The sequence below is a fragment of the Neoarius graeffei genome, chromosome 22, assembly GCF_027579695.1.
Source record: "Neoarius graeffei isolate fNeoGra1 chromosome 22, fNeoGra1.pri, whole genome shotgun sequence".
Taxonomy (NCBI): Eukaryota; Metazoa; Chordata; class Actinopteri; order Siluriformes; family Ariidae; genus Neoarius; species Neoarius graeffei.
Genome location: NC_083590.1, coordinates 13,146,925 through 13,291,103, shown reverse-complemented (window position 1 = coordinate 13,291,103; position 144,179 = coordinate 13,146,925). Strand labels below are relative to the sequence as shown.

General features: G+C 43.5%; 4 protein-coding genes across 6 annotated transcripts; 3 read left to right on the top strand and 1 right to left on the bottom strand.

Moving 5' to 3' along the window:
- Positions 1-4,112: 4,112 nt before the first annotated feature.
- ubn2b (ubinuclein 2b) lies at positions 4,113-33,398 on the bottom strand. 3 transcript variants are annotated; one of them, XM_060904407.1, is made up of 15 exons: positions 32,721-33,398; positions 25,806-25,922; positions 23,175-23,276; positions 22,816-22,947; positions 20,675-20,775; positions 20,029-20,533; positions 18,324-18,394; positions 16,834-17,070; positions 15,117-15,227; positions 14,882-15,025; positions 14,682-14,732; positions 10,745-10,775; positions 8,907-10,238; positions 8,518-8,713; positions 4,113-5,672 (listed from the first exon to the last, which is right to left on the bottom strand). In XM_060904407.1, exons 1-15 carry the CDS (start codon positions 32,994-32,996, stop codon positions 5,629-5,631), a joined length of 3,450 nt encoding a protein of 1,149 aa, XP_060760390.1. In that variant the 5' UTR covers positions 32,997-33,398; the 3' UTR covers positions 4,113-5,628. The 3 variants fall into 3 exon arrangements, with proteins under 3 accessions (XP_060760390.1, XP_060760391.1, XP_060760392.1); XM_060904408.1 differs by having other exon boundaries at positions 20,675-20,772; XM_060904409.1 differs by lacking the exon at positions 23,175-23,276.
- A 14,226-nt stretch (positions 33,399-47,624) lies between these two features.
- Positions 47,625-58,410, top strand: LOC132870656 (trafficking protein particle complex subunit 5-like). Its single transcript, XM_060904405.1, has 3 exons — positions 47,625-47,686; positions 47,837-48,117; positions 57,390-58,410. Exons 2-3 carry the CDS (start codon positions 47,848-47,850, stop codon positions 57,684-57,686), a joined length of 567 nt encoding a protein of 188 aa, XP_060760388.1. The 5' UTR covers positions 47,625-47,686; positions 47,837-47,847; the 3' UTR covers positions 57,687-58,410.
- A 6,968-nt stretch (positions 58,411-65,378) lies between these two features.
- On the top strand, positions 65,379-93,460 carry mcoln1b (mucolipin TRP cation channel 1b). Its single transcript, XM_060904404.1, has 13 exons — positions 65,379-65,583; positions 65,852-66,120; positions 72,479-72,643; positions 74,724-74,880; positions 79,067-79,148; positions 81,300-81,396; positions 85,722-85,821; positions 86,365-86,471; positions 88,064-88,213; positions 88,454-88,555; positions 88,678-88,800; positions 90,795-91,001; positions 92,151-93,460. The coding sequence occupies exons 1-13, from the start codon at positions 65,529-65,531 to the stop codon at positions 92,283-92,285; spliced, it is 1,749 nt and encodes a 582-aa protein (XP_060760387.1). The 5' UTR covers positions 65,379-65,528; the 3' UTR covers positions 92,286-93,460.
- A 22,914-nt stretch (positions 93,461-116,374) lies between these two features.
- Positions 116,375-143,934, top strand: prr36b (proline rich 36b). The gene is made up of 5 exons (XM_060904403.1): positions 116,375-116,735; positions 128,157-128,752; positions 129,046-129,136; positions 137,240-137,451; positions 138,917-143,934. Exons 2-5 carry the CDS (start codon positions 128,218-128,220, stop codon positions 142,891-142,893), a joined length of 4,815 nt encoding a protein of 1,604 aa, XP_060760386.1. The 5' UTR covers positions 116,375-116,735; positions 128,157-128,217; the 3' UTR covers positions 142,894-143,934.
- The last annotated feature ends 245 nt before the right edge of the window (positions 143,935-144,179 follow it).

Below are 144,179 nucleotides of genomic sequence, written 5' to 3'. Positions count from 1 at the left end.
CCAGTGTTAGCGATTACCAGTCATACGCGCCGCCTAGTGGCCAGTGTTAGCAATTACAGTCACACGCGCCGCCTAGTGGCCAGTGTTAGCAATTGCCAGTCACACACACCGCCTAGTGGCCAGTGTTAGCTGGTAAAGAAATAAAACAAAAGCAGCGGGCTATGATATAAGAAAATTCTACAACCCAGAAACGGGGAGCTCTGCTTTTAGGCAGTGCCTACATCTATATTTGTAAATAATTTAGTACACAATTTTAACAGAAAAAAAGGTCAATGTTACAGAAATGAAGGCACAACGCTTCAAGAATAGTAATTAATTTTATTCTCACTAGTGGCCCTAAAACAGTCATACTATAAAATACAGTGCTACAGCTATAGTTTTATGTTGCATTCTGCAGATTCATAGCATATAGTGAGTGAAATGTTCAACCATTTGCACTTCAAAAATATTTTAAATAATGGACAAATGAATATTCTTATGAGACTGTTAGAATTCTATTTCCCAGCCTGTTTTTATCCCCCTTCAGGCAGCCAGGGATTATGTTGTGGCGATATCCCTTCATCCCGGAAAGGGTACTTACCTTCTGAAATCAACTCCTCTCACAATAATACCAAACTTGACAGGATTCTTTGTTAATGTCGGTTATATGCATATTTCGTTCAATTTAGTCACATTTTATCAGAGTTACGCCAAAGGTACTAGTAAGGGATATTGTGCTCTCAGAGCACTCTTGTTAGATTTTCTTATTCATTTTGCTGCTTTCTAGCTATAAGTGCTTGAAATTAGTTTAATTATAAAAATCTAAAGTAGGTTTAAACTTAATATGTTTAGTTTATTGTGATCCTTTACTACGTAAAGGAAGTTTAAGATGCACCATATACCTAAAAGGTATGCAGACACCTGACCCCCACACCTACTAGCAGGTCCATAGGTATTTGGACAGTGACAATTTTCATAAATTTTACCTCTCTACCAGAGAGGCAAAATTATGAAAGGTTTCATTTCAAACCAGAATAGGTTTGAAAGGAAGCCTTCAAGAGGTCATTGAAGTGTTGACGTTCAGCTTTACCTCAAGGGGTTTAACAAGAATTCCAGATTTTTACATACATCCTCCATTGGCACAGGCTCAAAATAACTGGTCTGATTTAATGTCAATTTAAGGAGATAAAAAGGCTGGAGTTGACTCCAAGTGTTGCACTTGAGAGTTGATCATAGGAACTCGATAGGTGCATGAAAGAGTTGTTGATGCAAATGAAGGCGGCCATTGTTAGGCTGAAGTAAAACAAAAACACAGATCACAGAAATATTAGATGTAGCCAAATCAACAATTTGGTACATTCTTAAAAACAGGGGGCTACCGGCAAGCTCAGCAACACCAAAAGACCTGGAAGACCACAGAAAACCACTAGAAAGTGAGCACAAGTCTTTCCTTGGTGAAGGAAAAACTTCATATCATCTAGTCAAATGAAAAACTACTCTCAGTGAGGTAGGGCCATCATCTTCAAAGTCAAAAATGAAGAGATGCCTTTGTGAAGGTAAATACAAGATGCAAACCACTGGTAGCACTCGAAGAGACCAAATTAGACTAGAAACAAGATGAACTTATGGAGAAGAAAAGGAAGAGCTCGTGATCCACAGTGGACCATATCACCTGTGAAACAGTGGACTGCCAGTGGAAGTGGATCACTGGTGTGTTTTGATGTAAACTGCTGATAGAAGCAGCAGGATAAATTCTGAAGTGTATCGAGTTTTACTTTTTGCTCAGGTTCAATCAAATGCTGCAAAACTGATAGAACTTCACAGTACAGCTGAATAATGACCCAAAATGTACCACGAGAGCAACCTAAGAACTTAAGGCAAAGAAATGAAATGTTCTTAAATGACCAACTCCGACAACCCAATTGAACATCGACTACTTCAGTAAATGAAAAGCAAAACACAAAAACAACAAACAACTAATTGAAGGTGACTGCTGTAACAGCCTGACAAAGCATCTCAAGGGAGGAAACAGCATTTTTGGTGATGTCCATGGGTTCCAGACTTCAGGAAGTCAGTCATTCACTGCAAAGGACTTGCATCTAAACATTAAAAATGGTGCTTATATTTGTTAGTTTGTCCAACTACTAGTAAGCCTGTGAAAATGGAGCAACTGTATAATAAAAATAAATACAAAAAATTTAAAACCAGAATGTCAAGGACGTAGAAGCTCCTCTGACCTGCCATCAAAACATCCATGACGACCAAAACATCAAAAAGAACTGAAATGACAGAGGACCAACCTCCATGACAAACTTTACAACAGGAAAATCAACAAAGGATGATCGACCCAAAACATTGATCCAGCGCTCGAAACTAACGGTGTCCCGATGTCCCGGGGACCATAAAAAATGTCATCGGGACACAAAATTATCATATCTGGGATAATCCCGGGACAATGGAAAAAAATAGATCTAGAAAAAAAGTTCTACATTAATATTATTTACAAAGCCGTAACACATACGTAGACATTCACCTAATTTGTCAATTTTAATTTTAAAATGTTAACAGCGAAAAATACATAGTAGCTACACTTTCGATGCACCTGCATCCGTAGGCTACAGAGCAGCGCATTCTGTTCTAGAATCTTCGGCCGGAGTCCGCATTATATGGACTTGGAATGGAATTGCTACCGCACACGCTGCGCCGACTCTTGCCAGAACAAAAATGCTGAAGTGGTTGAAGCGGACCGACCGCGGGGAAGAAACTGAAAGCCCAGACATAACGTCTCCGGGACCTTCAGGATCCAAAGTGTCATCGCTTGGTCTGCAGGCAACGCTAGCAACTGAATGAACTTAATGAACACTGTTAGACACGTTATAAAATACAACAGGAATGATGTGGATGATATTGACGGAAGATACCGTTCAACAGAATAAGTGAGTTTTCTTGGTGTCTTTCTAGTTCAGAAAGTTTAGTCAGTCAGCAGCACAACTAGGCTCGGACCTGCTGGCACTATGCTGATGTTGCTAACATTTGCACCCGGCAGCGAAAGTTCATAAAATGGATAACGGAAAGTTCATAAAAATGGATAACGGAAATGGATAACGGAAAGTTCATAAAAATGGATAACGGTAATGGTGAAAATGATAAGTTGGCCTTATAAATGCCAACAGATATTGAAGGTATAAGTAGATGAAATGAACATAAAAGGGGTCTTATTTTCAACTAAAGTGTGCTGCAGATGTAGGGAGTTGAAACATTTTCTGAATGAGCTAGTTGGCCCCTTTAAATAAACGGGTATCTATTCATACAGTGAGATCGCCAAAGTTTAATAAACTGAAAATGCAATAACTAATTTTGAAGTAGATGATGTATTGGACATGTGTCGCTTGTGTCTCGTGACTTATTGTAAAAATGATATAAAGGGTTCAAAATTGCATAGTTACAAATATAATAGTAACTTCATATGATAATATTAACCACTGGTTATTTCAGAGAGGAAAAAAATGGGGACCCTATTGCTTCCATTCGGGACAATACAACACAGAATTCGGGACCACTGGGGGACACAAAGAAAAAAGTTAATTTCGAGCCCTGCATTGATCAGAACTGAATTCACATGATAAATGAGAGAGAAGATACGATTCTAGTCAGAATAAAATGTTAAGTTGAGCTAATTACTCATTTGTTAGCAAAAAATTGACAATGACCAATGTGTGGAGAAGGACTAGTTCTTTCAAACAAAACAATCAGAACTGAAATCCACTGAGAACTGACAGAGGAGATAGGACTTAAACGAAAAATCAAACAAATGACCAAGTTTTGTTCCTCAAGGGAAGATCGACCCAAAACATCAGTCAGAACTGGAATCGGATGAGAAATGAGAGAGGAAATACAATTCTAGTGAGAGGCCTGGAAAATTTGTTAATTTGGCCCAGTTACTAACTCATTAGCAAAAAACCTGACAAAACAACAAGTTATATGTGGAGTGAGGAGTTCTTTCAAACAAAACAAGTGGAACAGAAATCTGTGGAGAACTGATAGAGGAGATATGATTTAACTGAATTGTGAACAGTGGACGGACACCATGGCAACAGCTTGTTGGCCTCATAGATGGACAAGCTTGTTTTAAAAAAAAAAAAAAAAAGCTGTAATTCCTGAAAGGTTAATGCAATAGTTGTTAAACCCTTTGAATTAAAGCTGAAAGTCTACACTTCAAACCCCATCTTGATTGCTTCAGTTCAAATCCATTGTGGTGGAGTACAGGCAAAAATTACACCGCTGTCCATATACTTATGGACCCGACTGTACATCCCATACCAAAACAATGGATTTTGTTGAAACCAGAGTTAGTTTCCCCATTTACTGATATAATAACCTCCTCTACTCTTCTGGGAAGGCTTTTCACTAGATCTTGGAGTGTTGTGTATTAGGTCATGAATAATGTCTGGGGTGCAGTCGGCGTTCCAGTTTATCCCAAAGGTGTTCAGTGGGGTCATCCTGTGCAAGACACTCAAGTTGTTCTACCCCAATCTTCACACACCACATCTTCATAGAGCTCTGTGCACAGTCATGCTGGAAAAGGAAAGAGCATCTCCAGAGAACACGTTTCCACTGCTCTAGAGTCCACTATCGGCACTTTACACCACTCCAGTTGACACTCAGCATTGTGTATGGCGATCATCATCTTGTGTGCAGCTGCTCAGCCATGGAGACCCATCTCAGGAAGGTCCTGACACACCAGTCCTCATGCTGATGTTGCCTTCAGAGGCAGTTTGGAATGCTGTAGTGAGTGATGCACATACTTTTGGCCATATAGTGCGTTTTCCCTTACAAGGCTGACACTCGTGTACCTTCCAGATAAACACATTTCAGTAACTGTTGGTGTTATTGGTCACGAAATGGATTTTTTTTTGTCGAGCCTGTTATCGAGAAATGACTTTGTAGACGGTGAAGTCACTAATTATATGGCGAGTGAGCACACAGTACCAACAGAGTTCGAAGAATGCACCATTAACAAAAACAAAAAAACACATGTGCAAAGACTTTTCTTTCCCTTGGACTAACTATTGCTTTTTATTTTGCTAGTGTGGAGGTTCAGCTCAAGTAGACAAACTTCTGAAAATTCAAGTACAATACAAATTTCAGCGCCCCCTGGTTCCGCCCGGATATAAAACTCCTCGTCGTTGTTCCGTGGGGGCTTTTTATTAATAATAATAATAATAATAATAATAATAATAGCAACAACAACTACTCCACCTGGAACAGCACCAGAGACATGGACCTACACCTGAGAAAGGGAGGGATCAGTTCATCCATCTGTCCGTTCTCTGATTCTACAGAGTTCGTATTTCACTCCGAGTGTGTATGCGTCCACACACGCGCGTAAACGCTTTCCCCACCCTGTCCACAGCAATTAAGGTCTGTGTGTGTAAACATTAGCAAAACAAGGAGAGAAAGCATCCAGGCCAGGGATGTTAATTAATTATATTCCAAATATTCAACTGCCAAAAACAAATTATAAATCATAAACCCAAAAAAAAAAAAAAAAAAAAGGTAAAAGAGCTGTTCTTGCTTAATGGTCAAGCCTGCAGTCCATGCGTTACGCGCTGCTTCAGTGTGATACCACAGTCCAGCATCCGAGTAACATCACAGCTTCCTCTTTAGATCCCCACTCTGGCTTTGATTGACATCTGAAACAGGAAACGGTGATCAATCCCCAAAACAGAACATGTGTTCAAAGAGAGAGAGAGAGAGATATGAAAAGGAAAAACGATGCTCAACACCAAACACTACAAAAACATGCAACCACCACCAGACGAACACACAACAGCCACCAGGCAAGCGGGGACCAGGGAGAGGGAACGAGGGAGCGATTACCTGAGAAAGCGAGCTGCAAGTGCGGAGGCAGAGCAGCACCTGACATGAGACCCTTTAACAGATCTGAGGAGACAGACGGAGAAAGACAGACAGAGAAAAAAAAAAAAAAGCAGGACGACAGGAAGCAGGTTTACACAGCAGTTAAACAGGAACAAAACGACAGCACACAGAAGGGAAGAGAGACATTTCAGCAGAGAAAACATGGAACGTGAACACAAACAACAAAGGAACCAAATGAATCAAACAATGTATAGTAATAAACACTACAGGATTCAACACCAGCACGAGACAAGCAAAGACATGACGAGGACAGAGCATCGTATCACGCTGTATCTCACAAAGCACACTAGTCTACAGGTGTGTGTGTGTTTGTTTCTGGAGATAAAAACAATCCTGATGTCATTATTCAACTCCATACACACGCTTCTCTTTAAACAGGAGAAACTCTAGGACTGCGTCTTTCAGGGCTGCTTTCACACTGGGGTGGGAGTGGAGGGGGAAACACGCTACTCGCTTTAAGAGGTTTTTTTTTTTTTTGGTACAGTTACACGCTACAGAACTCATTTTGTAACCGTACTCCTCTTTTTATGCAAATGAGCTCCATTAGGATTATTTTCCATCTTAAGGTCCAGTCCCACAATACCGATAACTCCAACCACAACTATAAATAAATGGGTCCCCTGCAGTTTATGTGGTTGACGCTCACACCAAACTGATAACGATACCTATATCTATAGCCCAGGCCTGGGTTTATCCGCAGGCTTTCGTTTAAACGGGGGAACAGGGGCGCTGCGCCCTCTTACTCTCGGCGTGCGCCCCCTTACCGACTCCGTGAAAACATCCCAGCAACACCACGTGACAATGTGTCTGATCATCAAATGCGTTATAATTGCTCCAAAAATATTCCAATCATAGTAGATACACCGCCAGACGGTGCAAAAACCATCCGAATTGGCGGTTTCCAGACTGAGGCGCCATGTTGTTTAGTTGTTTACTTGTCGCGGCTGGTCTCGCGAGATTTGACATGGGTTACATACAAGGTCAGCTGACTTGTAGAGCGAGATTTCTCGAGACTGAATGACCTTTCACCCACCGGCGCAGGAGCTTTTGACAGAAGTAGTTCACGAGTTGTTTTTGTTGACACTTGGGCATTTAACGATGTCATCCCGCGGCACGAAGCGGAAGAAAGCCAAAGACTGTCCGGGGCAGAAGATGATTACTTCTTTCTTTTTCAATGTTGACAGACAATTTATTACAATTTCCCTCTCAGATAGCCTCAGAATGTCCCATTGGAGCATTTTTCAAAGGCTTTGCATGGCGGGGGGGGGGGGGGGGGGACAACCGGCACCATCTCCCCCCCCCCCCCCGCTTCGCTCCCTCGCCATGGTGAGCGCCCTCATACTAAATTTTTCTAGAAAAAACCCTGATCCATATCGGTGAGATTGCTTCTGGAGCCATTTTTCCAGGCCTGGACCTGATCCGATAAAACATCTGACCAATCGGGTCACTGTTTACATGTGACGTTGTCTGAGCACGTACCATTTTTCCCCGGGTGTCTTTGTACATCCTTGTTGGATCATAAAGTGTCAGAATACAGATTCATGGGGGGAAATAAATAAAAACAAACTAACAAAAGCACGGGTCTTTTATTCACAGATGTGTGATTATTTTCCCTTAAATATTCATAGTAAATTAATAAAACATAAATGCAGGCAAGATATTTTAATTATGAACTTCAACAGTTCGAACGTGTTTAAGACTTCAAATTTTTTTTTTTTAATCCGTGATGTATCATCCGTATGAAATCGGTAACCAATCTGTAATATACTGAAGTGTCCGTGACCAAGCCATAAACTATGAGTATCCGTAATCACTCCGTATTTTGTATCCTTCATTATATTTCTGTAGTCCATGACCTATCCGTATTTTATCAACCACCGGAGTGCGTATACAGGTTGCTTTGGAGTCCAAGCTGTACAGTACGTCCCGGAATAATGTGCTACTCCTTGGGGGGGGGGGGACGACTTCCATGACTATTCCCAAGTTGAATGCGTTTATTTACCAATGTGTCAGGACCAAGCGATATTATAGTGGGGATTATAATTGTGGTGTTTCTGCTCCAGACTGGAACTAAAAATTTAGGCCAAGGGAGAGAGTCAGAGAGTTATTAGGGTTGTGGGACCGGGGTCTTAAGCTCATACTTAGTCGAGAGGAAAAAAAAACAGTAAATGGGATGTCTGTATGGTTAATAAATCAAAGAACTCCTGATCTCCAGATATCTTCAGATACTCTGAGCTCTGAAACCTGGACCTGTGTGAGATCATTAGCAGCAGAGGCATAAACATCTATAAAAGTTATAGAAGAAGCAACATTCAGAGCTCTGTGGCATGGAAAATGCTTGATTAGCGAGAAGCCATACTCTTTAATAAGTTAGACTCTGGATATATAGCCATGAATGCCTGGGAATTCCCCCCCTCTGCTGAGATACACTTCCTGTTTTCAATACAAATCACAAACAGGACGTGGTTATGATAATGGTGTAAATACTTTTACACAGGGCCCTACAATACTCCAGTTAGAGAACTGGGTTCTGACCCTGCCCTTAATTGTGCCACAGAAACCCTGCTGTGTAGTTTGGAATGTGTGCGTGATGCTCACTGGGCTGTAGGCTGTATCCTGAGCTGCTTTGGTTAGCAGTGTTAGCTCCAGCGCTAGTTCCTGTCACGGTGGGCAGGTTCAGCAGGCTGGGGAAAGCGAAGGGCAGAGAGACGGGAGTGATTCCTCCCAGCATTCCGAAGTTCAGCGGAAGGTTTGCAGCGCCAGGACCCAGAAGACTGGCGCTGGACGACGGCACCTATGCACCAAGAAACGAAGCAACATGATCAGGAACCAGAACAACAACAAAAGTACAGCTCCTGTAAACTTTATTACACCACACAGTGTCTTAATTCACGACAGCAGAGATGTCAGAGAGACAGAGTATAATTTCTAACCTTTTAATTTCAAAACACTTCTAAACATTTAAAATCATGGACACACTCCTGTACCTGTGCTAGCTGAGGAGCCGTCGCTGAGGAAACTGTTACCATTGGCTTTGCCCCCTGATTAGCCATGCCTGCTGGCCTCTGCCGTGGCCCGTGATTGGCCGAGCCAGCTGAAGGAGAGGTGTGCTTGGTGACCGGAGTGGAAGTGCTCGTGAGGCTGCTGCTGTTCACCTGAGAGGGGGTTTTCTGCTGACCTACAGGAGTGTTATAACCGGCGCTGACGCCCGAGAACCCTGCATGGAAGCCTGGACTTTTAGGAGAGAACTGATGCATGCTGGGTAACGTAGGTGCCCTGGAGAGGGAGGGTGAGGCGGAGCTAACGGGCGTCACCCGTGGAGTGAGCTTGAGGATGGGGGAGTTGGAGCTGTGTGGCGATTTGGTGAGCGTGGCCTGCATTGGCGTGACGAATGTTGACTGCTGCTGCGGCTGTTGGTGCTGATGCTGCGGCGGCTGCGGTTTGGGCTGAGACTGAGGCTGAGACAAGGAGGTGGAGATTTTGGACTGCGTTTTGGCATTGAGGTGCGAGGAAGCAGAGGAAGAGGAAGCAGATGAAGAAAACGAAGAGGAAGATATGGGCAGTGCTGTTGAGTGAGGCTGAGACGACGGCGTCGTGCTGCCTGCACCGATTCGTCCAACAGTACTGCTATTATTGCCGGGTTTGTGGAGGCCTGGGGCTGTGGCCATGGGAGAACTTAAACTCTTGTGAGGCGGGATAAGGGGCGAGGCAGTAGGCGGCGGCCTCGGTTTAGGCGGAGATGCTGAACTCGTCTTGTTGCTGTTGCCTGCAGCAGTCGTAGGGACGGGTCGCTGCAGCGGCGTCAACGTGTGTCTCTGCACCTGAGTCAAGCCAACCGCACCAATCTTCACTCCTCCCATTCCTTCGCTCCGGATGGAGGGAGAGACCGATGCAGACGGAGGCCGAGAGATAGCTGGAGAGGGAGAAGAGCTAGAGGAGGCAGCAGAGGAGACGAAAACAGGGCCACTGGTGGCCAGAGAAGCAGATGAAGTGGTACTGATGGTGCTTTTTTTAGGAAGCACAGGGGTGGAGGAGCTGATGGAGGAGGCAGGGCCGAGGGTGGAGCCTGAACTGACTGGTTTAGCAGCCTCAGGGGAGGGCGGGCTGTTGGACTGGATTAACCCCTTGGCGGCGCTGCTAAGCAGAGCCAGAGCCTGTGAAATAGAGTCCAGAGATGGGGCACCGCCCAAATCCTCATCCAGAGAGTCTGACAGGCAGATAGGCTCAGAGGGGGAAGGGGGCCGCTGAGGGAGGGGCACCGGGGTAGAGGGTGTGGCAGCAGGCGTGGTCGACTGCTGGAGCCAAACGCCATCCTGAGACTAATCGAGAGAAGAAATAGGAGTCAGTATAGTGAATGTACCAGTTCTCATTACACATTTAGATAAGGATTAGCAAGTTATATAATTAAAGCCAATATTTCACTCCAAGCACTATAACCAGTCAAAAAAGTAAAACGAAAAAGCTAGTTCTGAGCTCATACAGTCGTTAACGACAACCTCAGATGTTTTGTGGGCGCTTGGCCAATAGCTAATCTTTAAAAATCATGATTAATGACAGAATTGTTCAAAGCACACAAATGGCAGATGAACAAGACATTGTTAAATATACTGGGCTGGGAGGACCCATACACAACCAGACTGTCTAATGATGAGCTTTAATTTAATGTCTAGCTCCTCTCTCATTAACTCAAGGATGCCTACCACACTGCAAAACCAGGACCTCACTTCCTGTGAATGTGATCAGGCTGTTCTTCAAATGATGCACTGTACACATACTGACCTACATTTTTAATCTATGTGCGCAGTGGTGGTTGGGGGGCACTTACTTTTGGTTTCGCTTTGGGAGTCTTCTTCACTCTGCAAAAACAGACAAACACACACCATTTAGCAGCTAAATACACATTTCTAATGTCTGAATCAGCACCTCAAACTCACAGCCTGATAGAAATTATTTTACAATAAATACGAGAAGTGCTAACACAATGTGATCTCAGAGCTGAAGGGATCTCCAGAACATCATCCCAAGAACACATCCATCTGAAAACCAGGGAACAGACATGCAAATGAATGTGTAACAAACTACAGCATAGCGTTATCTGGAACACGTCGCCAGAGGACAGACAGGAGGACGCGGTCATGAACAAGGACGTCATTAAAGAGAAGGTCTTCTTTAGGGAGGGCATGGTCATGAACAAGATCATTCCAGAGGAGGTCTTCTTTAGGGAGGGCGCGATCATGAACAAGACCTTTAGAGACGGCATGGTCATGAACAAGGAGATAGTTACAGAGGAGGTCTTCTTTAGAGGGGGCACGGTCATGAACAACGAGATCGTTGCAGGGGAGATCTTTAGGGAGGGCCCAGTCATGAACAAGGAGATCGTTCCAGAGGAGATCTTCTTTAGGGAGGGCGCGGTCATGAACAAGGAGATCGTTCAAGAGGAGGTCTTTTTAGGGAGTGCGCGGTCATGAACAAGGAGATCGTTCCAGAGGAGGTCTTTTTAGGGAGTGCGCGATCATGAACAAGGAGATCGTTCCAGAGGAGGTCTTTTTAGGGAGTGCGCGATCATGAACAAGGAGATCGTTCCAGAGGATGTCTTTTTAGGGAGTGCGCGATCATGAACAAGACCTTTAGAGGGGGCATGGTCATGAACAAGGAGATCATTACAGAGGAGGTCTTCTTTAGAGGGGGCGCGGTCATGAACAAGGAGATCGTTCCAGGGGAGGTCTTCTTTAGGGAGGGCGCGGTCATGAACAAGGAGATCGTTCCAGAGGTGGTGGTCTTTAGGGAGGGCGCGGTCATGAACGAGGAGATCGTTCCAGAGAAGGTCTTCTTTAGGGAGGGCGCGGTCATGAACGAGGAGATCGTTCCAGAGGAGGTCTTCTTTAGGGAGGGCGCGGTCATGAACGAGGAGATCGTTCCAGAGGAGGTCTTCTTTAGGGAGGGCGCGGTCATGAACGAGGAGATCGTTCCAGAGGAGGTCTTCTTTAGGGAGGGCGCGGTCATGAACGAGGAGATCGTTCCAGAGGAGGTCTTCTTTAGGGAGGGCGCGGTCATGAACGAGGAGATCGTTCCAGAGGAGGTCTTCTTTAGGGAGGGCGCGGTCATGAACGAGGAGATCGTTCCAGAGGAGATCTTCTTTAGGGAGGGCGCGGTCATGAACGAGGAGATCGTTCAAGAGGAGGTCTTTTTAGGGAGTGCGCGGTCATGAACGAGGAGATCGTTCCAGAGGAGGTCTTTTTAGGGAGTGCGCGATCATGAACAAGGAGATCGTTCCAGAGGAGGTCTTTTTAGGGAGTGCGCGATCATGAACAAGGAGATCGTTCCAGAGGATGTCTTTTTAGGGAGTGCGCGATCATGAACAAGACCTTTAGAGGGGGCATGGTCATGAACAAGGAGATCATTACAGAGGAGGTCTTCTTTAGAGGGGGCGCGGTCATGAACAAGGAGATCGTTCCAGGGGAGGTCTTCTTTAGGGAGGGCGCGGTCATGAACAAGGAGATCGTTCCAGAGGTGGTGGTCTTTAGGGAGGGCGCGGTCATGAACGAGGAGATCGTTCCAGAGAAGGTCTTCTTTAGGGAGGGCGCGGTCATGAACGAAGAGATCGTTCCAGAGGAGGTCTTCTTTAGGGAGGGCGCGGTCATGAACGAGGAGATCGTTCCAGAGGAGGTCTTCTTTAGGGAGGGCGCGGTCATGAACGAGGAGATCGTTCCAGAGGAGGTCTTCTTTAGGGAGGGCGCGGTCATGAACGAGGAGATCGTTCCAGAGGAGGTCTTCTTTAGGGAGGGCGCGGTCATGAACGAGGAGATCGTTCCAGAGGAGGTCTTCTTTAGGGAGGGCGCGGTCATGAACGAGGAGATCGTTCCAGAGGAGGTCTTCTTTAGGGAGGGCGCGGTCATGAACGAGGAGATCGTTCCAGAGGAGGTCTTCTTTAGGGAGGGCGCGGTCATGAACGAGGAGATCGTTCCAGAGGAGGTCTTCTTTAGGGAGGGCGCGGTCATGAACGAGGAGATCGTTCCAGAGGAGGTCTTCTTTAGGGAGGGCGCGGTCATGAACGAGGAGATCGTTCCAGAGGAGGTCTTCTTTAGGGAGGGCGCGGTCATGAACGAGGAGATCGTTCCAGAGGAGGTCTTCTTTAGGGAGGGCGCGGTCATGAACGAGGAGATCGTTCCAGAGGAGGTCTTCTTTAGGGAGGGCGCGGTCATGAACGAGGAGATCGTTCCAGAGGAGGTCTTCTTTAGGGAGGGCGCGGTCATGAACGAGGAGATCGTTCCAGAGGAGGTCTTCTTTAGGGAGGGCGCGGTCATGAACGAGGAGATCGTTCCAGAGGAGGTCTTCTTTAGGGAGGGCGCGGTCATGAACGAGGAGATCGTTCCAGAGGAGGTCTTCTTTAGGGAGGGCGCGGTCATGAACGAGGAGATCGTTCCAGAGGAGGTCTTCTTTAGGGAGGGCGCGATCATGAACAAGACCTTTAGAGGGGGCATGGTCATGAACAAGGAGATCGTTACAGAGGAGGTCTTCTTTAGAGGGGGCGCGGTCATGAACGAGATCGTTACAGGGGAGATCTTTAGGGAGGGCCCGGTCATGAACAAGGAGATCGTTACAGAGGAGGAGGTCTTCTTTAAGGAGGGCGCGGTCATGAACCACGAGATCGTTACAAAAGAGGTCTTCTTTAGAGAAGGCACAGTCATGAACAAGGAGATCGTTACAGGGGAGGTCTTCTTTAGGGAGGGGGCAGTCATGAACAAGGAGATCGTTCCAGAGGAGGTTTTCTTTAGGGAGGGCGTGGTCACGAACAAGGAGATCGTTCCAGAGGAGGTTGTCTTTAGGGAGGGCGCGGTCATGAATGAGGAGATCGTTACAGAGGAGGAGGTCTTCTTTAAGGAGGGCGCGGTCATGAACAACGAGATCGTTACAGAAGAGGTCTTCTTTAGAGAAGGCACAGTCATGAACAAGGAGATCGTTACAGGGGAGATCTTTAGGGAGGGCGCGGTCATGAACAAGGAGATCGTTACAGGGGAGGTTTTCTTTAGGGAGGGCGCGGTCATGAAGAAGGAGATCGTTACAGAGGAGGAGGTCTTCTTTAAGGAGGGCGCGGTCATGAACGAGATCGTTACAGAGGAGGTCTTCTTTAGGGAGGGCGCGGTCATGAACAAGACCTTTAGAGGGGGCATGGTCATGAACAAGGAGATCGTTACAGAGGAGGTCTTCTTTAGAGAAGGCCCAGTCATGAACAAGGAGATCATTACAGGGGAGATCTTTAGGGAGGGCCCGGTCATGAACAAGGAGATCGTTACAGGGGAGATCTTTAGGGAGGGCCCGGTCATGAACAAGGAGATCGTTACAGGGGAGATCTTTAGAGAGGGCGCAGTCATGAACAAGGAGATTGTTGCAGAGGTCATCTTTTTAGGGAGGGCGCATTCATGAACGAGATTGTTACAGAGAAGATCTTTAGGGAGAGCGCGGTCATGAATAAGGAGATCGTTACAGGGGAGGTCTTCTTTAGGGAGGGCGTGGTCATGGAGGTCAGTAAGGTGGTGGTATTTGTTAAGGAGAATGTCATGAACGAAAAGTGATGTCATTTGGGAAGCAGTTGTTAGGTTTAGGAGTTTATTCCAAGATCCACAAAGCTCAACCCTGCTAAAGAATGTTTCTGGCATACAGTATTAGTGTTAACTGTGTTAGAAGCTGAACTCTGCAGACAAACTGCATTTTTTATTTGTTTATGATCAGTACGCTTGAGGAAAATCCAAGAGTCAACTCACGTGTTTCCTGTGAGGTGTCCGTGGGCCATGCGGCTCTCTTTAATCAACATCCTGTAAGACACCACGACAGGAAGTGAGTGCACTTCACAACACCTCACTCCCTCAGACACAGTAATAATGTAAACATGCACAGATACACGGAGACCTGAACTGACAGTGATGGAAGAGCTATCAAAGAAAAGTCTCTCTCACACACACACCTAGCCTGCATCCAGCCTTTGGGCCAGAGGGGTTTCACCTCGGTCTCCATAAAGGCTTTGAGGTAGTCTTCAGGAGAGGGAGAGTTCTGACCCTCAGCTTCGTAACAGCCCAGTTTAGCTCGGACCAGATTACACAGCAGAGCCCTAACACACACATTAGAAAGAGAGACACGGGACATGACCACACTTCACATCTCTCGGGACAATTACAAATCAGTGAAACCCAAGGTTTTACCTGAGTTTATCGTCCCACACAAACTTCTTGCGGGGTCCCATCACCCGTTTACCCGGCCTCTCCTCATCCTCCTCCTCTGAGCCGTTCTTCTCGCCCTCCTCTGACTGCTGCCTGGAGTTCACATGCACACGCCCAAGAATATTACAATAACAGTTCCTTTACCTTCTTTATCCTACAGGAAATTTATCTTCATCTCAAATGAAGTTCAGCAGAAGCTAAAAATTTGCACTGGAAGAGTTTTAAGGCTTGATGATGGAAATCAATGCTGGTACCAGTTCAAAAGCTTTTGATATCAACCAGGGCTTTGAACCGGTTCAAGGAACGAAAACCGGGAACTTTTTCTATTTCACATGGAACAGAAACGAAACCAGAAACTTTATTATTTTTTATGTTCCGGAACAGAAACGCTTATTAAAAATAATGGTAACCGGTTAATACCGGTTTTTATTTCGTTCCTCAAAGTTTCCATAGCCTACAAATAAAAAAGCCATTCTTCTCCTGCGCAAGTTTCTATGACCCGCTGGGGTTCACTTCCTGTGTGACGTTCGCTGACTGAATGGAGAGAGCGGGAAGGTGGACTGCTATCACGTCTCCATGTGATAAGTGAATTACTGAGCGTCTAAGCAAAGAAGAGCCTGAACGATGCAACCTCCCTATTGGCTGTTTGTAAAAATGTATCAGTTGTTGCCCCTCCCACGGGAATCATCGCGGGCTCGAGAGACGAGACCTGACGAGTTAGTTCGTTGGTAGCAGAACAAAATGTCTGGACACAAATCGGGTTTTCAGAAAAGGAAAGAAAATAAACGGAGGGTTGAGAATACAAAAAAAGGAGGCAGAAAATGCAAAACGAGTTTTAAGGTAGGACAAATGGTTACTTTTTAAGGCAGCCCACCATGGCTGCAGGCTTTCAGTTGTCATTGAATGGTTACTTTTCTGAGGCAGCCCGCCGTGGCTGCCTGCAGGCTTATTTATTATAGCCCATTTAGTTAAAATAGTTGATATAAAATGTTTATAGTTATAGTTATGTGATGGTTGTCCTGGGGGGGGGGGGTTGCGCGATGTTGCACCCGGGTCCAGATTAGGGCAGAACCGGCCCTGGCTACATTTCAGGTGTAGTTTGTTTTGTATGTATGTATGTACTTGCATAGATGTGTACTTGGTCTTCCAATATGGCGCCTAACAAAATCTCGCGGCGCGGTGACGTCATGCGGTAGCCCTCTATAGGGCCTGACTCGCCTTTGGTAACACACTAAACGAATTATCTTTCATTTTTGGCACTTTTTCTGTTTGTGTAGATGGGAAGACATACTGAGAATCCAAATCGCCAACATTTGAAATAATTGTTTTGAATTATTTCTTGTCTTATTTAATGAAGGTTGTAATAGAATTAGCCTACATTTGGCTTAAGCCGGATGAGACAGAGACATAATTTTATAGCCAATTGTTAAACAGCTGACAGGGAACGTAATTAACCGTTCCGGGAATGAAATTTTTTTGTTCTAACCGGTTCGGGAACGTCTATTTAATGGTGGAACCCAAAACCGGAAACGTTAAAATTCCGTTTCTGTTCGGAACGAACCAATAGGAAAAAAATTCTGGTTCAAAGCCCTGATATCAACAAAAGATATGATGCCTCAGGAATGCAGGGTGTATTTTTACAGTTATTGATCAACGTAAACAGGAGAAAAAGATTGTGATCAACCAGGGGTGCACTTACTTTGCCACTTTGGCCAGGCAGTCCATGTTGTAGCGGGCGATCTGTTCAGGCATGGCACTGCAGACGGCAAGTTTGAGTTTGAGCAGCGGGTTCCTCAGTCTGTCGTCCTGCACGTTCAGGCTGAGCTTCTTCAGCCGCTTCAGCAGGGCCTCCTTATTACACGGCACGAAGGCCTCCAGGTGAGAGTACACAGCCAAGCGCACGTCAGCTGGCTGCTCCTGCACCTGCAGCTCAATGCTGTGCAAACACGCACACAAAAGGACAGAGGAAGCACAAATGTGACTATATGTATAATATACGTTACATTCATCATAACCCATTAGCTTAGCGTGAACGCTTGTCCTAGCCTTATGCTAAGCTCAGACAGAGCTGGTTGATCCGTGAGAACCGTGGCCGGGCCTACCGTGGCCATTCCGGCAGATTTTTAGAGGTGATCCGTTGCATAAATATGGGCAGAGTAAATATGCAAATGAAGCCACAGGCGCAATGGAAGATTCCAGTAAACGTATGGCTTTACAACGTGTATGGTTTACATGGCTGCAGTACAGTATTAGTCACAGCAAGACGAAATAAGCCATGACCCCTAGGCAAACTTTTCACTTTCTACAGAATGTTGTTCCGTGAACATTTTGAGCTCGATAATTGACGGAATGCTACAGTAACCCCCGGTAGCCCACGTAAGCCTACCCGGTTGGTGGTACTTGACCCACAGCAATTTTCAACACAACGAAACTTTCTGGGGATGGAAGCCACACCCTCCTGGTTGTCAAGATAGCTCCTCGGCTCTTGTGTATTCCGACGGAAAAACCTGGAACACGTGCCGGTTGGTCCCCGGAAAGCTCAAAATCATCTGCCAGCCTCTACCATGAAGTGATTCCGGCGATGTGAGACCTGACCACTAGTTTACACGATTTGAAGGGAGTTTTTAGAAGTGTTACATGTTGAACAGTTCAGGAACTGATTCAGCGATCAAGTTACGTCATTATGTTCAGATCAGCAAGTTCATCAACTGTTACAATGGATTTTGTATTTAAGGTAAATCCATTTGGGGGAAGAAAAAAAAAAAATGCCCTGTGCAAGTCTTCAAAAACATCCTTATCCAATCCAGTCCAATCTTAAAATAAGCTTTCTGAATCCATTCAAAATTATGTTTTTGCAAAAGCATCTGTTCAAATACAATTTTTTCCCTTTTTAAAAAAAATTATATATATATATATATATATATATATATATATATATATATATATATATATATATATTACAACAAATCTATTAAAAATTGTCTATTCGAACCTGAGTGAAAGAATCTGTTAAAACGATCGATTCATTCACGAGTAAGGATTAATCACTAGCGGAATACAAACCGGTCGATCTGTGCTCCTCTACGTGGTGTTCAGTCTCTAAAATCACACCGAGTGCGCGTCTGTGCCCGTGCTGAGGTTTAGGAACTAAAGAGCAGGTGTGAGATTTACAACAAAACACAAACTCACTCCAGCAGGATGTTGTTCATGTCCAGCGTGAAGAACTTCTTCCTTCCCTCCATGTCAAACTGCCGAGACGCCTGTAACACACACACAAAAACTTTAAACCCTGGCACAGATACACGTATGGAGATCAGTTCTAATCAAACACACAGGAAGTCTTAAACAAAACCTGCCTTCAAATCATCTGAGGCATAATCACACATCTGTGTGTGTGTGTATGATGCAGCATTATACTTCACCCACATCACCACACATCTTTCTCTCCCCCTCACTCCTTTCCTCACCTTCCAGCTCTTTTCTCTATGACTTGTCCTGAATCTCTCTCTACCTCCCCCACTCTCACCTCTCTACACATCACACTTTCTCTCCTCTCGCCTTCACCATCTTTGTCCTCTTCCTCATCCTCCTGGATGCACAGAAGAGATCAGTGTTTCCCCCCCCCCTCCCCCCAACACACCTGAGAAGTGCTAAGTGTGCGATGGGGTATCTGGCATTTAGAAGAGTTCAGGTGCAAATTAAAAAAAAGCATTTCACTCTCGTCTCAAATGTAATCCATCACTCAGTAAACAGGTAGATTAGACAGACAGTTCTGTAAAATAAATGTGCTTTTATACCGTCAGGTATTTAACACTGCACTTTTCACCTGGTTTAATTTTGACTTCCTCACCGTACACAACAGCTTTTCTTTAACGTGCTTTAAAATGGAAACTATAATATATATGCATATATAATATATTTATTATATATGCATATATTATGCATATATAATAAATATATTATATATGAGTGATTCCACACTTATGGGTACTGAAATGGGGACATGAACTTATTTTTAAAAATTCACCTAAAACCATTTCTTTTTTTTTACCATCAGGTCACAAAACATGTAATCTTTAATGAATGATATGTTAAAAGATAACTTTAATTTTCTGAGATGTAATAAAAACATATTTATATGCCAAAGTCAGAACGTAACAGAAGTGTTGTGGACATATATATTCTCAATTTTAACAATGTAGAATTACTTTTTGAAACATAGGAAGGTGATGTTTTAGCAAATATAATTAATAAACATGTGTAGTAGAATAAACATACACATTCTTTCAATAAGATTAACATGGTATATAGCTAGATTGTAATTAATTTGTAACAGACGCGAGATGGACAATCGTAACAGAAGTAATGGAACAGACATCATTTTGGAACTCATAGGCTTGACTTTGGCATATAAATATGTTTTTATTACATCTCAGAAAATTAAAGTTATCTTTTAACATATCATTCATTAAAGATTACATGTTTTGTGACCTGATGGTAAAAAAAAGAAATAGTTTTAGGTGAATAAGTTCATGTCCCCATTTCAGTACCCATAAGCGTGGAATCACTCATATGCATAAATATAATAAATACATATTATATATGCATATTATATATGCATATGAGAGAGAGAGAGAGAAACCATTTCATGCTAGTTACATTACAGGTATATAAAAAAAATGTAACTGCAAGATAAGTCAGAAAGATGCTCATAAATAAACACATGAAAAAGAATAACGATAAAGATTTACAATATGGATAAAAACTTAAATAAGAAAAATAAAAACGTTCTAAAAAATAAACAGCAGAAGTCTGACAAAAAAAGGGGGGTTAAAATAAGAGAAATGCGAGAAATTAATAAATGTAACGTGTGCATGTGTGTGTGTACACGCACTGCTCGCAGGTCCTCGATGCGCTTGGTGAGGGGGGCAGGCAGACCGATGGGAAGAGGCGGAGGGGGGAGGAGACCGGTTCTCTGGACACGTCCCACTGAAGCTCCTCCCCCTGCTCTCTGGATGGCGCCGTTGCCGTTCTCACCCTGACCCTCGAGGCTCGACAGCTCCGAAGGATCCAGCAGCGAGAAATCCAGCTCTTCCATCAGGTCCTGCAGCATGTCATCGTTAGCCGAACCCAGCAGCGGAATGACGGCTGGGTCGTTGGTGAGGTCAGCGAGGTCGTTGCCAGGGGTGACAGAGTTCGAGTTGACAACGGTGCGGTTGGGGTTCGGGGGTTTGAGTCCTGTAGTGGTGCCGGCGGTGGCGGCAGCAGCAGCACTGGGGTTCTTTTTCCGCATCTCCTCTTTCTCACGTGTGAAGCGGCGGATCATGGCTGCCAGTGAGAGGGAGTCCTTCATCAGCTTCTTCCTCTTCTTTTTCTCAGGCCGGTTCAGAGCCGAAACGCTGTGGGAGGCAAACACAAAGGCAGAAACTGTCTCACACACCCTTATAGTTTCACAGATTTACAGACAAGACACTTGCATACTTTTCATTAAATGTCCATATACAGACCCAAAGCCACACCCACACTCAGCCCAAACTCACCCCTGCTTCGACACGCGATTCTTTCTGGGTTTCTTCTCCTCTAAAGTGCCGTCTTTTTTCTTTCTTCTCTTGATCACTCGCTCCTCTCCATCTTTTAGCTTCTGAAGGCAAAAGGGGACACACATGCACAAATAGGGACATGCCTTCAAACAGAAAGGAAGAAAAAAAAAAACCAACCCTCAACACACATGCTTAATTTCTAAAATGTTACGTTAAATTTAACAGTGAATGGAGTCTAAAAATACTATGGACTTTTAATGAATAAAAAAAAAAATTACAATGTCAAAAATCTTCAAAATCTGTATTAATTGATAAAACTATAAACTGATGACAAGCAATACATCATTCATTAATAATCAATCATTAACAAATTTCTGTGGTACGAGAGGAATACCCACACTTCCGGACCCTCTCATTAATTACACACCCCATTTCCAGAAAAATTGGGATTTTTCCAAAATGCAATAAAAACAAAAACCTGTGATTTGTTAATTCACAGTGACCTTGACTGAACTGACAAAAATACAAAGATTTTCAATAGTTTTACGGACCGACTTAACTGTATTTTGTAAATATAAACGAAGTTAGAATTTGATGCCTGCAACGCTCTCAAAAAAATTGGGACAGAGGCAAAATAAGACTGAAAAGTTTATAGGATATTCAAGTGGAAGATTCCACAATAAGCAGGTTAATTGGTATGACTGCGTATAAAAGGAGCATCCACCAAAGGCTCAGTCTGTGCAAGCAAGAACGGGGCGTGGCTCACTCCTTTGTGCCAAAATTCATGAGAGAATTGTCAGTCAATTCAAAAATAACTTCAACATAAGATTTTGTGTCTTACAAAATCTAGATTTCAGGGAATTCAGAGACTTCTCAGTGCGTAAAGGACGAGGTCAGAAAACGCTGTCGAACGTGCGTGACCTTCGAGCGCTCAGGTGGCACTGCCTGAGAAACTCATGCTAATGTGACAAATATAGCCACATGGGCTCCAGAGTACCTTGGAAAACTCATCACTTAACACAGTCCACTGTTGCATCCAGAAATGCAAACTGAAACTGTATTACGCAAGGAGAAAGCCATTCATCAATTCTATGCAGAACAATGCTGAGTTCGGGCCCAACTCAGATGGACCGAAAGACAGTGGAAACGTGTACTGTGTTCAGATGATTCCACATTTCAGCTTGCTTTCGGGAAAACCACCCATCAAGTTCTCAGTGCCAAAGGTGAACACAACCATCCAGTTTGTTATCAGAGAAACGTGCAAAAGCCAGCATCTGTGATGGTATTGGGGCATCAGTGCCCACGGCATGGGGGAGTTACACGTGTGCGAAGGTACCATTGATATATTAGGAGTTTGAGACATTCAAGACAATGTCTCTTCCCAAGAAGTCCATGCTTATTTGAGCTTTACAATGCCAGGCTTCATTCTGCACGAGCTCCAACAGCGTGGCTTTGTAGACAGAGTGCATGTGCTTGACTGGCCTGCTGCCAGCCCAGATCAGTCTCTTATTGAGAGCGTATGGCACACCATGAAGAGGAGAATCAGACAATGGTGACTACAGACTGTTGGGCAGCTCAAGTCTTGTATCAAGCAAAAATGGACAAAATTCGAAATGCAAAACTGCAACAATTAGTATCCTCAGATCCCATACAATTTAAAAAATAAATAAAATGTGTTATTAAAGGCATCAAATTCTAACTTCGTTTATGTTTACAAAATACAATTAAATTGCTCAGTAAAACTCTTGAAAATTGTTTTGTACTTTTGTCAGTTAAATAAAAGGTTCAGATTAATTAACATCACAGATTTTTGTTTATATTGCATTTTGGAAAATATCCCAACTTTTCTGGAAATGGGGGTCAGTATTTCCCTGTAACAGGATGTCCATATAAGGGATTTATTTATTTCCTACTTAACCGCAAGAAAAGTACACACGGCTCATCCTTTCAAACTATACACACTAAAGAACAGCAGGACACACCCTCTGACTCCACTCTTTATGCTAATTTTTGGCAGTTCTAGTATTAATAGTACACCATTAGCTCTCAGGAGGGATCTAGGTGCGAGACTTGAGATGGACGTGGTTTGAAACCTAGCTTCTGTGATATCGGATATCTGAGGCAGTGTTATCTGTGCGAACCTTGAAGTGGTTTCCGTCCTTGCTCCCATCATCGTCCTCGCTCTCAGACGCAGGTCTGAACTGCAGAGTGCCCGTGTTGATGTAGAAGCCTCCCAGTTTGGTGGTGAGGGAGGCAGGGACCAGCTCATCATACTGAAAACATGCACAGTCAAACAAGAAAGAAAGAATAAGTATACATCAGAAATGATGGATCAGTTCACAATGTCCATCGCTTTACTCTGAAACACTGTTTGGTCTGAATCGCATCATATTAGTTTCGGACCTAAACGTGTCCGAACAACTTTTGTTTCCAAGACAAACTATTTAAACTCCGTCATTAACAGCGACAAAGAGTGAATCAAGAGCGCGAATCTTCTCACAGCTTCGGAGTTGTCGATGAACGGATCTGTCTCGTCATAGCCGTATCCGATGTCGATGAGATCCTGCATCCGATCCTTCTTTTTCTTCTTCCCAGTGCCGCCCTGTCGACGATACAACGAATGACCAACATGAACACATGTTCGTTAGACTACAGTTAAGCTTCTGAGGTAGGAAAATATCACACCATGGTTTTCCCCAAAGCGTTTTAGCGTATCGGGCCCGATACGCTTGCTCTGCCTGCCGATACGCTTAGTCGCTTTAGTTAAAATCTGATACGCTTAGATTTATACCGATACGTTAAATTTCCTACCCACAAGTAATTAGATACATAGGAGAGCAAATAACAGATCCATTTACATATTGACTGATAAATTTGTGTTAAACAAGTGGTCTTCCCCCCCCCCCAATGTTTGCGTTGATTCTGTCAAAGTAATATGCCCGCGTGGTATGATGTTAACAAACTAATCTGTTGGCTATGTCAAGATCACGTGTTCAAACCGTCCAATAAAAAATATCGAAAGGAAACGTCAGACATCCCGGAATTTTCCGATTCATTATAAACGATCTCATTGGCTGCCGATGTTGTCCCCCACCAGACGGACAAAGCCGACTGATTTAAAATCACAAAAGTTTCACCTAGTCTATTATCATTATGGCTTCGATCAAAGATTGGTTGACTAAACGTCAACAAACCCACGAGTGATGGCGCACAAAACCAAACAACTGTCACAACAACGAAAACATCATCAATTCTGATCACAGCAACTGGCTCAAAAAGCACTCGCTGGACAATCTGATCCACATCAGCATGGATGACCGCGAGATGGACTATGATAGCCCTTTTCCACCAAATCAGTTCCAGGGCTGGTTCAGGGCCAGTGCTTAGTTTGGAACCGGGTTCTCTGTTTCCACTGGCAAAGAATTGGCTCTGGGCCAGAAAAAACGGTTTCAGGGTAGCACTAGCTCTTTGCTGGGCTGGAGGAAAGAACTGCCTACGTCAGCGGGGGGGGGGGGGGGGGGGGGGGGGGTTGTTAAGACCAACAACAATAGCAAGACCGCGAGAGGGCACCATTTTTAAATAAGCGACAAGATATCATGGATGCAATAAAGCAGCAGGTCATCCATTATTGTTGTTGTTGTTGCTGCTGCTGCTTCTTCTCCGTGTTGTTGTTGCTTCGATGTTTGTGCCAAGGTTTATGCAAACGCAGCGACGTAACTGACGTATACAATGACGTACTGACGTGGCTCCCCTTAACACCCCGAGCTATGGAAAAGCAAACTGGTTCTCAGCTGGTTCGCAAGTTGAACGAGTTGTGAACCAGCACCGGCCCCGAACCAGCCCTGGAACTGATTTGGTGGAAAAGGGGTATGAGAGTCTCGCCCAACATCGGGCCAAGCAAAAGCCAAGGAGAATAAATCTGCTTTAAAGGAGTAGAAAACTTAATTCATTAGTTTGGGTTTGCAGAAAGATTATGTACTTATAAACACACTCACGAAGTGAAGTTGTCCAAATGTGTCAAATACAGCATCATTTCAAATAATAATCATAAGCATTTTTGGCAGTGTGATGTCACTGGAATCCATTTAACAAAAGGCGGCTCCGGATTATTCTTTTGTTAAAGGGTCGCAGTGACATCACACTGCCAAATACGCTTATCATTATTATTCGACATTATGCTACATTTGACACTTATTAACAAATTCTCTTCATAAATGTGTTTATAAGTACAGAATCTTTCTGCAAACTTAAAATGTATGAATGAAGTTTTCTTTTCCTTTAAATATATGTTTTAATCTTAATCTAGTACATTTAATAAAGTCTCATCTCATTATCTTTAGCCACTTTACCCTGTTCTACAGGGTCGCAGGCAAGCTGGAGCCTATCCCAGCTGACTACGGGCGAAAGGCAGGGTACACCCTGGACAAGTCGCCAGGTCATCACAGGGCTTAGTTATACATGTATTACGGTAATTGCATCAGAAACATTCTAAACCATTACAGTTATAGTAATACAGCAACTTATTTTAAGATGGCAGGTCTTAGGTTCAGATCCCTTTGTGATCAACAGGAGGTCATGATGATCGATTCTCTTCATTGGATTGCATAAGATAGAGCAAAACCGCTGCTCATATTTTCATGCACATTTTTGTTACGACACTACTTGATCATAGATAATTAAGGGATCCCCGTAGATTTTCAGTCCATCATATACCTCAGTAATCTAAACAAAACAGTTTAACTTGCATGTTGAACTTTAAGGTGAAATTTCAAATGTGTATACAATAACGCCATTTCGGTCAGAAATCATTGAAACACCGGTAAAATCTATCCTATAATCGTGTATCTAAAACCTCTCAGGAGATCCTGAAAATGCACCTGAGAGCATCTATTTTCGCTTTGTGCCTTTGGCGCTCGCTTTCGCGCCATTGGCGCTCAATTGTCTGTGTATTATCATGCCAGAATTTAGGGCTTTAATTTTTTTCTGGGGAAAACACTGCACACATACTGATCAATCAGAAGGAAGCATTTCTGAGACCTTATATACATTACAAGTGACAAATATTGAGGTTCTGCACATTGTATTTTTTTTATTTCTCTGATTCAGGTCTGCATGTCCTCAGATGACTCACATATTTACTCTCAAACTTCCTGGCCAGAGCTTCGACCTCTCGTCTCTCTCGGTCCTGATCAGCCAGCGGGTCGTTTGGGTCCAGAGCCGGCGTGAGTCCTTCAGGAACTTTCCTCATCTACAGAGATGAAAGGAGGAGAGAAAATGAACAAGAGGAAGATGGAGGGAGATATACACGGAGTAAACGCAAATCAACTCATCTTCATTGCACAAGCTTTACACAGTGAAAACTAATGATCTCCTGAAGTCTAAGGCCGAATCCCATTTCACCCCTTGGACCAACCCCTTGGCCCTTCCCCTCCATTTTGCGCGTTCACGTGAAGGGGTAGGGGTATCCCAATCCCAGTTAACGCGGAGGGGTAGGGGGAGGGCTTCTGTACCCCTCCAAATGGAGATTTTCCTGGAGCTGACTCCGAACGAAGGGGTTTGAGTGATTTCCCACAATGCCATGCGGATTTCAGCGAGATTTCATGCGGATTTCAGAAAGATGGCGGTTCCCGCGGCGAAAGATTGTCATAAATGTATTTTCTCCATTATTTACGTGTTTTAAGTTGTTATCCAGAGGAAACACGCCGCTTGATTCGCTTTCGAGCTGAGAATGAGCAGCGATTTCTGAAATCCAAGCTGCTGCTAAAAAGCTTTGGGAGTGAGTATTGTTTTCGGTTGCTTTACTGCGTACGTTTTGTTCTGTTATTCTCGCTTTTATTGTTTACATGAGTGTTCTGACACCTCATTCTGTCGGATGTGGTGCACGAAGCGCCAAAGATATCCCATTCAGTGGTGTTAGTTAACAAATCACACCCTGCCAGCAGAGATTTCTGGTTCTGCCTCTGGCTCTGACTGTAGCGGCTGGTCGCAGCCAATGACGCATTTGGTCGCGTTTTGCTAACGTAAACGCTGACGGAGGTACGCGATGACGTATGCGATCGCTGAAGGGCTATCCCAATACGTAAGGGTTGAATTTCAAGCCCTATCCCTTGTAGCTCAGTTTCAAGGGGAAGGGCCAAGGGGAAGGCGGAGGGGAAGGGGGAGGGGTAGAAATTAGAATTGGGCCTAACTCTAGTTAGAGGCACTGATGTAGTCCTACAAGGCAACCAGTAGGAGATAAAGTACATCCTTGAAAATGGCATCATCTGTCCCAGTTCATGGATACACTGTCCATGAAGGGATAAACAATTTTCCACAAAAACACAGCGGGTTTTACTGAATGCTTCAATATGAAAATGATTGGTGATGCTACGACCTTCAGACTTCTCACACCTGAACACCTCCAAGAGATTTCAGAGTCACGCAGTTTATTTAAAATTGCTCTTAAGGTTATTCCTCATGACACTGTACAAGATCCAAATTTTCAGAACAGGAATCAGAAAACTTTATCGTCGTCATTATCTCTGTCGAACCGGATCCGGGTTTGAGGCGAACCATGTTTGGTTGACTTGGCCAGAACTGCAGCAGTAGGGCGACCGGTTCCTTTCTGCACATGCACACACACCACTATGGACACTTTAGAGTAGCCAGTTTACCCAAGTGCATGTTTTTGGACTGTGGGGGAAACTCACACAGACATGGGGAGAACATGCAAACTGCACACAGAAAGGCCCCCGTTGGGCACCGGGCTCAAACCCAGAACCTTCTTGCTGTGAAGCAACAGTGCCAACCACTGCAGCACCGTGCCATCCAATTGGAAAACAGTCTCACGTAAATACAAACAGTAACGATGTTACGCTTAAAGAAAACATGTTTAAAATGTAGAGAAGTAACTCAGATCCCCCCCCTGTTCATGAGCACGCTTGGCAGCTTTACACCTTACCATAAGAGTGGTCAGGCCTGTACACTGGTCATATTAATAAACATGTAGAAATCAGGGAGTTTAAACCATCATTTGTTCAGAAATAATTAGTTTCAAGTTTGCCATCCTCCTATCGGCAGATTTTAGATGAGCATCATAGTAGCGCTCACGTTACCTTCTCTCAACTCATGGCCATGTGTTATGCGACATTTTATCAAAATCTATTCAAAATTTGTAAAATATCAAGCCAGGTTTAGACAGTGCTCTCCTCCACCACCATGATTGAAGGAATATATCTTTTAGAAGAATGATGTTCATAATCGCTTCAGTACCGTCAGTACAATCCAAGACGTGCAGAATCAATTCCACGGAAGAAACTGAAGCTGCCGTGATTACAGACTTGCTTGTACACATCTAAGTTTTGACGTTGCCATCATTTAAAAAAAATAAATAAAAAGGTTTAGTGATGTCTCCATGGTTACAGCTCTGAGTGACTGATCACACTATACAGCCAAAAGTTTGTGCATCCCTGACCATCACACCCTCATTCCAAATTTCGCTGTTACAAGCAGCCCCACTCTTCTCTTCTGCGAAGTCTTTCCACTAGATTTTAGGGCGTGGCTGTTGGGATTCGAGTTCATTCAGGTCAGCTACAAGAGCATTAATGAGATCAGGTACTGATGATGTTGAGGAGGCTCCAGTTCCAATTCCAGGTCATCCCAAAGGCATTCACTGGGGTTGAGTTCAGTCAGGACACTCGAGTTGTTCCACTCCAACCTTCTCAGATCTCGCTTCGCGTCATGACACCAGAGCATCGACATTCTGGAAGCAGTGAAGGGAAACTCAGGGCCGGAATATTCCTGACGCCCAGAACACTTGTGCGCACGCATCATGGCTGCCACGCGTTCCCAGAGCCCTTTAGACAAGTCAGAAATTAACGCAAACCGGGCACAAATTGCAGTACCAGCGTTTTCATGTTTTTGTGTAGCACTGTTGTTCACTAGTCTGAACGCTTTGAAGAAGAGCTGATGAAGCACACTAGAAATTACAATGTCAAGATCTCACATTCCATTTTCTATGCCACTGTTATTTTTTTTGCACCCTCACAACAGCGTCAGAATGCAAAGATTTTATCATCTTCAGCATCTTTCTTCCCTCAAGTCAACACAGCAAAACCAGACATCGTTTTCCCACCATGATGATTTCTCCTCGCACTGCCACCTGTCAGAATTGTCCAGATTTATATTACATAAAGTACGTGCGTAAGTATGAAAGAACGCAAGCACAACTTTATTCGTCACACACTTGTGAAATTCCTCTCTGCATTTAACCCATCTGAAGCAGTAAACACACACACGTACCCAGAGCAGTGGGCAGCCATGCTAACAGCGCCCGGTTTGGGGAGCAGTTGGGAGTTCGGCGCCTCGCTCAAGGCCACCTCAGCCCAAGGCCATCCCATATTAACATAATCGCACGTCTTTGAACTGTGAGGGAAACTGGAGCACCTGGAGGAAACCCACACAGACACGGCAAGAACATGCAAACTCCACACAGAAAGGCCCTCGCCGGACACTGGGCTCAAACCCAGAACCTTCTTGATGTGAGGCGACCGTGCTACCAGCAGCGTCCGCAAACATACAAGTCGCGTAGCATCGCGGGTTTTCCTTAACAAATAAGGGCGTTGGTACATCTGTAAGAAAATCAAACACTCGCATCAAGATGCTAACTCAAATGCAAAAATAAAACAAAACGAAGTTCTTATGCAAACTCTTCCATACTCACTCACGACTGTTTTTTTTTTCCCTTGATATATAAAGTACAAGCTTTTACCAGAAATAAAACAATCGCCAAAAATGCAGGTATTCATGAATCTCTCTGGCGCTTTCAGGCTTAGAGCGTATCCTAGTCCTATTCTCTTCGTTGCTCTTGATGCATATGCTTGTCTTTGTTAACGTTTTTTTTTTCTTGATAAAGGCGAGACCTTGTGTGTTGTATACCTTTTATCAATGTGAACTAGTTGAACAACACAAACATGAGAACAGCACAAAAATGAGTCATATTTAAGACTTGCTTACAGGAAAGATGTGTTTGTTTGGCCCCCAGGTGACGTTATGATCAGACATACAGGAGTAATGGCCAGGTGTCTATATACTTTTGGCTATATGGTGAATGAAGAAGAAAATGATTTCTGTGTCTTCTTGTAGACAGACAGACAGACTGGAAGATGGAGGTGAGTGGAGTGAAGGGTCGCAATTCAGGATTCAAGTAGATCATCATTATGAACTTTTAAAAAAAAAAAAAAACACACCAAAGTACTACGCAGACCAGAGCAACACCACACACACTAAGGTGGTCCCGAAATGCATGGGAAAAATTTTTTTTTACCAAAACATTCCGACCACCCTACCATTTTTTTTACATAGGCTAAAAGAAGGCAACAAGCAAAATTTCAGAAAAATTGGTTAATATTTAGAGGTGCCACACGAGGTTGCAAATCAGGTTAAAGGAACAGTCCACCGTATTTCCATAATGAAATATGTTCTTCTCAGGAGTGAAGGTATCAGTGCGCTGTCGAAGCGCGCAGAAGGTGTTAGTACGCCTGTCATTATAGTGCGGACTTTCCATAGCACAGAAAATTGCCAAGTTTCAATTTGTGCAACTGAACTTTGTTTCATGTCACTGGTCATATAAACCTATGTAAACAGGAAAAACACGGAAGAGTTTGGTCGCATCTAACTACAGCCCCAAAAAATACCGTTGGCCATGCTGAGCCTAGCTACATTGCTAACAGGAGTAACAGCGCGTCTGACTGACTGGGAGGTCGCGCAAAGCTCGGAGAGGTACGGAACAGCTCGTCTCAATTCAGAGAAGAACATATTTCATTATGGAAGTACGGTGGACTGTTCCTTTAAGCCATTAACATTAGTTGGTGCGTAGACTGTTCCAGAGAAGATCTCAAACCCCCAAAAAGGTCACAGTTCTAGAGAGAATATGCCACTTCTATGAAAAAGAAGAGGCAGGAAGAGTTTATAGACTGATAGAAGGTTAACTTTCATGCACTAAGGGGTTCTTAAACAATGTGCACTGACTGTAATATGCTGATGAAGTTGTGAATGTTTTTCTTTCTATGTTTTTCAGATGGCTAGCAACAGTAATACAAGTAGTACCGGTGGTGCAAAGCACAAAACCAGAAAGGACAATTATTGCTGTGTTCACACTTATACCGGTACGAAAGTGGTATAACTGTATCGATACAAAGTATACCGGTACAGTTTAGTGCATCTGTCCACACTAGCGAGAAATGTTTGCGGTTTTCTTTCACGGTAGTTGAAATGCACGTGCGTGAAATGTTTCCATGGTTACCGAATAACTTCCTTCCGAGAATATGGCGGATGAAACAGCGTGTGTGTGCTTTTTGTTGTCAGTGTACAGTCTGTATTTCTGGTGGTCATTTATTCAGTCGAATCGTATAAAACGCGCGAGGCAGTTGAGAAAGAAACAAACGAATCTCCGTTCTTCACTATTTTATTCAGCGAAGACATCGATTGAGGTGTGTGACTTTGCGCATGCGCATTATATTTGTATCGATACAGAGCGCTTCATCTGTCCACACTACAGCGAAGCGCTACAGTACCGATACATTTGTGGGTTTTGTACTGATTGTTATACCGCTACAGTACCGGTATAGTTGCTAGTGTGGACAGGTGTTGCGGTACGAAAGTAGTTTCGTATCGGTACAAAATCCCTAGTGTGGACAGGGTAAAAGTTTGGTTAACTGGTCCCACTTCCAAGGAACTGTCTGGGAGAAAGCTTCCTTCTGCTAGGGAAGTCCTTAAGACCTCTGCATGCTCTTGCGACAAGGCTTTCGCAGATGAGCAATTCCAGCGTTATGGACGTGACACTTGAACTCAAAATGGCAACAAATGACCCAGTGCATGTTTTATTGTCTCCCGGTATTTAAACAGGTGTTGCATATTTTAAGGCTGTACTGGAGAAGTGATAGAACAAGAACAATTCCCATAGTACATCTAGGGCATGCCAGAAAATGCCAATAAAAAATGCGTTATGGATGTGACAGAAAAAGTATCACTTTTCTTGGGTGACTGTACATTTTTATCAAACTCTGTGAAATTGTAAACCTAATGTCGAAATGGAGATATCCATTTGATAGAGGGGTCCAAGGTGAATATTAAAAAATCTTTGTTTAAAATGTTTTGTATTTCATGCAGAGTTTCGGAAGGAAAAGTCAGCGTTATGGATGTGACGAAATTCCGTTATGGATGTGACGCGATAGCTTTTCGCAGACAGTTGTAATTTATCGTTGAGCGGGGAGTAATAGGCGTGCGCGATGTTTTTCACCGCCACAACGCAAGGGGGTGCGAAGTCGCGAAATCGCTAGGAGTAGTTGGTGGGTGTGGTTAGTGGAGTGTTTATCCTCGCTGTCCTTATAATGACTAGAACTGGAGTCGTATAGATGTACATACTTCCTCGATCAACCACTCTTCGTGCTGCTCCATCTTCGTTCGTGTTTTTAAAAACGGCGGTCGTGAAAACAAACCAAACCGGGAAAGTAGGGAAGCGGAAGTGCGTGTACAGCGGATGTAGAGTGGACCAATCAGAGCCCTCTTGTCTGCGACGCTGTCTGCTTTGGTCACAATTTTTGGGAGGTGCGCGCAGAGCGTCTGCGAGGACTGGGTTGTCAGCATACTGTAAATTGGCCTTTAGTGTGTTCTTTTATCTCCACAAGATACCAGAATGCCAAAGGGTTTAGAAAGTCACAGACAAGTAATAGCTATTGTTACTTTGAACACAGGAAGCTATATTACTGTATTGTTTGTATTAATATGAAACAGTTAATAAGCCACATTATTTTATATTGTGTCGAGTGAAAACTTTAATGGCTTTGTTTGTGGCACCTCTAAACATTGTTCAATCTTAACCAAATTTCGCACAATAACTTCTTTTAGGCAATGTAAGGTGGTCGTAACAAAATCCTAAAAAAATAATTTTGGGACCACCCTAACACACACACACACAAATAAGTGACCTGTCTATGCGGAAGTGAGTCCTGGGCCTGGAGAGCAGGGTAAGAGAGGGGTAAGAGGAGGAGAGAAAGAGAGATCTTGCCTGCTGTTGGATCAGCTCGGTGTAGCTGAACTCAGTGGACCCTTTCTCACTGGGTTCGGACAGGGACAGTTTGAGCCTGATGGTGGGTTTGGACTCGGCGGCGCCGTCAGCCCCGGAGCTCTTCCCGTTACTGAACAGCCCTCCTCCGTCCCTCCCGTGGGGCTGGAGACCGCCTTCACCCTCTTCCTCCCTCCGCCGCTTCTTGGACTCCGGCACCGGCGTCGAGGTGCTGTAGGAAGCCAGAGTCACGAAGGGCACTTTCCTCGGATCGGCCATTTGAGGAAAGACAAGACAAAAACTTGCTGAGAAGACTAGCTTTACGCTAGCTAAAGTAACTTAGCCGTACGAGCGAGCTAGCATTTAGCAAAAAAATAATAATAATTAAACTAAGCTAACGCTGCGAACTAGCCGGCTAAGTAAACATGTAGCTTAGCCTAGCTAACAAGCTAGTTCGAAAAACAAACTCCAGCCGACTAAAGAATTATTTCAGCGTCTTCTTCTTTCTTCTTCTTCTTTCTCCAGCGTCTCTCTCCCTTTCTTTCTTTCTTTCTTCCTGTTTCTCAGAACTGAGAGCTGTGGATGTAGCTAAGGCTCTGAAGCTGAAGTATTTGTGGTCGGAGCCATTTTAAAATATCACTAAATGGATTTTCACTCCTCAGGGTCACTGGGCACGCGCAATAGTGCGAACCGGAAATGGAGTCCAAACGCGAGCCAATCGGAAGTCAGAGCGCTTTTTTGAAGCCCCGCCCATACTCGCAAACTCGCGCGAAAACGAGGCGGTGCCGTGTGTGTGTGAGGTGTGTGTGTGTGTGTGTGTTCTTTAAGAATCTAATAAAGTTAGTGAAAGGAGAATAAACTCATGGGACACACAGTCCAGTCTTTACACTCAGGATCTTTTCTTCACTTACATCCTACTTAGTCAAGTTTATTTGTATAGCGCTTTCAGAAGAAGAAGAAACCTTTATTTGTCACATGCACACTTCAAGCACAGTGAAATTCATCCTCTGCATTTAACCCATCTGAAGCAGTGAACACACGCACACAGAGCAGTGGGCAGCCACACTACAGCACCCAGGGAGCAGTCAGGGGTTCGGTACCTTGCTCAAGGCCGCCCCACGTCAACCTAACCGCATGTCTTTGGACTGTAGGAGAAACCCACATGAACATACAAGCTCCACACAGAAAGGCCGTCATTGGCCACTGGGTTCGAACCCGGAACCTTCTTGCTGTGAGGCGACCGTGCTAACCACTACACCACCGTGCTGCAGGTTTCATCTCATTATCTCTAGCCGCTTTATCCTGTCCTACAGGGTCGCAGGCAAGCTGGAGCCTATCCCAGCTGACTATGGGCGAAAGGCGGGGTACACCCTGGACAAGTCGCCAGGTCATCACAGGGCTGACACATAGACACAGACACATTCACACTCACATTCACACCTACGGTCAATTTAGAGTCACCAGTTAACCTAACCTGCATGTCTTTGGACTGTGGGGGAAACCGGAGCACTCGGAGGAAACCCACGCGGACACGGGGAGAACATGCAAACTCCACACAGAAAGGCCCTTGCCGGCTACGGGACTCGAACCCAGGACCTTCTTGCTGTGAGGCGACAGCGCTAACCACTACACCACCGTGCCACCCTGCTGCAGGTTTATTTAACAATAAACACTGTCGCAAAGCAGCTTTACAGAATTTCAATGACTTAAAACATGAGCTAATTTTATCCTGATCCATCCTGGTGTCCTGTGTCTGGTTGGAGTCTCATCGCATCGCTCCTGTGGAGGACGGCCCCATGTGGACAGATGGGGGTCGCGCCTGGAGGACACTCTGGACTCTTGCAGTGGTGCTTTTGTGGCTGGGGACAGCAGTTGACTTGCTGACTTTAGGACTGCGGTTGTCATGAACGGTTTTGCACTCGGGTTTCCGTCGGTGGGGGGTTTATAGCATCAATGAAGCTGACTTTATGTTAGGACTGTTGATGTTATAGTCATGTTGTTTGTTGTTGCCCAAATGAGGATGGGTTCCCTTTTGAGTCTGGTTCCTCTCGAGGTTTCTTCCTCATGTCGTCTGAGGGAGTTTTTCCTTGCCACCGTCGCCACAGGCTTGCTCATTCGGGATAGATTAGGGATAAAATTAGCTCATATTTTAAGTCATTCAAATTCTGTAAAGCTGCTTTCCGACAATGTTTATTGTTAAAAGCGCTATACAAATAAACTTGACTTGCCTTGACTTTATCCCTAATCTATCCCCAATGATTGCAATGGTGGCAAGGAAAAACTCCCTCGGACGACATGAGGAAGAAACCTCGAGAGGAACCAGACTCAAAAGGGAACCCATCCTCATTTGGGCAACAACAGACAACATGACTATAACATTAACAGTTTTAACATGAAGTCAGTTTCGTGACTCTTCATTGATGGAAACTTGAGTGCAAAACTGTTCATGACAACTGCAGTCCTAAAGTTAGCAAGTCAACCATAGTCCTCAGCCATAAAAGCATTACTGTAAGTGTCCAGAGCGTCCTCCAAGTGCGACTTTCAACTGTCCATATGGGGCTGTCCACTACAGGAGTGATGTGATGCGACTCCGACCAGACATAGGGCATCAGGATGGATCAGGCAGGTCCGAGGAGCAGAAGAGGTTCGGCATCTCGATCTCAGGATTGACATGTAACTCAGAGGGACAGATTGGGGGGGGGGGGAGAGAAAACGCAGGTTGTTAGGTATGCCCAATGTCACCTGAATAAGTAGGAACAGTATACATTTTGCGCTGAGTACAAGCAGGGACTCTGGCAAAACTAACTATGACAGCATAACTAAAAGGGGAGAGTCAGAAGGTAACACAGGCATGAGGGAGCCCCAGGACATAAAGCAGCCAGTTACTACACCGTCAACAAACTTGAGTGAGCAAGCGAGTGGGGGACTGACAGCATCCATACATCCCAGTTTACCAAAACACTCTACATACAACTCATACATGCGACAATATTCAGTATATTCTGTATACATATACTGTATTTGTAAATAATCTCCCCAGTCTGTCTTTCTTTCTCTCCTCCCCACTTTATGTTCTGATGTACGTGGTGTAGTAGTTAGCACTGTCACCTCACAGCAAGAATGTTCTGGGTTCAAGCTGCCTTTCTGTGCAGAGTTTGCATGTTCTCCCCGTGTCTTCATGGGTTTCCTCCGGGTGCTCCGGTTTCCCCCACAGTCCAAAGACATGCAGGTTAGGCTAATTGGTGGCTCTAAATTGACTGGAGGTGTGAATGGTTGTTTGTTTCTATGTATCAGCCCTCCGATGAACTGGCGACTTGTCCAGGGTGTACCCCGTCTCTTGCCCATAGTCAGCTGGGATAGGCTCCAGGTTGCCCGTGACCTTACACAGGATAAGCGGCTACAGATAATGGACGGATGTACATGTCTATTGCACAGCTGTAGAGTACCTGAGCAACTCACTGACATTTTATGTACACGACAAAGAAACATTTTTCATTATTCCAGTCCTATAGGGGGCAGTAACACAACACTTCAAATCAAGTAAACCAAGTGTTGCCAAGCAAAACAAATCTCGCCTGGTAGCACTTATGATGAATATGAAGGAAGATATCATAAAAAAATGATTTTGACCTCTTTGGTGACCTTGACCTTGTGTGTGAACTTACTTGGCCAATACACATGGTTCTGATTCTGATTCTCTTTTGCTCTCAGTCAATCAGAACACATCGTACTGCTCTCACATCGTACCACGTGATTGTTACACTCTTACATTCTTATAGCATGATGACATAGTGGCCGACTCTATATGAAGCAGTAACCACAAAAACCTTGACCATGACTGGATGACCCGCAAAATGTTGGAGGTTCTATTTGAAACCAATGCTCATTTATCCTGAAAGTTTCATGAAGATTGGTCCAGCCATTTTCCCGTAATATCACTAACAAACAAACCCCACCGAAAACAATACCTCGCCCCTTGGTGGACTCCGTCCTGGGCGAGGTAATAATGAACGTAGACAAAACTAATGGTTATGTACCAATACTCCAGTCCGCTAGGGGGCAGGAACACATTAATGCTTCAAATCAAATGAACTAATTAAAGCATTTCTTTGCTTTTTTTCCTTTTTTAGTTAATTAACAAATGTGTAAAATTACAAACAAAAAAATGCACTTCAAAATCCAGCAACAAATTTCTGCTAGAGGTTGAGCAAAACAGGATGAATATACAATAATTAAACTAAGATCACAGTTAATCAGAATCGGAATCATGTTTATTGGCCAAGTATGTTGACACACATGAGGAATTTGGTTCCAGCAGCTGGTCTCGCTCTCTCTCTCTCTCTCTCTCTAGCGGTATAGAAGGAACAAAGTTTGAATATATGTATGTGTGGGGGTGGCACGGTGGTGTAGTAATTAGCGCTGTCGCCTCACAGCAAGAAGGTCCGGGTTCGAGTCCCATGGCCGGCGAGGGCCTTTCTGTGCGGAGTTTGCATGTTCTCCCCGTGTCCGTGTGGGTTTCCTCCGGGTGCTCCGGTTTCCCCCACAGTCCAAAGACATGCAGGTTAGGTTAACTGGTGACTCTAAATTGACCGTAGGTGTGAATGTGAGTGTGAATGGTTGTCTGTGTCTATGTGTCAGCCCTGTGATGACCTGGCAACTTGTCCAGGGTGTACCCCGCCTTTCACCCGTAGTCAGCTGGGATAGGCTCCAGCTTGCCTGCGACCCTGTAGAACAGGATAAAGCGGCTAGAGATAATGAGAATGGGGATGGGATGATATGTATGTGTAAGTTATGTGTATGTAATATAAGAAAAAATAATATAAAGGGGGCTGCAAAAGTAGGTATACAGTAATGAAAAACAAAACATTCACACAAAACGTTAGTATTAAATGAAACCTAACAGCACTATTACAATACTGGTAATACTGGAATAATCCTTACTGTATACCTACTTTTGCAGCCTCCTATATGTATATGTAATGTACAATATGGACAATATAGCCATCCATCCATCCATTATCTGTGGCCTCTTATCCTGTGCAGGGTTGCGGGCAAGCTGGAGCCTATCTCAGCTGACTATGGGTGAGAGGCGGGGTTCACCCTGGACAAGACGCCAGGTCATCGCAGGGCTAGCACATAGAAACAAACAACCATTCACACTCACATTCACACCTCCAGTGAATTTAGAGCCACCAATTATCCTAACCTGCATGTCTTTGGACTGTGGGGGAAACCAGAGCACCCGGAGAAAACCCACGCGGACAACATGCAAACTCCACACGGAAAGGCCCCTGTCAGCCACTGGGCTCGAACCCAGAACCTTCTTGCTTTGAGGTGACAGTGCTAATCACTACACCACCATGCCACCCAATATAGACATTGTACAATATAATAAATATGCAATCTACCAGGCTTGTAGCACTTGAGTCCAGGACTCTGACTCTAATTTGACTCATGGCCTAATTTTAAGGACTCGTGACTTGACTTGGACTTGAGCACTGATGACTCGGACTCATGCATTAACTGCATTTGGACTCGTAAATTGGAGACGAGAACTCAGATTTTTTTCTTTATTTTTTGTAACACAGCATAATAATTTGGCATAAGATATTCACTAACACACTGTAAAAAATGTCCATAGAATTAACAGTGAATTTATGTAAAATCATGACATAAAAAACTGTAAATACAAAAACAATGAAGCAGTGTGTAATTTACATCAATATACTGTAAAACTCCTAACCAAATTCCACTGTTAATTTAACAGTAAGAATATGTTGAATTGATCATATTTTTTTGTAGAATTTACAAATTGTTGTAGTTTAAACACAGACAAACTGTAATACTAAAACAGAATGTGATAGTTAAAATTACATCATTACCCTGTTAAAAAAACAAAAAAATGGCCACTGTCGTGGCTCAGTCAACTAAGGCGCCATACCATGAATCTGGGGACCTGGGTTCGAGTCTGACCCAAGGCCATGTCCTGATCTCTCTCCAGCTCATTTCCTGTCTCTACACTGTCCTATCCAATAAAGGTGAAAAAGGCCCCCCCAAAAATATCTGTTTTGTAGATCATTGCTTGTAACCATTTTGAATCATTGTTTATTGTACAATGAATATCCGTAAAATTAACAGTTATGTATTCATTATTGTACATTGAATACCTGTAAAATTTACATTTAGTTATCATTAATTGTATATGGAATCCCAGTGAAATGTACAAGTTATTCTGTAATGTTGTTTACATTTCACTGTATTTTTAACAGGATTATTCTGGCAACCACAGCTGCCAGTGTTTTTCCGTAAAAACAACGGATTTTTTTTTTACAGTGCAGGGCAGCACGGTGGTGTAGTGGTTAGCGCTGTCGCCTCACAGCAAGAAGGTCCTGGGGTCGAGCCCAGCGGACGGCGAGGGCCTTTCTGTGTGGAGTTTGCATGTTCTCCCCGTGTCCATGTGGTTTTCCTCCGGGTGCTCCGGTTTCCCCCACAGTCCAAAGACATGCAGGTAAGGCTAATTGGTAGATCTAATTTGACCGTGAGTGTGAGTGGTTGTCTGTGTCTATGTGTCAGCCCTGCGATGACCTGGTGACTTGTCCAGGGTGTACCCCGCCTCTCGCCCATAGTCAGCTGGGATAGGCTCCAGCTTGCCTGCGACCCTGTAGGACAGGATAAGCAGCTACAGATAATGGATGGATATTCACTAACTGATGAACTATCTAGTGTTCACCCTTTCTCATGTTATTTGCCCTGTTGATAGTGGGCAGGGCTTGCTGAGCAATGAGCAAGCTTTTTATCTGTAGGCTATTAACTAAAATGGGGCAGTCGAGCAGTAACGTCAGTCCAACACAGTAGCAGAGACACTTTCACATAAATGCAGCAACAGCCACCATCAAATGGTATACTTGGAGTCTTGTTCTTGGACTCGACTCAGATCAACATTGGACTCGACTCAAAATTTTCTTTAATGACTTGGATTTGTCTCGGACTTCAACACTAGAGACTCAAGACTGGACTACAACACTACAATCTACAATGACTATTATAACTATTATATACAATATCCATAATATACAATATCTATATTATACATAAGTTTAAGTTCAAGTCAGCTTTATTGTCAGTTTCTTCATATGCACAGGTCATGAAAGGAAATTGAAATTACGTTTCTCTCTATCCCATGTAAAGACATGGACAAACATTGGACTGACATTAACAAGACAAACATTAAAGCACAAGACAGGACCAATAACAGTGTAACAAGCAGTAAGTAATAATAAAGTAATGATTAAAAAAATAAATAAATAAATAATTGAAACATTTATATATGTCTAAAATATCTGTATTATACAATATCTATCTATAATAAACACTATAATATCCAATATCTATATTATCCATAAAAATATCTATATTGATAATATACAATATCTATAAGATACAGTATACATTATAAATATGTATGCTATCACCAATATAAACAGTACACCATAATTAAATAGTAACCATTAACAAAATATCCTGAAAAACTAGACAGACAGACAGATACAAGGAGATGAACTCATGAAAGTAGATTAAACTAAGTTTACTATCACTCCAGTCCTGTAGGGGGCAGTAACACATCAACGCTTCGAATCATCTCATCTCATTATCTCAAGCCGCTTTATCCTTCTACAGGGCCGCAGGCAAGCTGGAGCCTATCCCAGCTGACTATGGGCGAAAGGCGGGGTACACCCTGGACAAGTCGCCAGGTCATCACAGGGCTGACACATAGACACAGACAACCATTCACACTCACATTCACACCTACGGTCAATTTAGAGTCACCAGTTAACCTAACCTGCATGTCTTTGGACTGTGGGGGAAACCGGAGCACCCGGAGGAAACCCACGCGGACACGGGGAGAACATGCAAACTCCACACAGAAAGGCCCTCGCCGGCCCTGGGGCTCGAACCCAGGACCTTCTTGCTGTGAGGCGACAGAGCTAACCACTACACCACCGTGCCGCCTGCTTCGAATCAAATAAACTAATAAAAGTAGACTAAACTAATGGGTCTGTACCTATACTCCAGTCCACTAGGGGGCAGCACTGATGTATACGTAAACTATCCGGAGAGCTTATTGTCCAATCCGCGCTGTAGAGACGAGTGACGCCATCTGGAAGCCATATTACCATGCACATCACGTGTATATGGGGGGGTCGCAGGCAAGCTGGAGCCTATCCCAGCTGACTACGGGCGAAAGGCGGGGTACACCCTGGACAAGTTGCCAGGTTATCACAGGGCTGACACGTAGACACACACAACCATTCACACTCACATTCACACCTACGGTCAATTTAGAGTCACCAGTTAACCTAACCTGCATGTCTTTGGACTGTGGGGGAAACCGGAGCACCCGGAGGAAACCCACGCGGACACGGGGAGAACATGCAAACTCCACACAGAAAGGCCCTCGCCGGCCCTGGGGCTCGAACCCAGGACCTTCTTGCTGTGAGGCGACAGAGCTAACCACTACACCACCGTGCCGCCTGCTTCGAATCAAATAAACTAATAAAAGTAGACTAAACTAATGGGTCTGTACCTATACTCCAGTCCACTAGGGGGCAGCACTGATGTATATGTAAACTATCCGGAGAGCTTATTGTCCAATCCGCGCTGTAGAGACGAGTGACGCCATCTGGAAGCCATATTACCATGCACATCACGTGTATATGGGGGGGTCGCAGGCAAGCTGGAGCCTATCCCAGCTGACTACGGGCGAAAGGCGGGGTACACCCTGGACAAGTTGCCAGGTTATCACAGGGCTGACACGTAGACACACACAACCATTCACACTCACATTCACACCTACGGTCAATTTAGAGTCACCAGTTAACCTAACCTGCATGTCTTTGGACTGTGGGGGAAACCGGAGCACCCGGAGGAAACCCACGCGGACACGGGGAGAACATGCAAACTCCACACAGAAAGGCCCTCGCCGGCCCTGGGGCTCGAACCCAGGACCTTCTTGCTGTGAGGCGACAGCACTAACCACTACACCACCGTGCCGCCTGCTTCGAATCAAATAAACTAATAAAAGTAGACTAAACTAATGGGTCTGTACCTATACTCCAGTCCACTAGGGGGCAGCACTGATGTATACGTAAACTATCCGGAGAGCTTATTGTCCAATCCGCGCTGTAGAGACGAGTGACGCCATCTGGAAGCCATATTACCATGCACATCACGTGTATATGGGGGGGTCGCAGGCAAGCTGGAGCCTATCCCAGCTGACTACGGGCGAAAGGCGGGGTACACCCTGGACAAGTTGCCAGGTTATCACAGGGCTGACACGTAGACACACACAACCATTCACACTCACATTCACACCTACGGTCAATTTAGAGTCACCAGTTAACCTAACCTGCATGTCTTTGGACTGTGGGGGAAACCGGAGCACCCGGAGGAAACCCACACAGACACGGGGAGAACATGCAAACTCCGCACAGAAAGGCCCTCGCTGGCCACGGGGCTCGAACCCGGACCTTCTTGCTGTGAGGCGACAGTGCTAACCACTACACCACCGTGCCGCCGTTAAAGCGTCATATTCAATCAAATTCACCCCAAGAAAATTATTTCCTGACTTTTTCCCCTTTCATTACCGCCTCTTATTTTCTTAACTTTACCCACATTCCTTACATACCTTTATATCGCTCTGCTTCACTATTATTGTTTTTTCCTTTTCCAGTTCAGTCTCTGATATTTTTATTTTGAACGACTCTTTTACTGCTATAATTATTTTTAGGGAGATTATTTCAGTTTTTCTCTTCTACACTGTATCTTTCTCTTTCATATATATCTTCTTCCTTTGAGTTTAGGACAGTTGTTGAAACAGGATTGTTTTCTCATGTTCTTTTCCATTTTCACTTCATTCTCACCGTCATGTCTTAACGGTATTTATTGGTCACATAATTCACATCACACATGAATCGATCCTGATAGACTTCAGTAACTTATAGATTATTCCTCAGTGCTCACACTAATATCTCACACCTCATTTACTGTAATACACATTGGCTTTTTATACTACTGAATTATTATATTGATCCTATTTTGTTTGATACTGTTATAAACAGATATCGCCTGATGTTATTTAGGTTTTCTTGAAATTTATGTCAAAATGTTTTGGAAATATTAATTTGTATAGAAATATTTTCCAATAAATGGAGTATTAGAATAATTTATTGTTTTGTTATAATTATGTCGTAAATTGTAATTAATTTAGGACTTGTTTAATTTTATTATTATTAGATGATTGATTGATTGATTGATTGATTATTCATAATTTGTAACTATAGCTACGGATTGGTATCAATCTGTTTCTAAATAGTTAATTTGTAATATTTACGTGTAACTCTCTGTTCCATCCATTATTTACATGATTAGTCTAGTTTCATTTCATTTTTCATTCTGTGCAATTGAATGTATTTGTTTATCTTTTTTAATTGCTGATCTGGAACAGTATATGAGGGTCCACATGCCTCCGGGCAGCAGGAAATGACATTACTTTTGTGGACCCTGACCCTGTCTCCATCTCTGTGGAAACCAGAATTGTTCTGTCATGTTGTAATGTACACTTTGTTTTCTTCTCTGTTGTGCATGAATTGTCTATGTATTTTCTATTTGGTCAAATAAATAGATACTGCAGTAATCTTCCTGAATGTATCCATCCATCCATTATCTGTAACCACTTATCCTGTTCTACAGGGTCACACGCAAGCTGGAGTCTATCCCAGCTGACAATGGGTGAGAGGCGGGGTTCACCCTGGACAAGTCGCCAGGTCATCACAGGGCTGACACATAGACACAGACAACCATTCACACTCACCACTCACATTCACACCTACGGTCAATTTAGAGTCACCAGTTAGCCTAACCTGCATGTCTTTGGACTGTGGGGCAAACCAGAACACCCAGAAGAAACCCACGCGGACACGGGGAGAACATGCAAACTCCACACAGAAAGGCCCTCGCCGGCTGCTGGGCTCGAACCCAGGACCTTCTTGCTGTGAGGCGACAGTGCTAACCACTACACCACCGTGCCGCCCCCACTTATAGATAATGAACTTTAATTATATATATTTTTTAATTGTAAATTTTGTTAATTATGCCTTAGATATCATGGTAATGTGCAAATAATGTAATGTATCTACATTGGTTGTAAAATTAAAACGCTATGCTAAAAAAAACCCTGCTATGCTAACCTCCAATCAATGTACAACTTGTGGTGTAAAAGAAAATGTCAGACACCTGCTTCTAGATTATATCAAATATCCAAACTTTCATGACAAATTATTTTTTAAAAAGATAAACAATTAGAAATTAATATTAAAAATGTACTTTTACATAAAGAATTTTATAATGACATTTATAAGTTTATTATTGAAAAAGAAATAATTTAATTTTGGAAAGAAAAAAAAGAAACTCGTATTTAATGTGTGTGTGTGTGTGTGTGTGTGTGTGTGTGCGCACTTGGTCACAATCAGTGGCGGAACAACTGCACACAAGGCCCCGCGGCAAAACACCAATCAGCCCCCCTCCCCATGGCGAAATTGCAAACAAACAAATTAGAAGGCTTGCGGCATATCGGCCTACTCAGGCTATATCTAACAAAAAGCAGTTTTTAAGAACATAGCCTTTGGACCTAGCCATGACGAAATTGCAAACAAACAGAAGGCCTGCGGCATATAATCAGGCTATATTAGAACAGAACTTGCTCAAAGTTTTTATTATTATTATTATTATTATTTATTTTTTTTTATAGGCCTACAGGTACATAGCCTTCCATTCATTTTTTATTATGTTCCAAATAGACACTAAACAACAACAAAAATCCAGCAATCATGAATGATACACCCTCATTGTGTAAGCACGTCTTCAACTACAAAGCCGACACGGAAACTTGCGTTCGTCATTAAAAAGGCATTCGACGTGCCTTGCACTCTACAAAGTCGTCGACTATTTGAGGGATGTTAAGAGCTCTTGCTCGCTCATTCTCAGTTGATAAAATGGCCAATCCACAGAGTCTCTCTTGACCCACTGCGCTCCTGAGATAATTTCTCATCTCATCTCATTATCTCAAGCCGCTTTATCCTTCTACAGGGTCGCAGGCAAGCTGGAGCCTATCCCAGCTGACTACGGGCGAAAGGCAGGGTACACCCTGGACAAGTCGCCAGGTCATCACAGGGCTGACACATAGACACAGACAACCATTCACACTCACATTCACACCTACGGTCAATTTAGAGTCACCAGTTAACCTAACCTGCATGTCTTTGGACTGTGGGGGAAACCGGAGCACCCGGAGGAAACCCACGCGGACACGGGGAGAACATGCAAACTCCACACAGAAAGGCCCTCGCCGGCCCCGGGGCTCGAACCCAGGACCTTCTTGCTGTGAGGCGACAGCGCTAACCACTACACCACCGTGCCACCCTGAGATAATTTATCAATTTTAATTTGGAGAAAGAGTGCTCTGCTGTCGCAACTGAGATGGGGAGAGTGAGAAAAAGCAAGAAGGCCATGCACACCTCAATAAATGTAGAAGTTACTGCTGGATGATTTACTACCAGCAACCTGGCCAGGCTAAGCACAGATGTGCGTCTCGCTATCTGCTCCTTGAAACAAGCCCTAAATGACACTAGTCAATATCCTGACTATAGTGATCACACAGTCGACGGGCCACTTCGTATAGCTCCTCGTCCTTGGCATGCCGGAGCGTATTTGGATGAATAGCCTCAAACAAATGAGCAGTCCGATTTAAACTGACAAACCTTTGTGACAGCTGCTGAATGATTACATCAAGGCATGCATAGAACACATTCACCCGAAAATAATGCTCTGCATCGGACAACAACCGACAACCATAACCAGGCATGCACCTTCCTAGTCTTGTTGTATGTTGTCAGACGGATGAGGACGTTAGGCAGCCTTTAGAGAATACCCATCATGCATTGCAGTTTTTTTGCAAATTCCTCAAATGAAAAATGAAAAGGAACTGTGAAAAGGATCACAGGTTTTTTATTTTATTTTTTTTAACCATGATAAGAATGTGTACCAAAAATGAGAGCTATATAGGTCAACTAGTCTGTAATCATGCGAAAACTTGTAGGTTTCAAGGAATTTCCAATGAAATCGCATAAGGCACACTTATTGGGAGGGCCTGAAAGCCCTGTACGGCTAGGGGGAGGGCCTAAGGCCCAAGGGGCAATGGCCCCACCCATGCCCTTTAGCCCCGCCCCTCCTTTAGCTCCTGGTCACAATATGTGAACTCATCTCATCTCATTATCTGTAGCCGCTTTATCCTGTTCTACAGGGTCGCAGGCAAGCTGGAGCCTATACCAGCTGACTATGGGTGAAAGGCGGGGTACACCCTGGACAAGTCACCAGGTCATCACAGGGCTGACACTTATGGCGCTTTTCCACTACCCTTTTTCAGCTCACTTCAGCTCACTTCAGCCCGACACGGCTCGCGTTTCGACTACCTTAGAGCAGCACGACTCAGCTCGCTTCAGCCCTGCTTAGCACCCAAAACTCGCACGGTTTTGGAGTAGGGCTGAAGCGAGCCAAACCGAGCCGAGTGGAGCTAGGGGCGTGAGGAGACACTCCCCTGTGCACTGATTGGTGAGGAGGAGTGTCCTCACATGCCCACACACGCCCCGCGAGCGCGCTGGGATCTGTAAACACCGTAAACCCGGAAGAAGAATAATTACGAATTACGAGAATTTCTGAAGCCTTATGCGCCTCTTATGTGCCTCTTATGCGCTCATCTATACGCTCTTGCCAGTATCTGTTGGCGTTGTCGGTGACAACAAGCCACAGCACCAAGACCAGCAACACTAACGACTCCATGTTTATTGTTTACTATCCGGGTCGTGAGACTACTGCTTAAAAGATCACTGATGTCACTGTTTGCGCCGCCTAACGACATCACGTGACGTCCACCCACTTTCGCTAACTCCACCCAATGTGTCCACCCACTTCCAGCCAGCACGGTTCAGCGCGGTTGTAGTCGAAATGCAACTCCAACAGCCCCACCCCACTCAGCCCGACTGAGCACGGCACGGCTCAGCCCAACTCAGCCGCGTTGATAGTGGAAAAGCGGCAATAGACAGAGACAACCATTCACACTCACATTCACACCTACAGTCAATTTAGAGTCACCAGTTAACCTAACCTGCATGTCTTTGGACTGTGGGGGAAACCGGAGCACCCGGAGGAAACCCACGTGGACAAGGGGAGAACATGCAAACTCCACACAGAAAGGCCCTCTCCGGCCCCGGGGCTCGAACCCACCTGGACCTTCTTGCTGTGAGGCGACAGCGCTAACCACTACACCACCGTGCCGCCCAATATGTGAACTAGTAGTTCTAATCCTTATAGGACACCAAATCACTTCGAGTGGGCGTGTCCATAAAAGAAGCTCAAATCAAATCAAATTAATGGTTATTGTACCAATCCGGCGTCACGGTGGTGTCGTGGTTAGCGCCGTCGCCTCACAGCAAGAAGGTCTGGGTTCGAGCCCCGTGGCCGGCGAGGGCCTTTCTGTGCGGAGTTTGCATGTTCTCCCCGTGTCCGCGTGGGTTTCCTCCGGGTGCTCCGGTTTCCCCCACAGTCCAAAGACATGCAGGTTAGGTTAACTGGTGACTCTAAATTGACCGTAGGTGTGAATGTGAGTGTGAATGGTTGTCTGTGTCTATGTGTCAGCCCTGTGATGACCTGGCGACTTGTCCAGGGTGTACCCCGCCTTTCGCCCGTAGTCAGCTGGGATAGGCTCCAGCTTGCCTGTGACCCTGTAGAACAGGATAAAGCGGCTAGAGATAATGAGATGTACCAATTCTCCAGTCCGCTAGGTGGCAGTGACATAGCAGTCTTGACTCCAAACCAATCCGAAGAAAAAGAAACCCGGAAGTTGTTGCAGTGAAGAGGTGTGTTGGTTTTGAATATTCAGCCAGTAAATGGAATAATTTTATTTAATTAATAGTCTATTTAAATAAGTTGATATTGTTGTAAAATATTATTAATGATTTTAATCCGCGGGGTTTATCAGTAACACTCTGCTGGTTGTTGTTTTCCAGGGGACAGGAACATGGACATCCGCTTCACCAAAGGGAAGTCTGCGGTGCTGGAGCGCTCCCTGTCGCGGCCCCGGACGGAGGTGAGCCTGAGCGCCTTCGCGCTGCTCTTCTCGGAGATGGTGCAGTACTGCCAGAGCCGCGTCTACTCCGTGTCCGAGCTGCAGGCGCGGCTGGCGGACCTGGGCCGGGGGGTGGGAGCGGCCCTGCTGGACCTGCTGGTGCTGCGGGAGAAGAACGGCAAGAGGGAGACCAAAGTGCTCAACATCCTGCTCTTCATCAAGGCACGGCTTTTTCATCTCTCTCTCTCTCTCTCTCTCATACACATCAACCCCAAATAGGCGTCACCTGCACTACAGGGTCTCAAAATCCTTACTTTCTATAACAAAATCCTTAGTAACTTCTAACATAACCATGCATAAAATAATCTTACCTCCACATGTTTCAGCAATAACTATTAAACTGTGATATGTTGCACATTGCATTAAATCCAAAATGATGAAAAATGACATGAAAATTATATACACAGTAACAATTGTATTGGTCAACAAGTCTTAGAAAGTACACTACCGTTCAAAAGTTTGGGGCCACTTTGAAATGTCCTTATTTTTGAAAGAAAAGCACTGTTCTTTTCAATGAAGATCACTTTAAACTAATCAGAAATGCACTCTATACATTGCTAATGTGGTAAATGACTATTCTAGCTGCAAATGTCTGGTTTTTGGTAGCCTGGGCCCACCCATCCTAAAGGGCCCCATACACGTTCAAAAAAGTCGTCAAAATTTTGTATCAAAATTTTGATATCAAAATTTTGATACACAATTTTGATGTAAAATGTCCACATATGATTCAATGTTTTTTCTATCAAAAATTCAGTATTGTCAAAAACTTTGACATGGACGCAGCAGTGGCCGTAGCACTTGTGTTCGCTTTGTACAATGAACCGCCTCGGCATCGACGGAAATGGTCGAAAGACTGGTTTTTGAAACGGCGAACGTACGGTCACGTCAACCTCCTCAGAGAACTTCGTCTCAAAGAACCAGAGGACTTCTGTAATTTCCTTAGGATGGATGCCCCATCCTTCGATGAATTATTGGACCTTGTCAAGCCATTGATATTGAAAGAAGACACTGTGATGCGTTCATCTATACCACCAAGTGAACGCTTGTCCATCAAGCCCCCCACACACGCATCAATAATTTGACGACTCTTCAAAAAATATCAAAGTGATTTGATATGTCAAAATTTGGGTTCAAAATTTTTACATCAAATTTTTGACATCAAAACACCCTACACACGATCAAACTTTGTATCAAAATTTTGATACAAAATTTTGACGACTTTTTTGAACGTGTATGGGGCCCTTAAGGCCCAATCCCAATTCTAATTTCTACCCCTCCCCCTTCCCCTTGGCCCTTCCCCTTGAAACTGAGCTACAAGGGATAGGGCTTGAAATTCAACCCTTACGTATTGGGATAGCCCTTCAACGATCGCATACGTCATCGCGTACCTCCGTCAGCGTTTACGTTAGCAAAACGCGACCAAATGCGTCATTGGCTGCGACCAGCCGCTACAGTCAGAGCCAGAGGCAGAACCAGAAATCTCTGCTGGCAGGGTGTGATTTGTTAACTAACACCACTGAATGGGATATCTTTGGCGCTTCGTGCACCACATCCGACAGAATGAGGTGTCAGAACACTCATGTAAACAATAAAAGCGAGAATAACAGAACAAAACGTACGCAGTTAAGCAACCGAAAACAATACTCACTCCCAAAGCTTTTTAGCAGCAGCTTGGATTTCAGAAATCGCTGCTCATTCTCAGCTCGAAAGCGAATCAAGCGGCGTGTTTCCTCTGAATAACAACTTAAAACACGTAAATAATGGAGAAAATACATTTATGACAATCTTTCGCCGCGGGAACCGCCATCTTTCTGAAATCCGCATGAAATCTCGCTGAAATCCGCATGGCATTGTGGGAAATCACTCAAACCCCTTCGTTCGGAGTCAGCTCCAGGAAAATCTCCGTTTGGAGGGGTACAGAAGCCCTACCCCTTCCCCTACCCCTCCGCGTTAACTGGGATTGGGATACCCCTACCCCTTCACGTGAACGCGCAAAATGGAGGGGAAGGGCCAAGGGGTTGGTCCAAGGGGTGAAATGGGATTCGGCCTAAGTGTGGTGCAACACGGGGGCCTGTTAGTCTGGCAAGGCAAGCTATCTCCACCTCTTCCAAGCTCCCGAAAAATCGGGAGCCAATCAACTTTGAGCATCTCCAACGGCCCTGGGTAGAGGCGTGTTCAAGGCAGTGACGTAGTAGAACTGCGACCGGAAGCCATAGATTGTTTACAGAATCTATGCCGGAAGCGCTTCATTCACTAGAAACATTACGAACATGGAGCAGCGGCAAGCCTTTGACACAGCGGTAGATGCCAGGCTTTCGTCTAAACGGGGGAACAGGGGCGCTGCGCCCTCTTACTCTCGGCGTGCGCCCCCTTACCGACTCCGTGAAAACATCCCAGCAACACCACGTGACAATGTGTCTGATCATCAAATACGTTATAATTGCTCCAAAAATATTCCAATCATAGTAGATACACCGCCAGACGGTGCAAAAACAATCCGAATTGGCGTTTTCCAGACTGAGGCGCCATGTTGTTTAGTTGTTTACTTGTTGCTGCTGCTCTCGCGGGATTTGACATGGGTTACATACAAGGTCAGCTGACTTGTAGAGCGAGATTTCTCGAGACTGAATGACCTTTCACCCACCGGCGCGGGAGCTTTTGACAGAAGTAGTTCGCGAGTTGTTTTTGTTGACACTTGGGCATTTAAAGATGTCATCCCGCAGCACGAAACGGAAGAAAGCCAAAGACTGTCCAGGGCAGAAGAAGATTACTTCTTTCTTTTTCAATGTTGACAGACAATTTATTACAATTTCCCTCTCAGATAGCCTCAGAATGTCCCATTGTAGCATTTTTCAAAGGCTTTGCACGGCGGGGGGGACAACCAGCACCATCCCCCCCGCTTCGCTCCCTCGCCATGGTGAGCGCCCTCATACTAAATTTTTCTAGAAAAAACCCTGGATGCTGTATTGAAAGCATTCAACGGGAAGTTCTCATTGAAAACGGAGCAAAGAGCAGCCCTGGAGGTATTTATTCTCCTCCTCCTCCTTCCTGTTACTCAAGCAGTTTCCGTCAAGTCACATACATCAGAGGAAAGAGTGATGTGATTGGTTTAAGCTTCGTCACAGCCTTTTCTGGCTTCGACCAGTAGCAAACTGAGGCATTTCAGGGCGGCGGGTCAACCATGCGCTTTGGGAAACAGTTGGGCTTAATATCTTTACCAGACCAGTGCTCACAGAGCTTTGAAGTTGCGTTAGCCAGACTAGGTTTTTGGTGCAATATCTCCATAGGTGTATAGAGGCCCATTTCCAGCAACTCTCACTCCAGTGTTCTAATGGTACAATGTGTTTGCTCATTGCCTCAGAAGGCTAATGGATGATTAGAAAACCCTTGTACAATCATGTTAGCACAGCTGAAAACAGTTGATCTCTTTAGAGAAGCTATAAAACTGACCTTCCTTTGAGCAGATTGAGTTTCTGGAGCATCACATTTGTGGGGTCGATTAAAGGCTCAAAACGGCCAGAAAAATGTCTCGACTATATTTTCTATTCATTTTACAACTTATGGTGGTAAATAAAAGTGTGACTTTTCATGGAAAACACAAAATTGTCTGGGTGACCCCAAACTTTTGAACGGTAGTGTAAGTAAATATAAATTGCCTGAGAACTTCGTCCAGCATGTTGAAAATCGCCTCGCCCGTGCCGATATTGCACACGGGCATGTCTATGATTCTTGACTTCGCCCCTCTGTTTACGTCGAAGATCCGCACCAAAACGGCCAGTCGCTTGTCCGTCTTTTTGTCATTGGATTCGTCGATCATCAAGGAAAATGGCTACGTCCGGCAGTGCTGGATGATCGGTAGTGTAGCTTCGGGGGCCAAGCTCTTTTTGATTATTTGCGTTGTTTTGGTGCGCCTACAGCTGATAGATTTCGCAATCGTACTGTCCGTGCAAATTCGCGGCAACAGTTCTGTCAGGTGGTCCGCAACGGCTAGCGGCAAATTGTGCTGAGCAATAAAATTACAGATCGTAACTTCTGCTCTTATTACACTTGTTGGTTGATCATCAGTCTTAGGCTTTGCAAACATCGTCATTTGCGGCTGATTCTGTTTCTGGTGCAAATTTCGCTGATGTAGTTTGGACCTCATGTGTTCCCTCACGTTGTAAACTCCAGATGCTGCAACTTTTATATCTCTCACACAAACTGTGCAGTGCACGTACTCCTCATTTTTCACCTGAACAATGATGCCATTAAATGTCTCCTTCCATTCAGGAAGATGCCGCCCGCCGTATCTCATTTTCTTTCTCGGTGTTCCCATTCTTTCACTCAGCAGACGCTATTCAAAATCTCTCAGGTGTAAACAATGTCGCTCTGCACAATGAGAAAATCGTTCGAACAATGACCGTTTGGCACGTTTAAATGCAGATCGTGCGCATGACCGGAACGAGCGAAGTCTCGCAGTCGCGATACTGCACGAGGCTTGAGGAATAAACATCCGGTTTCACATAGTCTGGGTTATCTGCCCCTGCATACACGCTGTTCTTTGTCTATAAATCGAGCTTTTGTATGTTTTTGCGACAATCAGCTGACGATGTTCAAGTAAGATACACAAAATAGATTTAGGTCAGAAAATACTGAAAATCCGTAAGACTTTGTTTATACGCCCGTACGCCCTTGAAATGAGCTAAAATCCGTATAGTTTCTGGACAATCCGTATAGGTTGACATGTCTGCCTCGCTCAAGGGCACCTCAGCCCAAGGCCGTCCCATATTAACCTAACTGCATGTCTTTGGACTGTGGGGAAACCCACGCAGACACAGGGAGAACATGCAAACTCCGCACAGAAAGGCCCTCGCCGGCCGCTGGGTTCGAACCCAGAACCTTCGAACCCAGAAACCGGCTCTTCCATTATTGCTGTTTCTTCCACGTTTTCTTGATGCCGTGTTCTAGAAACAGCACACTAAAACTAAAGCCAGTATCTCACTGGGCTGTGACAAATTGCAAACGTCATTCACGAGAGAGTTTCAAAAGTGTCTTGAAACGTTCGTGGGGCTTCTCAAGTTCCTCGCATGAGTCGCAAAGTGTCGCTCCTTCATCACTGAAATTTTGAACGTGTTCAAAAAATTTGCGTGACACGATTTCTCTCAAAATAGCCGCAAATGCGTCGCTGGTGTCGCAAAGCCATCACGAACCCTTCTCAAGTCAGTTTCCGTGAGGCTTCCTCTACTTCCCTGCCTGCTGAGGGAAAGCCGGGCTGCGACAGCCTGCGACTAGTTGGAGAGACAAACAATTGCGGTAAAATATGCGAATATCAATTCAGTGTGATTCCAATTGAAAATTGTTGCTAATTCGCATATTTTATTGCAATTGTTGGGTCTCCAACTAGTCGCAGGCTGTCGCAGCCCACTGAGCTACTACCCGTAGCTTCATCTCATCTCATCTCATTATCTGTAGCCGCTTTATCCTTCTACAGGGTCGCAGGCAAGCTGGAGCCTATCCCAGCTGACTACGGGCGAAAGGCGGGGTACACCCTGGACAAGTCGCCAGGTCATCACAGGGCTGACACATAGACACAGACAACCATTCACACTCACATTCACACCTACGCTCAATTTAGAGTCACCAGTTAACCTAACCTGCATGTCTTTGGACTGTGGGGGAAACCGGAGCACCCGGAGGAAACCCACGCGGACACGGGGAGAACATGCAGACTCCACACAGAAAGGCCCTCGCCGGCCCCAGGGCTCGAACCCAGGACCTTCTTGCTGTGAGGCGACAGGGCTAACCACTACACCACCGTGCCGCCCCCCCCCTTAGCTTCAAAGCCACAAAATGCAACTTTGATGGAAAAAAAATATATAATAAATTCTTCACGTCGAAAGAAGGAGGAACGTTTCACTTGTTTTGGCATGATGAATTATTAACACGAGGAAATACTCGTAATTCGCAACTAAAAAGACTCCAGCTACACTGGCAGCTTGACCATGCTTTCTAGTGCGATCGTGTTGCGCTTGCGCAGAACTGGGTTTTTGCACCCAAACCACAGGAAGTCCATAAAAGGTTATAGAAACCCTAATGAGGCGGAGTTTTAAAATGTTAGAAAAATTACAGTGGGCACTTTTCTAATATTCTTATGTGGCTATTGAAAAAATGTATGGTCTGACAAAGGGGGGGGATGTCATGGGCACCCCAGGACCCCAGCTACGCCCCTGGAACACACACATGAGCGCACACACACACCCAGAGCAGTGGGCAGCCATGTTAACAGCACCTGGAGAGCAGTTGGGAGTTTGATGCCTCGTTCAAGGGCACCTCAGCCCAAGGCCGTCCCATATTAACCTAACCACATGTCTTTGGACTGTGGGGGAAACCCACGCAGACAACATGCAAACTTCACACAGAAAGGTCCCCGCTGGCCACTGGGCTCGAACCCAGAACCTTCTTACTGTGAGGCGACTGTGCTAACCACTACACCACCGTGCCCCCTTTTTATTAGATACAAAACAAGACACTAGTCCATAGACTGTGCATACAAGATGTGTGGAATGAACCAAGGGAAGCGGTAGATTTTTAAAGTGCAAAATTCAGGATTCAAAGATTTTTTTTTATTGTCAATTCACTATATATCCAGGACATATAGGAGAATCGAAATGCCGTTTCTCTCTCACCTTACTTGTAAAATCAGATAAATATTTATATTAAGAAAAGCAATATTTATATAATATAGGTAAAAATACACTCTAAAATCAATGTACAAAATAGCAGTAGTCTAAATACAGTACGATATCTGTAACGGAGAAGGTGCTAGAAGAGTAACTTATGAGGTGTATATGAGCAGTAGTGCAAATGATCAATAGCAGCAGTAATGCAAATGTTTGCAGTGTGATGTGCAAACGGATGAAAGTGAGTTTCTTGTGTGAATGAACATGTTATAGATCAGGAGTAGGTAGTAATAAATCCTTAAGTGATTTCTACAGTATCAGTGATTAGTAGTATATACACCGTACCAGTCAAAAGTTTGTACACTGAAAAAGATTTAAGCATTTTCTAAAAATCACTGAAATATTACTTTCCTTTGTTGAACAAAACAAGTGTCACCAGACAAAACAAACCTCGCCCGGTAGCACTTATGATGAATATGAAGGAAGATCTCATCTCATCTCATTATCTCTAGCTGCTTTATCCTGTTCTACAGGGTTGCAGGCAAGCTGGAGCCTATCCCAGCTGACTACGGGCGAAAGGCGGGGTACACCCTGGACAAGTCGCCAGGTCATCACAGGGCTGACACATAGACACAGACAACCATTCATACTCGCATTCACACCTACGGTCAATTTAGAGTCACCAGTTAACCTAACCTGCATGTCTTTGGACTGTGGGGGAAACCGGAGCACCCGGAGGAAACCCACGCGGACACGGGGAGAACATGCAGACTCCGCACAGAAAGGCCCTCGCCGGCCACGGGGCTCGAACCCGGACCTTCTTGCTGTGAGGCGACAGCGCTAACCACTACACCACCGTGCCGCCCCATGAAGGAAGATATCGTAAAAAAAAAATCAATAGGTCCCCTATGGATCCATGTGGCTACTGCTTATAAATAAAATAGTTTTCTGATCCCATGTCCATACAGTAAATATAGCATATATATTTACTCTGAGGCAGTAGAACAAAAATTAAGCTTAATCCAAAAATGAACAGTTTAAAAATCATAGAAGTAAAATATACCAAGTGTCTGTACTTTATATTATTCTACTCTTACCTCTTACAGTTTTCAAAATTGAAACTTCCGAACCAAGGCTGACATACACACGCTGTCGCCATGACCCAAACTCTTATTTCCTGGAAATGGCCCGGCGCTAGAGCTCAGTGGAACGCACTTTCTCTCTGTAATAAGCATAAACACGTCTGAAAGTGAGTTCTTTAATCTAGTCCGTTTATTTTGAATAGTCAACTGAATTGTATACACTCACCGGCCATTTTAATTGGAACACGTGCATGCGCAGTGTGTGATTGTTACATTCTTACAGCACGATGACATAGTGGTTAGCGCCTCTATATGAGGCAGTAGACACAACAAAAACGATTTTGACCTTTTTGGTGACTTTGATGGATGAATTTTAAAAAGTTAGAGGTTCTATTTGAGAGCAATGCCCAAGATTGATCCAGCCATTTTCCCATAAGATCGTTAACTAAAAAAACAAACCAACCCTGACCGAAAACAATACCTCGCCCCCTGGTGGACTCTGTCCCGGACGAGGTAAAAATGCGCTATATTCTAAATCATGTTGGTTCACGTTATCTATCAAGCTACTAAACGAGGGTCAATATTCGCAAACCAGTCATCTCTTGCATTTGGATCTAACTAACTTCATCATGGAGGATTGGTTTTCTTCGCTTGAGATATAAACTCTTAATCAATTCAAACTTCCACGCACAACAAAACGGCACTTTATTTTATTTTGTGTCCAAACAACTCAATCTTTGTCTCGTCTGACAATAAAATGTTCCTCCAGAAAGCTGTTTCTTTCTCCATGTGGTCAACTGTAGACTTTAGTCGAGTTTGAAGGTGTGGAGTTTGGAGCAGGGGCTGCTTTCTTGGCCAGCAGCAGTAAACAGTGACACTGGTGTTCCAGCAGCTTGTAGTTCATGGTAGGCTTGTGCCTTGGTGGTTCCTGACCATCTGAACCAGTTTCCTTTCAGCTGACTGGGACAGTTCGGATCGTCTTCCAGGAAAGTGGCTCGACAAAGTGGCTCCACATCCCAATAACTTGTACCTGTCAAAGAAACCCTTGTTATATTGTGCTCAGAGAAGCTACCAGCTGTAGTCAGGCGTCATGAAGTTAAGAGGCATTGGTCTTGGCAAGTTGAGACATTTTGTAACTTTTAGCACCACTGAATTAACAATCTAAGTGGGTGTTTTATATTTGTGATTCTGCGTGTATAATTTTGACCTTGTGTTGATTTCAGAAAACTTGTGCACTAGTTATGTTTTTTGTGTTTTGTAATCATTCTGCTGCAGAAAACACCAGGCCAAAGAAATCCCTGAAAGTCCAATATCACTTTAACGTTCATGTCCGTGTATGTAAACTTCTGACTGCAACTGTCAGTTTGTTAACCAACTGCTCGTAAAGAATTAATAACACTTAACACTGACAAGGAAAAACGTGTAACCTTTTCCAGTTTTAAAGAGCTGCTTCCAGAGTTTGCAGTTGTTGTAAAAATATATCTCGATAGCTATAAAATGCCCAAAAAAAGTGACATCATTTCATTCCAGTATTACGATTATGACCTCACATTATCCAGCCTGAGTGTAGTGCACTTATCTATGGAAAAACAAAGTGATTGTAAAACGTCTGTCTATAAAGTGCACTTCAGAGTGTAAAGGTCGTTACATGATGTTGAGAAATCTGTTAGATGGTAACGGTTTGTGTTTGTAGGTGAACGTGTGGAAGTCTCTGTTCGGTAAGGAAGCGGACAAGCTGGAGCAGGCCAACGATGACGACAAGACGTACTACATCATCGAGAAGGAGCCGCTGGTGAACGCGTTCATCTCCGTGCCGAAAGAGAACAGCACACTGAACTGCGCCGCCTTCACCGCCGGCATAGTGGAAGCCATTCTGACTCACAGCGGCTTCCCTGCCAAGGTCACGGCCCACTGGCACAAGGGCACCACGCTCATGATCAAATTCGACGAAGCCGTCATCGCCCGAGACAAGCAGCTGGACGGGAGGTAGAGGGGGATGAAGAGTGGCGTGTGCTGTCTGTACAAGAAGTGGACTTGTGTGTGTGTGTGTGTTAAAGAAGTTACAGTCATTTTCATTCAGGTCATTTTCAACATCTAGTAGTTTAAAAAAAAAAAATCAGTGGACTTTTTTTTGAATTACTGGAAAATTAAAAATGCAGGAAAAGGAACAGTTTAGTGAAAGTTTACGCAGATCCTGTGCCTGAATTATTAAAGCCACCAAGAACTTCTTTGGTCTGCTCAAAGAATGAATGTAGATTAATTTGTACTTGCAGATCGAAAAGCCGATATGTGAGAAACTCTGTTTTGCTTCTCGTGGTTGATTTTAAAACCACAAACAAGAACTTACCTGCAGATGAAAGTCTGACTCATTTGCTTCAGACTTCTGCAGTATATGAGCACTTGGAGAACGCATCCAGAGATGGTGTGTGTGTGTGTGTGTGTGTGTGTGTGTGTGTGTGTGTGTGTGTGTGTGTGTGTGTGTGTGTGTGTGTGTGTGTGTATGATTATTCGGTGTTGGGTCAGTTATCAGTGGATATGTCTGTTTGTGTCTGCCTTTCCACAGCTCTGTATTGTATTGTGTTCAGTTTATTATGATTGTTTACCTGAGTAAGGCTTTGGTAAGGCTTCATCTTGGTGCTGATGTGACTTTCGTTTTCTTTATTGTGAAGAGAAATGACTTATTGGACAATAAAAGTGTAAACATGTTCAAAAAAGTATGTTATGTAGTTGTATTATTAGTGATTTTGTGGTGTACTGCTTCCATGCACGTTTAAATTGCTCCTGCTTTATACTGAAGTACATACGGGTCGTTCTAAAATTCGGGGTGGGTTTCGCGTCTCCAACACTACGTTCAGACTGCAACCTGAAACGACCCATATCCGATTTGTTGTGAAATCCGATTTTTTTGTTAGGCCGTTCACATTACCAATTATATGAGACTTGTATGCGATCTCCAATATGAACGGAAAACGACTCAAAAGTGTCCCGCATGCGCAAATTGACACATAATAAGCACATCTACGTATTACGTAAACAAAAAAAAGCGCACTCTTCAAGTTTAATGATTTTTGTTTGTTTGTTTGTTTGTTTGTTTGTTTGTTTGTTTGTTTGTTTAATTATCTGGTTAGTGTTAAAGTGTGAGGTCTCCTGTGTGTTTTTGTTTCTGAACTGAAATGAAAATGTGTAGCCTGGTAACGAGGGTTGACTCCTAAATGTCTCTCTAATTTCTATATAAGTGCACTACATGTTACTAGGAAGTAATGGATTTTTAAACTCTATATAGTGCACTCGAGCTTCAGTAGGCAGTCATTTGGGATACGGCCGCTGTATTACCAAACTCTTAATTCAGGCTTAATAATTTGCACATATTTATTTCGTCATATTAATAAACTTTTTCTACATTTTTATAAATATTTATTTAGATTGTTTATAGCCAGCTGAATTCTGCAGCTTCTCTCAGCGCTGGCTCAAGGTGCAGAAACACCAGTGCAGTTTGCTATGGAGATGAGGCGAGACCTGGCGATGTGGTTTTTGTGGCGGTGGCGGAACTCACACAATAATCTGATTAATGTGGGCAGCAGACTAATGAGACTGAAGGTGTCAAATTACTGGAAATTTCCAGAACAATCTTATCTTGTAATACAGGATGGTTTAAGTTATAAATCAGTTATAGAAACTGTTTTATTTAATCAGGCTAACAGATCAACATCCAGGTCCCTACCAAATCCACCATTAGCTTGATCAATTCTATAAAAGTCTATTTAAATTCTGAAAACTGTACAATTGTTGTTGTTTTCCACCAAAGAGGCGGGATTAGCCAACGCAGAATAGTGACGTTTGTCTCTTGTTGATGACGTGTAGGTTGCATGAATGCGACCTGTCCGGTCAGACTGCAGTCGCATGTGAAAATATCGGATATGCATCGGATTTAGGACCACATATCCAAGCGGCCTGGGTCGCATGTGAAAAAATCGGATCTGTGTCGTTCAGATTGTCAATAACAAATCGGATACAGGTCGCATATGGGCAAAACAATCGGATATGGGTCGTTTCAGGGTGCAGTCTGAACGTAGTCTATGATAAACCTTTTATTTCCACCAAATATTGAATCAGTTTTGATTGAACAATAATGCAAATTGTGACAAACTTTCACCAATAGCGATGCTTGATGTCCATTTTAGACCCATCCATCCATTATCTGTAGCCGCTTATCCTGTGCAGGGTCGCAGGCAAGCTGGAGCCTATCCCAGCTGACTATGGGTGAGAGGCGGGGTACACCCTGGACAAGTCGCCAGGTCATCGCAGGGCTGACACATACAAACAACCATTCACATTCACACCTACGGTCAATTTAGAGCCACCAGTTAGCCGACTGCATGTCTTTGGACTGTGGGGGAAACCGGAGCACCCGGAGGAAACCCACGCAGACACGGGGAGAACATGCAAACTCCACAGAAAGGCCCTCGCCAGCTACTGGGCTTGAACTCGGAACCTTCTTGCTGTGAGGTGACAGTGCTAACCATTGCACCACCGTGCCACCCCATTTTAGACCCAATTTATCCATAAAACATTAACTAAATGACCCCACCCCTCCCCCCACATCACTGGCTGTCTTTGGCTCCTGATTCATCCATTCAACTCCAATAAACAGAAAGTGATTCAGTCTAACAGTCTGTTTTTGGGGGCTTATTTTATTAACTGTTATAAAATCAACTGCATAGAAAGTCAATTTTCTGTATGATGTGAAATTTCAGTCAAAGAAAAAAAAAATTTTTTATCCATCCCAATGTTCTTGTCAACTCTTGGCTGTTATATAATCCACAAAGATTTAATAATACGCATGACACCTGCACCGAGTGAGGCCACTTCCTCTAGCAGGAAACTTCAGAAAGGCAGTGAGGTACGTTATGTTCTGTTTCTTCTCTCGTTAATTTAAACAAAATGTTGAGGATTTTACACCAACAGTAGATTATTCATCAACTCTGTTATGATATTGGTGTGAATTTCTCACTCATTTTTTTAAATCAACAATAATATGATTAAAATACATTAAATTATTTTTTTTATACATGCCGTGTGGTCACTGGTTTTGAGGTTCGCATGTGGAGTTAAGACACAAAATGGTGGGAAAAAATGTCAACTCTGTGATCATGAATCCTGTTAATGGATTGCCCGGTTGAACCATAACAGAGTTAACGATGACTAACGGAGTCAACGCTTGAAAATGTACCCTTAATTATAGAACGGGACATATAAAGTATGTCTGCATAATAACCTTATAAGTACAGTTCACTCTTTATAAAGATGGGGACGGATCCACCTTTTGGTGAAGTTGCTTCATCTCACACTGAAAAAATGAGAAAAATCCAACCTTTAATTGAAATAAAATTATTTTTTAAAAAATCCCTCAAGAAATATATTTTGTACAAAAAAAAAGCCACTATTATTGGCACCCCGAGAACTTCTCGTGAACACAATGTCACTGAAGCACATTTCCCATTTAAATTGTACATGTGTGAGTTGACTGGAGTGTGTAGGGACTTTCAAGCTGTAATCCATGATTTCCTGATTAACTGGGGGGCAAATATGATGCAACACAGAGACCAAATTCCCTCAACATCAACATGGGAAAGATAAGAGACACACAAACCAAATGAATAAGTGTGTTGACCTTCATAAGTCAGGGAATGGTTATTAAAAAAAAAGCTACTCACCTGAAAATGTCCATTTCCTGTGTCCTGCTAGGGCAAAAATAAAAAAGTGGACACCAACTGGAACTGTTACAAACTCGCCTGGAAGAGGAGACGAGTTTATTTTGCCCCATGCACAGTGAGGAGGAGGGTCAGAGAGGCAAAAAATAAATAATAATAATAATAATGATCACCAAAGATCACTGTGGGTGAATTACAATAAAAAGTAAAGTCTTGGGGTTTCCGAGTCTCCAAAACCACCATCAGACTCCATCTCCATGCCAACAGATTATTTAGAGGGTTTGCCAGAAAAAAAAAATCCTTTTCTTTCAGTTAACCACAAACCTAATCACCTGAAGTTTGTGAAACTCTACTCCAACTTTGACTGGAACTGTGTTCTCTGGTCTGATGGAAGAAAAATGGAGCTTCTTTTTTTTCCAATAAACACTTGCGGTGAGTTTGGTGTAAAAAGAAGGATGGCTAAAATGAAAAGAACCTGATCCCAACTGTAAAATATGGTGGAAGTTCTGCAATGTTTTGGAGCTTTTGTTCCTCCAAAGGCCCTGGAAACCTTGTACAAGGCATCATGGACTCCATGAAACACCAGCATTTTAAATCAGAATCTGGCTGCTTCTGCCAGTAAACTAAAACTGGGTCATCATTGGACCTTCCAGCAGGACATTGATCTGCTGTCCAAATCAACACAAAAATGGTTCGCTGAGCACAGAATCAACCTTCAGCCATGGCCATCTCAGTCCCCTGAGCTGAACCCCAGTGAAAACCTGTGGGCTGAGCTGAAAAGGGGAGAGCACAAGAGAAGGTCTCGGACCCTGGATGATGTGGAGAGATTGTGTAAAGAGGAATGGGCCCAGATGCTGTGCTCTGTATCTCCAACCTTATAAAATGTTATTGGAGAGACTCGGTGCTGTTTTACTGGCAAAGGGGGTTGTTAAAAAGTTAAAGTCCTTCCTGTGCCATGTGGCGCATTGGGCGGCGCCGATCTCCATTTCCGCAGCCCTCGGCCTCTTGCCTATTACATAGCTAGGGTTACAGTACAGAGTATTAAATGCAGGGATGCCAGTAATAGTGGCACATTTTGTGTTTTTGTTGGAAATAATTTTCTTGATGAGAGATTTATTTTTATCTGAATACATTTATTTCAGGGGCGGCACGGTGGTGTAGTGGTTAGCGCTGTCGCCTCACAGCAAGAAGGTCTGGGTTCGAGCCCCGTGGCCGGCGAGGGCCTTTCTGTGCGGAGTTTGCATGTTCTCCCCATGTCCGTGTGGGTTTCCTCCGGGTGCTCCGGTTTCCCCCACATTCCAAAGACATGCAGATTAGGCTAATTGGTAGCTCTAAATTGACTGTGAGTGTGAATGGTTGTTTGTTTCTACATGTCAGCCCTGTGATGACCTGGCGACTTGCCCAGGGTGAACCCCACCTCTCACCCATAGTCAGCTGGGATAGGCTCCAGCTTGCCTGCAACCCTGTAGAACAGGATAAGCGGCGACAGATAAAACCAGTATCTCACTGGGCTGCAACAGCCTGCGACTAGTTGGAGACACAACAATTGCGAGAAAATATGTGAATTAGTGACAATTTTCACTTGGAATCACACTGAATTGATATTCACATATTTTATCGCGATTGTTGTGTCTCCAACTAATCACAGGCTGTCGCAGCCCAGTGAGATACTGGCTGAAGAACTGGCACTTCCTGTCTCATGGAAACTGACTTGAGAAGGGTTCGTGACGGCTTTGCGACACCAGCGATGCATTTGCGGCTATTTTGAGAGAAATTTTGTCGCGCAAATTTTTTGAACATGTTCAAAATTTCAGCGACGAAGGAGCAACACTGCGACTCATGCGAGGAAATTGAGAAGCCCCACGAATGTTTCAAGACACTTTTGAAACTCTCTCGCAAATGACGTTCGCAATTTGTGGCAGCCCAGTGAGATACTGGCTTAATGGATGGATGGATGGAACTTGTGTATTTTTTGTGTGTGGAAGTCTCCATATAATATAAAGAACATTACACAGTGGAGTGAAAATGTGAAATGTATCTTCTTGTGTTGAATAAATAAATAAACATAGATACATACATTCTCCACTTGAAGATAAACTTCATATCTTCATACAACTGTGTAATTATCAGTAATATTTGATCTTTTGTGGATCTTCTTCTTCTTTTGGCTGCTCCTGATTAGGGGTCACCACAGCGGATCTTTCGTCTCCATTGCTCCCTGTCTTCCGCATCCTTCTCTACCACACCTGCCACTTTCATGTCCTCTCTCACCACATCCATGTATCTCCTCTTTGGCCTTCCTCATTTTCGTTTGCCTGGCAGCTCCATCCTCAACATTCTCCTTCCATCATGCTCTGCATCTCTTCTCAGGATGTGCCCATACCATCCCAGACTCATCTCTCTTAGCTTCATTCCCAAGCTCTCCACATGTGCTGTCCCTCTGATGTGCTCGTTCCTTATCCTGTCCAACCTCGTCACTCCCATCGCAAACCTTAACATCCTCAACTCCACCACCTCCAACTTTGCCTCCTGTTTCTTCGTTAAGGGTACGGTCTCCAATCCATACATCACAACTGGTCTCACTACTGTCTTATACATCTTACCTTTCACTTTTGCCGGGACTTTCCTATCACAAATGACTCCCGAAATCCTTCTCCAACTGCTCCACCCTGCCTGCGCTCTCTTTCTCACCTCACTATCACAGCGCCCATTTTCCTGCACAGTTGACCCCAGGTACTTGAATTCACCGACTTTCTTTACGTCTACTCCTTGCATCTTCACTCCACTCTCATCCCCGTTCTCATTGATTCACATGTATTTGTATGTTTTGTGGATGTACACTACCGTTCAAAAGTTTGGGGTCACCCAGACATATTTGTGTTTTCCATGAAAAGTCACACTTTTATTTCCCACCATAAGTTGTAAAATGAATAGAAAATATAGTCAAGACATTTTTCTGGCCATTTTGAGCATTTAATCGACCCCACAAATGTGATGCTCCAGAAACTCAATCTGCTCAAAGGAAGGTCAGTTTTATAGCTTCTCTAAAGAGCTCAACTGTTTTCAGCTGTGCTAGCATGATTGTACAAGGGTTTTCTAATCATCCATTAGCCTTCTGAGGCAATGAGCAAACACATTGTACCATTAGAACACTGGAGTGAGAGCTGCTGGAAATGGGCCTCTATACACCTATAGAGATATTGCACCAAAAACCAGACATTTGCAGCTAGAATAGTCATTTAGCACATTAGCAATGTATAGAGTGGATTTCTGATTAGTTTAAAGTGATCTTCATTGAAAAGAACAGTGCTTTTCTTTCAAAAATAAGGGAATTTCAAAGTGACCCCAAACTTTTGAACGGTAGTCTCATCTCATTATCTCTAGCCGCTTTATCCTTCTACAGGGTCGCAGGCAAGCTGGAGCCTATCCCAGCTGACTATGGGCGAAAGGCGGGGTACACCCTGGACAAGTCGCCAGGTCATCACAGGGCTGACACATAGACACAGACAACCATTCACACTCACATTCACACCTACGCTCAATTTAGAGTCACCAGTTAACCTAACCTGCATGTCTTTGGACTGTGGGGGAAACCGGAGCACCCGGAGGAAACCCACGCGGACACGGGGAGAACATGCAAACTCCACACAGAAGGGCCCTCGCCGGCCCCGGGGCTCGAACCCAGGACCTTCTTGCTGTGAGGCGACAGCGCTAACCACTACACCACCGTGCCGCCTTGAACGGTAGTGTATATGAGAATTAAAACTCTTCTGTGCACCAATAACTTTCTTTCTTTCTTTATTCTAACAACTCAAGCTCTTTTAAATCTAAAAAAAAGGGAAATAATAAACTGTATTTACAGGTAATGATAGAAAGCCCAGAGATGACAGGACTCTGTGTATAATCTAATAGGTACAGTCAGGGTCACGTGACAGGCGATCACGTGACCAACCCGGAAGTGGTGTCGATATTTTTGCTCTGTTGACGTCATGCCCGCTGGAAACGTCTGATCTGAGAGTGCTTTCTTCTGTTCTGCATTTCTGGCGGTTGTTTAGGGAAGATTTGTTGATCTGCAGATTGTTTTGAGGTTTTAATCAGCATAAAATTCGCAACGCGTTTGCATGGCAACCTCTTTATCAAAACAACAACATCCGGTACCAGAGCAGGAGGACGCGGGTTTGTTTACCATCTCTACGGTTCCTCTTTTTTTTTCCTTCCCCCTTTTTTTTTTGAATAGTTAGGGAACTCGAGAAAATCTCTTCCTGTTCCGACAATTAATATTATTGTAATTGTAGGAGGTTTCCATAGGAAACATGGTTACACAGTGATACAATATTGTGATTAACAACAATAATAATAAATTTCATAAATAAAAATGCTCATCTCTGTCACTGATAATATTTTTACTTCTCTCTCTCTTTCTCATTTCTAATGTATGCACCAGAGAAAGAGAGACTGCTGACCCCTGTGACCTTTGACTCGAGTCCTGTTGACCTCACCGATGGAGGTCACGGGATCCGGCCCTCTCTGGACCTCCAGGGTTCGTCTCTACGGACAGATGCCCTGCAGGACGAAGACGTGGCGGAGGAAGAGGTTCTGCGCAGGAGGCTGAAGTACTTCTTCATGAGCCCGTGTGATAAATACCACGCCAAGGGCCGCAAACCGTACAAGCTGGTGCTGCAGCTGCTGAAGATCATCATCGTCACTGTACAGGTGTCGGCACGTGCCTTGACACACCTGAGCTGTTTTTAAAATACACGTACACACGGAATTGAATTTTTATTCTCCTTATATTTGTGTATGTTTTGTTTCCTTATAATGGCAGAATGACCGTTTGATTTGGCTCGCTCTCTATCAACCTGCTCTGCTACTGTTTCAGGAGACTAGCATGATGTGATGCGGTAGTTGCTATGGTTACAGCTTGGATGGTGTTCGATCACTGTCACTGTACAAATCAGTGGCAGAGCTCCATCATTTATATCAGCAAATATTCATCTTCGTAAAGTCCACTTTCTCAAGTCCATGCATTTTAAACTTCATTTAAATACTATTTTGTGCTTTTGCATGATCAGCGATTTTAAAAAATGTTGCTTCGTGCATGTGCTCGCCTTTTAGATGGCGTGCTCATGGCCTCGTTTAGCTCCATCTGCTTGTTAGAAGGAGAACTGAAGGCAAATTTTTTATTATCAAAATTCTATTTATCTCATTAAATATCAGAATGCATTTTTGATCGCTATTTTGTCGCTGCTATAGCAAGTTATGAGTGTTTGAAATATGATCTGTAATCTATCAGTCCATATGTCAAAGCAACGGCCGTAAACGAGATTCGTTGAGACCTGTGCGAGACATCGTAGGACGGAAGTAAAACTTACAGTGGAAATCAGTGACCAACATCTGCCAACGTTGTCAAAAGACGCACGCGCCCTCTTTCGAATGCTGATGTAATCAAGCTGGAAGTTTTGTTTGTTTTGGTAGCGATCGGGAAAGTTTGGAAAAAGTAGGCAGTAATCATCATTTAAACTTTTTTTTTAGTGCGATATTTCGTTTGGAAAACAGTTTTCAAAACTGCAGCATTGACACCTGGCTGACACTAAACGTTTCGGAGTCTCGCACAAGTCTCGTGAAGATCATGCGGATAAGCGACGCCTGCCGTGGACCAAACGAACTAAATTCAACACGGCTAAAAATCAGATAGGCCGATAAGTATAATATTTAATTGCAATTAGTTGCCAATACGAGTCACGATATAAGGTTACTAAAACCAAAAACGGAATTGAATAACACGTTAATTAAGAAATAAAGCAAGTTTAAAATTGACTTCAGTTCTCCTTTAAGATGTCAGACTCATCACTGCACCTAGTGGGAAAAAATATGAACTGTAACAAGTTCTAATAGAGGTTTGTTGGGGCAGGAATCACGCTGCCCCATACTCAGCGCACTATGACTTGTTTTCTGTTGACTAAGAGCAGAAGACAGGACGTTTAATGACACGGTTACCAAATTGGGCTACTTCATGACCACTGAGAGCTTGTTTCATAGCAAATAATTAGAATTAAACCTTATACATTTCCACAAAATGCCAGTATGTAAGTACAGACAGTGTGTCTGTGATGAACAGGACATTTCTGTTGGAAGATATGTTGCGAAGATTGAGAGGAAGAAAGGAGGGATCATGAAGTGGGAGGCCTCCGTGAATCAGAAATGCGTACGCCGCAGAGTGACTTTTTGTGTCCCTAAACCAGGGCTGAGGAAAAGAAGGAAGACGTGTCTTTCTAATGCCTAAATCTTTTGGAGTAGTTTCAGGTCTTTGTGTGGGGTTTTGAGCTTGAAATTTAGCTAAAACCTGGCAACCCTGTTTACTGCGATCAGGTTTACGGAGTTCATCTCACACACTACAATGAGAAAAACACTCAAGGTGGAATGACATTTCGGCGTGATCTGCTAGACTATACGCTATGATCTTGACTGCTGATTACATGTTTCAAAAATTCACTAGACCGTAGTCTTTAGCATAAATCAATAGGCTCTCGGCTTGCATTTTGTTTCAGGCTATGTCATAGCGGAGCACAGCTCCATACTTAAGAGAATGTGGTAATGCATAGACCGGATCTCTGATGGCTTTTGCGACTGTATGAGCCGACGTACGCTGTCCTGCCACCAAAAAAAAAAAGGGTCGCGCACTCTAATATTTTATTGGATTGCCTTTAGCTTTGATTACAGCATGCATTCACCATGGCATTGTTTCGATAAACTTGTCCAACGTCACAACATTTATTTCAGTCCAGAGTTGTGTTAATTTCTCACTGAGATCTTGTGTTGACGATGTGAGAGTCAAACCACTCTGTAAATCCTTCTCCAGCACATCCCAAAGACTCTCAGTGGGGTTCAGTTCAAGACTCTGTGGTGTGTGAAAATGCTTCCTGAACCACTCTTTCACAATCCGAGCCTTTATTTTATCCCCGTGCCATCAGGGAATGAAAAAATCCATTGATGTGATGATAACCTGGTCATTCAGGTCATCAGCTGACTTCGTTTTAACGTTGCTGAGTCTCGACCTGCCCAACTGAATCGACCCCAGATCATCACACTGCCTCCAGAGGCTTGTACACGATGCATGATTAATGCATCGCTTCATATGCTTCCCTTCTCCTGATTAGTCTTATTAACAAGTGGTTTTCTTATGGACGCACAGCTGTTTAGTCCCAATCCTGTGAGTTCTCACCGCACTGTGAGTGTAGAAATGATCTTACTTTCATTATTAAATATGACCATGAGTTCTACTGTCAATTTATTTTTCCTTTTTTAACAGTATGTCTTCACCAAGTGTTTGTGATCTCTGATCACAGTCAGTCAAGATTTTTTCCAACCACATTTTTTCCATGAAGTTGACCGCTCATCACTATCCTTCCAGGTTTTAATAATGTGTTCGTCAGGTCTTAACCCAATTCCAGTCATTTCAGCAGACTCCGTCATTAATTTGGCCGAAAATTTGACTTTCTGAAACACAGTAACCTCTTTTCCACAAGCGGGGGATACTACGTCTTCCGACATGCTTGTTTAAGAAATGAGAAGCTACTCACTGCATCAGTTCAGGTTAAAATAATTGTTGCAGCTGAAACACATTAATGACTGCAGTAATTATCCAATCAAAGGGTCTTAAATACAGTATTTGCTTATTTAAATCCAAACGGCAGCTTTTTTTCTTTTGGCCAGGCAGTGTACATGCACCACTACAGCGAACCTGATCATAAGTTCAAGGCAACGTATCTCAAACACTTGACCACCAGACAGTGAGATTTGTTTCTTTATTTACATAAGATAGATGAATTTTTAATCCAGCACTTATTTTTAATTTGCATTTTAAAAATGAACATAGGATTATTTACTGACACATTTTACGGAAAATATTCACGACAGTTTCGTATAAAATGAGTTAAAACAGTTTTATTAGTCCACTAATAAAACTATTTGGACAGTTGATAACTGTAACCAGATGACAGTTTGAAATATCAAGATTGTAGCTCTAACCATCAGAGCTCAGATGCTGCGTTTGGTTGAGGAGTTTCAGTTTTTCGGTAGGTTTTCTTTCCTGAAGGTTTTTATCCTCCTGTTTTTTTTTCATAACAGGAAACGTACAGTATCTTTCCATTGTATGCTTTTTTTTTTTTTACCTGAGTGATTTCTTACTCTACACACTCCTGTAAACATAATTATTGTACAGTTCAGCAGCAATTACGAGCGTCTTTCCCTAGTTGTAGATAATCTAAACCTACTGCAGATCAATCTTAATTAGTTGTTATATGTGATGATATTGGACGGTAACTATATAGTAGTGATGTAAAGTGAAAGTGCTGGTTCACTGCTGTCCCCCAGGCACCCAGCAGAGTCACACCGTAATAAATGTCATGGTGTTGTTTCTGGCGCATGGCATGCAGCGTCAAAGAAAGGAATGAATACGTATCGTGACTGTGATGCATCTCTCATTATTGGTCTCACAATAATGTCACAAGACAATGCAGTGATTTTATTGATGTGAAATACACGACACGACACAATTTGATAATTCATTCATGGTGCTGTAATATTATTATTCTATTCATGTTGATTTTGCTCATACACTGCTCTGTTCAAACATTACAATCTACGGACATGAGGAGCTGCTACAAATAATTTCTTCCACTGTGGAGCCATGTGACGCATCCATCCATCCATTATCTGTAGCTGCTTATCCTGTCCTACAGGGTCACAGGCAAGATGGAGCCCATCCCAGCTGACTATAGGCAAGAGGCGGGGTTCACTCTGGACAAGTCGCCAGGTTATCGCAGGGCTGACACACAGAGACAACCAATCATTCACATTCACACCTATGGTCAATTTAGAGCCACCAATTATCCGAAGCTGCATGTCTTTGGACTGTGGGGGAAACCGGAGCACCCAGAGGAAACCCACACAGACATGGGGAGAACATGCAAACTCCACACAGAAAGGCCCTCGCTGGCTGCTGGGCTCAAACCCAGGACCTTCTCTGCTGTGAGGCGACAGTGCTAACCACTACACCACCGTGCTGCCCATGTGACACATACAGTGGTGCTTGAAAGTTTGTGAACCCTTTGGAATTTTCTATATTTTTGCATAAATATGACCTAAAACATCATCAGATTTTCACACAAGTCTTAAAAGTAGATAAAGAGAACCCAGTTAAACAAATGAGACAAAAATATTATACTTGGTCATTTATTTATTGAGGAAAATGATCCAATATTACAGATCGGTGAGTGGCAAAAGTATGTGAACCTCTAGGATTAGCAGTTAATTTGAAGGTAAATTAGAGTCAGGTGTTTTCAATCAATGGGATGACAATCAGGTGTGAGTGGGCACCCTGTTTTATTTAAAGAACAGGGATCTATCAAAGTCTGATCTTCACAACACATGTTTGTGGAAGTGTATCATAGCACAAACAAAGGAGATTTCTGAGGACCTCAGAAAAAGCGTTGTTGATGCTCATCAGGCTGGAAAAGGTTACAAAACCATCTCTAAAGAGTTTGGACTCCACCAATCCACAGTCAGACAGATTGTGTACAAATGGAGGAAATTCAAGACCATTGTTACCCTCCTCAGGAGTGGTCAACCAACAAAGATCACTCCAAGAGCAAGGCGTGTAATAGTCGGAGAGGTCACAAAGGACCCCAGGGTAACTTCTAATCAACTGAAGGCCTCTCTCACATTGGCTAATGTTAATGTTCATGAGTCCACCATCAGGAGAACACTGAACAACAATGATGTGCATGGCAAGGTTGCAAGGAGAAAGCCACTGCTCTCCAAAAAGAACATTGCTGCTCATCTGCAGTTTGCTGAAGATTGTGTGGACAAGCCAGAAGGCTATTGGAAAAATGTTTTGTGGACGGATGAGACCAAAATAGAACTTTTTGGTTTAAATGAGAAGCGTTATGTTTGGAGAAAGGAAAACACTGCATTCCAGCATAAGAACCTTATCCCATCTGTGAAACATGGTGGTGGTAGTATCATGGTTTGGTTCTGTTTTGCTGCATCTGGGCCAGGACGGCTTGCCATCATTGATGGAACAATGAATTCTGAATTATACCAGTGAATTCTAAAGGAAAATGTCAGGACATCTGTCCATGAACTGAATCTCAAGAGAAGGTGGGTCATGTAGCAAGACAACGACCCTAAGCACACAAGTCGTTCTACCAAAGAATGGTTAAAGAAGAATACAGTTAATGTTTTGGAATGGCCAAGTCAAAGTCCTGACCTTAATCCAATGGAAATGTTATGGAAGGACCTGAAGCGAGCAGTTCATGTGAGGAAACCCACCAACATCCCAGAGTTGAAGCTATTCTGTACAGAGGAATGGGCTAAAATTCCTCCAAGCCGGTGTGCAGGACTGATCAACAGTTACCGCAAACATTTAGTTGCAGTTATTGCTGCACAAGGGGGTCACACCAGATACTGAAAGCAAAGGGTCACATACTTTTGCCACTCACAGATCTGTAATATTGGATCATTTTCCTCAATAAATAAATGACCAAGTATAATATTTTTATCTCATTTGTTTAACTGGGTTCTCTTTATCTACTTTTAGGACTTGTGTGAAAATCTGATGATGTTTTAGGTCATATTTATGCAGAAATATAGAAAATTCTAAAGGGTTCACAAACTTTCAAGCACCACTGTATGAACCTGAAAAAGTGTGAAATGCAAAATGCTCTTCAGTCTAAAATCTTTCTCTCTCTCTCTCTCTCTCTCTCTCTCTCTCTCTCTCTCTCTCTCTCTGTCTGTCTGTATCTCTCTCTGTCGGTCTGTCTGTCTGTCTCTCTCTCTCTCTGTGTCTCTCTCTGTCCTGTGTGTTTGTCTGTCTCTCTGTGTGTTTGTCTCTCTGTCCTGTGTGTTTGTCTGTCTCTCTCTCTCTCTCTCTCTCTCTCTCTCTCTCTCTGTGTCTGTCTGTGTGTGTCTGTCTCTGTGTCTCTCTCTCTGTCTGTCTGTGTGTCTGTCTGTGTGTGTGTGTCTGTCTCTGTGTCTCTCTCTCTCTCTCTCTCTCTCTCTCTCTCTGTAGTTGGTGCTGTTTGGTTTGAGTAATCAGATGGTGGTGATGTTTAAGGATGAGAACACAGACTCGTTCAGGCATCTCTTCCTGCAGGACTATCAGGATGGCACAGACGGGTTCGCCTTACACACGCAGAACGACGTGTATCAGCACATCAACTACACCATAGAGCAGGTACACACACACTTTTTATTATTTCTTTTTCTTATTTTTCCTCCATTTTTAGTTTCATTTTGAAGAACAAGCACATCAACGCAGAAAGTTTAATGGCTTGGAGCACATACAACATCATTCTTAACCAACACTTCAATCTCATTAAAGCCTTTCAAGTTTTTCAAGTCTAGGTCATACAAAGAATTTTCCCGACACCCAATTATTTTTGTTTAGTGGACCAAAAGATACTGAAGTCAAATCACGACTTCCAATTTTATAAGTTAAAAAAAGAACAATTAATTAATTTATCTCCATGTGGCCCTAAATTCTCTATTTTTTTCCTGCTTCACCACGACCCAATTCAGGATGCTACGTCATGCATCACGTGATGGGCTTTCCCCGTTCACGCAAGGCATTGTGGGATACACATTTGAAACAGGAGAGAAAAATGGAGCACGTGTGTGTGCGAATGAAACGTGAAAGACCGACTACAGTAATGGAAAGCGAGAAGAAATATGTTATTTACCAGCTGGGAGGTCCGTATGGTGAAATACTGTGACCGAGGTCTTGAAAGTACTGAGCGAGGCCCTCTGGGCCGAGGTCAGTATTCAAGGCCGAGGTCACGGTATTTCACCATACGGACCGACCTTAAGCTGGTAAATAATATATTTATTTTTTTCTTTACCAAATTCTAACAGAAAACGAGAGCGCCCGAAAGGGAAAACCGAGCCGAGCCGCCATTTTGAATCCTCATTCACGGCTGTAATGCAAATGGCTTCCTCCTCGGGATACAAGTGCACTTCCATGGCAGGAAAAAAACTACATTTTGCCGCCTATGTAGTCCCCTATTTATACAAAATTGAGTCATTCAGGATTCAGCCATGTTTTTGCTCGGCGTTAGCAACAGTTACAGGGTTTTAGCTTTCTCCTGAAATGTTTTCTTTTATTTCTTCTTCCTCAGTGTAGTAAAACTCGCTTTTGCTGTGAAGACTGTCATCGCTATCCATGCTGTAAAATTAATGTTATTCTCCTGAGAAATGCGAAAATAAATGTTGACAAAAATCGCTACGATGTTTGTTGTTGTGAACGAGTGAGTCACGGACCCGCTTGCCAGCCAATCAGAGCGCAGGATTTGATGGAAACTGGACCACGAAAGAAAAAGACGTTATGTTATATATGAAGGAAAGGAAATGCAGGACCAAACTAATAAATATGGGCGGTCAGCGAGCACCTCGGTGTGATCAGCTGTTCATTTAGCGACAGAATGATGGAACTGTCAGTGCACGCTCAAAGGTAAACCTTCACATGCATGCACACACGGACTTCCTCTGTCTGCTTGACCGCGCAAAGCGAGCGAGTTCATGCACATTATTTGCTTTAATCCCCTCAAATTAAATAACTTTCCAGCCACAGAATGGCCTGATATTTTGTGAGATATTACAGAAATAAGCATATATCACAATGACCACATTTCAGAGGGAACTAAATTTCACCGACTTTATGAAATTGAAAGGCCGTCTCGCTTTAATAATTTTTTCATCAGTCGGAAGTCCACTCCTCATTCTTCGGATTTCACATGAAAAGGTCCTGTAGTTACAGTCGTGAGCCTGTAGATGGCGCAGGAGGCAGTGTATAATCGCTACAAAACGTCTTTTCTTTTGCATTATCTCTTCACCTCACAGATCTGACAGTGACACATGAGACGCGATGTAACGCTCTGTCAGAGTACTCTGTAAGAAGAAAATTTGACAAGGATGATTTAATAAACACGTGTGTACGAGTAGTTCTGCGAAATAAAGTGATACACGATGCACATCATGGAAATACAAAGTAGTATGATAAATATAACACTTAATGGCTTCCTGTAGTGTGATCCAGGCTGCGTGATTTACTCTCAGCATGCAGGATTGTGATTTTTATACGCATGGCATGTGATTGGTGACCTTGAGAGGGTTATGCATGATTTTAGGTCGTTCCACTTCCTGCAAGTCCTGTGGCAAAGAGTGATTAAATTTAGCGGAGGTGAATAAAGCGATAATGAAACACATTTTTTCATCTCTCTCTGTCTCTGTGTCTGTCTCTTTCTCTGTCTCTTGGTCAGTATCTGACTCTTCCTCAGAAGGCAGTGGGCCGCTACGCGTACGTGTTGGGGTCGGAAGTGAACGGTAGCGCCCTCTCTCTGTGTCAGTACTACTATAAGAAGGGCAGCATCGACCCGGTCAACGACACCTTCAATATCGACCCTCACGTCATTACCGGTAATCCTCCTGCCTCTCATTTCCTCTCTCCATGTGTGTATGAGGAGACGAGCGAACGTTCCTGTGCTATATGCAACGTACTGTAAATGTTTATTTTTAATACAGAGCTCTGTGTGTGTGTGTGTGTGTGTGTGTGTGTTAGACAGAGGCCACAATAGCATTCTTCCTCTCAGAATTAGCATTGTTCATTACCTCCACCAAGGAGGTTATGTTTTCAGTGCAGTTAGTTTGTTTGTCTGACTGTAAGCAGGATTGTGCAAAAACTACTGACCTAATTTCCATGAAACTTGGTGGAAGGGTGTGGCCTGGGCTGAGGAAGAAGCCATTTATAGATAGATGGATGGATGGATGGATGGATGGGACTGTCAATGACAGTGTAGCTCACTTCGGCCCCGTCTAGTCCAGAAGGAATGATCTAAAGTGGGCCACCTTGCGCAATAAATGTTGCAAGCTATATACACTATATACAAGCTATATATGGAAGCGATATCCACCCTAGGAATACCAACCTATTTTCTAGAAAGAATCCAAGACGGCGAGGAATTCACTGAGAAGAAGCAATTTTTGTTGAGCTGCTCATTAAGGCTTAATTAGCCCATAACTTCATTATCCCCTGCTGGCTGAAAGGCCCGAAGGGGGATTATGTCGTGGCGATGTCCATCTGTCCGTCCTAGGAAGGGTGCTCATCTTCTGAAATCAACTCCTCTCATGGTTTTTGGAGGAATTTCACGAAACTTGGCAGGATTCTTTTTAAATGTCGATAGTACGCATATTGTAATTTCATTAACTTGGGTCACATTTGACCAGAGTTACAGCCCTTGATTAACAAATTTATAATTTGACAATTTCATGAAGGTGTGTTTTCCTTCCGATATCAACTCCTCTCACAATCTTTAGACAAATTTCTTGAAACTTGGCATAAGGCCTTGTTATATGACGGTAATACGCATAATGCAATTGAATTTTGTTTGTGAAACTTTTTCCCCAGAGTTTTGACCCTTGATTAAATAATTTGTACTTTGACAATTTTGTGAGGGTGTACGTTTTAGTGAAATCAACTCCTCTCATAATTTATGGAGGAATTTCACTAAACCTGGCCAGGGCTTTGAACTGGAATTTTTTTCCTATTGGTTCGTTCCGAACAGAAACGGAATTTTAACGTTTCCGGTTTTGGGTTCCACCATTAAATAGACGTTCCCGAACCGGTTAGGACAAAAAAATTTCGTTCCCGGAACGGTTAATTACGTTCCCTGTCAGCTGTTTAACAAATGGCTATAAAATTATGTCTCTGTCTCATCCAGCTTAAGCCAAATGTAGGCTAATTCTATTACAACCTTCATTAAATAAGACAAGAAATAATTCAAAACAATTATTATTTCAAATGTTGGCGATTTGGATTCTCAGTATGTCTTCCCATCTACACAAACAGAAAAAGTGCCAAAAATGAAAGATAATTCGTTTAGTGTGTTACCAAAGGCTAGTCAGGCCCTATGCTACCGCATGACGTCACCGCGCCGCGATATTTTGTTAGGCGCCATATTGGAAGTACACATCTATGCAAGTACATACATTCATAACAAACTACAGCTGAAATGTAGCCAGGGCCGGTTCTGCCCTAATCTGGACCCGGGTGCAACATCGCGCAACCCCCCCCCCCCCCCCCCCCCCCCCCCCCAAAAAAAAAAAAAAAAAAACACCAGTCTAAATCAGGACAACCATCACATAACTATAACTATAAACATTTTATATAAACTATTTTAACTAAATGGGCTATAATAAATAAGCCTGCAGGCAGCCACGGCGGGCTGCCTCAGAAAAGTAACCATTTGTCCTACCTTAAAACTCGTTTTGCATTTTCTGCCTCCTTTTTTGTATTTTCGACCCTGCGTTTATTTTCTTTCCTTTTCTGAAAACCCGATTTGTGTCCAGACATTTTGTTCTGCTACCAACGAACTAACTCGTCAGGTCTCAGCTCTCGAGCCCGCGATGATTCCCGTGGGAAGGGCAACAACTGATACATTTTTACAAACAGCCATTAAACAGCCAATAGGGAGGTTGCATCGTTCAGGCTCTTCTTTGCTCAGACACTCAGTAATGCACTTACTCACTAGCAGTCCACCTTCCCGCTCTCTCTATTCAATCAGTGAACGTCACACAGGAAGTGAACCCCAGCGGGTCATAGAAACTTGCGCAGGAGAAGAATGACTATTTGTAGGCTACAGAAACTTTGAGGAACGAAATAAAAACCGGTATTAACCGGTTACCATTATTTTTAATAAGCGTTTCTGTTCCGGAACATAAAAAATAATAAAGTTTCTGGTTTCGTTTCTGTTCCATGTGAAATAGAAAAAGTTCCCGGTTTTCGTTTTCGTTCCTTGAACCGGTTCAAAGCCCTGAACCTGGCAGAAGGCTTTGTTATATGACAGTTATACGAAGATTGAAATTTCATTTAATTTGAGCAAATTTTCCCAGAGTCCTGCCCTTGATTATTAACAAACTTGTACTTTGGCAATTTCATCAAGGTGTGCTTGCTTTCTGAAATCAACTTCCCTCACAATTTTTATCCCCCGCTCGCCAAAAGGCCCAATGGGGGATTATGTCGTGGCGATGTCCATCCATCTGTCCATCCTGGGAAGGGTACTCACCTTCTGAAATGAACTCCTCTCACAATTTTTGGAGGAATTTCATGAAACTTTACAGGATTCTTTGTTATATGTAGCTAATATATATATTGCAATTTAATTTAATTCAGCCGCATTTTACCAGAGTTATGGTGTAGTTGCCAGCGGGGGATATTGTGCTCTCAGAGCACTCTTGTTAATAATTGTAATGAAGCAAATCTGGGTATGAGTTCTAGGTACCCCTAACTTCATGCCAGAAAGAATCAAAATCGGTGGAGACTTGAGGGAGAAGAAGCGATTTGTGTGAAAACTGCTCATTAGGGATTGATTAATTACTCCATATCTTCATTATTAATTGCAGTTATGCAAATTTGACTAGAAGCTATATGCACCCCAGGCAGACCTACCTTCCTGCCAAAAAGAATAAAAATCGGTGAAGAACTGTGAGAGAAGAAGCCATTTTCATGGAATGTGAACGACGATGATCGACAACACATGATGGCATAAACTCATCGCCTGTCGGCCGGATGAGCTAATAATAATAAGTTGAACTTGTATAGCACCTTTCTCATACCCAAGGTCACTTTACAATTATGAAAAAAGAAAAAAAAAGGCCACCAAAAGAGGGTCAGGATGTACGGTAACTCCAGTGGCGTAGCTGCCCAATATCCAACCAGAAGGCACACGAGGATATGTTCCAAACCACCTGTACAGCCACCACAATGCCACTGGGTAACATCACTCAGAACACTGTACCATGGATCCACAAAGCGAGTACAGAGGCACTGCTGCACAGAGCGCTGGACAACCATGATGTTAAAGGGAGCACCGAGCTCACTGCAGTCCATAGTGAGCAGAACACGCATCACCTATGGTGGACCAAGGCCTGAGGATACCGACGCCCAAAACTGGGTCTGGAGCTACACCACAACCAGTGGACAAAACATTCAAACAAAACAAACATCAAACCATACAAACACTTTTGAAAGAAAAACAAGGTGGGGGGGGAAGAGAAAAATAAAAAGCTCAGAATAATAAGAAGCAGCAGCCAAAACACGCACAGCGTACTCTCAACCAGAAACGGAAAACCAAATTTGGAGCGGATCCGAGTCACAGGGCGGATCCAGGAATTAATTTTCACTTTCAGTCGTGCTGTGAGACGGCATTTGCTGTACATCTTACAATCCAATAGATGGCAGTAAAGCTCAATAGTGTGCGGAAAAACACAGCCAATGTAGAAATACGATTACTTTTATATCACAACCCAGATTCACAGGGACCAGTAACTCTCTGGGATACACACGTACACATGTAGGAACATGATTCTAATCATTTTGGAAATATATCCAGACATGTAAAGTGGTTGCAGTTGCAGATTTGCACATCATAGAAGAGTCGATTATCGTCCTTGAGCTTTCCAAGCGCCTTTCTAGTTAATCACCTGTTAATAGAATTGAAAATTTTAAACTGAATACTGTAGAACAAAATGCTCATGATCTGTTTTGTGGCATACATGCAGGAGGTTTGCAGTTCTGTCATTCAGTCCCCCCCCCCATTTCTTCCAGACTGTATAGGTGTCGATCCTCCCACAGACCCTTCAGCTCCTCTCCCTGAACACTACAAGGACTTCACTCTAAAATTCCACAAGTAGGAATCAATACAGTCCTTTCAGATGATTTGTGCATGATTTAACTAAAGAAAGCTTAGAACACCGTGTCTTGTGCTGTTAGAGGAAAATAATCAACGACGGGGTGGTGTGATGAAGAGGAGTTACTGTTACCACCTTTAAAGTTGATTATTTTCTCATAGCAGCACATCCTGAAGCATGTTCTTTCCCCTTACATCAAGGTAATTTGCCAACAGTTACAATTTCATGACAAAGAAATTTCACGACATTGTACTTTTTATCCATTTATAGTTACAGTTAATGTTATGGAATGACTGTGAAACAGGTTAGTTCTTGTTCTCACTTGTGTTACAGCAGCTGCGTTCCATCAATAAAAAGAGATTAGAACGAGTGCATTAATATAAACCTGTATGACTGTCGAAGCTGCTGTTTTTATAATTAAAATTAATGAATCAGAATCAAGTATTATACAGTGTTGTGATTGAATATTACAACCCCGATTCCAAAAAAGTTGGGACAAAGTACAAATTGTAAATAAAAACGGAATGCAATAATTTACAAATCTCAAGAACTGATATTGTATTCACAATAGAACATAGACAACATATCAAATGTCGAAAGTGAGACATTTTGAAATTTCATGCCAAATATTGGCTCATTTGAAATTTCATGACAGCAACACATCTCAAAAAAGTTGGGACAGGGTCAATAAGAGGCTGGAAAAGTTAAAGGTACAAAAAAGGAACAGCTGGAGGACCAGATTGCAACTCATTAGGTCAATTGGCAATAGGTTATTAACATGACTGGGTATAAAAAGAGCATCTTGGAGTGGCAGCGGCTCTCAGAAGCAAAGATGGGAAGAGGATCACCAATCCCCCTAATTCTGCGCCGACAAATAGTGGAGCAATATCAGAAAGGAGTTCGACAGTGTAAAATTGCAAAGAGTTTGAACATATCATCATCTACAGTGCATAATATCATCAAAAGATTCAGAGAATCTGGAAGAATCTCTGTGTGTAAGGGTCAAGGCCGGAAAACCATACTGGGTGCCCGTGATCTTCGGGCCCTTAGACAGCACTGCATCACATACAGGCATGCTTCTGTATTGGAAATCACAAAATGGGCTCAGGAATATTTCCAGAGAACATTATCTGTGAACACAATTCACCGTGCCATCCGCCGTTGCCAGCTAAAACTCTATAGTTCAAAGAAGAAGCCGTATCTAAACATGATCCAGAAGGGCAGACGTCTTCTCTGGGCCAAGGCTCATTTAAAATGGACTGTGGCAAAGTGGAAAACTGTTCTGTGGTCAGACGAATCAAAATTTGAAGTTCTTTATGGAAATCAGGGACGCCGTGTCATTCGGACTAAAGAGGAGAAGGACGACCCGAGTTGTTATCAGCGCTCAGTTCAGAAGCCTGCATCTCTGATGGTATGGGGTCGCATTAGTGCGTGTGGCATGGGCAGCTTACACATCTGGAAAGACACCATCAATGGTGAAAGGTATATCCAGGTTCTAGAGCAACATATGCTCCCATCCAGACGACGTCTCTTTCAGGGAAGACCTTGCATTTTCCAACATGACAATGCCAAACCACATACTGCATCAATTACAGCATCATGGCTGCATAGAAGAAGGGTCCGGGTACTGAACTGGCCAGCCTGCAGTCCAGATCTTTCACCCATAGAAAACATTTGGTGCATCATAAAACGGAAGACACGACAAAAAAGACCTAAGACTGTTGAGCAACTAGAATCCTACATTAGACAAGAATGGGTTAACATTCCTATCCCTAAACTTGAGCAACTTGTCTCCTCAGTCCCCAGACGTTTACAGACTGTTGTAAAGAGAAAAGGGGATGTCTCACAGTGGGAAACATGGCCTTGTCCCAACTTTTTTGAGATGTGGTGTTGTCATGAAATTTAAAATCACCAAATGTTTCTCTTTAAATGATATATTTTCTCAGTTTAAACATTTGATATGCCATCTATGTTCTATTCTGAATAAAATATGGAATTTTGAAACTTTTACATCATTGCATTCCGTTTTTATTTACAATTTGTACTTTGTCCCAACTTTTTTGGCATCGGGATTGTAGTAATTCTTTGGATTTATATAAGCATGAATACAGGTCGTCATCCTCTCTCTCCGTCCTTTCCTCTTCCTGTAGGCTGATCAACGTGACCATCAAATTCAAACTCAAGGCTATAAACATCCAGACGATCATCAACAATGAGCTTCCCGACTGCTACACCTTCTCCATCACTGTAAGCCCTGACTCCACAAACATCTCCCCTAAACTTGAGCTCTGAGGGAGCTGTTTCTGGAGGGTTCTACTGTTACTAACATCTCATCTCATTATCTCTAGCCGCTTTATCCTGTTCTACAGGGTCGCAGGCAAGCTGGAGCCTATCCCAGCTGGCTACGGGTGAAAGGCGGGGTACACCCTGGACAAGTCACTAGGTCATCACAGGGCTGACACATAGACACAGACAACCATTCACACTCACATTCACACCTACGCTCAATTTAGAGTCACCAGTTAACCTAACCTGCATGTCTTTGGACTGTGGGGGAAACCGGAGCACCCGGAGGAAACCCACGCGGACACGGGGAGAACATGCAAACTCCGCACAGAAAGGCCCTCGCCGGCCATGGGGCTCGAACCCGGACCTTCTTGCTGTGAGGCGACAGCGCTAACCATTACACCACCGTGCCGCCTGTTACTAACATTGTTAAGCATAAATTAAAGTGAATTGAGATACTGGAAATTTAAGATATCTAATTCTAACTAAGGGTTCTCATTTATTAAAGTGAGACGGCCTTTCGATTTCATAAAATTGGTAACAGTTCCATCTGAAATGTGGTCATTGTGAAATATATACACACACACACATACATATGTGTGTGTGTGTGTATATGTGTTATTTATCAGCTGGGAGGTCCGTATCTTGAAATACCGTGACCGAGGTCTTGAAAGTACTGAGCGAGGCCCTCTGGGTCAAGGTCAGTATTCAAGGCCGAGGTCACGATATTTCACCATACGGACCGACCTTAAACTGGTAAATAATATATTTATTTTTTTCTTTACCAAATTCTAACAGAAAACGAGAGCGCCCGAAAGGGAAACTTGAGGCGAGCCGCCATTTTGAATCCTCATTCACGGCTGTAATGCAAATGGTTTCCTCCTCAGTATACAAGTGCACTTCCATGGCAGGAAAAAACTACATTTTGCTGCCTATGTAGTCCCCTATTTATACAAAATTGAGTCATTCAGGATTCAGCCATGTTTTTGCTCGGCATTAGCAACAGTTAGAGGTTTTTAGCTTTCTCCTGAAATGTTTTCTTTTATTTCTTCTTCCTCGGGGTAGTAAAACTCGCTTTCGCTGTGAAGACTGTCGTTATCGCTATCCATGCTGTAAAATTAATGCTATTCTCCTGAGAAATGCTGGCAAAAATTTATAAGACTTTTGATAATCTTATAAATAAATCTTATAAAAAAAAGATAATTGTTGACAAAAAAATGCTACTATGTTTGTTGTTCTTTGTATGACCTACACTTGAAAAACCTGAAAGGCAGTTTACTTTTAATCTGGACACGAACAATCAGGAGTTTTCTCAGGAGTTTGTTCATGAAATGTAGTGTTCATGAAAGTGAGTTTTCTTGAGGGGGTGAAAAAAATGTTCCCATCTGACGTTTCTCTCTAAATTTACTTATATCTCAACTCATTAATGTTAATGTGAACCTTGATAAATGAGTGAGTTTCTATACGGATTACACGGTCAAGTTCAGTTCACATATGCCGCTTTTCCACTACCAACGCGGCTGAGTTGGGCTGAGCCGTGCCGTGCTGAGTTGGGCTGAGTCGAGCTGAGCGGGGCTGTTGGAGTTGCATTTCGACTACAACCGTGCTGAACCATGCTGGCTGGAAGTGGGTGGACACATTGGGTGGAGTTAGCGAAAGTGGGTGGACGTCACGTGATGTTGTTAAGCAGCGCAAACAGTGACATCAGTGACCTTTTAAGCGGTAGTCTCATGACCCGGATAGTAAACAATAAACATGGAGGACATGGAGTCGTTAGTGTTGCTGGTCTTGGTGCTGTGGCTTGTTGTCACCGACAACGCCAACAGATACTGGCAAGAGCGTATAGATGAGGCGAGGCACATAAGGCTTCAGAAATTCTCGTAATTCGTATTTCTTCTTCTTCCGGGTTTACGGTGTTTACAGATCCCAGCGTGCTTGCGGGGCGTGTGTGGGCATGTGAGGACACTCCTCCTCACCAATCAGTGCACAGGGGAGTGTCTCCTCACGCCCCTAGCCCCACTCGGCTCGGTTTGGCTCGCTTCAGCCCCACTCCAAAACCGTGCGAGTTTTGGGAGCTGAGCAGGGCTGAAGCGAGCTGAGTCGCGCCGCTCTAAGGTAGTCGAAACGCGAGCTGTGTCGGGCTGAAGTGAGCTGAAAAAGGGTAGTGGAAAAGGGCCATTATTTACTTCCAACCCACACACTGATTTAACGATAATTGTGTGAAACCCAGTCATTTCAGATTAATGACTTGACAGAAACCTGTAAATGAAAACAGATAAGACTAGCTGTTTAATCAGGACAAAAATATTGGCACCACGGTAAAGGAGGAAGCACTGGCATGTGTCTGTTGTAGCTGATGCGCTGCAGTGGCCGAGCTGCATTATTGGAAGATTTAGCACACACTGCACTGAGGAGACTCTCTTTCAGCTTTTAGTCTCCATTTTATCATTTCTCTGTGAGCTTTTTGCCTTTTATGGAATTTTAGAGGCGTGGCTAAATGTAAATATAGGGGGAAGCCATGGCTTTATGGTTTAGAGAAGCAGCTTTGGGATCAAAAGGTTGCCAGTTTGAGGCCCTGGACCAGCAGGAATGGCTGAAGTGCCCTTGCGCAAGGCACCTAACCCCCAACTGCTCCCCAGGCTGCTCTGGGTATGCTGTATATCACTCTGGATAAGAGTGTCTGCTAAATGCCTGTAATGTAGTGTAATGGAAATGCTGTGAATGTGTTTGATAATTCATATGACTTGGACTTATTGGAGTACAAAAGCGAAGTAACCGAGTGGAACATTTATGGAAAGATTAATAAATGAGGCTGGGCGCATAAAGCTAGTTAGTCATGCAAATGAAATGTCATCTCGATCATGCTCTGTGTGGAGCTGGATGAAGTGAAATCATTTGAATTTAAGAGGAAGTGAAGAAATAATAAAAGTAAAAACCTTGGCATAAAATAATAATTGACGCACAATTTCTGTTGTTTGAATCAACCATTATTCGCCAAAGGTGAAGTGAATATCCGTGAATAATAACTGAGATGAAGTTGAAGTCAATATTCACTGAGCCTGAGGTGGATAATTGTTTTAGTATAAATACACAGGTAATTATTTAAAAAAAATGATTTCAAACTTCAAAAGCAGTATGTAAATATAATAACTTTGTGGCACAGACTTGTCACTTATCTACACTGAGTCACATAAAATCCTTTTGTTTTGAAATCGATAAAATAAATCACACTTCCACCTTCCCTTTGAATAGTTTTAGACCAAACTTCAGAGCATCTTTGGTGCTTTTAGGAACAGCATTTTCTTTCATCATTTGTACACTACCGTTCAAAAGTTTGGGGTCACTTTGAAATGTCCTTATTTTTGAAAGGAAAGCACTGTTCTTTTCAATGAAGATCACTTTAAACTAATCAGAAATCCACTCTATACATTGCTAATGTGGTAAATGACTATTCTAGCTGCAAATGTCTGGTTTTTGGTGCAATATCTGCATAGGTGTATAGAGGCCCATTTCCAGCAACTCTCACTCCAGTGTTCTAATGGTACAATGTGTTTGCTCATTGCCTCAGAAGGCTAATGGAGGATTAGAAAACCCTTGTACAATCATGTTAGCACAGCTGAAAACAGTTGAGCTCTTTAGAGAAGCTATAAAACTGACCTTCCTTTGAGCAGATTGAGTTTCTGGAGCATCACATTTGTGGGGTCGATTAAATGCTCAAAATGGCCAGAAAAATGTCTTGACTATATTTTCTATTCATTTTACAACTTATGGTGGGAAATAAAAGTGTGACTTTTCATGGAAAACACAAATATGTCTGGGTGACCCCAAACTTTTGAATGGTAGTGTAATTTTTCCTCACTTACTGTGACGAAGCGATCGGCCGCCATTTTGTCGAGTCGCTCGAGGTGATTCTCAAGAAATAGTCTAAATCTGTCGACCAATCAGCGCTCACGATTTTCTATAATCATCTCTGTATTTATACTAAATATTTATTAATCACTATTTCATATCTATTATCATATATAATGCTTTAATGTCTCATCTCTTATAGTACATTTGTTTAATATCACTGCGTCAGCCCAGTCATTTTGAGTCATCTGAGACAAGCTATATTCCAGCTAAAAGTGTGAAACCTCTGAACATTTAACATTCTAGTGATGAAAGTGTCAGTTTCTTTTAACTGTAAATGATCCAAATAAAATATGTCGGGGGTTTTCCATCACTGGTTCACCTGCACATCTGGATGCCTGTCAAACGTGTGTGTGTGTGTGTGTGTTTTCTCTCAGATCCTCTTTGATAACAGAGCCCACAGTGGGAAAATGAAGCTCAGTCTGTATAACCAGGCCGTCATCAGAGTGTGCAAGGATCCCAGTGTGTCTGGACACAGTAAGATTACACACCAACACACTCTTGCCTTGTAAAAACACGTGTAGGTTTGGTAAAAAAAAAAAAAACCCTGCGCACGTTCTGGATGGAATGAATTTGTGATTTGCCAAACAGGAAGTCGGCCATTTTGAAAGGAGAGAGAGAGAGAGATAATGAAAGGCAATTTTTTTTCTTTTCTTTTTACTTTAACAAAAATTTTTCCGGGCATCATGAAATTTGGATCAGAGCATCATGAACAGTCCAAACAAATGTTATTTCTAAGATTTTTATGCCAGTGGTGTCGGTGACTTCCAGTCTTCCTCCATTGCTAAGGAAAAAGTGCTTGGCCCCCTTAATCGCTGCTTGTAGTGTCACATTTCGTATTTCTGGGTTTGTTTGTTTGTTTTTTAGCCATCTTGTTCTGATTACATTATTTTTAACACTTTTCTTGGAAACTCTTTGAGATCTGAACCTGTCAGAACATATGTTAGTAAATCTGAGTCTCAGTGTAAGACTCCTCTCTCTCTCTCTGTCTTTCTGTCTGTCTGTCTGTCCGTCTGTTAGAGGAGAACTACATGCGGGTGGCGTTTGACATGTTGGTGGCAGTGGTGTGTGGCCTCTCACTGGCGCTGTGTGGACGATCCATACTCCGAGGAATCATCCTGCAAAATGTATGGAGGGGGGAAGAATGGATGGAGGGAAAGGTGTAGTGAAGGAGAGACGGGCAGAAATGGATGGCGGGATGATGAGATTTATCGACCTACAGTGGATATAAAAAGTCTACACGCCCCGTTAAAATGATCGGTTTTTCTGATGTAAAAAAATGAGACAACAATAAATAATTTCAAAACTTTTCCCACCTTTAATGTGACCTATAACCTGTACAATTCAATTGAAAAACAAACAAATCTGTTGGGGGGTAAAAAAAAAAGTACAATAAGCTGGTTGTGTAAGTATGCACACCCTTAAACTATACATGTAGTACACAACCAGTCTCATCTCATTATCTCTAGCCGCTTTATCCTTCTACAGGGTCGCAGGCAAGCTGGAGCCTATCCCAGCTGACTGCGGGCAAAAGGCGGGGTACACCCTGGACAAGTCGCCAGGTCATCACAGGGCTGACGCATAGACACAGACAACCATTCACACTCACATTCACACCTACGGTCAATTTAGAGTCACCAGTTAACCTAACCTGCATGTCTTTGGACTGTGGGGGAAACCGGAGCACCCGGAGGAAACCCACACGGACACGGGGAGAACATGCAAACTCCACACAGAAAGGCCCTCGCCGGCCCCGGGGCTCGAACCCGGACCTTCTTGCTGTGAGGCGACAGCGCTAACCACTACACCACCGTGCCGCCCTACGCAACCAGTACTTTCCATAACTTCCTGCAGCTCCTTCAGTGTTGCTGTAGGCCTCTCGGCAGCCTCCCTGACCAGTTTTCGTCTCGTCTGTTCATCAATTTTGGAGGGACGTCCAGTTCTCGGTAATGTCACTGTCGTCCCATATTTCCTCCACTTCTTGATGACGGTCTTCACTGTGCTCCATGGTATATCTAATGCTGTGAAAATGTTTTTGTACCCTTCTCCTGACTGATCCCTTTCAACAATGAGATCCCTTTGATGCTTTGTAAGCTCTCTGTGAACCCTGGCTTTTGCTGGAGGATGCAACTGAGTAAATGTCTGAACTTCATTTGGGGTTAATCAGAGTCATTTTTAATTGATGGTAGGTGTGAACCCAAAAAGACTGAATGCTGTAATTAAATCAAAAGTTGCTTCAAGAAAGTATTAGTTTAAGGGTGTGCACACTTATGCAACCAGCTTATTGTATGTTTTTTTTTTTTCCCCCAAACAGATTTGTTTGTTTTTTAATTGAATTGTACAGGTTACAGGTCACATTAAAGGTGGGAAAAGTTTTGAAATTATTTTATCGTGGTCTCATTTTTTTTTTTACATCAGAAAAACCTATCATTTTGACGGGGTGTGTACACTTTTATATCCACTGTACTATAGAGAGATAAGTGAAGGGATGGATGGAGAGAGGAAATGGTGGATGAAGAGAAGGATGAGTAAGGGGCGGGGTGGCAGGGATGGTGTTGTGGATTATTGGAGATGGATGGGCTGAGTACTGAGGAGAGAAATGGATTTTTGGATGGAGTAATGGGATGGGAAGTGGAGGAAGAAGTTAATAGAATGACAACGAATAGATGGATGCAGTGTAAAAATGTGCTTTATGATCTGCTTGTGTGTGTGTGTGTAGGAGTTTGTGCGCTTCTTCAGGCAGTCTCTGAACCGGGGTGTGTGTTGGGGAGACCGAATGGAGTTCATTAACGGCTGGTATTTACTCATCATCATCAGCGACGTTCTCACCATCATCGCCTCCTTCATCAAGATCGGCATTGAGACCAAGGTACGTACACACGCGCGCACAGTTTCCTTACGCGCATTTTGAGCAAGAGGAGTTGGGGAGCTGAGCCATTATTAGATTGTCAGTAACAGTGACACCCAGTGTTCAAAACTGGAACTGCAGTTAATCAACATTTGTTTTTATTTGTTCGTTTGTTTAAAAATGATTAGGTTGCAGTGTCTTGTTAGGAATTTCACATTAGCCAGACACAGAGTAATTGTGTGTGCATGTGTGGTACTGTAGAATCTGGCGTCCTATGATGTGTGTGGGATCCTGATGGGCACGTCCACGCTGCTGGTGTGGGTGGGAGTGATCCGCTACCTCAGCTTCTTCCAGAAATACAACGTAAGTTTCAGAAACGTACAGGTGAAACAGGAACAGGTAGTCTTGGGAATTAACACACAACCAGCGCTACACCACTGTCTACTGTACTGTGTGTGTGTGTGTGTGTGTGTGTGCGAGCGCAGATCCTGATCGTGACCCTGAGAGCTGCATTCCCAAATGTCATCCGCTTCTGCTGCTGCGCTGCTGTCATCTATATGGGCTACTGCTTCTGCGGCTGGATCGTCCTGGGACCCTACCACGCTAAAGTAACACACAATATACCGCACTAACACACGCACAGTACGCACATGAACACTACCACTATAAAGTAATAAAACATACGCGCACACTCTATGCAACACTAAAGTAACACATGTAATATCATGTTAAAGTAGCACAAATACACACACTCATACACAGTATACCAAACTAAAATAACACGCACGCAAACACAGAACCACTCTAAAGTAAAAATAAACACACACACACACACACTAAACAGCACTAAAGTAGCACACACATTATATCATGTTAAAGTAACACAAATACACATGCATACACACACAGAACACTAAAGTAAGGGCCTCTGCATGCTCTTGCGACAAGGCTTTCGCAGATAGCTTTTTGCAGACAGTTGTAATTTATCGTTGAGCGGGGAGTAATAGGCGTGCGCGATGTTATTCACCGCCACAACGCAAGGGGGCGCGAAGTCGCGAAATCACTAGGAGTAGTTGGTGGGTGTGGTTAGTGGAGTGTTTATCCTCCGGTTACTTATAATGACTAGAACTGGAGTCGTATAGATGTCCGTACTTCCTCACTTCCTCGATCAACCGCTCTTCGTGCTGCTCCATCTTCACTCGTGTTTTTAAAAATGGCAGTCGTGAAAACAAACCAAACCGGGAAAGTAGGGAAGCGGAAGTGTGTGTACAACGGATGTAGAGTGGACCAATCAGAGTCCTCTTGTCTGCAACGCTGTCTGCGAGGCTTCTGCGGTGGTCACAATTTTTGGGAGGTGCGCGCAGAGCGTTTGCGAAGGTGGGGGGGGCTACGCAGACGCTATCTGCGACGCCGTCTGTGAGGACTGGGTTGTCAGCATAAATTGGCCTTAACACACACACACTTGGGTGGCACGGTGGTGTAGTGGTTAGCGCTGTCGCCTCACAGCAAGAAGGTCCGGGTTCGAGCCCCGGGGCCAGCGAGGGCCTTTCTGTACGGAGTTTGCATGTTCTCCCCGTGTCCGTGTGGGTTTCCCCCGGGTGCTCCGGTTTCCCCCACAGTCCAAAGACATGCAGGTTAGGTTAACTGGTGACTCTAAATTGACCGTAGGTGTGAATGTGAGTGTGAATGGTTGTCTGTGTCTATGTGTCAGCCCTGTGATGACCTGGCGACTTGTCCAGGGTGTACCCCGCCTTTCGCCCGTAGTCAGCTGGGATAGGCTCCAGCTTGCCTGCGACCCTGTAGAACAGGATAAAGCGGCTAGAGATAATGAGATGAGATGAGACACACACACTTGCACACTAACATGTGTACACTTTATACAACACTAAAGTAACACACACACTATATACCATGTTAAAATTATGCAAATACACAAATGCATAGAACACTAAAGTAATACACACACACACGATACCATTGCTAAAGTAACAAAAGTATGTACACATATAGCCTCGGTCACAACCGGCCGTACGTGCTCCTACGGCCGGTCTACATGCAAGAAACGCACGGAGGGCGCGCGTGAAATGCACGGAGGGCGCGCTTGTGACGTGCTGATTTTTGAGCCGTAGACTGGCCGCAGACCGGCCGCAGAGGTTCTTTGTCATGTCAAACAAACTCTACGGGCGCTTACGTTTTTTTCAGGTTACAAGACAAACTTACGGCCAACGTGCATCTTTCTCCATGAACAAAAAAAACGCAGCGATTTGGGAAACGCCAAAAATCGCATGGCCAAAAAATCGTACGTCCGGTTGTGACCTAGGCTTAATGTAACACACATACACTGAAGTAACACACTCCCTGTACTATGCTAAAAGAACACGCGCGCGCGCGCACACACCTACACTCTGTACCATGTTAACAGAGACGTTTGTGTGTGTTATGCTGTGATAAAGTATCACACTTGCATACACACAACCACATACACACGCATGTGAAAGATCTGTTTCTGAGTGATTTATAACACAGTGTGTTGTGTATGAGTCTGGTGTGTGGTGTCACTGATTTCACACTCCTTTCCACTTTGTGTGTGTGTGTGTGTCAGTTCCGTTCCCTGTCCACGGTGTCAGAGTGTCTGTTCTCGCTGATAAACGGAGACGACATGTTTGCGACGTTCTCGGAGGTGGAGCGCAGCAGCACGTTGGTGTGGCTCTTCAGTCAGCTCTACCTCTACACTTTCATCTCACTTTTCATCTACATGGTGCTGTCGCTGTTCATCGCTCTCATCACCGGCGCCTACGACACCATCACCGTGAGTCAGAGGACAGAGGGAGAGGGGGATCGGGGCAGAGAGAGAAATGTCTTTTAAATGTCAGAACTAATATTATAATTCACAATAATATTATCATTTCATACAACTGCATTTATGTCTTTATTCTGTAAAAAAGAATTACATGTTGTAAAAGGAGTGAGTGAGGAAGGAAAGAAGTGAGGCAGGCAGTGAATAAGACATTGAGGGAGTGAGGCAGGTAGTGCGAGAGTGAGGCAATGAATGAATGAGGCAGATAGTGGGGGAGTAAAATGGGCAGTGATTGAGGCAAGTTGTGAGTGAGGCACTGAATGAATTGGGCTGTGAGGGAGTGAGGCAAGGACTGGGGCAATGAATGAGGGATTGGGGTAATGAGTGAGACAGGTAGTGAGAGAGTGAGGCAGCAAATGAGGCAGGCAGTGCAGGAGTAAAAAAGGGCAGTTATTGAGGCAAGCTGTGAGTGAGGTCCTGAATGAATTAGGTTGTGAGGGAGGGTGGGTGTGAGGCAGGCAGGCAGTGAGGGCAGACAATGAGGCAGGGAATGAGTGAGTGAGGCAATGAGAGGGGGCAGGCATGAGGTAGTGAGTGAGTGAGGCAGGCAGACAAATGAGGGAGTGAGGCAGTGAATGAATGAGGCAGTGAGTGATCTAGTGAAGTAGACAATAAATGAGTGAGAGAGGGAGTGAGGCAGTGAAGGAGGGAGGGCGGGTGGGCACGAGGCAGTGAGTGAGTGAGGCAGGCAGACAATGAGGCAGTGAGGGGCTGATTGAGGCAGGGAGCAGGGGTGATAGCGTTCCGGCGCCGCGCCGGATTTCCGGCGTACCGTGGCTGGGGGAAAAAAAAAAAATTCTAGTTCGCCCATTGTCCTGTCTCATTCTGAGATGCGCAGATAGACAGTAAAGGGAATTCCGAATTCCCTTTACTGTCTATCTGCGCATCTCAGAATGACACAGGACAATGGGCGAACTAGATTTTTTTTTTTTTCCCCAGCCACGGTACGCCGGAAATCCGGCGCGGCGCCGGAACGCTATCACCCCTGAGGGAGTGATTAAGGCATTGAATGAGTGAGTGATTGAGGCAGCAAGTGAGTAAGGGATCACATGTCCAGTTTATTAAAAGCATGCATTGTGTTGTGTGTATGTGTTTCCATAGCAACAAGCCCAGGAAGCTCCTCATGTGTCAGACCTGCACATGTTCATCGCTCAGTGCATGGACACGCCCACCTCGGGAAAGTTCCAGAGCCCAGAACCCCCCGAGTCCTGTTCACTCTTCTGCTGTTTTAACTAGACAGGGAAGAGTGTGTGGTGTGTGTGTGTGTCTCTAGTGTTGTGTTTTACTTTCTCTTTGTAAATATTTGGCTTCCGTTTCCATAGAAGTTTATTTGCAGCTAACGTTTGGCATGTCAGATCTCTAGGGCGAGAAGGGTGGAGCTTAAGTTCATCAGCCAGTCATAAACCTGATGATATCAGCACAATAATCGACCTCACATCAGCTAGTGGACTCGTTTGTAAATATTTAGCTGTCGTTTTTATAAAATGTAATGCTCTGTTCCTGTTTAGCGTGCTAGCGGCCTTGTTCACATGATAAATAAGCTACTAAACGACTCGGCTGATTAGCGTTTCGAGAGCTGGCTTAGTTTAGCTAACAGTGCCTGAATATTATATCACGAAGGCAAAATCAGTATTTTATGCTACGCAGTAAAAACCTGCAAGTAAAAATAAATACACGTCACTTCTGTTTGTGGTATTTGCAAATCTGGAGTGTTAAGAGTTTTTAATAGTAGGAACACTTGGAGATTTGTTTGGCAGTTAATGCTAAACAGTTAAACAGTGTCATTTTAGTCGTACGGCATTTTTACTCAGTAATTTACGAATGTATCTGAGGATGAACTCCGAGCGTATATGCTAGCTACATCACAGTCTTCTAGCTAGCTTCGGTTCCGTGTCCGTATTTACGTACTTCTCCGTTGTCTAGCGATAGTGTCCTCCTGTCAATAGCCACATGAACAAATATGATTTGAAAAGACAAATTAAGCTCCACCCCCCCCCTTTTTTTTTTTTGAACTCAGAGATGATCATCACTGGGTAATAATTGTATTGTTGTGTGTCACAAAGCTAGCCCAAGTATACACTTCACACCCATGCATACATTTTAGCAACATTTCATGACGGTAATTGTGTCATTTTTAAAAAATGTGTATGCACTGTATATTTTTTTTAATTCTTCTTAATTTATCGAGGTAATGTGCTGAGCACTAATCTAATCGCACGACTGTTTCATTCGAGATGTTTTATTGCATTGAAGTTATTTATTGAAGTGTTTGTGTTACAGGCGTGTAATTGAACGTGATTGTGATTATGTAGACTGAACAGATGATGTTTTTGTATAAATAGGAGGAGCACTCCATGTTTTTTTTTTAAGACTTGGTGTGAATTAGGACTGGGATCCTGTGTGTGTGTGTGGGGGGGGGGGGGGGGTTTCCATGTGACGTGAGTAAGAGGGTTAAATATGAAGCTTGCAGAAGAAAGACAGACCGTGGTCCTTAACCGTAGCATGAAGCCTTGTGATTGTATTTACAGCATTCGTTCGTCCCTCCTTAGTAACCACTTGCTCAGATTTGTTGTGGTTTTGGATTGATAGGACGTATGCAAGTTTGTTTGCATTTAAAAAATTTTTTTTTTTAATTTTTGAGCATACTAAAGTCGCAGATTTCACATGCAGGTCCAAACAAAGCTGTGTGGATGGGATTAAAAAAAAAAAAAAATAACAAAAAAAACCACGCCCATATCTCTATTTGATACTGGAATGATGTAGCAGAAGATAAAGAACCGTCAGAGCCAGAACTCTCACACCATGCTAACATTTCCGATTTAAGCCACGCCTGCTTCAGGTTTCAATCCAAATACAGATAGTGTCTTAGCGTTGTTGTATCTGATGGTCTGTAACCAGCACAAGCTTCTTCTCACACACACACACACACACACACACACACACATATATATATATATATATATATATATATATCTCCAATTCTGGCCATCACGCAGAAATCTCCAGTAGCTTTATTCACAGCTGGCCCACCACTCTGTTCATTCTTGTCTTTCATTTCATCCCTGCGGTGTGTGTGTGTGAGAGAGAGAGAAAGAGAGAGAGAGAAGAAAAGGAAGAGCGTAGCCTGCAGCTTCACCAAGGCATCAATATTTATATGCGGGAACCAAGCATGTGTTTAATGGAGCCGCAGTCAGAGTCTGGCTCCGCTGGCCTTTTCATCCACGCCGTCCCTGCCGAGAGGGAGAAAGAGAGAGAAAGACGGGGAGTGACTCCACCCGGGGGAGGTTATTATCCATGGGGCCATTCTCTTTCTTTCTTTCTTTCTTTCTTTCTTTCTTTCTTTCTTTCTTTCTTTCTTATCTTCTCTCTTTCTCTCGTCAGCCTGCGCTTGAGCTTCTCCGATGCTCAGAATTAAAGTCTGAGGCCATAAAGATTTCAAGTCTGTCATCTTGGTTTAATGTACTGGATTAAATTCAAAAAGCACATTAAGGGAGATTAATGAAAAGGACGTGTTGTGTAAAGGAGCAGCTCTCTCTCTCTCTCTCTCTCTCTGTGTGCTGGAGGCTTTAGTCATCTTTTTTTCCCTCGCTCGAACATGTCCCACTTGACTCCTTAGACGTTTTAGATCAACAAACAAGCAAAACGAGATGTTTTTTAAAATGAGATCAAATTAAATGTACATGATGTTGCTTTTGAACTTCGTGTCTTTTGGATTCGTATTCAAGCTGCGAGGCTAATAAATATAATTCCCTCCACATTCACTGGATATGAGGACTCACGCGCTCTAATTGGCTGCTTTACTACTAGGATATCAGCTAATATACTGCAAGTAGAGGAAAAGTAAACTGGCGGAGCATGTTGCTGAACCAACCGAGGACGAAATAAAAACTGCTCGCAAACCAAACCTCAAAAATACAGCAAGAAAATATGGAATGAAAGTATTTCATCTCATCTCATTATCTCTAGCCGCTTTATCCTTCTACAGGGTCACAGGCAAGCTGGAGCCTATCCCAGCTGACTACGGGCGAAAGGCGGGGTACACCCTGGACAAGTCGCCAGGTCATCACAGGGCTGACACATAGACACAGACAACCATTCACACTCACATTCACACCTACGCTCAATTTAGAGTCACCAGTTAACCTAACCTGCATGTCTTTGGACTGTGGGGGAAACTGGAGCACCCGGAGGAAACCCACGCGGACACGGGGAGAACATGCAAACTCCACACAGAAAGGCCCTCGCCGGCCCCGGGGCTCGAACCCAGGACCTTCTTGCTGTGAGGCGACAGTGCTAACCACTACACCACCGTGCCGCCATGAAAGTATTTGTAAAGTATAATTTGAAAGTATAATTTCTCAAGAATTATTATTGCATTTTTCACAAATCGCTCCTGTCATTTCGCCAGTTTGTTTACATTCTAAGCGGAAGTTATTTTGTCGGACTTTTTGTGTAAAGTTTTTATTTATCGAATTTGCGAAAAGTAAAAATGCTCTGTTTCGCAAAACCCAGTGAATGTGGATCGAACAAAACAGTTATTCTACTCAATCTCGGTGCTACGTGCCTCGTCGGCTATCAGCTCATGTACGACTCGATTTCATGGAATAATTGTTAAAGGAATGATTGCAGCCCCTGCGCATCGAAATCAGCACACATGGCTCAAGACCTCACTGACTACATCAGTTGCACGAAATGGGCGAATTCACACAAATCATCTTTTTATTATCTTATGAGTGCAAGCCTTTAACTTTAGGCCACGCCCCTACCTTAATCTGATGCTATGTTGTTGTGACAATTTTTTTCAAGCTCTGTAGTGTCTTTTTGTGCACGTTTGTCAATCAGGGTGTGTCACGCAATAACCGAAACCACGTAAAAATACTTCCGAGATGACAGTTTTAGACGTTCAGTTTGCATGACGCCAAACTGTTCGCTTTCAGCTTGATTTCTTACCTACGTTAACATTTTAGCTTTTCAGAGTGGACATAATGGAGATTTTTCATACTGTTGCTTTCTTTCCTGAGTAGTTTCCGATGTGCGCCGCTAACCATGAAGGCTTTTTTATTTCAAATTAAGGATTAAATAAGTAGATTTCTTACTGTTGATTGGGTTTAAAAAAAAAAATGGCTGCCAGTTTGCAGCACACAAATCTGTGTTTTGCTTGCTGCATGAATTGACAGAAATCCATGAAATAAAACAGATAAGATGAGCTATTTAATCAAGACAAAATAATATTGGCACCCTGCAAAAGGAGGACAGACCCACATCAGCGTGTGTCTGTTGTAGCCGATGTGCTGCAGTGGCTGAGCTGCATTATTGGAAGATTTAGCACACACTGCACTGAGGAGACTCTTTCACCTTTTAGTCAGCATTTTGTCATTTCTTTGTGAGCTTTTTGCCTTTTATGGAGTTTTATAGGTGTGGCTAAATGTAAATATAGGGGAAGTTATGGCTTAATGGTTAAAGAAGCAGCTTTGGGATCAAAAGGTTGTTGGTTTGAGTCCCTGAACAAGCAGGAATAACTGAATTGCTCTTGAGCAAGGCACCTAACCCCGAAATGCCTCCCAGGCTGCTCTGAGTATGTTGTACGTTGCTCTGGATAACAGCGTCTGCTCAACGCATCAAATGGATGTAGGGTGCGGAAGTGGCATTTGGCCCCTGCACATCGCTTCTTGGGTCTCATCTCATCTCATTATCTCTAGCCGCTTTATCCTGTTCTACAGGGTCGCAGGCAAGCTGGAGCCTATCCCAGCTGACTACGGGTGAAAGGCGGGGTACACCCTGGACAAGTCGCCAGGTCATCACAGGGCTGACACATAGACACAGACAACCATTCACACTCACATTCACACCTACGCTCAATTTAGAGTCACCAGTTAACCTAACCTGCATGTCTTTGGACTGTGGGGGAAACCGGAGCACCCGGAGGAAACCCATGCGGACACGGGGAGAACATGCAAACTCCGCACAGAAAGGCCCTCGCCGGCCACTGGGCTCGAACCCGGATCTTCTTGCTGTGAGGCGACAGCGCTAACCACTACACCACCATGCCGCCCTATTTCTTTTTCATCTCATCTCATTATCTCTAGCCGCTTTATCCTGTTCTACAGGGTCGCAGGCAAGCTGGAGCCTATCCCAGCTGACTACGGGCGAAAGGCGGGGTACACCCTGGACAAGTCGCCAGGTCATCACAGGGCTGACACATAGACACAGACAACCATTCACATTCGCACCTACGGTCAATTTAGAGTCACCAGTTAACCTAACCTGCATGTCTTTGGACTGTGGGGGAAACCGGAGCACCCGGAGGAAACCCACGCGGACACGGGGAGAACATGCAAACTCCACACAGAAAGGCCCTCGCCGGCCACGGGGCTCGAACCCAGGACCTTCTTGCTGTGAGGCGACAGCGCTAACCACTACACCACCATGCCGCCCTTTTTCTTTTTATTTATTTATTTTTTAATCATACATCCAGCTCGCGTTGTGCGATCAGAGAGATGTAGTAAGAGATGTCATAACATTGCAGTGCAGCAACACAGCTACATCTTCATCTCGCAGATCTCCAGCCCTGCTTTATTTCCCCTCGGTTTTGAAGTGTAAATTCCAGGTGCAGGTACAACAGGGTCGTTTTATTTATTTATTAATTTTCCCCTGAGGGACGACAAGCTGTCTGGAGCTCTTGAGATGAGCGCACAGCAAACGGCACACAGCACACTGTCTGTCTGTATCCGCAAGCGCAGGAGAAGAGATGAAAGGAGAAAGGGAAAGTCGAAAAACAAAGGCTGGCATGGAGGGTGACGTGGCGCCCAAACCACGTTTCTCAGATCATGTACAGTACCTGAGATTTCTGAGGCAACTGGAAATGGATTTCCAGTGATGTACTGTCAGAAATAAAGGCACAAACTCAGCTTTTTCTTGTTGCTCAGGTGGCACCATGATGCGTACACGTTCTTTAAACTTCATTTACCTTTGATAAGGAAATTCATCCAATAATGAACCTGGTATGAGGTTTCCAGGGACCTGACCATGTAACAAGGAAACGTACAGTTTAATCCCTTCATTTCTGTGTGTGTTATTCAGACTCTAAAAAAGTGATCTTGCTGTCTTAAGAATGTAATTCTCATTTATATTAGCATCTAATTAGTTTTGTTATTTATTCATAATTTATGTCTATTTTTTATTCTTTATTATTATTTGAAAAGAATGGAATGTATAAAATCACTTTGAGGTGTTCACACTACACTGTCAATATTGATGCTCGGATCTGTTATGTCGACTCTGTGTGTTTTTATGTCCTTTTAAAAAAAAATAAATGAATGAATGGGGGAAAAAATCCATCGTCTCTTTGTGCTGCTAAAGAGACCAGACACACTGCTGAGTCACAGTAATTAACATCACCAGAGGACGGGTGTTTAGCATCAGATTAATTCTTTTGTTTTGTCCTCGGGTGTGGTTTTTCTTTCTTTCCTTTTTCTTTCTGAGATCATCTCAAAGCCAGGGGTCGATTAAACACAACACAGCTGCACAGAAAGTCATTTAGACCGAAGTGTTAATTGCCTGCGTGCTGCTTTGTGTGTCTGGCTGCTCTGAAAAGCACCAATTTGGATTTGGGTCCTGATGTTGAACGAGGAGTGAGATGGAGTGTAAGAGCAGATGCGGTGTGTGTGTTTGAGACGCAGCACTGAGACTCAATCCTGGATAATCGGGATACAGACTGAGGAGGGAAGAAGAAAGGACTTGGGAGTCTGCTTTAGGATCTGATAAAAAAAAAAAAGGAAATGTCTGCTGGATCAGCAATGGCAGCAGTATGAGTGTATACACTGTTACGAGTTCATTAAGCGCATACATACTGTATAGCATTTATCATGTATTTACGTTATTTGTCTGCGCTGAATAGCATAAATACATTATAAATGCTGTATGTATGCGTTTAATGAACTTGTATAGCATTTATAATGTATTTATGGCTGTGCGATGCATCTCGTGTGTAGGCTTAACCCTCACCTTTACAGTGGCGTGAAAAGAGATCCAAGTGCGTAAGTCTTTCTTGCCAGTACATAGCCTCTCCACAGCAAGCCGTATGTAGTGGCTACAGAAGGAAACTGGGCACCGCAAGGCCCCAGGCTAAACTGCAGGGAGCTTGGAGAAGGTCTGACCCGAAGACATGTGGCATGCATGGCCCACCGGCGTGTGGACACACCCTGATGCCCATGTACCAGACCCCCAGCTATGGGCAAATAGCACAGGTAGACCGGTTTCAGTTAGCCTTGGTAGGCAGTCCATCTAGGGGAAGGAAAACCCTGAAATCAAACCTGCGGCCAACCTGGTGCCAAATGTCATACGCTGCACTCCTTTGGACCCCACCAGCAAGGCGAAGAGGGACGTCCTGACACATATTTGGGCAACCCAGGACCCCCATACCTTGTACCAACTACATCTGCCCAGGCCTGCACTCTGGAGAGGCCACTCCAACCTCACCCTACACTGTGAGGAAACAACATGGAAGCTGGCAGTCTACGGGTGATTAGCCCATTCCTGATTGACGTAGGGTACGGGTGCCACGGGTCAGTCGAGGAAGGATTGATTGATACACTACCATTCAAAAGTTTGGGGTCACCCAGACAATTTTGTGTTTTCCATGAAAAGTCGCACTTTTATTTACCACCATAAGTTGTAAAATGAATAGAAAATATAGTCAAGACATTTTTCTGGCCATTTTGAGCATTTAATCGACCCCACAAATGTGATGCTCCAGAAACTCAATCTGCTCAAAGGAAGGTCAGTTTTATAGCTTCTCTAAAGAGCTCAACTGTTTTCAGCTGTGCTAACATGATTGTACAAGGGTTTTCTAATCATCCATTAGCCTTCTGAGGCAATGAGCAAACACATTGTACCATTAGAACACTGGAGTGAGAGTTGCTGGAAGTGGGCCTCTATACACCTATGGAGATATTGCACCAAAAACCAGACGTTTGCAGCTAGAATAGTCATTTACCACTATTGTCTCATCTCATCTCATCTCATTATCTCTAGCCGCTTTATCCTGTTCTACAGGGTCACAGGCAAGCTGGAGCCTATCCCAGCTGACTACGGGTGAAAGGCAGGGTACACCCTGGACAAGTCGCCAGGTCATCACAGGGCTGACACATAGACACAGACAACCATTCACACTCACATTCACACCTACGGTCAATTTAGAGTCACCAGTTAACCTAACCTGCATGTCTTTGGACTGTGGGGGAAACCGGAGCACCTGGAGGAAACCCACGCGGACACGGGGAGAACATGCAAACTCCACACAGAAAGGCGCTCGCCGGCCACAGGGCTCGAACCCAGGACCTTCTTGCTGTGAGGTGACAGCGCTAACCACTACACCACCGTGCCGCCATTAGCAATGTATAGAGTGTATTTCTGATTAGTTTAAAGTGATCTTCATTGAAAAGAACAGTGCTTTTCTTTCAAAAATAAGGAAATTTCAAAGTGACCCCAAACTTTTGAACGGTAGTGTAGATATTCAGTGTCATGAATTCAGTGGCGTCCAAAATTTCTGAGACCATGAGTCGTCTATTTTGCTTCATTTTCCAATTACAAATTGGACTTTGAATACAAAATGTTTCCTCACACATTAATTATATATACACTCACTGGCCACTTTAATAGGAACTTGTTCTTGGTTCTAAGATTCCTGTTCTTGGCTGCAGGAGTGGAACCCAATGTGGTCTTCTGTTTTCTGTTGCATGCTGAGGTGCTTTTCTGCTCACCACGGTTGTAAAGAGTGATTATATGAGTTACTCTGTCCTTCCTGGCAAAAACAAAAAAAAGCTTGAGCCAATCTGTGGTGGGTTTCCCAAAATCCTCTTAACACTAAGGGCATCTTAACTAGGAGACAGAGAGTGTGTTCATTGTGCTGCTTGCTCAACCATTTAACAACGATCTTTGTGCTACGATGCTTTTGGGAAACTCGGCACTGTCCATTTTCCTCTGATCTCTCTTATCAACAAGGTGTTTGTTTACTTTCCACATACAGAACTGTCATTGCTCACTCACTCGCTCACTCGATGTTTTTTGTTTTTCGCACCATTCTGTCTGTGTAAACTCTCGAGACTGTTGTGTGCGAAACCCCCCAGGAGATCAGCAGGTTCTGAAATACTCAAACCAGCAGTCCATCTGCCTCAGACCAACACCCATGCTGCCACAGTGAAAGAAAGTCGCACAAAAATTGAGATCACAATTTTTCCTGTTCTGATGTTTGAACATTGTGAACATTAAGCTCTTGATTTGTATCTGCGCGATTTGATGCGTTAAGGGATCGGCTGATTAGAGAACTGCATCAAACAGCAGGTGGATGGATGGATACAGTGGTGCTTGAAAGTTTGTGAACCCTTTAGAATTTTCTATATTTCTGCATAAATACGACCTAAAACATCATCGGATTTTCACACAAGCCCTAAAAGTAGATAAAGAGAACCCAGTTAAACAAATGAGACAAAAATATTATACTTGGTCATTTATTTATTGAGGAAAATGATCCAATATTACATATCTGTAAGTGGCAAAAGTATGTGAACCTTTGCTTTCAGTATCTGGTGTGACCCCCTTGTGCAGCAATAACTGCAACTAAATGCTTCCAGTAACTGTTGATCAGTCCTGCACACCGGCTAAGAGGAATTTTAGCCCGTTCCTCCATACAGAACAGCTTCAACTCTGGGATGTTGGTGGGTTTCCTCACATGAACTGCTCGCTTCAGGTCCTTCCACAACATTTCGATTGGATTAAGGTCAGGACTTTGATTTGGCCATTCCAAAATATGAACTTTATTCTTTTTTAACCATTCTTTGCTAGAATGACTTGTGTGCTTAGGGTCATTGTCTTGCTGCATGACCCACCTTCTCTTGAGATTCAGTTCATGGGCAGATGTCCTGACATTTTCCTTTAGAATTTGCTGGTATAATTCACAATTCATTGTTCCATCAATGATGGCAAGCTGTCCTGGCCTAGATGCAGCAAAACAGGCCCAAACCACGATACTACCACCACCATGTTTCACAGATGGGATAAGGTTCTTATGCTGGAATGTAGTGTTTTCCTTTCTCCAAACATAACGCTTCTCATTTAAACCAAAAAGTTCTATTTTGGTCTCATCCGTCCACAAAATATTTTTCCAACAGCCTTCTGACTTGTCCACATGATCTTTAGCAAACTGCAGATGAGCAGCAATGTTCTTTTTGGAGAGCAGTAGCTTTCTCCTTGCAACCCTGCCATGCACACCATTGCTGTTCAGTGTTCTCCTGATCGTGGACTCATGAACATTAACATTAGGCAATGTGAGAGAGGCCTTCAGTTGCTTAGAAGTTACCCTGGGGTCCTTTGTGACCTCGCCGACTATTACACACCTTGCTCTTGGAGTGATCTTTGTTGGTCGACCACTTCTGGGGAGGGTAACAATGGTCTTGAATTTCCTCCATTTGTACACAATCTGTCTGACTGTGGATTGGTGGAGTCCAAACTCTTTAGAGATGGTTTTGTAACCTTTTCCAGCCTGATGAACATCAACAACGCTTTTTCTGAGGTCCTCAGAAATCTCTTTTGTTCGTGCCATGATACACTGCCACAAACATGTGTTGTGAAGATCAGACTTTGATAGATCCCTGTTCTTTAAATAAAACAGGGTGCCCACTCACACCTGATTGTCATCCCATTGATTGAAAACACCTGACTCTAATTTCACCTTCAAATTAACTGCTAATCCTAGAGGTTCACATACTTTTGCCACTCACAGATCTGTAATATTGGATCATTTTCCTCAATAAATAAATGACCAAGTATAATATTTTTGTCTCATTTGTTTAACTGGGTTCTCTTTATCTACTTTTAGGACTTGTGTGAAAATCTGATGATGTTTTAGGTCATATTTATGCAGAAATATAGAAAATTCTAAAGGGTTCACAAACTTTCAAGCACGACTGTAGGTGTTCCTAATAAAGTGGACGGTGAGTGTATGTAAAATTAGCAGCAAGTTTTGAAAATATTTCCATGAATTTCTTAGCATTTCCGACATCCCCGTTCTGCTTTAATGACGCTGTGTATGCCAGCTCTGCATGGCCTCCATATTTTTGTGTAAACTGTAATGTTTGATCAAATAATCCGCCATCAGATCAAATTAGCTTCAGTTTAAATACTGACCTGGAAATAGCGCAGAAGAGATTGAAACTAAGCTTTCTTTACTTTAGTCTATGTTTGACAAAACAAAATTCAAAAAGGTTTTGTGCTCACAGGTTTTCCACTGTACGTGTATCCGAGAAGAAGTCCTTATAGACCCAGTGATCATGAATGGTCGAGTTTATTTTTATTATTATTATTTTTATTGTAATGATATCTCAGTGGGTTTGAGTGTTCATGGTTTTATATTAATGTCTTGATGCTATCTGAGGAATCTGCCAACCATCATGTTCAATTCTTCCAATATTCATGACCCAATCCCTAAACATACTGTTGAGTGTAAAAGTTTGTGCCCCCTTCCAAAAAAAAAAAAGTGTTGAATATTACAGATCTGGTGATGTTCGTCCTTCGAGGTCAAAGATGACCATGACCTTCAATTTGGTGGGTGTCGGTTGTGGGTCTGGATGTGACCGATGAGGCCAATCCGGACTTTGAAATTATGCCCACATGTCGAGCGTGCGTGGAAAGGTGCTGTAGTGGGAGTGGCGATAGTTTGAGCCTTCTGTGCAGCTCGTTTCTTTTGGGCCTTGGCCATGTGTTTCATATTGTTATTACAGATCTAGTACTATGACAGGTCACAAAAAATGGCCACGTCGTATAAGTGTAGGTGAATATTTTAAATAGTGGAAAAAAATCTCAATGATTTCACTTTCTGAATAGTTTGTATCTTCAGAGCATCATGTGGATTTTTTTTAAATTATTTTTTACTTCTTTATGTCGATAAAAGTTCAGATAAAACTCATTTTCAGGGCAGCGTGGTTGTGCCAATGTTCTGTCAACTCACAGCAAGAAGGTTCTGGGTTTGAGCCCTGCAGCTGACTGGGGTCTTTCGGTGTGGAGTTTGCATGGGTTTCCTCTGGGTTCTCTGGTTCCCTCCTACAGTCCAAAACCATGCAGATTAATTCAATTGGTGACTCTAAATCACCTGTGAGTTTGATGTCTGTCTCTCTCTCTCTATCTGTGTTGGTCCTGCGATGGATTAGTGGCCCATCCAGGATGTACCCCACCTCTCACCTATGTCAGCTGGGACTGGCTCCAGCTTCCCTGTGATGGATAAGTGGTATAGAGAATGAATTAATGAAATTAATTTTCATTTTTTTACTCAGAAACCATGAATTTACTCAGAAACAATGAAAACTTTTGCACTCGACTGCCAGCAGATCGTCACCAACAGTATCAGTGTTACAGTTTATAATCTTTATGGAGTAAAATAGGCGCTGTATAGTTTTAACCAGTTAATACACTCTGAGACCTTTAATTCAAGGCTGTTTTTAGAAATATTTGCAATTTAAACCATCTCTGAAGTTCCCTGATTTTCCATTAAACGTTGCTCCTCATAATCCTGCCTGCCTGCCTGTGATGTGATGGACACATCACATGACCATCTGAACTTTCCACACCAAAAGTTCTAATCTACAGCATTATATAATACACGTGTGTGTGTGTGTGTGTGCGCACAGTATATATAAAATACATTAGTGTTTTTTATCATTAATAATTTATGCATGAATGACGAATGGGTTAAAATTAATAGATTTGTTTGGTGTTTGAATACAGGGAACACTTTTAATAAGAGAAGTGATTTTTTTTGGAGGGAGAGGAACTGAAAAAGAAAGAAAGAATGAGGGACGTAGCTGAAGATGCCATGCAGAGAATTTAATATAGTGACAGAACAGCAGTGTGTCCAATACCCTCAACTCCATCATCTATTATTCACTGAACAACAGAGTCAGGACACAGGAAGCACTTACCAAGAGAGATACAGAAAAAGGTTGAGACAGCAGACAGACAGAAAATGAACTAGACAGTGAGACAGGGTGAGAGATACAGAAAGAGTGAGAGACAGACAATGAGAGAAAAAGAAAGAGGAAAACAGACGGAGAGAAGGAAAACGAGACAGACAGAAGGAAAACGGGACACAGACAGACAGACAGACAGACAGACAGACAGACAGAAGGAAAAAGAGACAGAGAAGTAAAACGGGACACGGACAGGCAGACAGAGAGAAGGAAAAAGAGAAACAGACAGACAGACAGACAGAGAGAAAGAAAAAGAGATGTAGACAGACAGAGAGAAGGAAAAAGAGACAGGCAGACAGAGAGAAGGAAAAACAACAACAACTGAACAACAGAATTAAGACACAGGAAGCACTTACGAGAGAGCAAGAGAGGGGTTGTTTTCAGGTCTGTTGAGAGTCTGGCCCTGGGGGAGAAGCAAACTCCAGGGCCACTGGAGCGTCAGGAAGAGACGCCTGTCTCGGTGTTGTGTTTTAAAACCCACCTCATTACCTGTCAATCTGTCGTCCCCGAGCCTGAATATTAAACCCAGCGAGGCCTTTTTGCACTAATCCACCACTCTGTACGCAGGAAAGCACAATCTTACTGAGTCATGTAAAAGCCTTTTATCTCTGTCACTGTGTGGAAAACTGAACTCTTTGGCTTGATGAAAGGAACGGGAGCTTCGAGTCGGTAAAAAAGGCCTGAATTAAAGCTCATGGCTGGAACATTAGCATGTAAAAGAGCGTCCTGAGCAGATCCGAATTCCAGCTGTGAAAATCATTCAGACACATAATACAGAGCAAAAGAAAATGACTTCCAGTAAACCTGGTGGAAGAAATCGGAGATGTTAACATTATCAGAGCTTACAGCATGTCCACAGAAAACACACATCATTTATACACATACACAGTACTGTGCAAAAGTCTAGGCACCCTATGCTTCTTTTTTTTCATACAAACTTTGTTATAGATTCCTATTTTTTATCGAGTCAAAACATATTACAAACTTTTTTTCCAGCACACAATTAAATGTTACAGAAAAATTTTTTTTTGTAATATGTTTGAGCGGCATATTCCATAAGAGAGCTCTTTTCAGATTAAAAAAGAAAACATAATGAAGGCTACTAGGTTTTGGTGTAAAATGAAGAAGTGACAGTCAAAGTGTCCAGAAGAACTGTGGCTGGTTCTGTAAGACGCTCAGTAAAACCTACAGCTCATTTCCGCATAAAACTGACCTCACTGCACCTGAGATGGATTATATTTTTTTTAAAGTGAGGGGTGGGCGGCACGGTCGCCTCACAGCAAGAAGGTTCGGGTTCAAGCCCCATGGCCGGTGAGGACCTTTCTGTGCGGAGTTTGCATGTTCTCCCCGTGTCCGTGTGGGTTTCCTCCGGGTGCTCCGGTTTCCCCCACAGTCCAAAGACATGCAGGTTAGGTTAACTGGTGACTCTAAATTGACCGTAGGTGTGAATGTGAGTGTGAATGGTTGTCTGTGTCTATGTGTCAGCCCTGTGATGACCTGGCGACTTGTCCAGGGTGTACCCCGCCTTTCGCCCGTAGTCAGCTGGGATAGGCTCCGGCTTGCCTGTGACCCTGTAGAACAGGATAAAGCGGCTACAGATAATGAGCTGAGAAAGTGAAGGGTTGTCTCACACCAAATATTGCCTTGTATTTATTCATTTATTATGGCTTACTGCTTAGTGTTTATAGTATTTTTTAATGTTGAAACATTTTCATTATTTTTAAGCCATTTTTGGTCTTTACATGCGCGTAAGACTTTTGTGCAGGACTGTATGTATATGCACTATGCTCTTTTCTTACACAAGGAATCTGCTGCTCCTGCTGTTGGAATGTAACCATGACAGCAATCAGGCCTCTAATTAGCATTTACTAAATCAAAACAAGGAAAAACGAATGACTAAACTATTTATAAGCTGCAGTGTTTGGAAGTGTGAATGTAACCATCGTGACAATCATGTCAGTATATCATATAATACAGGACGACTAAAATAAAATGTTTGTCATTTTCATATCAACTTTAAAAACAAAACCGTAGGCTTCTGTGTGTGTATGAAGTTTGTGTATAAGTGAGCTAGCTTTAAAATCTTAAAATAATCCACTAGTCTTTAGGGGTGTTCACACGGCAACTTTTACTCCGGTGTAGCACCGGGGCTGCCCCGGTAGAGCGTTCACACGGTACAAAGTTATAGCGGTGTAGCCCCTGAAAGCTGCTTAAACCGGTGCAAATCTAATCCTGCTCGGGAGGTGGTTTAAGAAATTTACTCCGGAGTAAATGCTAGTTTGCGGGGCAGCACCGATATAAAATGAGACGTCTGAATGCTACAGGGGTAGACTCGCTACGCGTGAGGAGAGTTGATTACATACGGGCATTGCATAATTTGCATCCTGGTATTTTGCGCTTCCAAAATGGCGAATATCAACAACAACAGAACTGCGTATCTTCATCCACGTTGTTTTCCCGACGCTTGGTGATGCCATGACAACCGTCCACATGGCCATGAACGACACGAAGTCGTCGATTTGTTGCCGAATTAATTGTAGATTGCGTTGTTTTCGTGCTCTCTTGTACTTGCACAACCTTTCCTTTCTCTCTTTTTACCCTTTTACGGTGTCTGATAGACCACAACGTAGAAAGTTTGTCTGGAGAAGTATAAACCATGGTTTTTCGATATATCAATCACAAACAAGGCAGGAAAAGGAAGTACATTTTCACGCATGCGCATATTTCATTTCCGCATTATTACTATCGTATAGCACGGTCGCCAAAACTGCCGTGTGAACGCAAGTGGGGCTGCACCGGTGCTAACACGCTTCTCTCTAGTAAGCAGGTTTGTGACGTGTGAACGCTCCACAAAATTTACACCGGTGTAAGATATATCGCAACAAAATACATCGGTGCAGCATCGATGCAAATATGTGCTGTGTGAACACCCCTTTTAATGTCCTCAGTGAAAGTCTAACGTTGCCCTTGAGATGCTTCTTTACTCTTAAAGCAACTGAGGAGCCCTGAACGTGCTGAAATTCTTACAGATGTTTCGCATGGGACTGAATTCTGAATTTCAGCTAAAATATCTTGAATATATACTTACCGGCCACTTTATTAAGAACACCCCTAAATCCACCTGCTGTTTGATGCAGTTCTCTAATCAGCCTTGATGCATCAAATCACACAGATACAACTCAAGAGCTTCAGTTAATGTTCACAATGTTCAAACATCAGAATGGGAAAAATTGTGATCTCAAAGTGTGACTTTCTTTCACTGGGGTATGGGGTATTTGAGCCAGATGGTGGTGGTGGTGGTGGTTTGAGTATTTCAGAAACTGCTGATCTTCTGAGGTTTTCACACACAATGATCTCTAGAGTTTACACAGACAGAATGGTGCAAAAAACAAAAAACATGGACTGAGGGAGTAAGCAACAGTTCTGTGTGTGGAAAGTAAACAAACACCTTGTTGATAAGAGAGGTCAGAGGAAAATGGACAGATTCGTGGTTCGAGCTTCTTCTTTTTTTTTTGCCAGGAAGGACACAATAACTCTTTACAACCGTGGTGAGCAGAAAAGCATCTCAGCATGCAACAGCAGACAGAAGAACACATTGGGTTCCACTCCTGCAGCCAAGAACAGGGATCTTTAAATCAAGAACAAGTTCCTATTAAAGTGGACGGTGAGTGTAGTTGAATTTATGTAATATTTCTGTAGAAATAAATGATTAAACTAAGTGGAATTGTCTATCACTGTGATCGGTAGACAAGATGATTTCATGCTTGAAATGATAAAAATAAATCTTATTTAAAATACATTAATAACCATAAGGGCGGCACGGTGGTGTAGTGGTTAGCGCTGTCGCCTCACAGGAAGAAGGTCCTGGGTTCGAGCCCCGGGACCGGCGAGGGCCTTTCTGTGCGGAGTTTGCATGTTCTCCCCGTGTCCGCGTGGGTTTCCTCCGGGTGCTCCGGTTTCCCCCACAGTCCAAAGACATGCAGGTTAGGTTAACTGGTGACTCTAAATTGACCGTAGGTGTGAATGTGAGTGTGAATGGTTGCCTGTGTCTATGTGTCAGCCCTGTGATGACCTGGCGACTTGTCCAGGGTGTACCCCGCCTTTCGCCCGTAGTCAGCTGGGATAGGCTCCAGCTTGCCTGCGACCCTGTAGAAGGATAAAGCGGCTAGAGATAATGTGATGTGTGAATGTAATAACCATAATAATTTATATGAATGTATTTGATCATAACCTTCTAATATTAGATACATTTAAGCTTTTTTTCACTTGCTAAGATCATTATCTGACACTGCAAACATTTGCGAAACTTTCCGGAGACTCTTCAGAATCTTGGGAATCTAGATTCTCTCGTCTTGACACTATGCAGTATTTTTCCCACCACCCTGTTTGTTTGGCTCTGTGACTACATCTGTGTCAGTTGCTGGGATTCGAACTCATAACCTTTCGATCATCACTGCTATTAAGGAATGTGGCTATGTCCTCATCGTCTTAGCATCTGAGATCAAACCCAATCCAAGCTCCGAGAGCTGATATTTAACGTCGTGGGCCATTAGTGCAGATTATTCCTTATCTCTCTTCATGCTTCTGTGTAATTTTCCTTATGTGAAATATGCTAATCAGGTGCTGTTCTGGCACGTTCCGGTCTCCGGGGAAACCATGCTCCCTCGGAGGCAACCGAGTTAGCATGAGTGCTAACCTGCAAGGCGTACGCTTGCTTTCTTTTCACATGATTAACCTCAGTTTGCATCTGCTCCTGCTCAAACTGCGTCGATTATTTATGTGCAGGCCTGAAAACCAGTGGTTTCTGAACTGCTCTGGGTGTGCCTGCATGTTTCCATCTAAACACACACACACACACATGTACACACCCAGTTCCTTTGTGTGTTTGTACTGACAAGTGGAACTGTGTGTGTTTGGTGTGTGTGTTGTAGGACTTGTGATTGCAAGAGCATGTCTTGTACAGGTGTGTTTTGAGATACCTGAGATGCTTCTGTGTTTGACACTGCGTGTGTGTGGGTGTGTGTGAGTGTGGGTGTGTGAGTTCATCCTCAGGAGCAGTGTGAGAGCCAAGGCTGGGCGTGACAGTGTATTTGTGTGTGCGTGTGTGTGTATTAGTAATAGAGCCTGTACTGTTGTGTGTCTATGCTCGTCTGTGTCAGTATTTGACCGTGTGCCAGCTCCTTTGTGTCATGTTGCCCAGCTGCAGACTCGGGCGCGACTCCTCGAACACACACAACCACACACTGACTCTAATAGGGAAGGGAAGGGAAGGGAAGGGAAGTGAGTGGCGGCTCGACTGCCCTGCCCCTTCCTGCGTCTCCAGTACGCCACTCCGCTGCTACCGGTACACTTCCTCCCTTTGTGTGGGCGGCTGAGCAGAGCCAACATCTCTGTCCCGGAGTCCCTGAAATGCCAGCCTTGGCTTGCACTCGTGCTGTTTGTCCTGTTGATGGAGTGAGATCATGGACACTGTTGTGCAGATGAAAATGGAGGAGGAGGAAGAGGAAGGGAGAAACAGGACTTGTAACGAGCAGAATGTTCTGGTTGTTGGAGGAATGATTGAGGGCGTGTCCCGAATGCTGGTGTCAAGCAGTGTTGCCAGCTCTTTTTAGAGGAAAGTCGCGAATGCATACTCAAAGTCACTTGGAATCTCCATACGATGTCGCAGAGTAATTTGTATGATCACTGAATAGTCACGCTCATTTGCATATCAAAGCATTGAAAGAAAGATTTTCTGAAGACACTTTTGTGTCTGAAGGAAAACAGTTTTGGGTGTAGTTGCTGTAAATATCCCCAAACTGAAGAGTGCACAAGTAAAACAAACAATAGTGATCAGTTATTGGTTGTTAGGAAAAATGGTGAGCAGTGATTGGTTATTGAGAACAATGGTGAACAGTGATGGGTCATTGGGAACAAAAGTGATCCATGATTGGTTGTTTGGGGAAAAAAAAGTGATCCATGATTGGTTGTTTGGGGGAAAAAGTGATCCATGATTGGCTGTCTGGAACAAAAGTGATCAGTGATTGGTTGTTTGGAACAAAGGTGATTCATGATTGGTTGCTTGGAAAAAAAGGTCATCAGTGATTGGTTGCTTGGAACAAAGGTGATCTGTGATTGGTTGTTTGGAAAAAAAAAGGTGATCAGTGATTGGTTGTTTGGAACAATGATGATCTGTGATTGGTCACTGGGAACAAGCTGAAGGACTCTTGGACTCCCAGCAAAACTGACATGTTCTTTATGTACCTTATGTGACACTCAGTGGTACTTGTACATGTACAAGCTCTTTAAAATCAAATCGATCACACATGCCAGCGCTGGGAACCTTTAACGAAAGCGACGCTGCTCCAGTATGAATGAAAAGAACATTTTCCTGGTGAAAAAGTCAGAGCATTTTTAGTGTGAAAGGACACAGCAATAAGAAAAAGGTCATCAGATTAACTTTAACCCTGTAAATTAGGAGTAAACCAAGCAATCCTAAAAAATAGGTACTCTATGGGTCCATGTGGCTACTGCTTATAAATATAATAGTTTTCTGATCCCATGCCCATACAGTAAATACAGCATATATATTTACTCTATGAGGCAGTAGCCACAAAAATGAAGCGTAATCCAAAAATGAACAATTTAAAAACCACAGAAGTAAAATATACCAAGTGTGTGTAGTTCATATTATTCTACTTTTACCTCTTACAGTTTTTGAAACTGAAACCTCGGAACCGAGGCTGACACACACACGCTGTCGCCATGACCCAAACTCTTATTTCCCGAAAATGGCCCAGAGCTAGAGCTCAGTGGTCTCAATGCTCTTTTCGCCAACTTCCTGTAACAATTCGGAAGTCCGTCACATCTCCATCACACATGGGACCACTGGCTGAAGAAGGCAAGGAAAGGGGGACAAAAGGGGGACGACCTGGAGTAGATTTTAAAATAGGAACACGCTTTCCCTGTGTAATAAGCATAAACATGTCTGAAAGCGATTTCTTTAGTCTAGTCCATTTATTTCGAATGGTGAACCGAATTGTATACACTCACCGGCCATTTTAATCGGAACATGTGTATACGCATGCGTATGTGCAGTGCGCGATTGTTACACTCATTCTTACGTTCTTACAACACAATGACAACCTCTATGTGAGGCAGTAGCCACAAAAAAATGGAGGAATGTCTAATTACTTAAAATATAATGTGTTGATTTTGTCGATAAACATATATGAGAAGAATGTTTTTTTTTTTTGTTCCCATTTGTGCTTAACAATTCCAGAAATCTCCTCACATGGTGGTCTATTAGCCCTCTTGCTAATGCTAACTGTAATGCTAACAGTATTTCTGGAGATCTAAGGCATTCAGTTGTTGGTTCCATTACTTACAAACACAGCTTGAATATCTTTTCCCCAAAGACTTACTACAATGTGCCGTGACCTCCTCCGAACCTCCTAACATTGTGGAGCGATAGTTTTCGCCCCACTCCTAGTTCTAATCTCGAGTGCGTGTAGGCTGAGGGTGTGTGCTGGTGTGGCAGAAGCGTGGCGAGGAAATACTGCATGTGTGCTTTGTACGTGGTAACAATGCATCGGCACATCAGCCATCGCAACATTCGCCTGCATTAGACAGTGATGATATCAGACCCAGAGGAACATTGGACAGGAGGTGAGCTTTAGAGAACATGTTTTGTGTGAGATGGAAGCAGACAAATCTAAAGCACAAAAGATCGGCTCCTCCAGACAGGCAAGCAGACACGGGGAGGGAAAGAGGGAGGGGGGAGAGAGAGAGAGAGAGAGAGAGAGAGAGATGCCAAAAACCCACCCTGACTTCTGTCTCTAAAGTGCCAGTCAGACAGAGAAAGAGAGAAAGAGATGTTAGATAAAAAACGAGACAAAAAAAGCATACAAGAAGACAAAAGGCTCATATGCAGCACTGTCGAGCATCAGCAGAGCTGCAGAGTCTCCATTTTAACATTACATTTAAAACGCATATTTATAATAATAATACAGGCATACTTTTTCTTCTTATATCGCAGCGATTTGCCAATAAATATTCCAGTATTTTATTTATTATAGAATGACAGACACGTCATTACTTTTTATCCATTTATAGTTGCACTATAGTTGCATGGTGATGTAGTGGTTAACTCTGTCACCTCACAGCGAAAAGGGTCTGGGTTCGAATCTTACGGCTGACAGGGAGCCTGTCTGCGTGGATTTTCTCTGGAGAGGCCATTACAACTAGACACTTATCTAGCTAATGTTAATCTATATAATGTTGTGTGATATTTTGATCAAGTCCTTTTAGTATTATATACACTATATGGCTAAAAGTATGTGGACACCTGACCATCACACCCATATATGGTTCTTCCCCAAACTTTTACCATAAAGTTTGAAACACACAATTGTATAGAATGTCTTTGTGTACTGGAGCGTTACAGTTTCCTTTCACTGGAACTCAGAGGCCCAAACCTGTTCCAGTATGAAAAGCAACACCCCTGTGCACAAAGCACAGAGCTCCAGGAAGGCATGGTGTTGTGAAGGTTGGAGTGGAAGAACTCGAGTGTCCTGTACTGAAGTCAACTCCACTGAACAGCTTTGGGATGACTGCACCCCAGTCATTACTCCTCACCCAGGTTTCAATCAACTTCCTCTCTTCTTCTTCTTTTGTCTCTTCCTGTTAGGGGTCACCACAGTGGATAATGCCCCTCCATCTCCTCCTGTCCTCCATATCTTTTTCTGTCATGCCAACCATCTTCATGTCCTCCTTTCTCACATCCATAAATCCCATCTTCGCTCTTCCTCTGTTCCTTCTACCTGGCAACTCTATCTCCAGCATTCTTTCCTCAATATACCCTGGAGCTCTCCTCTGTACATGTCCAAACCATCTCAATCTTGCCTCTTTCACTTTGTCTCCAAACCGTCCTACATGTCTTGTCCCTCGAATATTCTCATATCTAATCCTGTTCAGCCTCCTGTCTTTTGGTCAATGCCACTGTCTCCAAACTGTGCCTCCAAACCAACTCCCTCTTGTATATTTATTTATAACTTGGTGTTGGTGTCATCTGTCAGTCAACGGTATCCTTTGCTCCCATTGGTCACCTCAAACTTGTGGTTAGTTTAACTCGGTACCCACCCACTTCACATCACCAAGTTATTTTGTTTGTCATTGCTGCAAGTCACCAAATATCACTGACGTTCATTCCATGGTCTCTGGTTGCCACCTCGTTGCTCTTCCTGTGTGTGCGTCCATTCACTGTTACCCCATTTTCCCACCCCACCCCAAGAGGAGCAGGTATCTTGATCAGATTCATACTCAGTGGGGGAAAAAATTATATGTTTATCCATTGGATTAAATAAAAAAACCCTCATTCATCCATCTATCTATATTCTTCACACATCTTTTCTTTGTTTTATTTAAAAAAAATACTAAGTTAAGCTAAGCTATCCTTTTATTATCCCACAAGGGGAAATTGACATTGTTACAGCAGCAAAATATACACTACCGTTCAAAAGTTTGGGGTCACCCAGACAATTGTGTGTTTTCCATGAAAAGTCACACTTTTATTTCCCACCATAAGTTGTAAAATGAATAGAAAATATAGTCGAGACATTTTTCTGGCCATTTTGAGCATTTAATCGACCCCACAAATGTGATGCTCCAGAAACTCAATCTGCTCAAAGGAAGGTCAGTTTTATAGCTTCTCTAAAGAGCTCAGCTGTTTTCAGCTGTGCTAACATGATTGTACAAGGGTTTTCTAATCATCCATTAGCCTTCTGAGGCAATGAGCAAACACATTGTACCATTAGAACACTGGAGTGAGAGTTGCTGGAAATGGGCCTCTATACACCTATGGAGATATTGCACCAAAAACCAGACATTTGCAGCTAGAATAGTCATTTAGCACATTAGAAATGTATAGAGTGGATTTCTGATTAGTTTAAAGTGATCTTCATTGAAAAGAACAGCGCTTTTCTTTCAAAAATAAGGGAATTTCAAAGTGACCACAAACTTTTGAACGGTAGTGTGTCTCATCTCATCTCATTATCTCTAGCCGCTTTATCCTTCTACAGGGTCGCAGGCAAGCTGGAGCCTATCCCAGCTGACTACGGGCGAAAGGCGGGGTACACCCTGGACAAGTCGCCAGGTCATCACAGGGCTGACACATAGACACAGACAACCATTCACACTCACATTCACACCTACGGTCAATTTAGAGTCACCAGTTAACCTAACCTGCATGTCTTTGGACTGTGGGGGAAACCGGAGCACCCGGAGGAAACCCACGCGGACACGGGGAGAACATGCAAACTCCGCACAGAAAGGCCCTCGCCGGCCACGGGGCTCGAACCCAGGACCTTCTTGCTGTGAGGCGACAGCGCTAACCACTACACCACGGTAGTGTGTATGAAGAGAAAAAGATAAGGCAGTGAAGGAGTAGTGCAAAAGTACTAAGTGTACAAAAAAAAGGATAGCCTATATATAAAATAAATAAACTACAAATTTAGAGATAAAAAAAAAAATAACAAATTTGCAGATATACAGTTAACATAAGTGTATTACAAAGGTGGAATAGGACTGTTCATAAATTCCAGGTCTAACAAATAAAGTAAATCCACCATGAGTCAACTGCAAAAGAAAGAAAGAAAGAAAAGAAAGAAAGAAAAAGGGCGGGAACTGGGAACAGGGCACGGCGCGTGGAAGGATTTGGAACTTTCGGACGTGGGCGGGGCTTTAAAAAATCTCGCGCGCGGAGGAGGAGAGGGCGGGACGAGGAGGGGCTGCGTGCCCTGGTCTGGCATGTGTAATGACATCATCCTTCATTTGAATAAACCTCCAGCGCCTTGATTGGCTGGATTATAACAAACTGCATAATATACAATACTTCTTCACTCTCATATAAATAAACAGTATGCACCATAGGAGCAGAATTTACGACATTAAATGTAACCAAAACACAGAACCAGTGAATGTTGCTTATAAACAAGATTATTTATTTAATTTCTAGTACATGTCTGATGTTTCAGTATATAAGTGTTTGTCTGTTTAGTGTGGAAGTATGGGCGTTAGGGCGTAGCCATGGCGACCTGCTCACATACTCGTCTAGTATGCTAGTACTAGTACATGTATGTATGTATATAAATGTATGCGTGTTGTCATGGCGACAGGTTTAAATCGAACGGCTGGCTAATTTGTATGCTAACTGATCTGACATGCTACTTAGTGAGGAAGTATGCGCGTGAGGGCGTAGTCATGGCGACAGGCTTGAATTCAACAGTTCCTGGCCTGGCGCACTAGTTAGTGCGGAAGTGCGCACTGTGTTTTAGTGATGGTTGAGGAGAGAGAGAGAGAGAGAGAGAATGAGAGAATGTGGGGCGACAGCGTCTCTCCATTCTTCGTATAGCATCTCTCTCTCTCTCTCTCTCTCTCTCTCTCTCTCTCTGAAACAGGCTCCCAGAAGAAAATCCTCAGAGCTACACCTACTTTCACTCCACTGAGCGTCTGAGCGCCTCATCTTCCTCCTTCTTTTCTTCTTCTTCTTCTTTTTTTTGTCGTTTTCTGTCCTTTTTTTTAAATTATTATTTTAGTCAGAGCAGTGAAGATTATTTGTGTGGAAAACCAGGGACACCGGAGAGCTCAGTTTGGGCGTAGCTGGAAGAGGAAACAGCGGGTTTGAGCCTCGGTAAGGGTTTGATTTTTGGAAGCTAACAGGCTAATAACTTCATTTGCGCCCTTTTTACCACACATTTTTTCATCTCTGTTGTTCCTGAGGTACCTTTGGGTGACTGAAAACTCGCCTTGACGTGAACATTTCGCGTGTAAAATATGAAACAGTGTGAGTGAATTAGCAGCTGAGTGGATTTCTTTTTGTCTCAGTGACTCACAGAGATATTAACATGCAAATCTGTTTGTAGTCAGCATTGTGTGCTAATAGCTAACCACACACACACACACACACAATACACAATGTTAGCTGGGAGTGGAAAGGGGGGGGAGGCTAAATCACTATCATAATGTTTAATCTAATCTAATCTAAAGCTCTGGGTGAACCTGTTCACTTTACAGACTCATATTCCTAATTTCTCCTTCAATCCAAATGAACTTGTTGCTTTATTGAACTATCACACCCTTTCCACCACTGTTCACCCTTATTCCGCTTCTAATATCATTTACCCAGACTTCATTATCCAATCTCACCCCCCCACCCTGTTATAACACTGTTATAAAATGCATAACTCGCTCTCCGAGACACCACAGACATCATCTCCCATCGCTGAATATCGTATCCTAGTCACCAGCATGGATCTTCTCGAGCTTGATATTATTTTTTCAGTGTTCAGGCTGCTGAAAGTTATTTGCCCCTACCCCCATATAATCTCCCCTGCCCATGTCTCTATCCATCACTTTGGGTTTCTATTGTTCTGTAGCCGGGTGGCTGGATGAGACCGGTCCTCCTCCTTCTCCTCCTCCTCCTCCTCCTTTTTCTCTTCGTTCTCCTCCTCCCTTTCTGAAAACATTTTCAAGCCACATTTTCGACGATGCTTGGTTTGTGCGTACGTCCAAAACGGACGCTTTGTGATGTGCGTGTGTTTTGAGGAAGAAAAATGAAAATGGGAAAAACAGACATGATGGTTAGTGTCGTTTCCTTCCACTGTCGGGACAATAGCAAAAGGTGTGGAAAGAAAGAAAGATGGATCCTTGCTTCAGACGTCCTCCTTTTTGTAATTATTATGATGATCCCACTATATCTGCCAAGATTGTATCCCACGCTTCATTGGATAAATAATCTCACAGCAGTATGATTGGGGCAGGAAGAAACTCCAAGACCTTATTATTATTAGTCGTAGTAGTAGCAGTAGTATGTGAGGGCGTGTGTTAAGCATGAAGCTGAAGACTGATAACGCCTCGGATGCCCCTTTTGCGATCGTAAGTCGAGTCAGGAGAGCAAACAGGTTACTGTCTGGTTCGCAAAATTCTCACTGTTTCTTCTGATGATGGTGATGATGATGATGGAGTGAGCCTCATCGATTTTATAACCGTGGAAGTCTTGAGGCAGGAAGAGGTTCTGATCTCGATATCACAGCCCGTATTTTCTCGTCTGCCTTTTGGCAGACAAAAGACCCAAGATGGCCGTCTTCTTTTAGAGGCATGGAATTGAATCACAGATATGAACTCGAATCTGTTAAAAAACAAACAAACGTGCATTTGTAGCTGATATTGGAGAAGCAGTTCATCTATTTTATAGGCTGTTACCGTACGTAGAACGTAGAACCCTTTGTAATTAATCATAATGAGCCTCGCTTTTTTTTTTTTCACACAACTTTATGATGTTGCAACGTCTGGACCCGCCCACGCTGCACTGATCCTAATGTACGTTATAGTATTTAGGATACTGTCGCAGTGTGATCATCTTGATCCTGAATGAAACGTTGGATCCAGATGTCAGTGCACCGATCTGGTTGTTGTCATCATTGGTATCTTGATGTTGTTGTGTTACCGTGGAAACGCGTTTGTAATATCAATATTCACTGTTAAATTCGTATTGTTCCATTTGTAAAGGAGCTCCTTTAAGTTCCTTGCACAGTCCCATAAGCCTCCTCACTGAGAGCGACATAGCGGATGGAAAGCTCACTTCAGAACGTGGTTACAAATGTGTATTAATATAATTCAGTATGTACACTCACCGGCCACTTTATTAGGAACATCCATCCATCACTGTGGCATGGGTGTTGGTTTGAGTATTTCAGTAACTGCTGATCTCCTGGGGTTTTCACACACAACAGTCCTTAGAGTTTACACAGAATGGTGCGAAAAACAAAAAACACTAAGTGACAGTGAGTGAGTGACAGTTCTGTGGGTGGAAAGTAAACAAATGCTTTGTTGATAAGAGAGGTCAGAGGAAAATGGACAGATTGGTTTGAGCTTTTGTGCAAGGAAGGATATAGTAACTTATAGCAACTCTTTACATCCGTGGTGAGCAGAAAAGCATCTCAGCATGCAACTGCAGAAGACCACATTGGGTTCAACTCCTGCAAAGAACAAGAATCTTAGAATCAAGAATAAGTTCCTATTAAAGTGGCCGGTGAGTGTAATATACCAAAATGTAGACAATTTATCGTAAGATTATAAGACCACGTACACAAGTACAGTATATTTTATTCATATAAAGTCAAAGGCCAGTGCTTGACAATGCTTTAGCACTTTGTCATGCCGTATTTTTCCCCTTGTTCAGTCTGAAAGCTTGATATTCTGGTTGAGAAGAGTAACCCATGTATCATATCATGACGAATAGCCGCAATTGCAGGCCGGGGATCGTGCGCATGACTCGGCCGTCTTCTCTCGCCGTGCTCTGATTGGTCATCCAGCTCCCTTATTCCCAGAATAATTACGGGAAAGAACCGAATGACCCCGCGAATGTCACAACCACCTCCATTAATAATCATTGTAGCTGGCACGCGTGTCTGCAACGGAGCGATTATCTGAACCTCAACAGCCATTGATATTCTCCAGGGCGACCGCTGCGTGGCTTTTCCCAAGATGGCCATGCCAAAACGGTGTTGCGGTTTTCCTGCAGTTGCTTGTGCTCTTCCCAGATTATGTTACTCTGTTGCTGCAGTACAGATAAAGGCTCCTCAGGCCATGTGCAGTTGTTACACACGACAGTTGGCTGCAGACGGGCTTTTTCGGTGTGTTCTGGATCGTTTTAGCGGGAGGTGACCTTTGTCAGAGGTCACGTTTCTTCTAAAATCGCATGCTGTGATTTACGGACTGTTGGACTGCAGGAGGATTCGTACCATAACTTCAGGCTTACTGTGGAAAAATACAAAATGGGAACAAATTACGTTTACATCAGTTCGATATTTCAGTGTAAAGGAGATTTTACATAAATTGGGTCTCTCGTTAATCAGATACGAGGGCTGTTTGCATACAGAGCCATGGCGAGAGCCATACTCTTTGTTCAGTGTTATCAGTGAACCTGAGGTTAGGAGTCGGACCGGACAGGATTTGCATTTCCTTCTCGTTTTATTACGGTTTCCTGTTTCTGTTCTGTTCACAACACATGAAGTCGGGATAATAAAATGGAATGTATTTTAGTATGGATGACTGGATACCAGCTTTTCTTTTCAGATACAGGCAACCTGGTGTATCAGCTAACACCGATACACAGCAGATATTTTATTCTTAATTTTTTTTTTTTTACCTGAAGCACTTAAAAAGTGCATAGCCAGAACATGACTTACAAAAAAAAAAAAAACCCAAAATACCCCACAAAACACAGCTTTCGCACAAAATATAATTAATATAATTTAAAAAGTATGAATGTAAAAAAAAATGTTTTTTTTCCACCGATACCTTTTTTTTGTTTGTTTTTGACCGATGCCATTTTGTTTTTTGCTTGTTTGTCGCTGGCATCTGTGCGATACTGATCCTGTGCATCAGATCAGTACCATCTCTACATTTGAGATAAATTAAAGGAGAACTGAAGGCAAATTTTTTATTATCAAAATTCTATTTATCTCATTTTATTAAATATAGGAATGCATTTTTGATTGCTATTTTGTCGCTGGTATAGCAAGTTATGAGTATTTGAAATATGCTCTGTAATATATCAGTCCATATGTCAAAGCAATGGGCGTCAACAAGATTCGTTGAGACCTGTGCAAGACATTGTAGGACGGAAGTAAAACATACAGCGGAAATCAAAGTGACCAACATCTGCCAACGTTGTCAAAAAATGCGCGCGCCCTCTTTCCAGTGGAGATGTAATCAAGTTTTGTTTGTTTTGACAGCGATCAGGAAAGTTTGAAAAAAGTCGGCAGTAATCGTCATTTAAACTCGTTTTTGTGCAATATTTCGTTTGGAAAACAGTTTTCAAATTGGCGGCACTGACACCTGGCTGACACTTCACGTTTCGAAGTCTCGCACAAGTCTCGTGAAGATCACGCGGATAAGCGACGCCTGCCGTGGACCAAACGCACTAAATTCAACACGGCTACAAACCCAATAGGCCGATAAGTCTCATCTCATCTCATTATCTCTAGCCGCTTTATCCTGTTCTACAGGGTCGCAGGCAAGCTGGAGCCTATCCCAGGCCGATAAGTATAATATTTAATTGCAATTAGTTGCCAATACGAGTCACGATATAAGGTTACTAAACCCGAAAACGTAACTGAATAACACGTTAATTAAGAAATAAAGCAAGTTTAAAAATGACTTCAGTTCCCCTTAGTAAAAAAGCAGCCTAAAATTAAATAAAAATCTCTGGTTAAATGAATTAGATTCATGGTAACATCTAATCCTCCTAAACCTGGTTAATCTGTGCAACAATATAAACTTGTATTAGTTCTAACTCAGCTTGTCGTGGTGATTGGAAATGGAAGATATTACATTTTAAAAAGCACTGATTGGTCATCACAGAGCTTTATCAGACAGAGAGAATGATAATAGAACAGGGTTATTTATTTATTTATTTAATTTTCTGACAGCTGAAATCATATTATGATTGAATAGACCAGTTAGTTGAGTACAGTATATATTCTTGCCCCTCAATCTGGAAGGTCACATGACCAGATCTATTCACTCACTGGTGCTGAGTCAGACTGAATATTATTAAATATTATATCCAGAGTTGCTCTGGAGCTCAATTTGCTTCTCGTCCCACCGAGTTGGCAGTGAATAGAGATGGAGATGCGTGTCGTTTCTGCTCAGTACGACAGAGTGCTTTATTTATGTTATGAAGACAAACTCTGTATTAATAGGGTGTATAGTGTGACATGTGGAGTGCACATGACCCTCTGACTGTGAATATTCACTGAGTGCAAACAAGGGCTCAATAGTTTAGACCAAACCTGTTTACAGTCAAACGCTGAGAGAAAAAAACCCAAATAAAGTGGGTTTTATTATTCTTATTATTCTTATTATTGCGCCACTGCAGCAATGAAGTGCTCTTTAGTCTCCAACTCTGTCGCATGAATGGCCCTACAGTAAACGCTGCTCTGAATTAAAGGACGCCGCCAACTTTCTGTTTGCTGTCGATAGTCCGAAGCGCATCAGTTGACTCAGCTGTTGGTTCACAGTATGCTGCGTCTGTGTGTTCCATCTGTGCCATGCCTGGCAGAAAGGATGGGTAATCCTCTTTTATAGGTAGAGTACTGCGTGTGTGTGTGTATGCACCTTTCCCTTCCTTAGCTAGCTCGCCATCTTGGCTGCCTGCCACAGATGTTATCTCCACCCATCATGGTGCATGTGTGTATGAGACCATGTGCACACATGGACACACACAGAGTCCAGCGCTATTGATCAAACCCCACCAGCTGCTCCTGATCACCACTTATCTAATTTACCCCCCGGCAGAGGCTCTCACTGAGAGCAGGATAATGGGTAATGGGGTTTAGTGTTCAGGTTACAAATGTCTCTTGAGATTACCTCCTTCCTCCTTCACTGACTGGTCACGGGGACAGTGTTGATATCCGGGGCATTTAGGCTAGGTCAGTCCAAATCCGCATATCGTTCTGCAGATCTGATCTGAATCCAATCTTCCTGTTTGACTGTCCACATTATATATTGCAAGTTCCAATCAGAGCTTTGTGTCTGTTTAGCAGTCCTCATCTTCAGTCTTATTTACGTTGGTTGCTATAGTAATGACATTCTTCTGCCTGAAGGTAAAAGTAGTTGACATGAAGAAACCGAAATGGATAGTAATGAAATGTTCTTGCTTATTTATTTACCACCTGGCAATGTCATGAACCCTGGATGCAGGGTTTATGAAAATAACGAGACAACGCCAGAGACGGAGGCGGCATCCCAGATTTGCAAAAATGCAATTTGAATCGTACTTCAAACCACATACGAATGTGAGCTCGTGTGATTTTCGGCTGTTCAGGCTTGATACATATGATTGGATATACATGTAAATCAGATTTTGACTGACAGTCTGAACATAGCCACGCAGTGTAAATGCTTATACGAATAGTAATTCTTCCCTCTGCTCCAGTCTCGAGCCACAATGCTGCCTTTGTAACCGCTCCTGCTGGTCTGATAGTTCACCAAGATTAAACCTCATCAAAATGGCAACATTTGTCATGTTGACTGGTGTGGTTTGTGTGGTTTATTTGTTTGCCGGGATACACTAGTGCTCTGTTTCTCATTCGCTCTTCGATTTCTTGTCCCATAGACTGGAGGATGGTCAGGCAGATCAAGCAGGATTAACATTAGGCGTTGTACAGGGTTAACGAGCCCTGTCCTCTGTTAATCTTTCTGCCCCAGGGGGTCAACTCCCTCCAGAGTTTGTGGCCATGATGACTCATGCCCATTCAGCCACCATGTAGTATGATACTGTACGGCCTTTATCAGGAATGGTGGGATAAAGAGGCATGTGTAACACCCGTACCAGAATAATAGACTATCCATGGATAGAGAGTACAAATGATTTCCAGTTTATTACACCAAGTTGAAACATTCCCTTCTTAAAATACTAGGATGCTTGGGGAACTGAAATGGTGTTCATCAATGCCACGTGGCTTCCTTGGTCTGCAACAAAAACCTACAGTACAAGGAATACTTATCCTGCAATTGGACAGAGCACAGGTGCCCGCCACACATAAGCTGTTGGCCTTCCAGCCAAGTTACGGCAACAAAGGTACATCCTTACTCACTACCAAGTCCCACTCCTTTCTAAAGCCCTTGGCTTTCCCCCAGCGATTCGGTTTTGTTTTCCCACTTCCCCCAGCAGCCAATGGCCTCAAAAAGGCATTTGTTATGGTCTGACATCACCACCTGTAAAGGCATCCCAACTCCTTCCTCTTGGCCCCCTCCTCCACATATATTCTGGGAAGAATCTGGTGGAGTCCAGCAAGCTTTGTTTCACAGTGGTTTGTTTGTGCGCCAAGCCAAGGCGGCTTCCTGACCTTCTGGCCGAGGGTGTATTGAGAATGTCCTCGGATTTTGTAAATACGAACATAGAGAGCATCATGTGCACCAATCCTCCCCTCTAGCAGTAGTGATATAACACTTCCTTCCGAAGTCTCATGATGAGTCGGATGACATAATAAATGTGTTGGATAATGGTAGTGGTGATCACAGCAACAGCAACACGTACCCTCGTTGGCCATGGAGTACTTGTGCAGTTGTGAAAGACTCCGTTTGTTTAACGAAAGGCAGCTCTGTTCCATGGCTTGCTCAAGGGATGAACATTCATGTGGGGCAGCATGATACTTCTACATCAGACCTCTTTAAATACTAAGAGATGAATATTTTGGAAAGTAGTTCAGATATGTCCAGAGGTGCCAACATCTATTTGTGGCATTTGTGATTTTTGGCCCCTTGCCACAGCGATATGGGAGACAGTGCTTTTGCTATCAGTGCTTTTGCTTCTGATAGCGGTTACTTTCATTAATTCACAAGCTTTGTTCTGGTGAGCCAATAGAAAACAAGTGGGTGGGACTGTGTTTGGTAGAAAAATGGAAGAGCTGCTTATTATTAAGTAGCACTTACACCAGACTTGTGCCTCACTGGTTTCTTATGGCTGATTGGCCCACATCTAAAAAAGAATAGGTCTCTAAACCACTGACTTACACTCACTGGCCACTTCAGTAGGAACTTGTTTATTCTAAGATCCCTGTTCTTGGCTGCAGGAGTGGAACCCGATGTGTTGTTCTCTCTCTGTTGCATGCTGAGATGCTTTTCTGCTCACCACGGTTGTAAAGAGTGATTATATGAGTTACTATATCCTTCCTGAACCAATCTGTCCATTTTCCTCTGAGCTCTCTTATCAACAAGGTGTTTGTTTACTTTCCACCCACAGAACTCTCACTCACTCACTCACTCACTCACTCACTCACTCACTCACTCACTCACTCACTCACTCACTCACTCACTCAATGTTTTTTGTTTTTCACACCATTCTGTCTGTGTAAACTCTAGAGACTGTTGTGTGTGAAAACCCCAGGAGATCAGCAGGTTCTGAAATACTCAAACCAGTCCATCTGCCTCAAACCAACACCCATGCCACAGTGAAAGAAAGTCACACTTTGAGATTGCAATGTTTCCCATTCTGATGTTTGAACACTGTGAACAGTAACTGAAGCTCTTGATTTGTATCTGCATGACTTTATGCATCAAGGGATCAGCTGATTAGAGAACTGCGTCAAGCAGCAGGTGGATGGGTGTATCTAATAAAGTGGCCAGTGAGTGGACAATCTTTGAATTTTGTGATAAAACACTTTTTCTATTTCTTGCCTGTTTTTCAGGCTCTCAAAATGAACATAACTTTTGTACGATTTCGGTAACTCATCCAATCATTGTTGTGCTGTTCTTTGATTACATTAGTACCATCTGTTGTATTGTTTCAAGGACAAGAAGGTTCTTGTGGAAGGTACCTTCTTTGGTTCATGACTCGTCAGACTGCTAATCAGTTTTTCCAGACCACAAATGTAGGAAGGATCTCTGGTCCATTTCATTAGGGAATGGAAATTACACAGTGGTCCTGTGTTCCTTTAGGCATTTCGGATTGGGGATTTGGGGGAGGGTCCACTACGACCTCCGGTGGACATGGCTAGTGTGGAGATGCTGGACAGAGATGCTGCATTGTCTCACTCTGGCATTCAGGGATTGGCTGCGGTTAGCTCAGGCACCACGGTGCATTAGCCTGGTCTCAGCAAAACGCCAAACAGTGATAAATTGCTGATGATTACTGGGTCAGAAAGCTTTAGCAGCACCCCTTTAAAGTGCCAAACCAGAGCTTTGGAGAAGTGAACAGCTGATCTTCTTTCCCAGAAGCAGTCATACAGAACTAAGGATTTCTGCATCATCTTTAGCTTCATGCAAATCCCCCCCCCCCCCCCCCCCCACAGTTCCTCTATTGATGCTATTTAAAGAAAAGCCACAGTGACTTACAGGCCAAAAAAACCCCACACACTATGGACTGCTATAGCGAGCTATTTATCAGCGCTATTAGCACTGGCTGGTTTGTTTAGTTGCTAGCAGTTAGTGTCGGATTGTTGAACACTGGGTGCAAGCCACCAACACAGTACAGCCAGAGCTGGATGGCATTAGCTCGCTCGTTCCTGCTGGGCCTCATTCTTCATTTATTCAAGTGGTGATGCAGACCAGTTCTGCTGTTGCTTTTCCACTCAGGGCACATCCGAAGGCACATTCAGAAATGCATTTATTCATATATGCGTACACCCCTGTGTCGTGCATACCCTCGAATCATGAGAACAGAGTGCAAATTGCCCTTAAAATATGCTGATGACCTGATTAGACAGTGGCAGCACTCAAAGGACCTCGTCTTCTCATCTAGTAGGAAAGGATCGGATTTGTTGGAGGATGGCCAAAAAGGAAAATGATGTAGGATGTTCTCAAATGGGAGTCGTAGAAATCTTTTTCTCCTTTCTGGAGGAAGTGTCATATATATTTTTTACAGGAAGCAGGCCATGAGGTGGTGTGTATGTTTTGCAGAGAACGTGGCTGATTGGTTCATTGCTACACTGGTAAAGAAAGTAATGGGTCAAAAAAGAAGCTTTGACTTGCCATCAGTTTGGCTAAATCCAATCTATCAGAGAACAGATGGTAAAAATGTCTAATTTCCGAATAGAAAGAGGATTTCTTGTGATTTAGCTGATGGTCGGTGTTGGACTTAATGCAGTCTTATCTTATAACCTTTACACTCCTACGCAACTTACATCCCCAGTCCATGATATTAAGATTCTCAGTTCTGTTTGTACTCATCCAGCCATGAATGTAGAAAAAAAAAACCCAGCTCCTCTTCCCACTGCGAGTGTGTAATTTATTGCTCTGACGCAGGAAAAAAGAACCTCATCTCATCCACGCCAGCGCCCTTTAACCAGAAGGAAGACGACGGGACAGCAAGGGCGCCGCCGATGAAATATTTTACACATATCGTGGTCTCGATGCACAGACGACTCTCAGAGTGAGGGGGCTGATGGGGATCAGTTCCTTTTCTGGAATAAGGAGTTGTGTTTCTGCTTGACGGATAAGAGGCTACGAGGCGTGTTGGCGCTCACAAATAAACAAAAACAAGTCCTCTCGGATAAGAGACGTAGCTTCTGGGATTGAAGCAGAAGTTCTTGTGGTTCTTGTGACTAAAGCCACACGTTTTGCCTGGGAAAACCCAGTCTCTCTCTCTCTCTCTGTCTATGCTGATGTTCAGAAGTGGAGTTAAAGTGAGCCAGCTCTGTCTGGCAGTGTGTGTGTAGATACAGGGATCATCTCCCTCGAGACCATTCCCTCTCTTCCACTCTCCCCCACTTTTCTCTCTCTTTCTCTCTCTCTGGGTTTCCTCAGCTGTTAAGGCCATCTGTCCAAACACTCCTAAGAGCACTAGCACAGATCTTTTTGCTGCACAGAAGGAGGGAGGAGGGGTGACTGAAAGCAGCGCGTGGGGATGTGCATATAGCTCTTAAAAAGGAAAGGGGGGAAAAACAGCAGCTCAGGCTGACCAGGATGATGTAATGATTGTGGGTGTGGGTGTGAGAGAGATGTATTCAGCGCGGAAGTTACAACATCAAGTGACCTTCTTTGGGTCCAACGGGACCGCAAGCTTCTTTTTTTCTTTTCCTTTGCACCCCCCCATGGACCAAACCACATCCTCTGTCTGGCTGCACCAATACAGTTTGCACCGTAGATATATTTGTACATAAAACATCTGCATCAGAAAGGCATGATGGGTAACAGGGGTTTGCAGCCAAGGCTCAGACATTCACAGGGGTATTGCGACTCTAATACAGACCACTTCATTTTCTCGGTCTTTGAAATGGAGCCTTTTGAGAACTGAGACAGTCGGGGCAGAGATTATTAATGTTCCATGTCAACCGTGAAATAATGGGTCGATCCGTACACGTCTGTGTACTCGGTTGATAATTAACAACACGCTACCATCACAATCCTTTTATTCAATCCGAAAGCACACAGACAAGTTTGTTAAGTTGTTTTTCTAATAGTGATTTTGATTGTGCTTCTCTGACCCTGATCCTGAGAATGATTCTCATTTTAATCAGATCATTCTTCAACCAAGGGTTTTTTTCTGTTCAAACTTGTTTGGCACTGTCTTGATTCTCACCCTGCACCGTTGTTCCGTTTGCAGGTCGTTCACTGTACCTGATAGTCCTTACCTAACTGCCTTACCAAGTTCCGCGTTTCCCAAGATGAAACCAGACGGGGTTGACTCAGGAGCGACGGAGCCGATGGTAGCACTAGACGCGGATCCTGTGATCCAGGGAGAGCCAATGGGGGAAGGCCAGGAACAGGCTCCGCCTGCTTCACAAACGGAAGAAATGGAGCAAGGGGAACCGCAGACGACTGAGACGCCTGCGGCCGCCACCAAGCCCAGCAAGGATAAGCCTGTGGACCCGAAAGCAAAGGCAAAGGGTGTCGCCAAAACAAAGACGTCCACCACTGGCGCTCGTCCCAGCACCACTCAGAGCCGCATGACGAATGGAGTACAGAAGCCGCCACAAGCCAACGGTGTTGCCAAGAAGACCGCCACTAGCGCGGCTGCTGAGAAGAAGACGACCACCACAGCTTCTAAAAAGCCTGTCGGTGCTGCGGGGGCAGTGACCACCAAAACCGTCAGCAAGACCACAGAAAAGAAGTCCACTGGGGCACCAAAGACCACTGGGACGGCACAACCGGCCAAGAAAACATCCGTCAATGGGGAAAAAGCCAAACCAAAATCCACAGGTAGGCGGAAAGACATGCTGTTAAAGGACTAACATATGTTAGAATAATGAAAAAGTCCAAATGGGTACCAATTAGTATTGCGCAAACATGTTTTGTTTGCTGTTTGTTCTGGTTGATTAGATCAAGTTCATGTTGCATTTAGGATTTTTTTTTTCAAATTAATCATAAAACTAGGAATAGCTGTAACGTCGCCATAGCAACACAGAGTATGAAAATAGTCATGTATTAGCATCCATAGACGTTCTTGCTAGCTATTTATTTAAATTGTCTTTTAATCTTTTTCCTCATACTAGGTCCAGTCTCCAGATCTGCGACTGCCACCACCAAGCCCAGCACGACCTCCTCTCCCAAAACCGACAAGCCACCTGTCTCCAAGACAACCAGGTAGGCCTGTCATTGGTGCAGATGTTACCAAGCAGCGTGCCAGATGGAGGATGTTAATTAGGATGGCAGGGTATAGTGTTGGGTTATGCATGAAAGCCCTTTGCTCTCTTTCTCTCTGAACTCTTTATATCAGCCCATGTTACTTAGCATTAGCTTAGCATTTCAGCATCTGGACACGAAAATGGCTTCTGGGAAATGTCTGGCTTTGCTCCGATAGTCTTGCCAAGACGCGCAGGGTTTAGATCAGAGATTACAGAGATTACTCCGTTCAGAAGATAAGACCCGGAGACGGAGAGCAGACGTGGCGGTGTGTTGTGTTTGTGTGCAGCTTCAGCGATCAGTTCAGATTATCGTGAGCGTGTCCATCTCGTAGAAACAAACATGGCCGCTCGGCGCCTCTGCTTGAATGACACTTTTGTCGCTGAGCCATGAGGAGGAATGTCCTGAAGTGCTCCAGTGGTCTCTCGCTCTAGTGTGTGTGTGTGTGTGTGTGTGTGTGTGTTTTCTACTACTTCATGATTAAACAGTAAGCTTTTTCTGTCCTAATTTTTTTTTTAGTGTTTACTTCAGACCTGACAGTTTCCCTTCCTTAGTGTCACTCTGTGCTGTTTTCTGTTTTGGAAAGAAAGCAAAAAAAAAAAGGATTTAGGTGAAAAAAAACCCCAAACAAACAAACTCACAGACAGTGAGGAGGATCGTAGGATTAATTAAGCTTTCTCTTTGCCAAGCTGTCCTCGTTTTGGACGAGCGTCAGCGTCTGAGACAGCCCCATAAATCATCTGCTGTTAACCGTGACCTTGTTTCAACTCTTACTTTTGCTGATTCTACACTTTCTACCTTTCCTTTTTTTTTGCATGGCGATTATATTCGCGCACGTTCCTCAGCTCCAGATGCACTCTTTATATTGCAGTATGTTCTTTGCATATATTCTGAAACATCATGTCATTCGAAACAGATTATGATCAGGCACAGGTGATGAGAGTCGTGTGCACACATGGCTTCTGTGTTGTTATCTTTTTCTCCTTCTTGTTGAGGTTGATGTGGTGCGGCGACGGTGCATTACATCATCTCTTAATCTTTACAGGCTCTTACTGGCCTTATTGGAAGGTTGCGGTATGAAAGAAGTATTCGGTCCTGTCGTGTGCGACGATTATACCCAGACACCAATGACGCGATGTTCTCATATGTTTGGATCAATCCTGACTTTTCATATGAGCCAAATGAACCAAGTGTGTGTGTGTGTGTGTGTGTGTGTGTGCACGCGTGCGCGCAATTATGCTTTTAATATTTTTGCCACAATGCAAATGCATTTGTGTGGAGTGTGTGTGAGAGAGAGAGAGAGAGAGAGAGAGAGAGAGAACGTGTTTGTGTGGGACTGTGCGCGTGCCTGACGATGTTGGCATTTCTATGTCTGCATGTTGGAATTTGTGTGTCAGTTTTTCTGTGGGTGTTTGGCATCTCTGTGTGTGTGTGTGTGTGTGTGTGTGTGTGTGTGTGTGTGTGTGTGTGTGGAGAGAGAGGGAGAGAGAACAGCTCTGTTGTAGAGAGCACTGATGAGCTTTAACCTGTTGTAACCCTGTATCATGGTGTCGTGTAGCGTTTTAATTAACACACACTCGGTAGATAAACAAGTGACACTGAGGCAGTGGGCGTGAACTCGGACATGTGAGCTCATACTGAGTCACTTCACATTACACTGGAAATCTCTCTCTCTCTCTCTCTCTCTGTGTCTGTCTTTGTCTTTCTCTCTCTGTCTTTCTCTCTTTCTTTTGCTCTCTGTCTCTCTCTCTTGCTCTCTGTCTTTCTCTTTTTCTTTCACTCTCTGTCTCTGTCTTTCTCTCTTTTGCTCTGTCGCTCTCTCTCTCTGTCTTTCTCGCTGTCTTTCTCTCTGTCTCTTTTGCTTTCTGTCTTTCTTTCGCTTTGTCTGTCTTTCTCACTCTCTGCCTTTCTCTCTTTCTTTCGCTCTCTTTCTCTCGCTGTTTTTCTCTCTCTCGTTCTCTGCCTTTCGCTCTCTGTCTTTCTCTTTCTTTTGCTTTCTTTCTCTCTTTCACTCTGTCTCTCTCTCTCTCTGTCCTCCTTTCTTTCTCTCGCTCTCTGCATTTCTCTCTTTCTCTCTCACACTCTCTGTCTTTCTCTCTTTCTTTGTTGTCTCTCTCTTTTGCTCTTTCTTTCGCTCTTTGTCTTTCTCTCTGTCGTTCTGTCTCTCTGTTACACTTTCATTCTGTCTATCTGTCACGGTCCTTTTCTTACTGTCTTTCTCTCTCTCTCTCTCTTCTCTCACTCTTTCTGTCTGTCTTTCTCTTTATGTTTCTCTGTCTGTCCGTCTTGCAGTCTCTGTCTTTCTATCTGTTTCTCTCTCTTTTGCTCTCTTTCCTCTTCCTCTATCTTTTGTCTCTCTCTCTCTGTTTCTCTCTTTTTCATTCTTTCTGTCTCTCTGTCGTGGTCTCTCTCTGTCTCTCTCTCTCTCTCTCTCTGCCACTGCACTACATCTAATCACCAAATGGATCTTGCAGTAGAGGAGAGTTGGGTGTGGCGGGGACTGTGTGTGTGCGTGTGTGTGTGCGCGCACGCTTGATTGAGTGATTCTTTGCTTCATGCTCTTCAGTTTGTTGGCCAGCTTTCTCCAGCGTGTGTTTAATTCAATGCTGCTGTTCGGCCCGTTCCTGTTTTCCCCTCGTCCGTGCTGTGATTGATGTTACAGCAGCTCTCTCTCTCTCTCTCTCTCTCTCTTTCGCTCTCTCTCCTGTGCTCACTCTGATCCTTCTTTTTTATTTACAGGAAGAGTCTCAGCTCTCTGAGCACACACGGGGCAGTATGGTGATATCATATTGTTATTGTGATAAATTATTTCACAATACACTTTTCTGAGATATGGCTGATATGGTCAGTGTTTATAATTAGACACAGTCAAAAATATCAGAGCCAGTCAGGTTCCAGTCTGCAAATACAGCACAGATTTACCACGGAACAGTGGCGGCAAACGGAGGGTTTGGGGAATTATTAGCGTTTTTTGTGGAACAAGTAGAACAAATATTTTAGTTTTCCAGACAAGCTTCAGGCCACTTTAAATGACAGATGCAATTATTATACAATTCTAAAACGATGAGCCAGTTGACTGTTTTTCTTTTTTTCTTTCTTTTGTAAGCATGTCAGGATTTGTCTGTTTTTATATTCCGAGTTAGTTTCATGTATCTGCTCGATCTGAGAAGCGTCCACACACAGGGGAGGTGTTCAGATTTGGATCGATGCCTCGTTGGCGGAGCTCCGCACGTGTCCCTGCTCTTTTCGAGGCATTAGCAGAATCCGTTTAAGGGGCTAAAGAGTCCCGGTTGCATAATTAAAACTTCATTGCTTGTTAGTTGCCAGTTCCCTTCAGCTTCACGCAGAGGTCTCTGTCTCTACGTCTGCCTCTGCGTACTCGATCATCTACGAGGAAAATTCAGCACAAGTGTGAATTTGCTTAATTTGTTGTGAATATTCAGACTTTCAGCGTTTCTGCGTTGACTAAAAGAACACAGTCGCCATGTCGGCGCAAACGCCAGATGATTCACGCTTAATGGTTAATTCCTAATGAGTCGGAGTTAATTTGTAGAAAGGAGCCTCGAGAGACACATGAACTTTAAAGTGTGTGATATGTGTGTGTGTGTACTCTGTGCTCTTGTTGTTTATTCAGATTATAATCTAAATTATATTCGTTTTCCTCCCAACTAAGGAGCCACGGATCCCAGTGGCCTAACCGATGGCAACATCAAACTTTTATAGACACATAAAATATGAAAACAGTGTCCTAGTTTATCTCGACCTCCTCTCTGTAACATTGTGCACGATTTACTACTAATACACTGCGAATAAGAAGCATGATTTTACACAGGACATTATCTGAGGGGCGGAAAGTGACACTAATATCAAGTTTTATCATCTTTAATCACATAAACAGTGTGTATCATGTCGTTTCTCCTCTCTGTCATGGTACATTTGAAGCAAACAGACATTAATTCTCTCTCTCTCTCTGTCTCTTTGTCTCTCTCTAAATCGAATCAGATATGTCACTAGTGATTATGCAGACTGGTTTGAGCCGGGGTATTTAATGGTGTCCCTGTTCCTCCTCTTCTTCCATATCGAATATCAGTTGTGGAAGTTTCCTTCTGTATGATGAGCCACTCTCCAGGCCTCCATGCCATGGTTCATCCCCTGTTCTTCAGGCTTCCAGCCACAATCTGCAGTACAAAGTCAAATTACAGGCAAAACTTCACTGATCATGAGGCTGATGACTTGGTCCTCAAAACTTTCAAGTGTCCCGGAAATCATAATTGGTGTATCTGAGCATACATCAATACGATTGTCAATAAACAAGACAATAATTAAATAAATAAACAAACAAAACAGAAAATTAGTTTGGGGGTTCTTCTTCTTCTTCTTGCTGTTCCCGTTACAGAGCTCCATAGCGGGTAATGTCCCTCCGTCTCCTCCTGTCTTCCATATCTTCTTCTCTTACACCAACCGTCCTCATGTCCTCCTACACCACATCCATAAATCTCATTTTCACTCTTCCTCGTTTCCTTCTACCTGGCAAATTCATCTCCAGTATTCTTTTCCCAATATACCCTGGATCTCTCCTCTGTATGTGTCCAAACCATCTCAATCTCGCCTCTCTCACTTTGTCTCCAAGCCGTCCTACATGTCCTGCCTCTCGAGTATATTTATTGTACATGGGGGATGTGCTCGGTTTAATTTTACAGTTCATAATTTCTGGGAAAATAATATTGGGTAGAAACGTATACGTCATGCCTCCAGGGTGGGTCTTGCTCCACAGGAGCATTATATTAGTGATTTTTTTTTTTTTTTTGGTCACATGTACATTAGAGCACAATGAAATTCTTTCTCTGCATTTAACAACTGGGGATGTGAGCACACACACACAACCACACTCAGAGCAGTGCTGCAGCTCCCAAAGAGCAGGTGGGGGTTAGGTACCTTGCTCAAGGGCACTTCAGCCATTCCTGCTGGTGCAGAGAATCAAACCAGCGACCTTTTGGTCTTAAAGCTGCTTCTCTAACCTTGAGCTTCCCCTGTAGTAGTTTGTTAACTCATGAGCAGAAGGAGCAGTTGATAAAAGCTCTAATTAAAACTCTTTACTGTTCTCCATGTTCAGGTATCTTGTGTATCTTGAATGCTCTTGGCGGTCATGTAATTTAGTCAAAATGTCAATGTTCCACCATTCCCGCTCTGACTTCCTGTATCAAAAGGAAATGTGTCAATGTTCAGAAACAAATCAACTCTCAAGCCATTTCATTGCGATTTTAACAATTCAGGATTTTGCCTTCATGCTCGAACTGTCTTCAGTGATGTTAGGGCACTGTGCATTTATATTCCATCTCAGGAGTTTTCTTTTGTTTCTCCAGACATGTCTGACAAACTCCTCGGCTTCTGTATAAAATAAGCTGAATAAGGAAGACACCCGTTTTTTTTCTTCTCCCTACTTCACACTGCTGAGACCATTCTTCTTTTATCTCTGCATAACCAGCCTTTTATACCCCCGGCTCTATGTGTGTAGGACATGAATGTCATATGTGTGATATTCCCTCTCCCTTCCTTTCACCAGAATACATGCTGAATATTCAGCAGTTGGAACCACACTGGTTATTTTTGCTTGTGCTTTTTCAGCGTTGAAGATTAAAGTGACTCGTGCTGCTCTCCCTGTCTTGTCATCCTCACTGGCGCTCTTGTTGCTTCAGAATCTTTATTTAGAGCAGGCTGCCAGTGGAGCGTGGATTAAGGAGATCAACCAGTCATGCCATGCCTGTGGGATCTCAGTTGCTTTTGTCAGGCCTGATGTGAAGCCCAGGCCCTACAGGACCACTTACCAGGCAGACAGCTTTAGTCATGTGGTCCTGTGGGTCACTGTGGGGCTTGATTTGTAGGGGTGAAATGGTTTGTATCAGGTTTGACAGGATTGTTTCATTCCTGTGTGTTTGGGGAGTCGGTTCTGCTTCAGCACCCATGGAGCTTAATTAGAAAGGGATTACAGGGATTAAGTGATGAATACAGATAAGTATGTCTGGTTTGTAGGAGGGCAAGCACTAGAGGAGATGATGAAAAGTAGAGACCAAGAGCAATTAACACGGCCACTAATTAATGAACAGGACGATGCCTGGGGCTTTAAGGAACTGTCTGAACTACATTCACACTAGGAAGTTGGACTTTTGTTGCTTGTACTTCATCTGTTGTTGGTCCGACTTTTTTTTTTTTTTGCCAGATTTGTTGGCAGGTTATCAAAGCAGGCTCACTGTACAAGCTAGTACATACACTCACCAGAGGCACCAAGGATCTTAATGCCTCTATACGCCGATCAGCCATAAAATTAAAAACACTGACAGGTGAAGTGAATAACATTGATTATCTCATTACAGTGGCACCTGTCAAGGGGTGGGGTATATTAGGCAGCAAGAGAACACTCAGTTCTTGAAGTCGATGTGTTGGAAGCAGGAAAAATGGACAAGTCTAAGGATCTGAGTGACTTTGACAAACTGTGATGGCTAGATGACTGGGTCTGAGCATCTCCAAAATGGCACATCTTGTGGGGTGTTCCCGGTATGCAGTGGTTAGTACCTACCAAAAGTGGTCCAAGGATCCAAAGGACAACCAGTGAACTCGTGACGGGGTCATGGGTGTTGAAGGCTCACTGATTTGCATGGGGCACAAAGGCTAGCCCATATGGTCCAATCCTACAGAAAGGGGATCCCTACACCATGAACTTTTTCAGCAGTTTGTGCTACAGTAGCTCTTCTGTGGGATTGGACCATATGGGCTAGCCTTCGTGCCCCGTGCAAATCAGTGAGCCTTCGACACCCATGACCCTGTTGCTGGTTCACCAGTTCTTCTTCCTTGGACCACCTTTGGTAGGTACTAACCACTGCACCCCAGGAACAGCCCATAAGATGTGCCATTTTGGAGATGCTCAAACCCAGTCATCTAGCCATTACAATTTGGCCCTTCTCAAAGTCACTCAGATCCTTACGCTTGCTCATTTTTCCTACTTCCAACACATCAACTTCAAGAACTTGCTGTTCTCTTGTATGTACTGAGAGGCCATATAGTATGTGGAACTTTTTCTTCAATTTTTGCATGACAAACACTAAATGGGAACTAATACGAGCTAAAATTGTGAGTGGAGAGCTGAAGAAATGTCGGACAAGACCCACAATAGGATTGATCTGACAACTCGTTCGAGCCAGTCATGTGGATTTGTCACTTTACTACATCATACTCAATTTGTATAGAGTTGAGAACATATCAGATCAGATGTCACGCTGTTGCTTTGTGGGCTGCCCCGTCCCTGAAATCATGGCTCTGTTTCGCTCATGTCCATAGAAAATGAATTTGTTGTCGTAGGATGACTGGGATTACCGATACACACTTACTCATATTGAACACAGAAATGCTTTCTGTTTCCTTGAAATGTTCAGAGCAATCACACAGAGTGCCTTACTGTTCTCCAGAGTCTTGAATGTACATTAAGTTGAGTAAGTTCTGACTCTGACTGGTTTAGAACTTTGACAGATCATTAGGGACAGCCATCCTTTCTACTCTTTCATCAGAGACCATATTAAAATGTATCTGGTCCTCATTCATCTGCATAATTCTGACATCTGTGATAAAAACTAGGTCAGTAAGAACAACAGCACATCTCATGCTATCCTCATAAGACCATAACTTGATTTAGGCGATCTTACAAACTTTAAATTTACTCTGTTAAAAGTCCTGGCCCAGTTTTCAAAACAGGAACAGGTGACCCGATCCTATCTCACATTCCTCTCTGAGCTACATATAAATAAAGGACCATGCCTTCTTACCTCCTTTCCCACTGCTGTGCTTCCGTGTATTTTCCTATCATTCCTCCAGGGCCCAGATCTGCATTGTGTACATTGTGGCTCAGGTCAAACACAGCACCATGATCACAACCACAGAGTTTATTAACCTCAGTGCTATACTTATTTAACACACTGATATACTGTTTTGTGATTTGAGCAAACTCCTTTTGTACCACAAGTTGTTTTCTGTTGATACTAAATGCATGTTTTCTTTCTGTCATTACTTCTCCAGGCCTTCCACAGGTACCACAACTTCTCGCCCACCTTCTGCTGCATCAAAGTCAACTGCCCCGGCTACATCCAAGACACCAACAACTGCATCAAAGACCACTCCATCTGCAGCCAAAACGACCACCTCTACTGCTAAACCATCACCTGCTAAAACTCCCTCTGCTAGTCGAGCTCCAACCACATCCACAAAGAGCCCTACACCCGTCAAGAAAGGTAAATAAAAGGAATATTGATAACCTTAAAGGAAAGCATTGTCACTCTTCAAGGAAATGTTTTCAATTTTTTCCTTCCTTATCTGGATTTTTATAAATTAGACAAGTTTACTTATTTGAGATGTTAGCATAAGTCAAGTGTATGAACTTAAAATGGGACTTGTGTTAGTCCCAGAAGAAAACTAATCTGATACAAGTGTTGCCAGGCAAAACAAACCTCTCCTGGTAGCGAGGATTCTAATTCTCTTTTGCTCTCAGCCAGTCAGAACACACCGTACTGCTCTCAGCCAATCAGAACACACTATGCTGCATGATTGTTACACTCTTACATTCATACAGCATGATGACATAGTGGCTACTGCCTCTTTATGAAGCAGTAGCCACAAAAACCTTGACCAGATGACCCCCAAAATGTTGGAAGTTCTCTTTGAGACCAATGCTCATCTATTCTGAAAGTTTCTTGAAGATTGGTCCAGCTATTTTCCCGTAACATCGTTTACAATAAAACAAAGAAACCCAACCGAAAACAATACCTCGTCCCCTGGTGGACTCCGTTCCAGGCGAAGTAAAAATCACAGAAGTAAAATATACCAAGTGTCTGTACTTCATATTATTCTACTCTTACCTCTTACAGTTTTCGAAACTGAAACCTCCGAACTGAGGCTGACATACACAATTTATCGCCATGACCGAAACTCTTATTTCCCGGAAATGGTCTGGCGCTAGAGCTCAGTGGAACACACTTTCCCTCTGTAATAAGCATAAAAACGTCTGAAAGCGAGTTCTTTACTCTAGTCCATTTATTTATAATTTATATTTATAATAATAAATCAGCAGAGCGGGAAAGTTTTTATCAATGGGGTTTAAAAGTGGGCACGGCCCAAACTCCTTCCTTTGCATATGTAAATGAATTAAGAAACCATCCAATGACAGCAGTATATGCAAATGAGGCAGGTAGTGATCTAATCAGCGTGTTTGTGGGAGGAGTCTTTCCAAGGCAGTGCAGATCCAAGGCAGATGACCCCCAAAATTTTGGAGGTTCTATTTGAGACCAACGCCCATCTATCCTGAAAGTTTCATGAAGATTGGTCCAGTCGTTTTCCCATAACATTGTTTACAAAGAAACAAACAAACAAAGAAACCTGACCGAAACCGAAACTCTGTCCCGGGCGATGTAATGAAACTCTATAGGCAGTTATGTACATAACATTTAAAATAAATATTTAAAGGGTGTCATATTAATTAAAAATAGATGAAAAACCTCACAAATAAAGAACTAATGGACTTTAGTCTTCATTATTTCACATGACCTTTTATGATTTGTTTTATACAGTATAGAACATATCTCCGTCTTCATAGCATTCAGATATGAATGTTTTTTCTTTCTTCAATATTGATAACAGACACTCTGTTTGCCATATGCTTATAAGAACACTCTTTCCTTTGCCATATGCTTATCTGTTTAGATGCAAGCAAGCCAGCCACCCCAGCAGCCAAGAAGTCGACTGCCTCCCCTCTCACTCGCCCTGCTTCTACAAAGACCAGCAAGCCTGATACCCCAAAGGCAGCCACGCCAGCCAAACCGGAGGCTGTCTCCAAGAAACTTTCTACCCCCAGCAAGCCAGCAATGGAAGCCAAGGCGAGTAAGCCTAAGGAGAGCAAACCCACTCCATTAAAGGAAAACAGTTCTGCCCTGAAAACATCTAACGCTAAGAACAGCACAGCCAAGACAGCCAGCCCGAAGAAAGTAGTGGGTAGCAGCACTCCCATGCCAGTTAAACGTGGCCCCAAAGATGCACAGAAAGAGAGAGAGAAAGAGGCCGTAGCTCCTGCTGTTGAGACTGCTGCTGCAGTTGAAGCTGTGGCTGTTGCTGCTGCTGCCACAGCTGCCGGCACCTTTGTCGCAGTGACAGACAATGTATCTGAAGTCCTGCCTGAATCCAAGCCTGAAGTTGCACCTGAACCCAAGATCGATATTTCACCAGAACCCAAGATCGATATTTCGCCTGAACCCAAGATCGATATTTCACCAGAACCCAAGCTTGTAGATGCACCTGAACCCAAGCTTGAAGTTGCTCCAGAACCCAAGCTTGAAGTTGCTCCAGAACCCAAGCTTGAAGTTGCTCCAGAACCCAAGCTCGAAGTTGCTCCAGAACCCAAGCTCGAAGTTGCTCCAGAACCCAAGCTCGAAGTTGCTCCAGAACCCAAGCTCGAAGTTGTTCCAGAACCCATGCTCGAAGTTGCTCCAGAACCTACTTCACCACTTCTGATGGAAACCAAGTCTCAGCTTGCATCTGAAACAAAGTCTGAACATCTGCCTGAAACCAAGACTGAAGTAGAACCTGAACCCAAATCAGACCTCCTATTGGAAACTGAGTCTGAATTTACACCTGAAACTGTGTCTGAACTTCTGCTTGAAACCAAGCCTGAACTTGCATCTGAACCCAGATCAGACATTCTGTTGGAACGTGAGTCTGAATTTATGCCTGAAACCAAGTCTGGACTCTTGTTTGAAACCAAGCCTGCAGTTGTACCTGAACCCAAATCAGAACTTCCATTAGAACATGAGCCAAAATATACATCTGAACACCTGCTTGAAACCAAGTATGAATTTGCACCTGAAACCCAATCAGAACTTCCATTGGAAATTGAGTCTGAATTTACATCTGAAACTAAGTCTGAATTCCTTCTTAAAACCAAGTCTGAATTTCCCTCTGCCCCTGAATACAAGTCAGAACCCATGTTGGAAACAGAATCTGAATTTGCCCCTCAGTCCAAGTCAGAACCCCTGTTAGAAATGGAGTCTAAATTTACCCCTCAGCCCAAGTCAGAAACCCTGTTGGAAACAGAGTCTGAATTTGCCCTTCAGCCCAAGTCAGAACCCCTGTTGGAAACAAAATCTGAAGTTGCCCCTCAGCCCAAGTCAGAACCCCTGTTGGAAACAGAATCTGAATTTGCCCCTCAGCCCAAGTCAGAACCCCTGTTGGAAACAGAGTCTGAATTTGCCTCTCAGCCCAAGTCAGAACCCCTGTTGGAAACAGAGTCTGAATTTGCCCTTCAGCCCAAGTCTGAACTACTGTTGGAAGCGGAGTCTGAAATTGCTCCTGAAACTGAGTCCCAAACCCTGTTTGAAACTAAGCCTGAAACTCTGCCTCTACCAGAACCCACAGTTGAATCTTTGATTGCTACTGCAGTTGAGGACATTGAAGCACACACTGAGGAGATTCCATCAGATACAGAAGAAGAGACACCTGAAGAGGTGGTGCCACAGCTGGCAGCTCAGCTGAATCTAGGCAGTCTTGAGCACCAAAGTACTCCTTCTACTCTTGGAACAACAGTCATGTCACCACCATCCTCTCCCACTGGAGAGTCTCCTGCACATGTGGAACCCCAGATCTCTGCTCCAGTACAAGATATATATGCTGCCGATTATCCATGGGCACAAAATCAGCCCATGTCCTCAAGTGATATTACCACTGAGAATCTGGAGCAAGAAGAGATCACGGTCCATGAGGATCTCCTGACCACCATGGGGTCTGCAGCAGAGGAGGCAGTGGATGTAGGGAAATGTTTCGGTCTTGGAGTGGAGCCTGAGCTGTTGAGTAGCTCTTGTGTGGAGCATTTCAGCGGTGTGTCACCTACCTCTCCTAGTATGGAGAAGGAGGAGGCAGTGGAAAAGGCAGAGGAAGAAATCAATGAGGATGACCATGAGGAGGAGGAGGAGGAGGAAGAAGAAGAAGAGGAACAGGAGAGGGAGATTGTAAAGGTTCAAGCAGTGCCTGAAACACAGAATGTGGAAAATTTTAAGCTTGGATTATCAGAATTTAACAGCTCCAGTAGTGGCATAATGCAATCTGATGATTTTGGCAGGATCGTAGAGCAGGAGCAAACCAAAACAACCTCACCCTTCCAAATGGAAAGTCATGATAGTGATGAAGATGGAGAGGACTTCTCTCTGAAAAAAATGGAAATGGAACAGCCATTTATGGGCCCACCTGGGATCAAATCTTTTTCAGATGAAGAGGAGGAGGAAGAAGAGGAGCAGGAAAAGGAGGACATGGACACTGGCCCAGAGCATATTGACAAGCACCACATGGACTTTGGCCATGAGCAAGCTGGTGATAACCACATGGATGTTCACCTCAAGTTTGAAGAAGAGGAGGAGCATGAGGATGAGGACATAGAGATGGTTAGTGAAGGCCAGATGGAGAGTGGAAGCAAGATTCCTGGGAATGTTGATGAGGATGACTACGATGAAGGATATCTAGACAATTTGAACCGCACTGCTCCAGCTCCCTCAATACCTATGACTGCAGCCTGGGGCCCATCCAACCCCTTTGCAGACACCTGGGCTCAGCCAACCTCCATCAGCATAAAATCCAGTCCCTTAGACATTAAGGCAACCGATCCTGAGACACCCACAAAGTCCCCTGCTGAAACTTGGCTGGAGAAGCCTCTAGGTCATTTGACTGAACCACACCTTGAGGTCCGTGAAGAGACTGAGAGCTCAGTCCCAGTGGATGGAGCTAACCTTTGTGTACCTGCAATTGGTATGTCCCAGTCAAGCACCCTTAGTGGAACGGCCCTGGTAGCCCACAGCAGCAGCGAGACCAGCACACCTGAAGAGCTGCGGGACTATGACAGCAGCTCAGGTGTGGAGTCGCGCTCAGATAAGCAGCAGACGCCTGTTCCCACAGCCCAGCCCGACCAGGAACAGGACCTTGGGATTCACCTGGAGCGTGGGGATGGGGAGGAAGAGGAGGCAGAGACACTCCCAGCAGATGAGGTCCTGGGTGATGCTCCAACTGCACCAGCATCTGTCCCATCATCCCCTTCTACTTCTGGGGATGAGGCAAGTGATACTGAAGGAGAGATGCAAATCAATGACCCTGATGTTCCAGCTGATGACACTGCAGCCATAGACAGTCCTACTGCCTCCCGAAACCTCCCTGCCTTGGAGGAAGATGAGGAGGCCACTGACATGCAAGCTGTAGATGAAGACGGTGGGACCCCGCAGTCTGCCAACTCTGTAGCTTCCTACGGCTTTGACTGCTCAGTATCCAACTCCAATGCCCATTCTACTGCTGAGAGCTGTGGTAAGAGCCCTGGGATTTTTTCCCTGGAGAACGAAGATCAGCTTCCAGAAGAGGCTAAAGATCCCTCGCTCATTAAGGAGCTGACCTTGCCTACTGCAGCTGCTCAAGCTGAGGATCTGGGTTGTCCTGTAGACCTGCTTCCCCTCGGTCAGCAACGAGAGTCGCATGCCAATCCTGATGACGAATACCTGCTGTGCGGGAAGACAGGAGCCAGTGCTCTTGAAGAATCTGATTCGGAGTCTCCCATGCATCTGTCTCCCCAGCATGGTGACAGCACCGATGGTCAGCCACCTTACTACTCTACCATTTGTGATAACACTGATAGCTATCTGGAAGGTAATGTATAAAGTCCCTGAATGGAATGCACCTTTTCCCACACCCTTCCCAAAACAGCACCCTCTCTTCCTTTTTTGTCGTTTGTTTTCTTACCAGTCCAGGCAGTGGTGTAATGAAACAGGGGAAAATTGGACATAGGGGGATGGACTGTAGGTTTATCAGTGCTGCTTTCTCTTTCTTACTACTATTATAGTCATGGTTATGATTGTATGGCTTAAATTCCTGTATGTACAATAGCTATTCTCATTTTCTATTAGAATGTACTATTAAATAACACTGCATACTACAGCACCCCTGAACGTGGATTGATAGACTGAACTGTTGTGAAGTCCTGAGTAATGAATAAGGAAAGCAAAAAACAGAACAAAAAAGAAAAGAAAAAAGGATCACATTGGACGGACTCTATCTATGTTTGTATTTATCCTACTGTTTTTACCGAGCAAATGTCAAATGAGTTGTTTTTTATACTTGTTTTATTGTTTATTTTTGTTAAGTTCCCAGTTTTCTCTTGCACTGTAGACGTATCCTTACATCTTTTTTTAAAACTTGTTCCTGTGTCAAGAACTAACTGTTTTAGCACTAACTAAGGATAGATCTTCTTCCAGAGGCTTTGCACTTTGGGATTTTTTCAATGTAGGGAATTGTTGGAATGTTAGATGGCAAGCAATGTTTTGTTTTTACATTTTTTTCTAGTATAAAAAATTTTTCCAGCACATTTATGTGAAGGATAACTTATCAAAAATCACATACCACAGCTTTTTAAGTACTCCGCAGTAATCTGGTTGTGTTGATTTGCAGTAGTTGGACATTTTAATTTTGGCTCAAATATTCAATGTGGTGGGGAAAAAATGTCACTCGTGTTTAAAAAAAGAATGACACTTGAATGAGGGTGACAAATATCAGACATTTGGATTGGAAGTTGCATGTACAACTAATTGCATTACTGTAATACTGTTCAAGACCTATTATATCAGGATGATCAAAAATAATAATACTGGTTCACACTAATTAAAAGGTTTTTCAAAATTCCATTAAACATCATTTCAAGGCCATCTGTTCCCGTTTCTTATTTCCTGCATGCTGCTAAAAAGCTTGTCCTTACGTTTTGAAGTTTGGTGTCCATTGAGAAGTATTCACATGGTGTCTGACTGGGAACAAGAATGGTGTTACCTCCTAATGGAATTTTGATGAAATGACAACCCTGGTGTCCACACCCATCATCTCCAGCATGTACCCTGATCTAAAATGCTATCCCTCCCTGTTAGAAGAGTCTGCACAGCCAGACATCTACAAATAA

Coding starts and splice junctions, on each gene's coding strand:
- LOC132870656 (XM_060904405.1), top strand. CDS start 47,848: ATGGACATCCGCTTCACCAAAGGGAAGTCTGCGGTGCTGGAGCGCTCC. Junction 48,118..57,389: donor ACATCCTGCTCTTCATCAAG/GCACGGCTTTTT, acceptor TTGTGTTTGTAG/GTGAACGTGTGGAAGTCTCT.
- prr36b (XM_060904403.1), top strand. CDS start 128,218: ATGAAACCAGACGGGGTTGACTCAGGAGCGACGGAGCCGATGGTAGCA. Junction 129,137..137,239: donor CCTGTCTCCAAGACAACCAG/GTAGGCCTGTCA, acceptor TTACTTCTCCAG/GCCTTCCACAGGTACCACAA. Junction 137,452..138,916: donor CCCTACACCCGTCAAGAAAG/GTAAATAAAAGG, acceptor TTATCTGTTTAG/ATGCAAGCAAGCCAGCCACC.
- mcoln1b (XM_060904404.1), top strand. CDS start 65,529: ATGGCAACCTCTTTATCAAAACAACAACATCCGGTACCAGAGCAGGAG. Junction 85,822..86,364: donor TCCCAGTGTGTCTGGACACA/GTAAGATTACAC, acceptor TCCGTCTGTTAG/AGGAGAACTACATGCGGGTG. Junction 91,002..92,150: donor GCGCCTACGACACCATCACC/GTGAGTCAGAGG, acceptor GTGTTTCCATAG/CAACAAGCCCAGGAAGCTCC.
- ubn2b (XM_060904407.1), bottom strand. CDS start 32,996: ATGGCCGATCCGAGGAAAGTGCCCTTCGTGACTCTGGCTTCCTACAGC. Junction 20,534..20,674: donor AATCGCGTGTCGAAGCAGGG/GTGAGTTTGGGC, acceptor TGCCTCCCACAG/CGTTTCGGCTCTGAACCGGC. Junction 8,714..8,906: donor CGGCTCCTCAGCTAGCACAG/GTACAGGAGTGT, acceptor CTTGGTGCATAG/GTGCCGTCGTCCAGCGCCAG.